Source organism: Macaca fascicularis, chromosome X (genome assembly GCF_037993035.2).
Source record: "Macaca fascicularis isolate 582-1 chromosome X, T2T-MFA8v1.1".
NCBI lineage: Eukaryota > Metazoa > Chordata > Mammalia > Primates > Cercopithecidae > Macaca > Macaca fascicularis.
In genome coordinates, this window is record NC_088395.1 from 17,645,388 (window position 1) to 17,789,566 (window position 144,179).

At 42.6% G+C, this 144,179-nt stretch overlaps 1 protein-coding gene and 1 long non-coding RNA gene across 3 annotated transcripts; one reads left to right on the plus strand and one right to left on the minus strand.

Moving 5' to 3' along the window:
• Positions 1-717: 717 nt before the first annotated feature.
• RAI2 (retinoic acid induced 2) lies at positions 718-64,062 on the minus strand. Of its 2 annotated transcripts, none has more exons than XM_045383218.2 (2): positions 63,859-64,062; positions 718-2,704 (listed from the first exon to the last, which is right to left on the minus strand). In XM_045383218.2, exon 2 carries the CDS (start codon positions 2,678-2,680, stop codon positions 1,088-1,090), a length of 1,593 nt encoding a protein of 530 aa, XP_045239153.1. In that variant the 5' UTR covers positions 2,681-2,704; positions 63,859-64,062; the 3' UTR covers positions 718-1,087. The 2 variants fall into 2 exon arrangements, with proteins under 2 accessions (XP_045239153.1, XP_005593140.1); XM_005593083.3 differs by lacking the exon at positions 63,859-64,062 and adding an exon at positions 63,272-63,348.
• Positions 63,818-79,623, plus strand: LOC135969304 (uncharacterized). The gene is made up of 2 exons (XR_010584465.1): positions 63,818-66,040; positions 79,238-79,623. It is a non-coding gene; the product is annotated as an uncharacterized lncRNA (long non-coding RNA).
• Positions 79,624-144,179: the final 64,556 nt, after the last annotated feature.

Below are 144,179 nucleotides of genomic sequence, written 5' to 3' on the forward strand. Positions count from 1 at the left end.
CTAGATGCCAGTAGTAATCTCTCCTCTCAGCTGCGACAACCAAAAATGTCTCCAGGCTTTGCCAGATATACCCCGGGGGTTAAAATCACCCCATTTGATAATCACCGAGCTGAACTAAAAAAGAATGACTTTGTCTTCTTTCCCTGGCTCCACCCTCAAAGATCTCTATCCAAGGCTAGGAAAATGTATGAGCCATCTCTTGATCCACTGGCCTGCGCCACTACTTCTGACTTGCAAGATTTTCCATCATTGAGAACAATGCTCGTACTGCCCTTGAAAAGAAGGGCATTTCCAACTAAACTTTTGGTCGGTGGGAAGGAAGCACGTTACTTTTTTGTTGTGAAACATTTGTCTGTCTTAGACTGTGGAAGGTCCAGGCACAGAATTCTATACACCCAAGAACTATATGAACTGAAAGGAGTCTTGGGCACTTGAAACTCACCTCCCTGTCTCTTTTCTTTGCCATTTATTTATTTATTTATTTATTTAAGAAATGAAATAAAAAAACTCAAGGCCAAAGTGGGAAATGACTTGCTCCAGGTCATCCATATTCCTAACCCTTCTTTTACTGGGGCATGGGGAAATATTTTCCAATATGCCTGAAAGGCTTAAGTCTCTAATCACGGATAACTTACAGCTTTTTACAAGCAAGAGTTTTGGCCAAATTATGCCAGTTAAGGAATGTAAATTTTATAAATGATGGAATACTGCAACCAATTAGTGCAAACAAACATTTATTGTGAAATATTCATCCTACCCTTTATTAGGTATTACATCATCAAAGCACTTTGTGGCAATGAAAATAGCTTTTTTTTACCCCTCTAATTCACCCAATATTCCATTAAAGCTGCAAAAAATGTGCAATCTGCTTGAAAAATAGGTTGCTCTTATTTACTCATTTGTGAAAAGTCAAAAATTAAAAAAGAAAATGATACTAGCATACAGGGCCTCTAGAGCCAAGTCACCTTTCCATTTCCCAACTACTCCCCAAAATAATTAACAAAGATAATTTGTTTTAAATGCCTTTTTATAAAACCAATGCACCTTTCCCCATATTATAATCATACAAATTTTAAAAAGCCATTATTTACTTTCTTGGAAAAAAGGTGGCCAGCCGTTGTTTTTTGATTGGGAGCATGTGTATTTCCTGGGAGTTCACTTTCTTTAACTTTATGCTCCGGTTTTTGATGGGTTTCCTAAGGGGCTCTGCATTTCCCATGGACTCTTCCCCTTGGCTGTTGATGTCATAGCCCTGAAGCACGGAGTCTTCTCTTTTGAAGGAGAAGTTTTTGGTGGACACCCCTGAGAGGCCTTTGATCTTGCCACAGAATATGGTAGGCACAGCATCTTCGACTGAGACAATGACCTTGGCTGCCTGGGACTCGCCCACCATCTCAATGTTATTTTCAGTCTTGACCTCGCTGCTGGCATGGTTGGGCTGGCTGAGCATCTCGGTGGCGGCATCACTGCTGCTGATGTGACCATCTATCATGGCTGGGGCCTCATGGGACGTGGTAGGGGCAAAAGAAATTTCCATGCCACTGGGAAGTTTCTCCATCACTGTGTGACCTGAGCTGTCCACTGATGCACCACTGTCATACAGTGTCTCAGGGGGAGGCTCGGATTTCCGGTGGGCTGCTACTGACAGGTCTAGGGCTGCATCTTCCTGGAAGATTGGGGGACTGACTTCGCCAGCCTTGAGCCAGGGCACTGACTTCATGGAGAGATCCAGGGCCTCATTCTCACTTCCCATCTTAATGACCGTGTGGCGGCTGAGCTGGAAGTACTCCTTAGGCTGGAGGATGTCAAAGGGCTTCAGTTCATCTTTTTCCAGAGGGGTCTGGGTGCCTTTAAAGGAGTGCAGGCCAAAGGAAGATGGCGGTTTGGGGAAACTGGAGCTGAACTTGGATTCAGAACTCTGAGGCACCGGGATGGGGATGGGAATAGGGACTGGCACAGGCAAGGGGACGATCACAGGATACGGCACCAAGAGGGTGGCTGGTGGGACCAGGGGGGACAAGGGGGAGCTAAAAGGCTGGGGGGGCACAGGGGCATAGCCAGGAGGAGGCTGACAAGGTGGGGGCCCGAGAGTGCCCTGAGAGGGAAACAAATTCTGGAGCACAGCTTCAAATGGCAAAGTGGGCTCCTGCGGTTGGCTGGGGATCCTCAGGTCCAGGAGCTGGGGCTGGGCCTCCGAGTCCTCCGCTCCCTGGAAGAGGTTGTTGTGGATGGTATTGGAGGAGCATGGGTCCTCCTGTGGCAGGACCAGAGGGGAGTTGAGGTGCTGAAAGACGTGCTGCTCCAGCACCACGGGCAGTTGCACGGGGCCCTGGGTGGTCATGACGTAGGTGGCATTGCCATTGGGATTGAGCTCTGGTGCGGAGCTTCCCTCCACCTGCATGTGAATGGGCATCACCACTGGGCTCTCCCCGAGGCACAGGGGCTGCAACACAGTGGCTGCCACCTTCAGAGCCATACCACTCTGAGACTCGGCAGGGGGGTTCAGAATGGATGGGGCTGGCACGGTCACCAGGGCCTTCTTTACCAGGTCAGTGGAGTTGATGTTCCAGGCCTCAGTGGTGATCAGTTGAGCCATGCCATTCTCCAGTCTGTTATTAGCCAAGGCAGGAGGGGAGTCAGTCATGTCCATGGAGAGGTTCTGGGACTGCAGGTTGTCCATCACTCAGCTCTGATGCCACTTGGCCTGCAACACAGAACATACAATATGACTCTTCCTGAAAAGACTGTTTATAATTGCCTTAAGAGCTCTCTCACGTCTTTAGAAAGTTTTCACATTTTAGTTAACCAGGGAGCATAACCCATCTCTCTATGTATATATTCAGGTTATAGATATCTCCTAATATATGCAAACACACCCACATGATCATCTGTGCTTGGAGAACCCCAATTTAACAGCTGATTAAGCTATAAATGCAGATGATGTAATCAGTAAATAGCCAAGTGAGGTTAAACCGGGCATTTTTTAAGCCTAATTCTCAGCTTATATGTTTAGCCTTCAACAAAAACAAACTTTCAGTCCACATTGCTATGTCAGACAGTTAAGATATGCAGAAATTTGACTCGTTCAAATTCAAATAAGCAGTGAAGACTTATTTTCCTTTACAGAAAAAAATAACGCCTTGTCACATTTGAATATGCTATGACTATGGAAAATGGCATTTTAAATACTCTGTAGCAATCATTCTTCCAAAAGAGGTTTGATAAGGAAGAGCAGTCCATTTACACAAGGGTCATTACAGTTGTCTCTCTGTCTCCCTCTGACCAACGACATTCCCATTTCTCCCAATAACAGCAAAATCCATTCCCCAGGGCAAGGTGAAGATGGGATGATGACTCGCATAAATGGTCATTGGGTCCGCTGTCATTTCCCCAATCAGTTCATCTATCTGATCTGTGGCCTCTCCTAATATCTAGCTACCAAGAGGAAGAGGGCATTGATGAACCTAGGGCTGGGGAGATGGAACACTTGTTGGAAACGAAAATCCTCAAAGGTCAGGCACACTTTCTCAATGTCCTTGGCACCTCCCACAGACCTCTGGCCACCTCTTGAGAGGCCAAAGGCACCTAGCGCGTGTGCTTCCTGGAGGAGGCAGGGCTGCAGATGTGATAGGTCTCTCCATGGAAACCTGTCCATATTTTGCCTCGTTACCATGGAGAAGGCAGGCACCATGTCTAACTCAGGGATCTGAGCAGCCTTGGAGTCTGGTTGGGCTCAATAATAATTCAATAATCCTCAGTTTCACTGGGCAGGCCTTGGGCAACTGAGATTTTTGACCTCACCTATCCCAACTGCCTAGACTTTAGTCCTGTGGCCAGCTCGTTGTCCTCTCTCCACCCCAAAATTACCAACACAACCTCCAAAACAAGAAAGAGAGGCAGCCCGGCACACTGTGGGGTTAGAAATAAACAAACGAGGCCGGGTGTGGTGGCTCATGCCTGTAATCTCAACACTTTGGGAGGCTGAGGTAGGCAGATCATTTGAGGTCAGGAGTTCGAGACCAGCCTGGCCAATGTGATGAAACCCTATCTCTACTAAAAACACAAAAATTAGCCAGGCGTGATGTCACACACCCGTAGTCCCAGCTACTCTACTCGGGAGGCTGAGGCAGGAGAATGGCTTGAACTCAGAAGGCGGAGGTTGCAGTGAACCAAGATCACATCACTGCACTCCAGCCTGGGTGACAGAGCGAGACTCCATTTCAAAAAAAAAGAAAAGAAAGAAAGAAAGAAACAAATGATGTCTCACTACAGTAAGGCAGCTTTAACAAATGAACAACTCTGTGGTATTTCCAGGCAATCAGAATGTGTTAAATGCACAGAACAAGGAGTTTCTCTGAGGCAGGAGGAGAGGCGGGGAGGGAAACGATGCTGTGCAAACAGCTTTGTGGAGAATGACTGGTGGGCCACACTTTTGGCAGGATCCAGAGCGTGTCTACCTCTGGAAGCCATGAGGTGACCCAGCATGCTGGCCAGTAACCCCCTTGGGACAGAGTTGGGAGGCAGCCTGGCCCCAGGGAGGCTGAGGGGGCTTGCCCTAGCTGAAGGATCTGGTTCTTTATGAGTGAAGCCTGATTCAGCCCAGAAGACGCCATGCCTCTAAGATGCTTTTTTAAATTATTATTTTATTTATTTATTTATTTATTTATTTATTTATGTGAGAAGGACTCTTGCTCTGCAGCCAGGCTGGAGCACAGTGGCGCAATCTTGGCTCACTGCAACCTCTGCCTCCTGGATTCAAGTGGTTTTTCTGCCTCAGTCTCCCGAGTAGCTGGGACTACAGGCGCACACCACCATGCCCGGCTAATTTTTGCATTTTTAGTAGAGATGGGGTTTCACCATGTTGTCTGGGGTCATCTTGAACTCCTGGCCTCAAGTGATCCTCCTGCTTCAGCCTCCCAAGTGCTGGGATTACAGGTGTGAGCCACTGCACCTGGCCTCTAATACACCATTCATTCATCCATGCATGTATGAATTCATTCATTCACGCATGTATGAATTCATTCATTCACTCATCCTGAGTGAAACAGACAAGGTTCTTGCTTTCATGGACATTATAGTCTAGTGGAGGCAACATGTATTTGATCAGAGATTTGCTAGCATGCAAAGGCATCAACGTTATACCAGGAGAGGCATCCAAATCAGCAGGACAAATATTTGTTGGCCACTTGTATGCAGCCCCAAGAAGGCCCTGAGAACCTAAGGCCAGATCCTTGTCCCTCACAGTGGCCAGAACCCTTGGGGAATGGTAAGAAAAGGCTGAAGGGAAGCTGCAGTAGGACTGGTGAGGACAACGGCAGCTACAGAAGTCAATACATGTTCTGTGACACATTTGGTCTTCCTGTGGGGTTAGGATTATCCAGCTGTGAGACATCTTTCTCATAACAGCTGCATCTGTCCACCCTTGCAGAAATGGCAGCTTCTCTCCCTCCCTGTCTGCTTCTCTCAATCCCCTCCCAAAGGAAAGAAGGCAAACTTCTGGATGCCTCCTCCACCTGCTCCTTGCACACACCTTCAGCTTAGGTACCAGCTCTCATCATTTCCTGTGAAACCTCAATCCCTTCCCTGCCTGGCCTTGGTCTAGGCCTGCTAACATTCCAGAACAGTCCTGCTCAGAAAAGTGAAAAGGGGGTTTTGCCAGGGCAGGTGACCTCCCTCAGGCCCCTGTTCCTCCCACAGATAGCAAGAGCTACAACTCATTGAGCATCTGCTATTTGCCAGGCCCTCTGTTGAGAACAACCCAGCCAGAGGGGTCTTATAATTATGCCAATTTTGTTGGTGGAAAAACTGATTCTGCAGGGAGATTAAATAACTAGCCTAAAGGTACATAAAGGCTGGGCTTCCCAGGCTTCCCTTCGACCGTGAGAGCTGTGAAGGCCACGCCCCTCCATGCATTTTGTTTCCTGGCAAAAGCAGTCCCCACAGCCTCTCCTTCAACACCGAGTGCATGTGCCTGCAGACGCATGCAGGAAACAGTACGTGAGCATCACATTTCTTCAAAGTGGAGGCCAGGCCCTTCCTAGTAAAGTCATTGAACTATTGTTCTTTTTTATCCCACAAGGGGCCTCATCTGTCCCTCTGGTCACTGGAGTTCCTCCTGTCCTTGGGGACTGCAGCCCGAAGTGGCTATGGTTCTGTTACTGGAAGACTTGAGGGCCCTCCATCCTCTCAGCCTACTTCTGGTTACCCACCTATCCCCAGCCTGCCTTCCAGAGACAGGTGTCACATGGGTTGGAGGGCATCTCAGCACCAACGAGCTATAGACAGGCCCTTGCATCCCCTGCTGTGACTCAAGTCTCTGGGAACAAGGCTGAGGCCCAGTGAGATGAAGGACAGAGGACAGGCCAAGGTGTGGGTGGAGGGGAGCAGTATGCAGGATCTCAGGGCAGGAAAAACCCCTGGCCCAAACCTCACTTCCACCTCCTTCAACAGGATAGCTCCAGATCTGCCTGACTACTCAGCCAAAGCAGGCCTGAGAGTAGCCCTGGGCTTTTCCCTAGAGAGCTGCTGGCCCTGAGACAGACTTGCCTGCCTCTGCCTAGTCCCTGCCAAGTATGGCGCTGGCCCTGGGACAGCCAGGCAAAGGAACATGAACTTGGCCTTCATCATGCACCCTCTCATCTCCCAGAAAGTCTCGTTCTATCTTTCTCTCTACATCTCCTCTTGCTGTTCAACCTGCCAGCAAGCACCCTCCTCTGACTCTGAGTCAGCAGCTGAGGTGGTCTGGGTGCATCTAGTGGGAGCATAGTGGGTGTTGCTGCTGCAGGGGCTAGTACTGGAAGCCTCAGCGATGCCCTAAGAATACAAAACCAGCTCATGAATTGAGGGTTCAAAGGGTGAGTCTGTGTCCCTGAGGACAAGCCAAGTAGCCAGATAATGATTGGAGAGAAGGTAGAGGCCCATCTCCCCACTCAGCCAAGCTGCTGATTAGCTTGGGCCTAAGGTGGGTGGGGGACCGCTTCAAATCAAGGAACATCACAGGAGCCAGCTGATGCTCAAGCCCAGGAGGCATGAATTTCTTCAGAGGCGACAGGGAACATTTTGTTTGGGTTTTGCAAAACATTTTCACGTGGGTTTAAATGAGGGCACCCATCCATTCCGCCTGCTCCTATTATCCCTGGGGGTGTGGGAGTGGAGGTCACTAAACCATGGCAGTGTGGCTGGGTAGGAAGTGGGCAACCTGGATTTTCAAGTTGCTGGAGACCCTGGAGACCTCGATGTCTTGGTCTGCAGCCAGTTGCTAGGGCCTCAACCCCGTGTAGCCCATGTGCACCCCGTATGGAGACAGTGGGGAAAAGACTCAGGGCCCAGGAGAGATGAAGAGGTGGGGAGGGACTGGGAGAGTAGCTCTGCTTGCAGACTTTTGGGGTATATTAATCTGTTCTCACACTCCTATGAAGACATACTTGAGACTGGGTAATTTATTATATTAAGAAAAGAGGTTTAATGGGCTCATGGTTCTGTGGGCCATACAGGCTTCTGCTTCTGGGGATCAGAAAACTAACGATCATGGCAGAAGGTGAAGGGGAAGGAGGCACATCTTCACGTGTCTGCCAAGAGGTGGGGGGGAGGTGCCATACACTTTTAAACAAGCAGATTTCGTGAGAACTCTATTGTAAGAACAGCAAGAGGGAAGTCCTATGGTCCAATCACCTCCCACTAGGCCCCTACCTCCAACACTGGAGATTACAATTTGACATGATATTTGGGTGGGGATACAGAGCCAAACCATATCATGGGGTCACAGAACTGTTATCTGAACCCCTCATCTAATTATTGCAAAGATCTAATTATACCAGAGGCCGGTCTCCCCAGGGTCTGACCATTAGCCTGGAGCTCTCTCCCACCTCAGCCTTCACCCAGCCAACTCCTGCTCATCTGTCTGACTTAAGGGGTTCAGCTCTAAAGTTGCTTCTTCTGAGATCAACCCCCACCCTCATTGGGCTCCCAAAGGACCCCAACTTGACTTTATCTAGTCCTGACTCTGCCCAGCCCATACTGGGATTTCTTATTTACTTGTTTCTCCAGGAGAAGGGGATAGTCTCCCACCTCATATCTGGCACTAGTAGGTGCTTAGGAAATATATTCTGGATGAATTGGTGCACGAATGAACACCTAAGCCTTCCTGAGCCTGGTGTTCTCATCCTCATCCTCTTGTCGCAGGCACACCATTTATACACTCATGGTGTGTCAAGGTGGGCAGGGACATTAAAGCTGACATCTCCTCAAGACTCTTGCTGACCCTTTTTACTGATGAGTAAGCTGCAACTCAAAAAGGCTGACTGAAACTTACACAAGGCCACTTCTTACAGAGGTCACGAGGCTCTTGTTTCGGGAAGAGCAGAGGGTCAGACCCGCAGGTGACATGGTGGGAGAACATGGCAGCCACTCACCTTCACCAGCCATGGGAGACTCCGATAGTTCAGTGTTAAATGTCCACAACCAACAAATAGGTGGATTTTAGGACTTGGAGAATAGCCTAAATTATCTTAGAGGTCAAGTATTTTGCTTTTTAAATTAAGCCATCTATCAAGGTAAGTTTCTTCCCCTACAACAATCACATCTTAAAACATAGCTGAAAATCCTCTCAAGATATGTGTTTTCCAACTGTAAAATATCAACAGCTTTGGTTTCTATGGAGCGTGGAGGCAGCTATCAATTATTTCTAGTCAAAGTAGGACTGTCTACCCAAGCTTGTCCAACTCATGGCCCAAGGGTCACATATGGCCCAGACAGCTTTGAATGCGGCCCAACACACATTTGTAAACTTTCTTAAAGCACTACGAAATTTTTTTTTGCAATTTTTTTTTAACTCATCAGCGATCATTAGTGTATTTTAGGTGTGGTCTAAGACAATTCTTCCAATGTGGCCCAGGGAAGCCAAAAGATTGAATACCCCTGGATGCCCTTGTTGCTCAAAGTGGGGTCCTTGGAGCAGCAGCAGCACCCAGGATCTTGTTAGAAATACAAATCTCAGGCCACAGCCCAGACCCACTGCATCAGAATCTGCCTTCCAAACAGAGCCCCAGGAGATGTGTATGCACATTGAAGTCTGAGAAGTGCTGGTCTACCACTGGTTCTCAGATTTTGCTATTCATCGGAGTAATCTGGAGCTTAAAAACAAAAACAAAAACAAAAACAAAAACCATGCCTAGGTCCTACCCCTAAGACTGAGATTTAATTATTCTAGGATGCAGCAGGTGATTCTAATGTACAGTGAGGCTGTAGACCCTTAATCTAAAGGCCAGAACACACGACTGCTGGTCTGCTGACCTTCTCAATGGCCCATCTTCCTTCTTATTTCCCAGAAAAGACTGAGGCTATCAACACACCAAACTCCCGCCTCTTCCCCGGGGCCCCTGCAGTGTCTCCCTATGTGCCCCCACCCCCAGGAAGACGTGAGATGGCTCTCCCTCTTGCAAGGCTGACTTCCCAGAGACCTCTGCTAAGAATCTTGCCCCTTCCATCCGTGCCCTATTCTCAGTCTATTTTGTGCTTTCCATCCAGTATTTAAATCAAACCTTCAATGACTAACCTAATTCTACATAAAAATCACCAGCCACTCTCTATGAGCCGAGTAAGAAAAGCATAATTTTCATCATTTAATTCTATACATACATGGTTTTACCATTCGGGACTTGAGATGCACTAAATATCTAAGAAGTAATTCCAACTGGGTAACAACTGGTCTTTCTCTCCCAATAGGGTATAATAATTGTCAATTACTTGCCCCAGTGATTAAATTTTCTAAGCTTTAAACATCAGCACAGGGCCTTTTTACCAAAGCTGTGAACATAATTACCACATGAATGTAGTCTCAAATTAGTTAAAATATGAAGAATACACAAAATAGTCACCTACCTTATGGTTGATTGCCTTTTACATCCAGAGGTCTACACAGCCCTCTGAAGGGAATATGAATGCCCATATTAGCTTTAGAGACGAGTTCCCTGAAACGCTAATTCATTTATGAAAACAGTAGTGACCACAAACTGGGACTAAACTTCATGAGGACGGACAGTGGCTATGGGGAAGATCTGTTAGGGAGGACAGAGTACAAATATTATCTCTGATCTGATATTTGTGAAAAATAGGAGAAGTGGAGCCAAGCATCAGAAACTGGCCATAAACAGCAGGAGAGCCCAAGGTCTTCCCAGGGAGAGGAGGTAAGGTCATGCCCTGAGGTATCATAAAACTTATTTATGTTTGTTTTATCATCTCATCTTTTTTTATTCCTGTTTTTTATTTTATAGTGTATGTAATAAATATAGGAAGGCATATAAATCTAATTATATGTGTGTGTGCATGTGTGTGTGTTAAGGGGAGTGTTCACATTTTTTTTTTTCTAACAGGAGTGCGAGAATGAAAACATTGCAACTCAGCAGGAGAAATGAAGCTCTCAGGGCCCAGGGAGACTTCCAGGGTGCCCCTACCTGAACAAGTCTCAGTATCACTGGCCCAGCCCACCCCTTCTGGGTTTTTTGTGTTTTTTGGGGGAGAGTCTCACTCTGTTGCCCAGGCTGGAGTACAGTGGTCCAATCATTACTTACTGCACCCTCAACCTCCCAGGCTCAAGCAACCCTCCTGCCTCAGCCTCCTGAGTAGCTGGGACTACAGGTGTGTGCCACAATGCCCACTTGATTTTTACTTTTATTTTTGTTGAGACTGGAATCTCACTATGGTATTCAGGCTAGTCTTGAACTCCTGGCCTCAAGTAATCCTCCCACCTCGACTTTCCAAAGTGCTGGGATTACAGGCATGAGCCACCATGCCCGGCCCCACCCCGCTTGTTTTCAAGAGCAGGAACCTGAGGCTCAGAGGTGAAGTGACTTGCTCAAGTTCACACAGCATAGAGTACACTGACTCCCAGACCCATGCTCCTTCCTTAAAGGCACATTACCCCACCTGTTGCCTCTGTTTCACATTTCAAAAGATGTTGAGGAGCACTTGAGTCTAACACACAAGCTATAGAGTTAGCACAGTCAGTCACCCAGGATTAGAACATCTTTATTGGAACCAGCATCTAATGCCAAAGTATGTGGGATGGTTTGATTCAACCAACAAAATGTCAAAAAGTTTGATAGGTGAGGAGCTTGCTAAAAAAAAGAACCCCCCCCCCATGTCTTGACTCAGTGATACCTAATAGATAAGTCATTGAAACGAAGAGATTCAGGACACACATGAACTTTTCATGACTGTTGGAATGTTGTTTTATACATCTGGGACTCAGTTTCCTCTTTTGTAACATGAAGGACTGCTCTACTCTCACTCAGGCCTCCTTGGAGCCAGTGGTGCCTGCTGGGGAGGAGTCCAAACCTAGCCTCCCAGGAGCTGCTGGAGGAGGAATTGCTGTGGGCCCCAAAGGACGGGAAAGTGGGAAGACCAAGGAGGAACTGGAGGGAGGACACCACCAGCTCCCAGGCCTGGTTTTCCAAGCCTCTGCTACCTTCAGCCTGCCCACAAAGGATCTATGATGGGTTTGGGGGCCCACACGGGCCTGACTGCAAGGCTGGAATATGGAACTAGATTTGTGTCCATTAATTTTTATTCATTCTTTCAAAAATGATATGGGCACCTACTATGTGCCAGGCATGTATCTCCTATTCCTCCAACCTGATACCACTTTCTTTGTAGGCAGGTTGCCATCTCTCTTGGCTCCATTCTCAAGATATTAACCAAATCCATATTATCCCAGGATTATCTGCTTTTAACAGGGCTCCTTCAAGGCTCACATTTCCTGCAGAGGTATAGGAGTAAGTCTCTAAGGGAAGAATGCCAGTCCCTAGACAGCTGGAAGGGGTGATGTTGGTGCAAGGATCTCAACAAATGTCTATTTTCTAGAGATGGCTGCTCCTGATACTAACAGGAATGAACTGCCTTCCTCAGGTCTTGGCGAACCTCAGCATCACAGAAGAAAATCATAAAGAGCTGCTGGTGGTGGTAGGGGACACTCACCTGGACAGGGGACTGTGAGAGTCAGAAAGCGTCCATCCCTGCATTGGGCCAATGCCCTACAGTTCAGTTGGACACCCAGAACCCCAAGCACCCTCAGGTGCTGCTGTTGGAGCAGCCATCTCATGCAGGAGCTCAGGTCACGTTTAAGGTCTTGGGCCAAGGTCTATCATCTTAAAGAGCTATGATTTTTGGACATTTTTCTGACAACAAAGAAACCTCTTAAATTTGGAACAAAGAGGAAGAAAAAACCTGCCTCTGGAAGAGAAAATACTTCTAATTAGATTGAGATACAAAGGTTAAATTTTTGTTCTGGGAAAAAGACTGTTTATAATCCTGTGTCATTAGCAGGACATTTTCCAGAGACCAGTGTGCCAGAAATAGACCCTCTGAGGGGTCACTGGAAGGAAGGGGTGCAGATTTCTGAAGTATAAAGAACTGGAGTTCAGTTTCACCTTTTTCTAATGCATGTGAATCCCTTGCCACCCTTTGCCATGGAGACAGTGCCAGCCTCACCCTGGGCACTGGGCCCCCTACGAGAGTGGTTAGGAGTATAAGGTTTGAACTTAGAAAGGCCTACGTTCAAACTTCAGCTCTGCCTAATTTTGCTAGCTGTGTGACCTGGGGCAAGTAAGTTCTCAGCCTCAGTTTCTCTCTGTGTAAAATGAGGATTAAAAAAAGACCTGTCACATTGGGTGGTTGTAATGATTAAAGGAGATAAGCTAAGTAAAGTACTTGGCACAGTGCCTGACACAGAAAGTGTTCAGTAAATCATGGCAATTATCAATGTCGTCATCATCACTGGTACCATCATCAACATCATTAGCATCATTGTTGTCACCACTGTCGATGCAGTCTTCATCTTCACCATCATTCTCATTGTCAGTGCTATCATCATCATTGTGTCATTGGCATCATTGGCATCATCAGATCCACCCGCCATATTTCTTGTGAGCATCTTGAGTAGTATCACCCATGCTCTCTTTGCACCTGAATGGGTTTATACATTCGCAACCCTGTTTATTCAAAGATTCATTTAAAAATCAGCTACTAGGAACTAAGAAGGCACTTACCATAGGATTGGTGTTACACCTGATGGCAAGGTTTCCAGGTCAGCCCACAAAAACCCACCTAACACCCAACGTAGCTGAAATGAGCATTTGAAGTGAAAATAGAAAACAATGCTCTCTCAATATTAGACATTAAATACGGTGGGAAGACAAATAAATACAAAAATCTATTTTTTATTCAAACTGAAAGGCTGGGGGAGAAAGAAAAGGTGGCCAGAACCTTTTGTATCTTGAATATGAACTCGTGAGCACTTTTAAAGGTTCTGAAGTTACTGCTGATTGACCGCACATAATTTCACTTCATAGCCTTCAGTTTTCCTTCTCCTTTGCACAAGAGCTTAAGTAGCTCTCCTCTCCTACTTTTCAGTGGTGATGAAGGTTATTTTCTCACTCACAAAAACATGGAAGAAGTGGAAGCGGAGAGGACGAGGGTAAGGATAAGAAGGAGAGAGAAAGCAAAGAGCCTTTTTGAGGTAACTAGGCAAGAGTCAAAGTAGAGAAGACTCAAAAGTTCGTGTAGATCCAAAGGAAAGATTGGTTAGCTATAACAGAAGAGTGAAAGAACACAGAGAAACTGAGGAAAGCTGTGAGGAAAACACTGAATGAGAGTTACTCAGCTGGCCACAAGGGGATGCTGTAATCTGCAATAGCTTGGTTGCAGGACAGCAGGGTGAAGGGAGAGACAGGACTGGAACTTCTTAGCACAGTGAGGACATGGTAAAAAAATAAAATATAGCATTGTTCACAAGTTTGAGTACTGCAAGTACTTAGGGAAGGTGCTCCAAATTTGGGCAGAACTTCTCCTATGCCTCTAAAATCATCAAACACATTCCCTTGTGACTTGGTTGAGTTATCAGTTTCAGGAAAAAAAATCTAAATGTACCTTCTTTCTGTGTCTAATATTTATTTTTTCCTACCCCCCCAGCTTCCCCAACCCCTCCTTGGACAGTCAGAATTAGGTTTCTCCCATCAAAATTGGGTTTTCCAGAAAGAAGCTGATAAACTCATTCTCATTGAGGTGCATGACTGATAAGGCTGAAGTATTATGTTCCTTTATTGGTATAATAAAGATAATCCAGCCAGTAATAAAGCTATAGACAAAGAAATGAAACTATAATTGAGACATTTCAGATACTGGTCATGGGGAGGAACCTTCCTAGCAGTCTTGAAATTTCTCCATAGAGACAAGAGCCTACAACTATGATTAAGTTTGCTGGGCCCATTGGGAGGCACCTGAGATCAAATAAAGGGGACAGGGGCTTGACCTTGACCCTTAAGTACTCAGAACTAAGGAACGACATGAATGTGAGTCAATTGTTCATCCCTTTATAGACACAATCAGCAAGCACTTATTGCTCACCCAACATGAACCTCCTGAATATGTGCCTCCCTGGTGCAGAGATTTTAGCAGCATCCAAAGTTTTCCAGGGCCCTGTTACTGAACTGGCTACCTCCTTAAACGCTGGTTTCTGTCTTACCAGGTTTCCAGGCAGAAGTTAGGGCTCTCCGCCCATGCACAACACGCTATTGCAGTGCTACAGCCACAATGGCAACTTCATGATCATCATCAATCATGTTCTTTGAACCATTACCAACGATGGCGATGAACAGGGTGAGGGGAGTGAAGAAAGGAGGCTGTTGGGTTTTGGTGAACCCAACTAGCTAGTTGTCTTAGCTTGGGTTTCCCCACAAACAGACACTAAGGCAAGGATTAACTGAAAATAATTTATTTGGGAGAAGATCCCAGACAACACCAGTAGAGGAGTGAAGTGGTGAGACAAGGAAAGCAAGGAAGCCAATTTATCAAACAAGTTACCACTGTGGGCAACTGAAGCTCAATTCCACTGGGGAGACCTCAGAGTCACCCCAACTGAGAGGCTAGGAAATTGGGGTGTTTATTCACCCGCACCCATCCATCACTGGCCAAGGGCTGCTCCTGGAGGATACAGTCATTCCTTAGCACTTCCAGCTAGCCCAGCATGCAGATCTAGTGTGCTCCTGAGACAAAAACCAAAAACCAAAAATTCACACCTTTAGGGAGCGTCATGGATGTTTGCAGTAAGTAGCATTTGGTGTAGAAGAGGCCATTCTGAGCGGGAAATGGCAGGACACCGACAAATGTCTGCTACACCAGCCATGGCCTGGAAAGTCTCAATGCTTATGTGAATATCTAAATGTCATTAATTTAGGCCACCATGACCAAATGTTTCCCCAGTTGGTGACACCTTCTGTAACCCCTGTGAAGAAGACACTCCTTTATAATAACAATGTTCACACCACAGGGGAATCAGCTGGAAAGGGGTGTGACTCAAGATCTTATAAAAAAACAAGACACACAAGGGGGCCAGAGATGACTATCTTTCCAAAAGCAAAATTTTCAAGAGATGGTCAGCATAGCTAATGTGTTCCTTTGCTAAAATATAGCTGGGGCCCTCCAGAAAGTTCTTTGAATCATATTTGTGCTGGCTGGAAAGCAAGATGTTCCTGGGATGAGTCACAGAGGGAGTTTCTTTTCTGGTGATCTTCTGTTCCAACTTGGGGACCAAAAATCAATAAATAAACAAACACTACTTCACTTCATCAGCTGCATGCTGCCTAATAATAATAACAATAACCTCGACCCGAGAAGTAGAGACAATGCAGGAAGGAGAGGGTGGAGAGTACTCATCTTTCAGACAGGGAAGCTTCTTTCTGGAATTCTGTTTTGTCAAAAGCACCCTTCTGCCTAGAGGTGCAAGAGCAGAACAACATCCTCCGCAGAATCTTAGGGTTGGTGAGGCTTTTGAAGTCCTTAAAAATTCACTATATGTATCCTAAAGCAAGTATCATGGTTGGAGCTAATATAGCATAAACAACACAAAGTTGGGGTGGGGGGAGGAAAAAGATCAGCTGTACAACATCTGGCTAGTTAGCAATAACGATTATAGGTATTATTTCCTATTTTATTTGGGGGAAGAGTTCTAGAATGCATGTGTTTGCATGCATGCATGTGCGCACGTGCACGCACGCACACACACACACACACACACACACAGTGGCCAAGCAGGAGTGAAGCCACCTGTTGTCCCTCTAATAGTCAAGGAGGATCCTCAAATCAGGATTCTCCCTCCTCACCTGTTCCACCTCAGGTATTTTCCATCTGAATTCCAGTCATCAAATCTTTATTGTTGCAGGTGACCTGTGAATTGGACCTTGCCACATGAGTAGGATTTTGGCGCAGGAGATGCTGGAATGTAGGAGGGTTTTCCAAAAGTGCAGGACAGAAGGAAAGGCAGAAGAGGACAGGTATGTCTGGGGCAGGCTGGTAGGTTAGGTGCCTGAAGTCCAGGGCTGGTGAGGGCTTAGGGGAGAGTCAAGAGTGCTTCAGACATTCTAGGGGTTATCTATTAGGTTGGTGCAAAAGTAATTGCGGTTTTTGCCATTCCTTTCAATGGTAAAAACCGCAATTACTTTTGCACCAACCTAGTAGCTCTTTTAAAGAGTGTTCAGAATCACCCATCAATTAACCTTGTGCCCCAAAGGACTGACAACTCAACCGACACAATCTTGATGTTCTCTCAGGCTCTGATGAGCAGGAAGCCATCAATTCACTAGTGAAACCATTAGGTTGGGAGGAAAAGATAAAACGGTTTAATTTGCAGGGCTTTGCTAGCTCCTCCTCCTCTTTTCTTTCTCTCTCTTTCTCTCTGTCTCTTTCTTTCTCTCTTTCCCTTCCTTCCTTCCTTTCTCCCTCTCTCTTTCTTTCTCTCTCTCTTTCTTTCTTTCTTTCTTTCTCTTTCTTTCTTTCTTTCTTCCCCCCCTCCCCTACTTACTCCCTCTCACACACACAGTGACAAGTTGATAATAATAAACCATTTAATAAGCATTTACCATGCATCCCACTAGGTGTTTCACATTTATTTTCTCATCTCAGTTTCTCAGCATTCCCAGCAGACTGGTACCACCTTGGTGTGACTGGGTTTGTTGGATTGTTGCTTTCCACCCCGCCAACTCCCCACTCCCAGGAACTGAGCTGTGAATCCCCAGCGAATGGTTGTTTTGATGGGAGGGAGGGTCAGAGCTTTCCAGAACATGCACAACATTCACTGCAGGGAAGGCACTTCTGGGAGAGGTGGGGGGGAGAGAGAGAGCAAAGATTCCTGGTAGTGTGCAGAGAGCAGGTGAGAGTAGAGAAAGGCAGGAAGGAAGAAGTGGAGATGTCTTCGGTCTCTGACCAGAACCTAGGATTTCTTAGCCTACATCTGCACCTCAGGCAGGTCTGCCTAGCTTTGCTGTCTTGGCCCAGCCCTGCTTGGACTTCCCTCTCCACCACTAACACTGCAGCTAGTGACTATTGACCCATGAAGGACACAGCTTGAAATAGGTGCTCCCTTTTGTTTTTGGAGCTCAATTCTCACTTCCCATACCTCTGGTCCAGCTTGCATCCCAGGTAGGGGTTCATTTGCATGCTTCCCAGAAATATTTCATCTGTGGCTGTTCACCAAACCCACCTCCTCTTCTTCCTGGACTACATTTCCCAGCCTCCCTTGCAGTTGGATGTGGCCATGTACCTGAGTTCTAGCAAAGGGAACATGAGTTGAAAGTGAGGGGCACCACTTCCAGGCCTGCCTCCTACAAAGCTTCCTTCCATATGTGATGCTCCAACCCTTTTCCCCTTCCCCTTAGCTTGATGCAAAAGGACCTTTTAGAAGCGCCCTGTTGAAGATAGTGGAGCCACAAGATGGAAGGGCCTGCATGCCTGAATCATGGCTTGGAAGGGAAAGGGCTACCTGCCATCAGGATAATCCATTTGGGGCTTTAAGTGAGTAAGAAATTGACTTCTATTGTGTTTGAGCCATGGTACTCTTTCAATGTGTCGGTAAGCAAAGCTAGCATTATCTTAAGTAATGCAGAGCTTCCTGGGACCCACCCTGTGCACAGTGCTGGGGGCAGGCAGGCTTGTCTCTGCCTGTTGGGAGCTCCTACTCTATTACTTCCACCAAGCTCAGAGCACCCCATAATCCACTGGCTTTCATATCAGTGACTTTCAAACCAGAACCTTAGAAGTAGCCCAAGTACTCAGAGCCCAATTCCAAGCTTCCACGTGCTAGCTTTTCTGCAGTAAATTCACTGAGCACCCTTGGCTGCTCTTCCTGACTTGAATAGTGTATTTACATGGGGTCAGGACCATCCTGTGCTCTGTAACTGCATAAATATCCACTGAAAGAGTCTGTTTCATTGGCATTCACAGAGCTGGCAGGGATAAGGGAGCTGCCTCCAGGGAGCAGGAAAAGGCAGAGTTTTCAGCAGCTTCATTCCCTGGAGCCCCACAGCTGCTCAGGTGGCCCTCACCCATGTGAGAAGGTGGGGGCTGTGGGAGGGAGAAGCAGCAGGTCCCTGGCACAACACAGGCAAACATACCTGGGAAGTTGGCACACCTGGCTTCTTGCCAGAGGAATCTGCTAGGACTGCAACCCCCTTCTCTCCTTGTACCCTTTGATGGTTTGCTGGTTTGCAGAGCAGGGAGGCCTGGATTTCTGCCCTCTCTCCACACTGGCTTCTCTATAAGAAAGGTCCCTGTAGATAGTCCTTTAGGGGAGTTAGCATCTATGGCTCAAGGATCTAGGGCCAGCTTTCTCCCTTGGTGCCCTATATAATTTATTTTCTAGGCAAAGGCTGCCCATTCAAAAGCATCCTCCTCCTCCACTGACTGCTGATGTTCCACCCCTAGCAAGCCCTTGCCTGTGTCCAACATTATTGCCCTCTTATTGGGTTCTTCTCCCAAAATGCTGGTTCTAAAGACACTGGGTCCTTGCCATATTGGAGTGACCAAACTGACACCATGGGGGCTCTTGTGTGCGAAGGGCCAATCCAAGTATCTTCTGTAACCTTCACAACCACCTGAGGAAGTAAGCAGAGATTGCCCCTATTTTATAGATCTAGAACCCCAGACCCACCTCAAGCCCTGCAATAAATGTCACAGCTGACTTGAACCCAGCCTCCCACCCCCTAAACCAAGGTTGATAAAATTCTCCCTAGGCTTAAGCTCTCTGGCTCCAGAGATACATGACTCAGGGCTATGGTGCCTGTAACTTAAAATACACCAGCACCTATAGTGGGACATTTTCTGTCTGACTTAGGTGAAGCCCTAACCCAGTTAGCCACCATTCTGCTAACAAGTGCACGCCCCATGGAGGGGAAGCTCAAGTTCTAATCTGGAAGCTCCCATCCTGAGGCTGCTACTGGAGTTCGTTATCTCTTCATCTCCATCAATACTCAAGGCTTGGTTAAAGAGCACCAGGAATGCTAGAAATGTGTGTTGTTGTTGTTGTTTTTTAAGTGGTGAAATTGATGGCTTGCTCTTTAGCATGATGGCTATTTTTAAAAAGGGTAAAATTCATAATACTCAATTTCAAGATATATGGATTAGCTGAAATATTTTAGAGGCAGGCTCCATCCTTGTGAGGACAGGGTTGGAGAATCCAGGAAAGCCCATAGCTGGCAGTCCCAGGGATGGCTCCCAGTGGTTCCAATGCTTGCCACCTAACTGGTTCCATGCCTGGCAATTGGATTTTGGAGGATTTCCAGTTGCCTATGCCAAATAGATGGTAACAAAATTCTGCCTTGGAAATGTTGTCATATCTGCCTTGAATGGTCGGAGCAGCTGAGAGCACAAGCCGGCTGGGACTCCCTGAGCAGGCTCATGAGCTGTTCTGTGCCTGCCGGCTGCTAACATGTTAGATGATCAGTATCTGTGTGGCATGCTACACCATTTGCCCTGAGACTTGCCCTGTGGCTGTCACAGTGTGATTCAGTGTTCCCTGCACAGGGGCCCTCCTCTTCTCCACTCTGACTCTCTTGCTGGCCTCCTTCCCCTTCCCTAGTTCCCCGCTCTAGGGCTTTGGCCTTGAGCTCGCCCTGAGGCAGCCCACAGACAGCCCTCAGGGCTGGAAAGACTCTGCTTTAGGGACAGGGATGATTAGTAGAAACCTCCTGTCTGTAAACATTTAACACCTGGTTTCCCTCCTACGGGACCTTTTCAGTATCTGAGCTGGCATTGACTGACATGCTGGAACATTCTTTAAAATGTCCTAAAAAAACAACTAAGCAACCATATCTCATCCATTACAATAGCTAAAATTTGAAAAGACTAGAAACACCAAAAGTTGGTGAGGCTATGGTGCAAGTGAAACAACTGTCCACCACTGGTCAATGGCACCACCACTTTGGAGAACTGTCTTGCACTTTCTAGAAAGGTTCAGTAACCACCTGCCCTGTTGTCAGCCATTCCACTCCTGGGTATTCTCCCAAAAGAAATGAAAACCTATATTCATAAAAGACTTGTACTCAGATGTTCATTGCAGTCCTATTCATGAGAACCACAAACTGGAAGCAACCTAAATGTTGGTCAACAGGTAAATGCCATACCCAAACCGTGGAATACTACTCAGCAATAGAAAGCAATGCACTGCTGCTACAGGTAATGGCACAACTGCATCTCAAAACCACCATGCTGAGGGAAGGAAGCCAGATACAAAAGGGAACATGCTGTAAGATTTCATTGACACGAAGTCGAAAAACAGGCAAAAATACTTACAATGCTAGAAATCAGAAAGTGGTTGCTCCAGGGAGGGAGGAGAGGGAATGAATTGGAAAGGAGCCTGAAGGGCCTTTCTGGGGTGACAGGACTGTTTTATAGCCTCTTTTAGGTGGTTACAAAGGTGTGTACAATTGTCAAAATGTATCCATCTGACCACTTATGAATTTAGGTTAATTATCCCTTGATTCAAGAAAAGAGACATTAAAAATACTATTGAATAACCACAGAAAGGAGAAAAACCCTCAGTGGTTCTGCATGTGTGTATTGTGGGTTTTCACCACTCCTGAGCCCAGTGTGGAGAAGGGAACTGGAGTGAAGACTGTTGGTTAGCCAATGGGCGAGGACACTTCCCTGGGCACCTGCCAGGAGGCCCCTTACAAAGGAGGCAGCAATGTCAGCCCCCAAACACAAACACTCAATGAAATAAAGCAACAGGGGCCCTGAGGAAGCTGGCTTGAGAGTGTGGGATAGATAGCAGGCTTTGAGCCAAAACCACTTTCCAAGAAATGCCAATGTTTTTGTATTTGGGAACGGAGAGGGAGTATTAAGGCAAGCAAGAGCCAAAATGTGTTGGTCTTTGGACAACAATTGTGCTCAACTGAGGGGGCCCTGTGGGAGAGACTTCAAAGTGCTGCTACTGAGACCTCCTCTGTGGGTCTCTGGGATGCGGCACCCATAAAAGCGCCGACTGGAGTGGAAAGTCAGAAGTTCCTTAAAGGCAAAGGCCTCCTATTTTGCATGCTGGAGAGGAATATTCTATTTCCCTAGTAAGAGGCTGGCCAAAGTCACACCCATATACCTTCAAATAGCCAGTGGAAGCTTGTGATCTATGGCACAGGAATGAGCTTGTGAGTCAAGCCTGCACACATACCCTGGTTCTGACCTCTTTTTTTTTTTTTTTTTTTTTTTTTGAGACGGAGTCTGGCTGTGTCACCCAGGCTGGAGTGCAGTGGCGCAATCTCGGCTCACTCCTCCCGGGTTCACGCCATTCTCCCACCTCAGCCTCCGAGTAGCTGGGACTACAGGCGCCCGCCACCACGCCCGGCTAGTTTTTTGTATTTTTAGTAGAGACAGGGTTTCACCATGTTAGCCAGGATGGTCTCGATCTCCTGACCTCGTGATCCACCCGCCTCGGCCTCCCAAAGTGCTGGGATTACAGGCTTGAGCCACCGCGCCCGGCCCTGTTCTGACCTCTTAAGAACTGTGTGGCCTTGGGAAAGTGACTCGGCCTCTCTGAGCTGCAGTTTCCTTGCCTGCAAAATGGGGAAAATGACATCTACTACTGGCAAAGTAGAAACTGCCTGAAGCCTAGTGAATGCTGAACACAGGATCGTATTTGGGCTCCAAGGGTCTTTCCGGATTGTCAATGCCAACCTCTCAGCTGGAGAAGGAATCCTCTCCAGCCAAATCAGCATTCTTTTGTAAAAAAAAAAAAAAAAAAAAAAAGAGAGACATTTAGAGACAGGGTCTCACTCTGTCACCCAGGCTGGAGTGCAGTGGTGCAATCATAGCTCACTGTATCCTCCAACTCCTAGGCTCAAGAAATCCTCCCACCTTAGCCTCCCAAGTAGCTTTTTAATTTTTGGATCTGAAGTGTACAAAATTTGCATAATCATTATCCTTGGATCATGACAATGTTCCATGCATGGTCCACTTTTTTGGTTTTATTCTAAAAATTGTTTCTTTTTAGTATTATCCAATTTAAAATAATAAAATAAACGTGTGAACCGTCCCCCCGACTCAACAACATGTGGGTCTGTCGCTGCACTTTCCAGTCTATTTCATCAGTCCCTTTGTCCACGCCTGTGCCAGCACCATGTTGTCTTCTTATACTTTCTGATGGTGCTAGGCACTAAGAAGACAGTCAATCAGCAAGCGGATTGAGAGTGACAGGGAGCAGGGTGTGGGGAAAGGCCTGCTTTGGAGAGGGTGATCAGGGAAGGCCTCTTTTTGAGCAAAGATCTGAAAAAGGAAAGGGAGACACCATGGCATCATGGCATAATGGCATTCCAGGACTCTAAGGAGACATGTGTGTGCGTGCGTGTGTGTGTGTGTGTGTGTGTGTGTGTGTAAGAGAGAGAGAGAGACAGCGAGAGAGACAGAGAGGTGGGAGAAGGGGAGAAGAAGGAGAGGAGCTAACAAATTTCAGTGTGGCAGGAAAGAAAGGCAGGGGATAGATGACATATGGCTTTCTAATTTCCATTTTACAAAGACTATTTAGTACAACTCATTTTGTAGCTGGGGAAACAAAGGCTCAGGAAAGGTGACTTGGCCTAGGCCACACATCTAGGTAGGGGCAGGGTTATGGTTAGAATTCAAGGCTCTGTGCATCTTTGTGTTGACCCTCTGGGCCCTCAAATGATTTTCAATCCACAAAATGCCTCCAAGCAGCTTTCAGGTAATGAAGTGACAAACAGTATATTGAAATAGTGTTCTTCCAAGCAGAAGTTCTTTACCATGCAAAAGATTATTTGGAGACTAATTAGGATTCTGCAATTCTTTAATGGCTAATTCCTTAGGGCCATGTCAAAATCCATGTGAATATTTCCAAATTATTTTCTTATCATAGGCAATATTAATTCTTAAGAGAAAAACCAAACACATGTTAGTGACATTCTTAGAATCTGAGTTGGGTGTTATGATCATATAAGCACAAGCAAGAGTTTGTCTTAATAACTGAAAAATATATGATTAATAATTTTACATTTATTTTAATACCATCCCTTCAGTTCAATAGATGACAAGAATTCTTATTCCTAATATTGTCGATGTAAATATTAATGTCAGAGGTTTAAAGGTTCACCTACCCGCTCTCTTTTGAAACTCTGAGCTGGGTACAAGATAAAAACAGGAGAGAGACGCGTGACTAAAGACATTTGAGTAAGTCTGACCTGCATTCCCTATTAAACCTTCAGGGTAAATGGATTTCTCAAATCTGTTTTCTTCTTTGGGCAGCTAATCCTTTCCTTCCAGGAGGAGATTTCAGCCCCTCCACTCTCTGCCTCGTCTATGGCAATAGCCCCATGTGCTGTTTCCATCTTGCATCCCCACATTAGGCTTTGATACAACTGCAGAAATTGTGACTCAAGAGATCACAATTACTGACTTCCGAGAGCCTCTGATTTCTCCCAGAAGAATGAGCAGAGGAGAAGTTCTAGGTATTTTCAAAGACAGATGAATTCAGGCTGTTTTTGAATCATGCCCAGGCTTTTCTCAGTCTCTCCTTTTTCTTATGAGGACAATTCTAAAAGTATGCAGATATGAGAGTGCTAACTGTAGAGGGTCCTGCCTGCCCTTGGCACAGGTAAGAACTGCCTGCTTTTAGTTACTTATGTCTCCATGAGATCAAGACAACTTGGTCCAGTGGATGCAACGAAAGAGACTCAAGCTGTTGAATGATTCTCTTTCTAAGCTCTCTGTCCTAAGCCACTCTGCCACTGTGAGAGCATAAGGATACTGATAGATCTCATAGGTGTACACTCACTCGTCCCTGAAGTTCTGTTTTGAGAAAGAAAATACAACGCAAAGGCATAATAAATCCAAGAGAAGTCCTTCTGACTTGTAGAGAAGAGGCTTCACTTAAATGAAATAAGATGTAGATGCCCAACTCAGCCACTGACTGGCTGTGTGAACACTGACAACTCCTTTAGCCTCTCTATGCCTCAGTTTCCTCATCTGTAAAATGGGAGTGATGACAGTGTATATGCTGCAGGGTTGTTAAGAAGGGTAGGTGAGTTCACATGTGCAAGACACTTGAAACAGTTCCTGGCACATGGTAAATACTCAGTAGTGGTTAGCTATTGTTATTGTAACAAAAGATAGGGAGTCAAATGACCTTCACTGTGGAATCCTAAATAAATAAGGCAAGGATTATATTTGAAACTATAAATAGACAATAAATAAGATGAAAAGAGGGATGATTTTTCTTCTCAGCAGGTTTTCCACGGCAATGGTCAGTCTATTCAAACATAAGCCTGGCATGGTGCTGGCCTCTCATGGCCCACAGTAGGCAAGATGTGTGGTGGAACAGTAACTGTCATCAAGTCTAAAGTGACAAGTGTAAGGTCAAGAGCAGAGGTGGTGGGGACCTGATGCAGGATTTTCATCAGGCTAGACTCTCTAGGATAAAGGGTGTGGAGGGACAATCAACTCTGGCTGCACAAGAGACTTGATCAGGGAGCTTTGAAAGACCCAGATAAGTCTACAGCCATACCACCCTGAACCCATCGAATCTCATTCAAACAACCCAGATTCCCAGACCACACCCAAGGCCAATGAAATAAAAATCATCCATGGTCAGGCCTGGGCCTCAGGATTTGTTTAGAGCTCCCCAGGTGGTTCTGATGTGCATCCAGGGGTGAGGAACCCTCCTCCCAAGTCTGGATCCCCTTTCAACATTACGTAAATGGATAGCTTATCCTGGCCAGTCTTCAGGAGGCCCAGACACAATCTCAATTCTCTTCAAAGAGACAAAGAAAACCCACCAAGCCCCACCCAGGGCAGGAATCAATTAATATTTGTTTACAGGTCCACAGTGCCTGGTATACAGTCTTGGTGCTGAATCAATAAGTGAATGAATAGATGAATGAATAGATAAATGAATGAATGAATGGACGAATGAACAAACGAATACAGCTCCATAGAAAATGTCTACAAATAAGGAAATAAATTGGTTAAAAACTTTCTAGAGGGCAATTTAAAATCGTTCATCTCCACTGACCTAGAAAATCTACTTTTTGGAATCACCTCAAGGAAATGCAGGCCCTGGCTGGATTTTCTCCCAAGTGCCTGCAGTGCTGATTAAAGGGAGATCCAAGGGCTACAGAAGTGAAGAGCGGACACTCTAGGGCAATGGTGCTCTTGCAATCCCATTTCCATGGGGAGGCGAGAGAGGGGCACTCTCAGACAAGGCCCATACTTTTTTCTTTCATTAGTATTTGGGATTTGCACAGACTTTCAGTTAAGAACTTAGTGCAGACTCCAGAATTCAGTGGCCTAAGCATGAAAGAGACTCTTCTAGGTAGGAGAAAGCTGATAGGAAAGTTCTGCCAGCCAGTCAGTTAGACCTTTAAAAAAAATCACAGTAAGACAATGTCCAATGTCTGATTTTGAGCAGAGTAGCCTTCCTAGGATGAGTTAACTGCAAAACGTGCCCCTGGGTGGTTAATGATGTGACCCAATCTTGCCAGCTGGTATAAACAAAGGTGTCAGCAATTTGAAGCCTTGTGCAACACTGCAGATGGTTATTAACTTGGGGAAGTTAGGAACCTTCCCTTTCTGGAAATGGGATGGATTTACCTTTGAGTCCATCTTGAAGGCATTACACATCAGAGGGAATCCATTCATCAAGACCCAGAGCTTGCTCCTCAAGACAGGAGGAGCAGTCTGCATCTACGGTGCAGGTGATGAAGGGCTTTCTCCACTGTGTCTGCAACAGCATTATAATGGTGGGGCTTTGAATCAGGGGCTGGAATCAACAGGAACAGAATTTTGCAAATATGCCTTTGAAAGTCAAACCATCCCATCTGAAGCTATTAAATGTGCTTGTATGTATATGTACTTCTTGGTACTTAAGAGAAAATAGAATCATCATTCCCTGGGCAAGACCACTTATAAGAAATTTGGTCCAGAAAAAATATTATTCTTGTGTTACAAAATCAAAGCAGTGGGGGGAAAAAATAAAAGGAAAGGATCACTCAGGAAAAATGTCCCGGTTCCAAAATGCTGCGGGAGACCGCATAAAAAGCACAGTAATATTTAAGCTTGTGCTAAACAGATTTTTTCTACAGTCACTTTTTACCAAGTGTAAGTTTCTATATGCTCTGTCAAATGCCTCTTTAAGGATTTATTCTGAGGGATTTTCTACCATTCTTGGGCTTAAAAGTTCAGGCAAGGTTAAAGGGCTGGATGGACTTTGGAAGTGAAAGGCCACACAGGGGACAAAAATGAGAACATGGCACTGAGAAGGCCGAGGTCAACCCTCTGTGCCCTGCTTTGTCCATTTATAAAGGGCCTAGGTAGTTCTCCTGAGTCACAGGTGCCCCTGGCCTCAGCCAGCCATTCTGCAATGAACATGGGTCATCAATGTCACAGAGTTCCAGGGGCTGTACATGTGTGACTGGCTGGTATTTCCCATACTGGGAAATCACCAAGGGAGTTGATGGTGGGCAGGTAGTGATGTCTTAGATACCAAGGATGACATCACCACTACAAACATCACTGTGACCATTACACTAAGTCTTACTGAAAAAAGAATAAAACCAAGTAATTCCCTGAAAACTGACCAAAGCAGTATTAAGAAATGTTATTGAATTATTGATCCCTTCAAATGCAAGTGCCTATTCCTTGGTGAAACCATACGTTCTAAAACCAAAAGGCAAAGAGAACAGTTGCTCTCTACTTCTCCACAGAGGTCACACTGACCTCCATGTGGCCAGATCCACTGAGAGATTCTCTTCGCCCTCATCTTACTCATCTCAGCAGTGTTTGACACAGTTGACTATTCCCTCCTTCTTTTAAAACATAAATCAAATAGTTTTAATTGTCTGCATAAAACTCTCCAAGGCATCTCATTGTACTTTAAAATAAAAGCCAAGCCCTACAAAGCCCTATCTGATCTGGTCCCACTTTAACCCATTCCAAAAAGGTACCAAACTCTTTCCTGTCTCAGGGCCTTTGTACTGGCCATTTCCTCAGCTTGGAATACCCTTCTCACAGCTGGTTCCTTCTCAGCTAAGTCTCAAATCAAAACAGTCTTCTTCGATAGAGAAGGTTCTATGACCATCTGGAACAGTCACCTCCATCCCAGTTTTCCTCTCTCATATCAGTCTCTGTGTGTCTTTCCTTCAGCACCTATCACATTTGCAAGCTATCTTTTTTTCCTGTTTTCTGTTTATAGTCTGTCTCTTCTACTTCACCTGGAATGTTAACTCTTTGGGAGCAGAGACCTCACCCACCACCCAGAATAATACCTGTTTCATAGACAATGTTCAATGAATATTTATTTGAAGGGAGGAAGGAAGGGAGGGAGGGACTGAGAGCAAAGGAGGGAGGACAATGTTCCCAACTAGTGTGTCCAAAGACTGATATACCTCAAATTCATTACAGAGGTGCTACTAAATATTGAATAGTGAATTGATATGGTTTGGCTCTGTGTCCCCACCCAAATCTCACCTAAAATTGTAATCCCCACATGTCAAGGGAGGGACTTGGTGGGAAGTGCTTGGATCATGGGGCTGGTTTCCCCCGTGATAGTGAGTGAGTTCTCACGAGATCTGATGGTTTAAAAGTGTGACACTTCCCTCCTGGTGCTCTCTCTCTCCTGCCACCATGTGAGATACACCTTGCTTCCCCCTTGCCTTCCACCATGATTGTAAGTTTCCTGAGACCTCCCCAGCCATGTGGAACTGTGAGTCAATTAAATCTCTTTCCTTTATAAATTACCCAGTCTCAAGTAGTTCTTTATAGCAATGTGAAAACAAACTAATACATAGATTCCATTTATTTTGGCTACAGCTGAAGATATAGAGAGTTGAGTCATTGTCACATGGAATGTTCAGTTGATGTAGGGTAAAGCAGCATTCAACTTATCATGAGTAAGAGGCACTGCATTGGGGAGCTAAGGCCAGATGGCCTGCCCACTGGAATATGGAGAACTTGATTTTGAGACTACATAGGAGAGCATGGCCAGGGTGGTGGGCTCTGCTTCTACAGCAGCCCTTAGTACAGAGAGGGAGGGAGTGAACTCTGTGATCCCCTTGCAGGCCACACAGAATCATGGCTCAGAACCCCGCCCAAATTACTGTTGGCCCATAACCAAACTCTGAGTTCCAGGAAGGTAGGGGTGGGGCCTTGTTCAACAACCAATAAACATTTGTTGAGTGGCTGTATTTAACAGAACTTCTTCATCCATACTAATTATGTTTTATTTACAATACACTTTTATACACAGTGCTTACTACATGCCAGGTACTCTTCTAAATGTTTACAAATATTCAAGCCTCACAAACACCCCTAAAAAAGAGATGCTGTTATTATTACTACTTTAAAGATGCAGAAACTGAGGCATGAAAAGAATAGGGAACTTGCTACTCAGTTGAGAGCTGGAACGTGAACTTACTGTAGCCTTGGCTCCAGAATCTATGCTCTTAACCACCAGCCCGTGCTATCAAGAGTGTCTACTGCCACAGCACCAGCACCATGTATCAAGAACAGGTGGGTGGGATGGCAGCATGGGAAAAGGGTGAATGGGGCAAGTGGGTACTTACCCTTTAAGGGATCGCTGGGTTAAGTCTCACATACTTCATATACCACTTTTTGGTGTCACCTCTGCAGGCTGAGGGAAGGTGGGGAGGCTGAAGCTTGGGAGTCCATTTCCAACCCAGTATCCCTACCTCTGCAGGAGATCTCTTTTTTCCTTCATGTTTCTACTGTAGTTCTAGGCCAGCAATTCTAAACTTGGTACAATTCTGTCCCTGTTGCCAAGAGGACATTTGGCAATGTCTAGGGACATTTTTGATTGTCCCTAACTTGTGGGAAGTGGGGAGGTTCTACTGGTACTGAGTGGGTAGAAGTCATGGATGCTGCTAAACATTCTACAAGTCATGGGACAGCCCCCCACAACACAAAATAATCTGGTCCCAAATGGTAGTAGTGCTATGGGTGGGTCGCCCTGGTCTTGGTCCAGAGACTACCTTTTAGAAAATCAGTAAGAAAGGTGGTAAGGTCATCAAAGGCAGGTCCATCTGTGAATCACCAAGAAATGCCAGCTGCACCACTACAAAATCTGTGGGGAAGAGGCAAGACCTTCCTGCTTGCCTCCCTCTCTCTCCTGATTCCTGGAACCACAGCCTCTCCCTCCTGCCGAGAAGCTAAGAACAGCCCTGGCCCTCATGGCACATAGCAGAGGTTGCTAATACCTGCTTCCTTTGGCAGCTTCTTAATGCTCTTGGCTTGGCATTTGGTATTCCTCGAGCCCTTTTGCCTAATTACATTCTAGAGATGAAGGGAAACCTAGGTATAATTCAAAAATGAATGTCCCTACCTTTGATTCCTCTCAAACATGCCAAATCAGAGTAGAACTGTGCTACTCCTCCAAATAGATTACGGGGATCTCTGGAGAAGTAAATGGACCTTGATGAGCTGGACCCCAGGGCAGAGCACAAGAGAATTTAGAGTGCTCTTTATGGATGATAAAATGAAGAAAACTCAGGATCAGATTTAGGATGGAAGACAGTGGGGGAACTACGTGGTATGGTAAACCCAGAAGGCCCAGGTTTGATTGCTGGCTCTGTCCCTGAGCTCTGTGGCCTGGGATTATCACTCCACTTTTCCCATGTGTAAAACGGGGTTTGAGACACCCCCATAAAGATACTGGGAGGGTTGGTGGAGGAGGCCATCAAGGGCCTCACACTGCATGTGGCTTAGAGTAGAGCCTTATCAAATTTTTGTTCATTCACTTGCCAATGTTCATCCTTTTATTCACTTATCACCATTTATCCTTTTAACCATCTCGACACCTGAGGGATCCAAAAGCTATTTATGCCTCTAGCTCACCAACTCAGGAGCAGTCAGATGTCCTGAGCACTCAGTAGAATAATAATGAACAAAAATAAACCTAAGGAGCACTGGATGTGACTCGATTTGCAGTCATTTCAAGGAATCATAGAGTTGATTGGATTTTAAAATTGAGCTTCAGCTAATGAACACATGTGCAATCCAGAGTCAAACGCATGTGCTGAGATGTGATTTCATGGCCATCTATATGGGAAAAAAGGTCTGTAATGGTGTGGATAGGATGCTGTCCAGAGAAATGGATTAGGCTAGCAGTTCTCAAAACAGGGCTAATGATCAAAATCACCTGGGGATCCCTCTGAACTCAAAGATTCTCCATCTGACTCCCAAGAGCCCAACCTCATGCATCTAATGGGGTCCAGAAATGTACAAGTTCCTCCCCAGGTGATTCTAAGGTCAGCTGGATTTAGGAACCTCTTGACAGGGTTTCTAAATTATGTGGAGCAGTTCACCAAGTGCCAGGCAACAACCCATGATCCTTAAATATCTTCCAAAATCCTTAACCAAGATGTTTCACAAGCATTGTTTGAGGCTGCATTTGCTTTCACATCTAAGAGAACATTTTTAGATATGAGATTTGTTTTCCTTCCAGCAAGATGCTCTACATCACTACTACCAATTAGGCAAGTTCATTTAAAAGCTTTGAATCCATACTTGTAAAATTCCCCCTTTGCTCATCCAACTTTATGTCTAAACAGTGCAGCTGATGGCTGTACAGTTCCATTTATGAATTCCACTCTTGTGAATATATTTCCAAAATTCTTTCAGAATTTCTTTGTCTGGGTAAGCCAGGACTGCTGGTTTTAATAAGAACATGGTTTAAACATAGTTATCCAGGTCACTGATATTTCATGGCTTCCCAGAACACAGACAGCACCCAGTACTCAGACAGAACCTTCCCCTTTTCAAACAAACACTGCCCTTGCCCAATTCTATCCTTTCCTTTTACAAAAGAACTCCCTCTCCATTTTCCTCGCACACCATTTTCTCTTTAGAAAGAGTTATATGGTGTAATAGAATGAACACTGAGGTTAGACCAAAGGAAAGGCAAGCACTGCCTCTGGTTATATATAGCTCATCAACATCACAAAGTGGTCCACAATAGTGTCTAGCAAAGTGGCTTGCACACAGTAGGTCCTCAATAGCTAACTAAATGAATTCAATTATTTGAGAGAACTCTTGCACCTCCATTTAGGAAATCCCAAACAAGTATTCTCTGAACAACTGTGACATTCCATAGCATTCACATCTGAGAACGTGTTCTATTACATAATCAACAAAGTAAAAGGAACTTTATTTTTAGCTACTGGACTTTGCAGGGAAGATCAGAGTCCCATTTTAAACTTCTCTTTCATCCCTAACCTTCAAATGACACTCCTATATATTTCTTTTAATTTTTTTTAAGACTCAGTTAAAGATGGCCTGGAGCACACTTAAAACAATACAAAACAAGAGAAATAAACCAGATGGCAAAAAATCATAAATCAGGACAAGCTGAGCTGAACAAGCTACAAAGGAAGGCATAGTCAAACTGTGAAGGGAAGAGGCGCTTCATCCCTCATGGATAAGTCTCCATTATTGCTTCCTTGCAAAGGAAAGCTCAGAGGTCATCTGGGGTGTGTGTGTGGAGGGGGTGTTATACCTCCTCAACTTGTCACAAGCAAGGCTAGAAAAAGCTGCATGATAGCTGGGAACCTCCAAAGGGTCAGTACTCAGAACAGGTAAGTTGGGCATTGCTTCCTATATGATAGAAAAATAATAGTTTGTGAGGATCTTTGTTTTAATTGAATGATGATAAAGGTAGAGAAAGAAGAAAAAGAAATTGAACAAATGTATCTGTGCTATTTCTAACACATGATGAAAACAATGAGAACTACCCTCTAGAAAAACCATCCATCCTCATCTTTTCTACAAACATCCATAAAAGGACATACCTTACACAAACATCACTGGCATCCTCTGGGCTGAGGAAGGCAAGAAGGGGACTCTAAAATTCGAGACCCATCTTGTTTTGCCATGTCTCTGATACTGGATTAAATGTTTGGACTTTTCCATGGAGATAAGAGCTTCAGTTTTGGGAGATTTGTTTTGTTTTATTGGATCTGTGTGATAGCTGGTAGAAAGTAAAATATTCAGGGGGTATTTTTTACATATACTAAGGATATATGGACATCTGTCAACATGCATTGGGCTGGCCTTTCAGCTCTTACAACAACTGCCATATATTTCTAGTACATTAAAAAGCTTTTAAAAAAAAACAAACAAACTGGGCCTCTTAGGCAAGAGTACATGCCCATTAGTTTTAGATACTTACAAGTACATGCTGTTCTGTTGTAAAACAACACACAGAAAATCTGGCACTAAGTTTTCCACCCTGGAGCCCTGTTTACAAACACACTGAATTATAAACCCCAGAACATCATCTTCACCCCTCTCCCCATTTTATCTATGTGATCTGAAAACTTGAAGAAAGTTTTCCAAGGCATGCTTGTCACTCTGAATTTATGGGCACAGACAATGCCAAGGACTCCCGTTCACTACACACTGAATGTTTTGCACCACCCAATAAGGACTCTCGGAGTGGGAGAAGAAATGTGGTTACGTGTTGGGAATGTAAGCAGCAAAAAGGGATTACATCAATAGACCTAAATCTGTCTATTTCCTTATCATCCTCCACCCTCTTTGTTGATAGCTGTTATGAGTGCATCAGAGTTTGCTGCAAATGGCTTTTCTGAGCCGCCCTAGAACTTTGTGGATATGCTAAGGAAATAATGAACTGGTAGTGGATTGTCTTTTCCACCTGCTTCCAGAGCTTCCAGAATTTTCCCAATTAAAGTACTCATTGCCTTATTATCTCTAATCACAGCAAGCATTGCACTGTGTTGTAATCACTTGTTTAAATCCTACCTTTCTTGCTATACGAAGTACTCCAGAAGGAGGGGCAGAGATCACCACTGCCTTGTCGTTACCAATCTATCCCCCAAACCTTGCAAGGTGCATGGTTCTGTAATAGAAGGCTAATATTTGTTAACTGAAATGCACTGATAACAGAGTGAAAAGGCTCCCTCTTGTAGGGTGACCAATTGTCCTGGTTTGCCCAGGACTGAGGGGCTTTCCAGGCCCTGGCACTTTCAGCACTTAAACCAGGACAGTCCCAGGCAAAGCGGGAAGGTTTAAACAACTGATCTCTTTTCCGCACCACCAGATCCAGGTTGCAGACCCGCCCTTGCCTCCCAGGAGTTCCCAACCCTGTCGCACCTGTACATACAGCTGCTCGCCTCACCCATCAGCTGGAGGGAGGGGGCAGCCTTCTAAGGTGACATCCCTTTGTGCCCAGTTTCTGCCCAATGACAAATGACTACCTTAGTCACACTGCCTGGTCAGTTTCTTTATGAGAGGCAATAATGGTTTCTTTATTTCCCAGATTCAGAAAATGGGCAGGTGTCAGAATGATCAGGAGAGATGCCCAAATTTAAGCTGTGTCCCCGAGTCTGCCCAAAGGTGGGCATGATGCCAGATACCTGTGCACTCCAGATGAAAAACTGCTGCTCTCCTTTCCTGGCCACCTGCAAACCCATCCCAGGTCCCCCTGCCTATCAATTTCTAAAGCTCACCTTCTTTTCTCCCATATTAGTATTAATGGAGGCTAGGTGCTGAGGTCCCTCTTTGCCCCACAATTATGCTGGGGATGTGATAAGGGAACATGAAGCTCACTTGAATCTTAAGGGAAAGATAACCCAAGACAGTCTTGCCACTCAGGATTCAGAATGCTTGTTTATGCAGTGGTGAGTGGATTTTGCCACCAGTTTGAAACACGTTCACTCATGGGCACATCATTCTTGCTTACATCTAGGATGCCCTTCTATAGACTATCCAGAAAACATAAGTTAAAACTGAAGGCAAGGGAAAAGCCAAAAACAACAAAAATGTCCATCAATAATATATAAACAGTCCTGTATTCATACAATGGAATATTACAGAGCAATAACAGAATGAATTACTGATACAATGCAACAACATGGATGAATCTTGAATATTTACACTGCATAAAAGAAACCAGACAGAGAAGTACATACTGTCTGATACACTTCCTATGAATTTCGGGGTGGGCACGGTGGCTCACGCCTGTAATCTCAGCACTATGGGAGGCTGAGGCGGACAGATCACTTGAGACCAGGAGTTCGAGACCAGCCTGGCCAATATGGTGAAACCCTGTCTTCACTAAAAATACAAAAATTAGCCAGCCATGGTGGTACACGCCTGTAATCCCAGCTGCTCGGGAGGCTGAGGCAGGAGAATCACTTGAACCAGGGAGGTAAAGGTTGCAATGAGCTGAGATCGTGCCACTGCACTCCAGTCTGGGTGACAGAGTGAGACTCTGTCTCAGAAACAAAACAAAACTGAAGTTCAAAAGCAAACAAAACTGATCTTTGCCGTTAGAAGTCAGAGTAGTGGTTACCATGAGCCAGAGGAAGAGAAAAATAATGATTGGGAAGTGAATGTTTTGCAGGGACAGAAATGTCTTGATTTGGGTGGTGGTTATATGAACGTACACATAGGCAAAAATTTATTAACTTATATACTTAAGATGAACTCACTTTACTTACTTTATACCTCAATTTAAAAAGCAAAACAAAAATACAAAAGCAATGGAGGAGATACTTGCTTTGAGCTTGATCCAGCAAGCCATGTCAGGCATGTCATTTAACCCTGGGGAAAACATTCTTACCTCCTCTGTAAGTACATTATTCTACCTACCTGCTTTGGCTGTCAAATTAAATTAGATAAAACTGAGTGGGGTGGTTGTTCAATCTCATTTGTTAAATGTATGCTCGACAAAGGCAATGCTGTCAATCCCAATGAAATTAGAATTTGTCAAATGATGAAGCTGATTTTTTTTTAATAAAAGACAGATTTCTGCATTTAGGACTTACTCTCAAATATCTTTCTAGCAGCTGTATCTCTCCACCTATTAGTCAAAGGCAGGCACCCAACCAGCTGTTTGCTGGATTCAACTTCCCCATACATAATAATTTCAAAGGTCATGTATATGTTAATTTACTACCTGGCTGTTATTTAAAAAGATTTTATTACATCATTTTATGGTGATTTATTCTTCCTCCTCCTCTAAGAAATTCTGGATACTAGAACACCCACTGGCAGGGTAGCTCTGGGTGAGTATGAGACTTCAAAGAAATCACTGTTGTCATTTTTCAAATTAAACATGAACACACACAAGCAATATGTTTTGGTTGGACATAATTATGATCACCATTGTCTGGAGCTAGAAGGAAGAAGTAGTTTAAGCAAAAATGGTTCGCATGTTTTTTTAAAGAAGAGAGCAAGCGAGATACCCACAGCGTGCCTATCTAAATCATTACTTGACAATAGCAATGCCCATGTGGTGAATTTGACAGTGTCTAGGTCTTTATAATTTGACTGGCTTTAATTTTTTCCTAGGGACAACCTAAGGGCTTCCTAGCTGATTATAAGGCAATGCAGTTTCATTTTCTATGTGTTCTGTGAGGACCACAGTATCCTTAAGCTGGGTTCATATGGGAAGAGAATAAAACACCAAGAGGAGAAAAAAGGAGGTTGAGGAGAAGACAGGATAAGGTAAGAGAGATGGGATTCCAAGGTAGCTTACAGGAGGGGAAGGTGGTGGGTTGATGGAAAGAGGTTGCATATGTAACACTATTTCATATGGCAGGCGTTACAGAAAAGGTTTTTATGGTGGTGGCTCAGGGAGGAGAGTTGTGATGAGAAAGGCAAATGGCAGAGAGCCACAAGAAGAGGGAGGCCTGGAGAGATCAGGCCCAGATAAAAGCACTGATTTGCTTTCAAATGAACATATCAGTGCCTCATTTACTTTTCACCAGCACCTGTAATCTCAGAGATCTCCCCAACACGTGTTCATGTTGGAGAAAAGAATGATTCAAGCACAAAATCGTCAGTGAGTGATCACCATTGTTCTTCTGCTCAAATGTCACATTAAGGCGCCCATACGCTACCATTCAGAAATCTATTAGTAACATAGCGAAGTCAGGAACTTCTCTGACCTACTTTTACCAGACAGTGGATGCTTCTAATTCTGCAATCAATGAAACAGTAAAACGATTAGAAAATGTGTGTAGCATGGTGTGGGATCAGATCAGGCAAACACAGCCACGGGGGAAAGGTTACTAGAATGTAACTTAAACAGCTTGTGTGCTTCTAAATTTTCCCCAGGCAATGAGGGGCATCAGACCAAAGGGAGTCCTTCAAAACCAAAACCACAATCCTCCCTCTACCATCCCCAACTCTTGGATAGCCCAAGTTTATCTGTGCCTTCATATTCCCCACTCCCCAGCCCTTCCTTTTCCAGCTGTGCCCTACACACAGCTGAACCAAGATCCATATCTGCAATTTGATGTCTTGCCCTCTTTAAATGCTGTAGACCTCCAGGTCACCCCAGCCCCACTGAGATAGGTCCATGTGTTTATCCTCCCAGAACCACAAACTCAAACTCAAATCATCAAATGTTATAGCTAATTATATCCCACTGCCCTAAGTCTCATCTCCTTCCCTGTTCCCTTTCTTATGTGGAAAAATACCCCTCCAAGAAAAGATGAAAAAGAAACTGGACAAACTGCTTTGTGCAGTATGATTTTTCTACCTAAAAAGATTCATCTTGGAATTATTTTTAAAATATTCATGCTTACATTACAACTGAATTTTGGAAAATTTAGAAAAATTTAGAAAAAAATGGAAAAATTCATTCAGGAGTCTTATGCCACCAACAAATCAAAACTATTTGACTTTATTGTTTTGTTTGTTACAGGAAACAACCTATCATGGCAGAGATACAATTTTTGTCTTTTCCTTTTCACATTGTATTTTATGATAAGCCATTTTCCTCAGAGATACAGAGCAGTTGAGAATTCCCTTAAGTAACAATGCCCACCCCTCATCTCCCACCCCTGCAATCCCCATGTCTTAAATGATTCCATTTCCTCACATGTTTTTGGAGTTACATGTCTATCATGCACAGACAGCATCGGGAGTGACAAGGACAGGGAGCAATGGGACCAAGCTGTCTGCCTTCATTGTAGCTTGAAAATTAAGTACTACAGATGCTCCTTGACTTACGATAGGGTTATGTCCTGTCATAAGTTGAAAATATTGTAGTCAAAAATGCATTTCATACACCTAACCTACCAAAATCATAGCTTAGCCTAGTCAACTTTAATGTAAGCTCAGAACACTTATTTTATCCTATTGTTGGGTAAAAAAATCTAACAGCAAGCATATTTTGTAATACAGTGTTGTCTATCTCAGTAATTTATTGAATACTGTACTAAAAGTGAAAAACAGAATGGCTGTACAGGTATTCGAAGTACAATTTCTTTCTTTCTTTTCTTTCTTTTTTTTTTTTTTTTTTTGAGATGGAGTCTCGCTCTGTTGCCCAGGCTGGAGTGCAGTGGCGCGATCTCAGCTCACTGCAAGCTCCACCTCCCGGGTTCACGCCATTCTCCTGCCTCAACCTCCTGAGTAGCTGGGACTACAGGCGCCCCCACCATGCCAGGCTAATTTATTTTTGTATTTTTAGTAGAGACAGGGTTTCACCATGTTAGCCAGGATGGTCTCAATTTCCTGACCTCATGATCCGCCCGCCTCGGCCTCCCAAAGTGCTGGGATTACAGGCATGAGCCACCGTGCCCAGCCTCAAAGTACAATTTCTACTGAATGAGTATGACTTTTGCACCATTGTAAAGGTGAAAAAAATTATAAGTTGAACTATCGTAAGTTGGGGGCCATCTGTATTTATTATGGTCCTCCCCTGAGTCAGCCCCTAATCACAAGCTTCTCCACAGCAAAGATATCTGATGATGGCCTTGCTGAACCCTAGACCAGGTGATGCAGACGGTGTCATGGAATTTGCAAAATCCTCAGGCAAAATTAATGTATGTGCCAGAAAGCATTTTTCCTTGGGGAAGAGCATGGTTAAATTTGGATTCTCCCAAAGGCAGACCCTGTGACCAAGATCTGAGTGCATATAGTGTATGAAGAAGGGGACCTCAGGCAGCACCCATGGAGCAGTAGAGAAGTGAGAAAGGAAAGAAAGGCAAACAATTCAGGATGCGTTCATAAGCAGCTGACTGCTATGAGCAACTGGGGCTCAGTCCCACTGGGAGTTAACCTCAGGTTTCTCCCGACTGAGGGAGAGAAAGCAGGAGCATCTGTCTTCCAGTTCCATTGCATCATCGGTTGAGGGCTGCTCCTGGTGGCATATATTCCAGAGCCTCTTGCTTGCCCTGTGCCTGGACTAAGCATGCTTTCAGGGCCAGTACTGAAGTCTTGGAGCAGAGAACTGCAGGGGTTTGAAGTAAGCACACAGATGGGTGGAGATGGGTCAGCCAAGATAGCTTCCACTATAGAGATAATCGATCAAAGAGCAAGCTGCTGCAGACACCCAAAAGACCAAAGCCCACCAGTGTGCAGGTGCAGGCCTGTTTGCTTCTCTTTCTTCACTCTCTGAAATCCTTCCTGATATCCTGTGGATGGGCATCAGGCTGGATTTTACCAAGGTCTGAGCTCCCTAAAAGTAAATTGGGTACCTTTAGAACTTGTCTGCACCCAGCTTTACAGGGCTTCTAATGGGAAATCTTGGCATTGGAGCCCAAACCACAGCTCGCAGATCCTGAAGCAGCCAGTGGCCCTACCAAAAATCTCAACTTACCTCCCAAGGAGTAATTTAATCACTGGGAAACCTGGATCATAAACACTGAAGTTCTCAGAAATGATGTCTATTTGGCAGTGGAATTCTGTGTCCAGGCAAGCCTGCCACCCTTCTTAATGTGACCCTCTTTCCCCAAAGGAGAGAAGTCAAGACAGGTCTTATGCAAGTTGACTGCTTCATTCTTCCTGGGAAGCCTGCTGGGGTAAGTTGGGGGTTTTGTTATTGTTGTTGTTTGATTTTTGGCAGGGGGTTATTTTTTGCAAGCTCTATCTTTGTCAAATGCTATCACAGGCAACATTAAGACAGCTCTACATATGGCCACAAAAAGACATGTTCAAGAATATTTGTAGCAGCTTTATTTGCAATAGCCCTGAACTGGAAACCACCCAGATGTCCGTCAGCAGGAGAATGGATAAACAAACTGTAATACATCCATACAATAAGATGCTACACAGCAATAAAAAGGAAGGAACTACTGATACAAGCAACAACATGGATGAATCTCATAAGCATTATGCTAAGTGAAAACAGCCAGACAAAAAGACTACCTATACTGCATGATTCTGTTCATATGAAACTCTAGAGCAGACACAACTGATCTACCAATACCAAAGTAAGAATGGTGTTTGCCTGTGGGAGACATTGACTAGAAAGGGGCTCAAGGGAGCTCTTTTGGGTGCTGGGACTGTATTCTATTTTGATCTAGGGTATGATTATATGGGTGAATACACATGCACTTAAAACCCATCAGCATGTAAGATTTGTGTACTCTGTGACTTTACTGTATGTGTCATATATACCTCTATAAAAAGGTAAGATAGACTAATATAACAATAAGTTAAAAGAACAGTGAAATAAAATAAGACAGCTCTAGAGAATACTGTCTCTCTCTCTCTCTCTCTCTCTCTCTCTCTCTCTCTCTCTCTCTCTCTCTCTCTCTCTCTTACTGTGACCAGTGGAAACATAAGCCCTTCCCTAGAGCTTGGTCTCCTTAGGGAGAAAATGTTCGAGAGGGTTCTCTTGGTGAAGTTGGCATTTTTGCCACAGGAAACAGAGAAGACAGGAGAAAAAACTCAACATGAACCCAGAGGTCTTTGGTGCGCAACATGAATAGCTTGGGGGAATTTAATCAGGACCGCCTCAAACGCACACACACATACAAAACACAGCACCTCATGCATTGAATCACATCCACACACACTCCATGCCCCATGCCACCCCGCAACACCACATGCAATCACATCCCACACTGCTGCTGCAACACACCCAACACAGTCACACACATAGGACTGCACACATCACACATCATATACACGGCACACTCACGTACTCAACCACATCACACTGCACAGACCTGCACACAAACAAAGCACACATCACATGCTCATACCACAAGGGATCACACACACACACACACACACAGCGGAAGCAGCCCCTCCCCTCTCAGGGTCAACTCTTATAGTGCCAGTGCAGTTTGGGTAATCACCTCCTTCTTCCCGCTGCCAACCACAGCCACTGTCATCATCATCATCATCATCATCATCATCATCATCATCGTTCCAGAAACATCCCTCATGGACAGGAACATCTCAGTGTGCACGCAGCTGTGCCTGCAAACAAAGACGTCTGCCTGGAGCCACCTGCTCACCCCAAAAGCTGTCTGGGCACATCAGGTTTCCGCCTGGTTCTGTGGAGTGAGTGTCCTGGAGCATTCAGCTCCAGCCCTGACAGGAACTCTGAGGTGACATCTATGCACCATCCTCCTCCCTCTCTCTTTCCCTGCCCTACTGGCCACTGCCCCCCTCTCAGTAAGGAGTCTTGCTTCCCTTCTTAGTGTGGAACAGTGTCCATCCTGGGCCCAGATCAGCCCTGACCTTCCAGACAATGCAGACTTCGTTGCCATGGGAATGCAGAGAAACCCGCTAATATCCAGAAGGTGTCATCCTCTCAATTTGGGATGCTGGCACCTCCTTGCTGTTAGTCTTTGCCATGGACTCGGAACATAGCTGCAGCCTTCTGAGATCCTGGAAAACCCTTTTTTTCTGCTGTTGCTACCTTAACTTGAAGAACTAACTCCACTGAGTCCATTTCAATATCTGTTGACCATCTGGACCTTCTGCAGAAAATAGGTCTCCATGTGTGGAAGACAGTGAAAAATTCCCATCAGCGCACCCACCATTTAACTCTCAGGAATCTCCCCCAAAAATAAATGCACAAGCAGGTTTATCACAGCTCTTTTGTGTTATAAAGACTGGAAACAACCTAAATGTCAACTGAGAGGGAATTGGCTTAGTTAATTATCCCAGATTATTACACCAAATATTACCCAGTCCTTGCAAAGGAGGACACAGGTTGGTATGTTCTGACATGGAAAAAAAAGTCCAAGGAAATTATTTAAGGGACAAATAGGTGAAGAAGTCATTTGGCAGGAGAGAATATAGGTTTTCTATATTTTCTACATGTAACATGAACTAATTTTTGTTGAGTGAGCGTGTGTGTACACATGTGTGTGTTAAGAACTTAAAGAATAAAACCAAGCATCTACCAGTTTTCTCTGATAACATTACAGAGCGCTGTTCCTGTCTTTTTTCAGATATCTATAAAGTTTTTATTTTTATATATGTGTGACTTTTTTCAGTCAGAAAGAGACAAAAACATTTTTTTCTAAGTGTCCATCACTGGCCCCTCACCCATTCTTTTTAAAATCTTGGATTACCAATACTCAGAGGCAGTTGGACCTTGAGGCCAGTGAGTTCAGCATTTTCTAGCTATGGGGTCTGGGCATGTGACTTTGCCTTGTTGAACCTTCCTTTCATCCATCATCAACAAGCCTCATTGAGAGCCTACTCAATGCCACCCTCTGTGCCAATCCTGGGGTGACTGTGGTGGACAAAATGCTCATCCCCTTCCTACTTGGAGTTGCATCTATCGCTGTAAAATAAGGAATCTTTGCAGGGCTACTGAAAGGATTAGTAACATAAACAATTTCAGGCACATAAAAGGCCTTTGAAAACTATCGGCTGCTTAAAAATAAATCCAAGGAGTATGACTTAGTTAAGGTAGGATAAGCTACCTAGTGAATTGCTCCTAACTTGTAATGGTTCAATAATGAAAGCTTATGTCTTGTTTATGTAACTGTCCAGGGTAGGGGCTCCAGATCTGGCAGTTCTGTTCCATGAAATGGCCTTCGCTAGGCAGAAGAGGCTCTGCCATCTTTTTTTTTTTTTTTAATTTATTTATTATTATTATACTTTAAGTTGTAGGGTACATGTGCATAACGTGCAGGTTTGTTACATATGTATACTTGTGCCATGTTGCTGTGCTGCACCCATCAACTCGTCATTTACATCAGGTATAACTCCCAGTGCAATCCCTCCCCCCTCCCCCCTCCCCATGATAGGCCCCGGTGTGTGATGTTCCCCTTCCTGAGTCCGAGTGATCTCATTGTTCAGTTCCCACCTATGAGTGAGAACATGCGGTGTTTGGTTTTCTGTTCTTGTGATAGTTTGCTAAGAATGATGGATTCCAGCTGCATCCAAGTCCCTACAAAGGACTCAAACTCATCCTTTTTTATGGCTGCATAGTATTCCATGGTGTATACGTGCCACATTTTCTTAATCCAATCTGTCACTGATGGACATTTGGGTTGATTCCAAGTCTTTGCTATTGTGAATAGTGCTGCAATAAACATACGTGTGCATGTGTCTTTATAGCAGCATAATTTATAATCCTTTGGGTATGTACCCAGTAATGGGATGGCTGGGTCATATGGTACATCTAGTTCTAGATCCTTGAGGAATCGCCATACTGTTTTCCATAATGGTTGAACTAGTTTACAATCCCACCAACAGTGTAAAAGTGTTCCTATTTCTCCACATCCTCTCCAGCACCTGTTGTTTCCTGACTTTTTAATGATTGCCATTCTAACTGGTGTGAGATGGTATCTCATTGTGGTTTTGATTTGCATTTCTCTGATGGCCAGTGATGATGAGCATTTTTTCATGTGTCTGTTGGCTGTATGAATGTCTTCTTTTGAGAAATGTCTGTTCATATCCTTTGCCCACTTTTTGATGGGGTTGTTTGTTTTTTTCTTGTAAATTTGTTTGAGTTCTTTGTAGGTTCTGGATATTAGCCCTGTGTCAGATGAGTAGATTGCAAAAATTTTCTCCCATTCTGTAGGGTTGCCTGTTCACTCTGATGGTAGTTTCTTTTGCTGTGCAGAAGCTCTTTAGTTTAATGAGATCCCATTTGTCAATTTTGGCTTTTGCTGCCGTTGCTTTTGGTGTTTTAGACATGAAGTCTTTGCCCATGCCTATGTCCTGAATGGTACTACCTAGGTTTTCCTCTAGGATTTTTATGGTATTAGGTCTAACATTTAAGTCTCTAATCCATCTTGAATTAATTTTCATATAAGGAGTAAGGAAAGGATCCAGTTTCAGCTTTCTACTTATGGCTCTGCCATCTTTAACTGTGGCTTTCAAGGTGACTCTGGGACTTCACTCCATCCCAGACAGTCAGTGGATAAGAGAAGAGCTTGGAGGAAAACCTAGAAAGCTTTTATGGTTGAACCACAGGTGCACTCGTCCTTTCTCCTCACATCCCACTGGCCAGAACTCAGGCAGATGGACACACATACAACTGCAAGAGAGACTGGGAAATGTAGTCTATCTGGGTACCTAGGAAGATAAACAAAACGGGTTTTGGGGACTAACCAGCAATCACTGCCATGGTGAATTAGAGAGGGAAACAAATTCCTATGACTTTGTTTGTGAGTGTTTATTTGTGTCCAGTCTGCAAATAGTTGATGCTCAAAGAAGCCTTTGCTCTAGGAAGTTCAGAAGCCCCCCCCCCCTTTTTTTTTTTTTCTGAACTTCTAGTTTTTTGGAAAAACTCTAAGAAGACATCTGTTTAAGCCTCTCTTTTTTATCATCAAGGTTGTCCTGCCACCGTCTGAGATACTACTAAAAACAATGCCAGCCCCAAGCTCTGACTTTCACAAGATTTGAGATGCTGTCAAAAATAAATGCCAGCTCCTCAGATTCTGTGTGAAAGAGATGCCAACACACATCTAACTCAAACTAAAAGCTGCAGACAAGAAGCTGTACCATGAATACATTGTCACTCCTACTCCACTAAAGAACCTCACATGTGAACCAGTGAATCCATGGATTAATCATGGCAACTAAAAGGAAATATCATTTTTTCCCTTAAGCTCGCACTTTGCAGAACCAGTACTTGTACGTCTGTCTGTCAGAGGCTTACATTACAGATTCAGAAGGCTTACAATTTAATTCTACAGTATGGTTTGCAGAAAGTCCATGTGTGTGGTCGAGATAGGGACAAGATGTGTACAATACGATACTATTCATTTGTTCATTTATTCATTCATCCATTCAATCAATATATATTGAGTGACTCCTCAATTACAAGCACTGTGCGTCCCGGGCTGAGGATACCAAGATGGAAGGCACGTTCACTGTGTCGTGGGGGAGTCAGCTGTGTGAACACACAATTACAATGCAGCAGGACACCTGCTGCAGTGAAAGCACGTGCGATGGCAGTGGAAGAAGCACAAGAAGCAGATTATTAAAAAGGCCACTCAATTCTTGGTTATTTCCCTGATTTACTTGGCACAGAAGCCTCAGGTAACTCATCAGAATCTTCCTGTGGCTCATTAGATGAAACGACTGGAAATGTGAAGAGAAAGGAAGTGCTCTAGGGCCCCAAGGGCTCTTTATTTATGCTGTCATTAGAAAGAAAGTGGGCAAAGTACAAGCAGCTGCAGACATTGGATCTCTCTTGTGTACCAGGCATCTTGCATACTTGTCACTCATCCTGACAGGCAGATATCACTGCCACCCACTGTACAGTTGGCATCTCTGAGGCCAGAGAGATGAAGACACTCGCCCCATTATGTAGTAGTTGGTAGACCTGAGAATTTGGCCCATTTGACTCTAAAGAGCGACCTCTTTCCATTGCATCCCCTTATTGCCCATACTCCATGGAAAACCAGGGACAGCAGACCCAGTGGACAGAGGGAGGCTTAATCTCACTGCGAGGGAGAGGCAGTAAAGGATGGTGGAAGGCGTTAGCCTCAGGAGCTGATGCTCACCCCCTGGGAGTAACATGAGGATGAACTGTCATCATTCATTCATTGATTCAACATTTATATTAAGGAACTGCTAGGTTCCACGTGCTTGGGGGATACGGCAGTCAGTAGAAAAGGAGAAATAAATATGCTAAAAAAATTTTGTCACCTATGAGAAGTAATAAAATAGGTACCTTTTCATTTTTTATGTTAATGATTAGGGAAACATAAATGATTGGCAAAGTTTTGAGAAAAATCAATTTAAGCACAAGAAGACTTTGAACTGTAAAGCTCCAAACTCCTGGAGAAGATAAAGAATATATGTATAGGGAAAAAATAAAAAAGACTGTGAGGACATGAACCAAAACGATGATAGTGGCAATCTCTGGGTGGTAAGAATGCAAATTATATTTATTCTCTTCTTGCTGTCTTCTCATACTTGTAAATTTTTAAAAGTAAGTATGTCTACTTTTATGATCATAGAAAACCAAGATTTACTACCAAGGTGAAGAAAATAAAACTGCAAAAAAACAGAAGAGGAGGATTCCTATGTTTCATTCCTTTCTCTCCTGGCACATAGGCGGTGACCGACATATCAGCCAGACAGCTATGCCTCACTCCTATAGTAACACCCAATGATATCTTATTTCAACACACTGCCTGATTATTTCAGAAGTCACTCACAGGAGTAGCCACAGGAGGAAATATGCACTCATCACTCAGATATTAGGGACTGAATCCTGAAACTTGATTTTTCATTAGGGTGTTATGCCATTTTTCAACTAAGACAGGTTCATCTTTTTTTTTTTTTTTAAGTGCTGATGTGTAAAACCTCATTTCCTTCCTTAGCACACTTGCCTGTGGGTTTTATTTGTAATGCATTTCCATGCATTCCGACGAGTGGCAGAGAAACTGAGCTCGTGAGCTATGTTGTGACAGTGCTCCTGGTGCTGGAAAGGAAACTGCAGCTCTGTGAGAACAATGCTCTGGAAAATCTGTGAAACCCAGTTGAACACACCTAAGGTTTTCATGAAAGGGCAGACATTACTCACAGCAGCTTTGACAGTGAGAACAGAGACAGAAAAGCCATCCAGCCCTTCAGCAATGAATGTGCCTGGATGAATTGGTCAGGTCTAATCTTGAAGCCCAGGAAGAACCGTCTAATGTCTTGATACAGTGGATTCATTGCATTATCTTTTTATTAAAAGTATTTTCCATGTTCTTGAATTAAAAAAAAAGATTATGACCCTACTCCCTCAAGTATTAAATCTAGAAATGAAAATATCCTCACTCAAACTAACAGGGTCTGTGAGGGACTTAGGTTCTTAACATAAGATTCTATTTCCTGCTAGAAATATTGTTTCAGAAAAAATAGAAGCAATGATAGAAGGGCCACAGGAAACATCTGTGTATACAAACAGGCCAGCTCACTAGGAATAAAAATGCATTATGCATCACGAAAGTCTAAATATTTTTATTAACATAGTTTGTTAACTAAGAACTGAGAAATAAGGTTCCCTAAGAGTACCCCATCAAATGCTTTCTTCAATATTTCATTTTATTCTTAGGAGAGAAGTTGCTCGGAAATCTTATCTTAGATTTTCGCAATGAGTTTTCTATTAAAAGTTATTTCTTTTCCATTTCAGGCAGAGCAAAGCTCTGGGCCAAGAGGGTTAGGGAATTTGTTTCATAAAACTGACAGCTTGGTGAGCATTCAATCACTCGGCACTCCACAGCCCAGGAGAACAAATAAGTCCTTTGCTGATGCCGCTCCAGACACATTACGATGTATGTTCCACAGCTTGATTCCCACCTTCCTACTTTTTGCCTCCTGCAGCAAAAAGAAAAGGGGGCAGAATGCACATAGAAAAATACAATGAAACCTACGAAGAAGAGAAATTCATCAATCATACTCTAATTTGGAAGCTGGAGAAAAACGCCCTCGTTGGATATGCTGTTTTAGTCGCTGTGCCTGGCTTTACCTTCCAGAAGGCCAGTTGATTCAGAGGACTCCCAGCCATTTTATTGTCCTATACTCGGTGCTCCCAGACATGTGTCTTTGCAAGCTCTGACAGAGGTTTAATAAGGCAGATAAAGCAAGCTTGGTGGCTGCCTTTGGCCAGATGGTGCCAAGAACAGGTTACTGGCTTGCAGCCTGGGCATTGTCTTGGGCAGAAGAGACCAGCCTGCCCAAACCCTATACCAGCAAGAACCCAGCTTGGAAACTTCCTGTTTAACAAGCCTAACTCAGAACAGCCAGAGAAAGAAAACCATTACAAAACTTCTGCTTCCACCCTCTCCAGCAAAACAAATCGCAGGACTGGTTTATTTTTTGGTACTCACACACAAAGCTATTATTTAAAAATCCCTGTACGCGATACAACAAATCTATGCTGTTAAAAGATAGTGGCTGTTGTTGGTGAGGATAATGAAGAGGGCATGAAGAAGCTTCCAGGGGCTGGTGCAGTCTGTGTCTCCATCAGGGCACTGGTGACATGGGTGTGCTGTTTGTGAAAATTCTTCAAGATGTACGCTTAATAATATATGCAATTTTGTGTATGTATGTAAGAATTTTAGACAAAAATCCACAAATAAAAATTTGTGTTAGATAATTTTTAACACTTCTCCCATCCATATAGCTGGCTTTAAAAACCAAACATTACCAAGGAAAGAATAAACCATGTCACCCTACTGCTTAAAAATTGGCCTATTTGAAGTGTGTGTGAAATAGACAACCTTTTAAAAATGCTGATACTATTATTTAAGGTCTAATATCTACTCCTCATACAGTGGTACAGAGTGCCACAAATAAACAACAAGACTCATTTTCTCTCTCAGACTCATTTTAGGAGGACAGGGTATCATTGAGGGCACTTTCCAAAGACCCAAGTCCCATTTGGGGTGGTTCTCCACTATCTGAACCACATGGCCATGGCTTATGAATCTTATTCTTGCCTTTTTCACATCTTCCTCTAGTTTTCCCTTTCGCTTTTATTTCCCCGAACTGAATTCCTCCTAGACCACCCCCCATATTCTAGTTGTTGAGGGTTCAGGTGCCACCACGAGAATAAACTCTGAGTGCTTTTCTCTGTCACTGGTGTCCTAAGATGAGTGTGTCACCTCACTCTGCATTTCTCTTTGTATTTCTGAATGTACCTGAAGGCTTGCACCAGGATCCAACAGGAAAAATCCCTTTCATTAGCTTCCTACTCCAAGCTCTGTGTTTTGTACCATTTACAACGTGTTGCCTGTTTATTTACTGAGGTTTGCTTTGCAAGAGAAATCTTTGGGATGGGATGGAGAAAGGAAGCTTTTGAAAACTTAAAAAATTTAAAATTTGGTTTCAGTAGAGTGATGAATAATGGAGGACTACAGTTGCTTTGCAAAATTAAAATTTGAATGGTCTACTGCTACACAAGAGTCTGCATCTTGCTGCTCCTAGAAAAATAAAAAGTATTTTCTAATCATGATTTTAAGGATGTAGGAATGCATTATGTAAAGAAATGGTTTTTCTCACTCAAGACGCAGTTTAACATATTTCCATGTTCAGTTAAGGACTTTCAAGTCCCAGATTCCAGCAGGACTGAAGGATTTGTTCACTCATCTGAAATTCAACTGAAATATCTAGACAGGCCTCAGATGGGTGGGATAACAAGAAGGGCATAGGGTGGTCTAGTTTCCAGGAAGGCAGGGTAAGGATCTCAGGATCCTATTTTAAGAGAAGTGCTTCAGTTGGAACCAGAGAAGCTATTGGAAAGGGTTTGGGATATGTTATTGCCTTTTCTATTCCCAGGCTCCTTTTCTTCTCTGTGGTGGCATCTCCATACTGATGCCAGTTCAGGTGGAAGTGAATCTCCACTGCTTTGGTTCCAATCAGCTCAACCATCCATGTTGCAACACTTCCCCTGGCAGGTGGGGTGACTCACTCACCCTGGTTTGCCCAGGACTGTCTGAGTTTTAAAACTGAAAGTCTTGTGTCTTAAGCACCCTCTCAATTCCAGGCAAACGAGGACAGGATGGTTGGTCATGCTAGCAGCAGGCTACCAGCGAAACCCCTCTCCCCTAGCTGGGCCCAGTCAAAGCCTGAACCAGCAGGCTCACCCAAAGTCCCCTCCTGCTTACAGAGTCTGACCTATTTAAAGTGTATATATTTGTGAAGTGCATTTAAAGCTGCGGACTGAAGGTGCTCCTGGCTGTTGACTATGTCTGTCAGCTTTTGTTTTTGTCCCCAGAATGGCTTCAAAAGGCTCTTCTGACCCATTAATTTGTTTTCATTGCATTTCCTTCAGAATTGAGGACTCAGAATAGGATTGCCTAGGCCACACCGAGATTTTCTGACTACTCACCTAGGCCTGGCTGCAGGGGGAGTGTAGGCCCAGGTACCCACTCTCTCCCTTCTTCTGAGTTTCCTGACCCACCAAGGGGCCCAAAAGACAGAAACCAGGGTGCTGTCATCATTTAGTCTGTCTATCAGCCTAATACGATTTGGCTATGTCCCTATCCAAATCTCACCTTGAATTGTAATAATCTGCATGTGTAAGGGCAGGGCCAGGTGGACATAATTGAATCATGGGGGGTGGTTTCCCCCATACTGTTCTCATGGTAGTGAATAAGTCTCACAAGATTTGATGGTTTTATGGATGGGAGTTCCCTTGCACAAGCTCTCTCTTGCCTGCCACCATGTAAGATGTCCCTTTGCCCTTCCTTAGTCTTCCACCATGATTGTGAGGCCTCCCCAACCATGTGGAACTGTGAGTCCATTAAATCTCTTTCCTTTATAAATTACTGAGTCTCAAGTATATCTTTATTAGCAGCATGAGAACAGACTAATGCAAAGCCATCACCAAGCCTCAGATAGGCAGCCTCCTAGATTCTTTCTGAATCCAGCCACTGGCCTCCCCATCCGCTGCACTCCTCTACTTTAGTTCTTCCTCGCCTCTTTCTGGGTTACTGCAACAGAGCCTTTATGGTCTTCATTCCCCCCACCTTCCCCATCCCCCACCCTCTAGTTCATCTCCACTGGGAAAAAGACCAAACACATAAATTAGGTCATGTCACAAGCCTCCTGAAAACTGCTCAGGATGAAGTCTAAGGTCTTTGTCAAGGCACACAAGACCCATTATTATGTGGGCCCTGCTCACCTTTTCTGCTCATCACTCAGAACTAGCCCTTTTGCTGCCTCAGTTTATTCATCCTGCAAATGAAAATCACTGTTTCTGAAAGTGACTCTGTGGTCGAAGTAAAAGCACATATATTAAGGCCCTGGCCCAGTGCTTCAACTCCATCTTAGGTTTGGAGAACATGGGAGTCCTTTGCCCCCAGCCACAGAAGTGGTCAAAAGGAACGAAGGGGAAGGGTGGAGCACTTGGCATAGCCCTCTGCAGAAAGCAACGAATTTGAAGGCAGCAAATAAGTATCCATATGGATAGGGGATGAAGAGCTTCCTGTCCAAATATCCACAATGGAGTTAACAGTGGGTTTCGCTGACTAGAGGAAAGCAGGCCTCAGCCCCTGGTGATGATGGTGACAAAGACCAGAGAGGGCTAGAACTCTGGGACCCACCATGTGCTGGTATTTACTGAGCCGCTCATGGGTAGATGGCAGAGAGCTAAGTGGTAGGAAAATGGAAGTATTAAAAGCCCAAGAAATTTACATTTCACCACCAATTAATGGGGACAGAGCCTCTATAATAATGCAAAAGAGGACCTGACTTCATGCCTTTGGAGACTTACTTTTGGAAACAGACAAACTGAGGGAAACTTGTGTGTTAGCACTTTTTGGTTCAATCTCTTATCAGCATCTAAGTGCTGCCAGGAGCCAAGGAGGGCTGGACTGCCATAGACTATGATTAAAATGAGCTTTAGGAAGTGCTGCCTGGCTCAAGAGAATGAATGTTGGTTTGAGACCAAGCCACAAAAAAGACACATGATTTCTGCTCTCAAATAAAACAAAAAATGAAAAAAAAAAACCCAAAAAAACAAACAAACAAAAAACGGTAGGGGAAGGAGAGGGGAGAGACAGAGAGAAAAGAAAAAAGCTTAGTCTCTGTGGGGGAAAACAGAAGATTTGTGCACATTCAGAAAAAAAGATTCCATATCACTCTTTCATTTTACAAATATTCATAAGAAAAATAGCTCAACAGCTGCTTTGGTGAGTAACCTCAACTACTTCTTTCTACCTGTATTTAAAAAAAACCCAACCACCCACCCAACCAACCAAACAAACAAAAACATTCTCAGCACTGCTGAAATGGAGATCAAGTGTTAAGGTGGCTGACATCAGTCTCCTTCAAGGGACCTTTGCAGACCTTCCCTGGCCTCCTAGCCACTCACACCCCCTTGCCTCCACCCCTGCCCCAGGGAGGCTGGCTTTTGCCCTCCAAAATGGACAAAGACTTCAATTAGGGTGAAGAAATAAGTGTGGGGACACAGAGGAGTGGGAGAAAACCTGGCTTCATTATCTGTCTGTCTCACTCTTTCCTAGTCAACTTTTCTGCCCTATTTAATTACAGAGAACAGCAAATTGGACAGCAAATGGGCCCCTCTGTCTGGGCTTGCCCTAGATTGCTAGGGTGGTCAGGCAGTTCCTAGAGCCCATGCTTCTTCCTTCACCCGCAACTGGCTCTCCACCCTCTTCCTCCCGAAGGATCCCAAATTAAAATGAATGCATTCAAGAACAACTGCCAAGGAAGTGACCAAATCTAACAGTTGCCCAAATAAAGCTGGGATGACGAGGAGAGGGTAAGCTCTTCAGGACAGCAGTGGGAAGCTTCTCCCTCCTGACTTGAGCCAGCGACCACTGCTCCCTGAGGTACAGAGGCAATTCTAATGCACACTTGCCCTTGAGAACTGGCTACAGGCCTCTGACAAAAAGCAGAGCTGTGTTTTGTCTAGAGGGAGGAAGAGAGATATAAAGTCTGCAGAGAGCAGAGAGACGGAATGGTGCGGGGAAACATACATATTCTAGAGCTGCTACCAAAGTGTACATTCAGTAAAATCCACTTCCTCGGCCACACCAGCCACATTTCTAGTTCTCCTACAGTTACTTGTAGCTATTGGCTACCATATTGGACTGTGCACATTTCCATCACTGCAGAAAGTTCTACTGAACCAGGCTGTAAAGAATCCCAGTTCTACCTCCTGTAAGTGGTGTGACCTTGTGTAAGTTACTAAACTTATCCAAGCCTCTGATTCCTTCTCTGTGAAATAGAGTTCATAATATGTATACCTACCTCATATGGTTGTTATGGAGCTGGAAATAAAACAATATATGTAAATCACCTGGTACCACTGTCAAGCCTATAGCAGGAGCTTGATAAATGATAGGTAATATCATTGCTTTCATGATTTCATGAGCAGTCATTGAAGGATGTTTCCTAACAGAATGGACATTCTGCATTGGCTAGGATGGACCCGTTCCACTATGTTTGAGTTGTACATTTCAAAGCTCGGTTAAGTGGCTCAGTTCTCAACAGGATAAGCTAGTAGTGTAATTCTGAAGCAATACTCACTTGCTGGCAGGCCAGAAAGGTGGTATCCTAACCCAGAGTGGTAAGAGACTTGTAGTAAGGCTGCAATTCTTGAAACCAGAAAGCCTCATTTTGTGAAAGGCTTTCTTTTCTTTTCTTTTTTTCTTTTCTTCTCTCTTTTTCTCTCTCACATTAAACTCAAGTCTTCCATTTTGTTCATCTAGAAAGATGCTCAAGATACCCCATAACCTTTTTGGAAATCTCCCCCCATATAAGAAAACAAAACCCAGCACAGAGAAGCTGTACAACCTGCAGACACCCTCCCATGATGCCTTACTGAACACCAGTCTAAGCTCTAGGAGGGAAGAAATGGGCTGGGAAAGTAGAGAAGGCTTCATATGTGGAGTTTTATTCAACCTTATTAGGAAATAGGGGGTCACAGAATGTTCTTGAGCTAGGGTGACAGGACTAGAGAGGTGCTTTAGCAGGAGGAAGCTGATGCAGGCCTGTAGAACACCAGCTGGGGGGAGCAATGCAACAAATCATGCAGAGCAGTGAGGAGAACAGGGCCACACCGGGGAGCCTTTTGAGGCCTGTGCTCATGACAGCAGTGGGCATGGCTGAGGAGAGGGTGAAGGGGGTCAAGCCCACGAGAACCGGCAATAGCATTGACATTGGGAGTCAGGGATAAAGGTCCCAGGGTCTCAGCATTGAGGCTGCACGCTTGTGTATTCATGTTCAAGAGGCCAGTTTTACCCCCTCAAACTCCTCCAAAGAAGCAATTCTATTCTTCACGTGGGCTTAGGACAAAGCCAGCTCTCTATGAGTGAGGAGTCACAAGAGCTGAGTAAAGAGACGCAGGGAAGCAGCCCCAGGATCCTTCCACAGGTTGTTGTTTCTGGCTTAGGAATCAAAACAAAGCCTCCCCTTCCAGGTCTACTTGGGCCTCCTGGGTGAATCTCAGACTTCTGAATGTTATGGATGAGTAACATTTTTAAAATGAAGGACCCAATATAAGTTGGACAACTTCTGACTTTGTCAAATAAAGATGTCAAAATACAAATGTCATCCACTATCTCTTGATAAGTCGTAAAAGAAAGTTTCACATCAAGGACAATAGGAAAGATCATTTGGGAATATAGGGCAGTTTTGTAAAGTGGAAAAGGTTTAGCTTTAAACAAAATAAATTCATGGCATTTTCACTTTTCTTCCACTTCACTGTGTAGGTGCAGAAATCCTGTCTAATACAGGCAGTGGTCTGCAAACCTTGTCTGTGGGGACCACTGGCTTATGTGACATTCTAAGATGTTTCCCCTTGCAGTTTTGGCTGTAAGCTTCAGCCCTGATGACCTCAAATCCAGCTGCCCAGCCTCTATGAACACAAACAAAGTTTGGGGTTTCTGGTGTGGCTGTGTCCAACATGGAAGGCCAGGGCAGAATTGGCCTTTTCTAACCTTCTTAAAATGCCAGTGATAGGTGAAAAAGGATCTTAGAACACATGGCCCCATATTGATATTTTCACATTCAATAATTTCATATTTAGTCTAGAGGGTTAGTGATTCTTTTTTTCATAAAAGAAAATTGCATCCAGAGCTAATTGCTCAATCTAAAATGGATCTGGACATTGTTTAGATGTTGGAAAGGAAATGGTAACACTGTAGAGCTTTAGCAAAGAGGGGAGCATTATTTTAGAACAAAATTTAAATGGAAAGTAATAGGAAATGTAACTCTGTATGGTTTTCAAAGCTTTGATGTGTATAGTCGAAAGAGTATCCCTATTTTGTGCTTTCCTTGACATTTTTCTTGTTTATAAAATGCAAAAGGAAATTCATCAGCACAGGCTCAATCCATTCCCATCCATTGATTGCTAGCCAATCAATGGCCATTGTAATCTGAAAAAAAGTAACACTGGTTTCTATGACCCTTTCCAAGCGCAGCAGTGTTCGGCTAAGCTTAATAAAGAGAAAAACAGCAAGGACCATCTGGAAAACACTCTTCCGGAGTCTCGAAAGATAGTGGCAGCCTCTGCCCAACCTGCTATAAATAAGTGTCTCAGAAACAAAACAAAACAAAACAAAACAAAAACACCCGATTTTCAAATCTGTTTCTACTTAATACAGCTGCAATAGGGTTTATTTAGCTTTTCCCTATAGAAGGAAGACTGTTTGCATTTTTATGACAAGGTCCTAAATGTTTTTCACAGCCATTTCCATTGCCATTATTTTGAGGAACAACATACACTTGGACCTGTCTGTTTGCTTCTGCAGCACACAGTGGTGGCCCCAGTGGCCTCTGCACCGCGAAACTGGCCTCCAACGCCCAGATTTATGATCCTGTTTCCTCTCCCAGTGTTGCGACCATCACCCGAATCCTGGCCTGTGAGGGACTGGCAACTTAGAATGACCAAGTGTCACGTGCTGCAAATCAATTATTTATCCGCCTGAGCCCAGCACACTGTGGATCCCTGCCAGCTCGCTGCCTTTCTCTTCATGGTGACAAGGAAGACTTTAACTACTCTTTAAGAGATGCTGGAACTCACCAATGAAGAAATGGTGCTGGCTTGCCAAATCCCTCAATGCTCACCTTTCCATCTTTCCTCACTGGCTAGCATACAAGGGAATCGTACGTATGACATTCTTTGGAAAAGGTCAGCCTACCTTGGATGGCTGCAAAATGAAGTGGCCTATGTTGACTTCTGCACTGAGCAACTGCCCCTATCCTTCACCAGCATCCCCTGCTGCCATATCACTCCCAGAGGCTGGCAGGGGAGGGCTGACTGGGGAACACTTTCCCTGTATAATGAGTGATTCACTTCTCTGCCCTCTCCCTACCCCCCCCCCCAAACACCCATTCCATTTCCACGTATGGGCAGGGCATGGTTTGCCCCCATGACAACTTCCCTGTGTAAGGCATGACCCTCCTTTCTAGCCTTTCAAGGGACTACCAGAAAGAATATTATTGGCTGAGGGCTTGTCCTGGTGGCAACATTTCATCTGCTGTTGCTGCCTGTAGGCATTACCAGGTGCTAGCTGCCTGAAGGAGGGTTGCTTCAAGGAAACAAATGTGTGTAAAAGGAAACAAAATTGCCAGGGGTGATGGGGGCCACCTGAATTTCAACTTCCAATCATTACGAAAAATGATCCACCTACCAAGAAAGTACTGTTGACTTTCTTTCTCAATAGTACTGGAAAACATGGAATTTAGTGGTGGGTAAAGGGCTGCTACAATCTGAAATGAGTCCATTACAATATTACCAGCAGAGCTCTCACAAGTACACTAAAGGGCTAAATTAATTGGCTCAGGCTTAAGATGCTACCAGAGAAATGACAGTGGGGAGGGGCTGGGGGCGGGGGAAGATGTCTGCTGGCTTTGAAGTCATGCCTGGAATCAGGTGCATATGAAAAAGAAATTAGGGAGGAATAAACCTGTTCTCTTTATGAAAAACCAGAGAAGCCACTAGTTCTTACAACGTGCCCCCCAATTACCTATGACTTATAAAACTGCCTGCCTTGAAAAAGTCTCCATGCTTATACAGTCTTATAGACCCTTCCACCAACCTTAGAATTAAATCACACACATGATCCACTTCCAATTGTTAATTAATCATGCCCATGAATTGTATATATAAAAGTCAGAGGGGGGAAATTGTGTCTTTTATTATTTCAAATGGAATTTTCCAGAAAAACACAAAGTACTTATTAAATTTTGGTCTAGACGAGTGGTCCTCAACAGGGCTAATTTTGTCCCAGAGGGGACATTTGGCAAGGTCTGGGGTAGGGGGATGTGGTGCTAATGGTGGCTAGTGGGTGGAGGCCAGGGATGCTGCTAAACATCTTAAGGTGCATGGGACAGTCCCCTGCAACAAGCAATTCTCTGGTCTAAAATGTCAACAGGGCCAAGGTGAGGAAACCATGCTCCAGATAAAGCCAAATATGCTTGGCCTTTAACATTCATATTTTTTAAAAAAAAGGGAAAGGATCCCATTTTTTTGAAATCTAAGGAAGGTTTACATATATGTTGACTAACATATTTACTCCTTTTCCATATAAATGAAATACGTTCTCCATCTGAATCTAGGAACATTAATGAAATACTGTGATGATGGTGGGGGTAGGTATGGGATATTTTAAATGCCTATTTCATCAGTCTAAATGGGTGGAAATTAATATCTCATAAAATAAAATGATTATCTAGTTACGTTCCATACAAAATCAAAATCAATACACTGTATCTTACTTAACCTGCAATTAGAGTTTTAAAAAAACTAAAACAAGGAAATGCTATTCTTTCCCATTTTTTGCTAGCTGGGCACACATTTCTGAGCATGAGGCATTAAAAAACAAATAGGCAGACAAAAACATTTTTTTAAAAAAACATATTTTTCTAGAGCACAAAAAGCTCCCTGAATCTTTCCTTGTATTTACTATAGATTCAATCATTCTTTAGTGAGCAAAACATGCAGCCCATTCTCTTGGTTATGCTTGCCTGGTTTTCCAAATGCCCTCAAAACTAGGATGATGAATCACATACTTTGGCCCCATTGTGCCAATTAATAGTAAGCAAAAGAATTCCACACAGCCAAGATAGGACTTTCTGCCTGGTTGTGTGTATGGGGGTGGGGAGGGATTCCTCAGCCAATTGCTTTCAGAGAATCTTAAGAACAGGTGTTTCAGTTCCCTAAAATTCCTTTCATCCTAGAACATTCTATGTGGTTCTGCATTGCCCCCACGTTGGGGATGGGCTTTGATCTGGAAAAACCTATGTTCCTACAGTCAGCCTGGAGCTTCCAGGCTTAAAGCACGAAGGAAAGAATGGCTGACAGCGACACCATTTCAACCCTTCCAGGCCTCCGTTTCTTTTTCTGAATTATAAGGGAAAAGTGGCCATATACACAAAGGCAAAAATAACAACAATAATAAAAACGCCCAAACACACCCAGTCTTGGCTGCCAGCATGGCCCGATTCTGCTGCTGAAAAAGAACAGTTGCTACAGTGCAGCTGGAGGAGCTTTTCCAGGGAACTGGTAATACCCTGGCTGTTAATGAATTATTTTTCGCCAGAATGTTGGATTCTTCCTGTGCGCCAGTAAACAGTCTGCTTCTGCCATGTGAAACAAAACCAACTCCTTCTGAGGAGCCCAAGGAGGTCAGCCAAGGGTCCCCTGTGAGGGCAGCCCCCTCAGGAGCCAGAGCCACAGGCGCCTGACCTGTAAATCACTGCAGTCCCCAGTTCATTATCCCATCCTTTTCCATCTATTCATGCCATGCCCAGTGCCCAGGGAAGGACCTAGGAATGATGTGATGTGATGATACCACAGTGCCAGCCAAAATCCTTCTTCTGCCTTCCTGAACTCTCCTTTAGCCAGTTTTCTTCATCTGCGGTGCTATGGTTGTGTGAAATTGACCTTCCTTGCATTTATTCTGTCTCCCTCGCAGAAATTTTATTTATGTCCTTGCTCTTGTTCTCATCAAGCTGTCAGGAAGTGACAGTGTGCATCCTCTTTTTTATTTTCTCTCCTTTAAGGCTGGCCCCGGCCCCAAATAACTCACTCTCAGCATGAGGGTGTCTACTGGTGACATTACTCTCCAAGCACAAATCCCTGCAACAGATAGTACTTCAAGCTCCTACTAGAGCAGGTGTCAAGGAATTCTCTGATGGACGAGGACACTGGCCTGAGGTGGGTAGGGTCGAGGAAAGCAAAGGAGTCATTTCATTCAAGCCAGTCCTGCCTGTGCTCCTTCTGCCTTGCTCATTCTATTGGGTTTCTGGGTCCCACATTCCTCATAGAGCATGAGACTGAGCCAACATGCTCATGGGTAGGTTCCATGGGGAACCCCCATCATGGCACCTGAGCTACTGAAAATCAAAATCGCTTGATGCCAGACTGCTGTGGCTACTGACTCAGCCCCCTGCCTCCCACCTGCCATCGAGATGGAGAGCGTGTGTGTCCCCAGAACATCTGGAGGCTGAAGTCACGAGGTTGGTTAGTTTGCTCCAGAGCAGCTCTGTCTAATAGAAATGTTTACGTAATTTAAAATTTTTTGTAGGCACATTTAAAAAAATTTAAAAAGCCAGTAATTTTAATACTCTATCATATTTAACTAATATATTCAAAATATTATCATTTCACCATGTAATCAATGCAAAGATTATTAATGAGCTATTTTGTATTTTTTTTATTAAGTCATAGAAATCCCATGCATCTGTTATATTTAGTGCACATCCTAATCCACTTTTCAAGCACTCCATGGCTGCATGTGGCTAGTGGCTAGTGTGTGGGACAGTGCAGACATGCAACATTTCCATCATCATAGAAAGTTTTATTAGACAGTGCTGTGCCGAAAGACAAAAAAGTTGTGGGAAGAGGAATGACAGGTGTGAGCAGAGTGTGCCCCAAAGTTCTCTAAAATTACTGAGTTGTTGGAGCTAATTACAGCAGAAATTGGAATTACAAGGATTGGGATGTTCAAGGAGCCCAGCCCTATGTCTAAGTAGAAATTAAAATGGGCTTTTTATGAAAGGCCCTGGGACCATGCATAGTCTGAATGTGTGTGTCCCCTCCAAATTCCTATGTTGAAATCCTAATTCCCAACGTGATAGTATTAAGAGGTGAGGCATTTATTTGGTGATTAGATCGTGAAAGTGGAGCCTTCATGAATGGGATGAGTGCCCTTGTAAAAGAAGCCCCAGAGAACTCACTTGCCCCTTCCACCATGTGAGGGCACAGCAAGAAGATACCGATACCATCTCTGAACCAGGGAAAAAAAAGCCCTCATCAGACACTGAATCTGCCGAAATCTTGATCTTTGACTTCCCATCCTCCAGAACGGTGAGAAATATGTTTCTATCATTTATAAGTCACCCAGCCTATTTTGTTATAGCAGCCCAGATGGACGAAGGCAGACCATGCTCATGTTTTGGGGTGCTGCCCCACAGCAGCGGGAAGGCCAGCAAGTATGATCATGGCTCAAGACATCTGCTGGCTAAGCCGCCTCCATCTTAGCTGTTCTGGTCTGTTCAGGGCAGAGGCTGGGAGAGAAGAACACCAAAATCATGTACTTCTTCCAATAACAATTCTGGGTTTGAATCTAATTTGGTGAAGCAGATACAGAAACGTGATCAAATTATGTGCGCCTGTGTCTGTGTGTGCATGTGTGTTCGTGTGTGTGTTCTTGGTAGGAGAGAGGAGGGTCATGTGTGAACTCCAGAAGTACTAACCTGGCCACCAAAATCAGCTTCTCACCAGCTGCCATCAGAGGACAGGGAAGTGGCAGACTCAAGAGGCTCATCAAACATTGTGGGCCAGGAGGAAAGGCCTTGAGTCTGGAAAGAATGAGATGATGGGCACCCAGACAGAGGATCAGGTGGGAGGGAGAAGTGGTAATCAGAGGCATTCTCCAAAGACAAGAGCTGCCAACTCTACGGCAAGGATGTCACCCTGATCCCCAAATCAAGCTTAATTCAGAATCCTACGCAGGCATTTGCGTGAGGGAAGAGTGCAATTAGCCATCTTTCCCCCTCATTCTCTGAAGTCTCCCTCATATTCTGATCAGGGAGGCAGCATTCATGTGCACCTCATACATAGATTCAAAGCCCAGTTCCCTGGGTGGCACCAGAATTTCTAGGAGGTTACAGACTACCACCTGGTTGGAAGGGGGCTATGGGGGCTTGTTAATGATACATTTGCATAGCAAGTCCCCTCCTCATTTTCCTATAGAGTGTTTGTTTATTTGAGACAGTTAGTAGTCAAAAATACCTCACCCACCCTTTGGTCCCATCATGGACTTTGAATTAGTTGCTTAACCTTTCTGAGCCTCACCTACAAGATGGGAATAATCTTGCCGATCTCCCATGGATTTTGTAAAGATTAAACTGGGGCTTATCAGCACGGAGCTACCAAGGGCTAAAACTGGAATATGACACCAGGAACTTCAGGTTCCCAACCAAACATACAAATCTCTGGATCTCTCCTTGCTGGGTCTCCCTTAACAATGATTTACAGCCCCCTCCCCACTGTCGTTCACTCCATCAGTGCCATCATTTAGTCACTCAACTCTCATTTATTAAGCAACAGTTGGGTGGTAGGGACTCCAAGATGAAAAGGCACAGTCTGTCCATCTGACATGTCCATCTGACATTTCAGATCTATCTACTTGGCACATAAGTATGCACTGTGGGTGACTGGGCTGCCCACTGGTAGGCTTCCACCTTCCCCCCAACCCCCACCAATTGGGTACCAGATTTTGCCAAGGTGGAGGGGCCGAAAGATCCAGTAGGAAGAGATCCAGAGATTTGTATGTTTGGTTACGGGCCTGAAGTTCCTGGTGTAATACTCCAGTTTTAATCCTTCGTGGTCCCATGTTGACAAGTCCCACTTTAATCTTTACAACGTCCATGTGAGATGGGAAAGATTATTCCCATCTCGTAGGTAAGGAAACTGAGGCTCAGACAGGTTAAGAGAAATAAATAAGAGACCTGGAGCAGGGGAAGAGGGACATGTTGCCCTCTTAAATCATAACCACCAAAGTCTGAAATCAGATACACAACTGGAAATTCATCTGAGCCTCAGATTCCTTATCTGTAAAATAATTTTTCCATCACAGGGTGGCTGAGAAGGTTTACCACATGTGAAGTGCCTGGCAGACAGAGGCCAACAATACATGTTAGTTCCCTTCCAAATTTATTTCCCTCCACTACCATTCTCTCCAAAATTCTAAGCTTAGGGGAGAAGCCAGAGAACAGACGTTTCCTATTTTCTTATCATAAATTTGGATCACACTGTGCAGGGCTTTCTGTACATCCAGAATATCTCCATTCTGGGTCAATGGATTTGGTAGGCCAGTCCTATCCTCAGCTTCCGGGTCATTACAGCTAGAGCACTCCCAGCAACAGCTCCTCACACACCTTCCAGTCTTTGATTTTTCTTTCTTGTAATTCAGATGGTCCTGTCTCAGGGACTCTGTATTCTGGATACAAGATTCTGAAATGTATCTTACAGTTCTTCCCCAACTGCCCACCAAACCGAGTTCTCACCCCAGCGACCAGCATCACCTGGAAAACTGTCTTTTCATTTGTTCCTCAGATGAACAGGTTTTCCTGGGCAAAACATCACCAATGGAGGTCTTACCATTTTTTCATCATAAAGGAACCCCCTTGGGTAGTTGAATGGTCCCCTGGGCTGGTGCCAAAGTAGTCACTATCCCCAAGTTCTAGTCTGACTTGGTTCACAGTGCCTGGGCTGCCCTGGGGATGCCTCTAGTGGGCATCTGTCAGGATGAGAAGCGAGTGTCCCTTTGAAGGAGACTGTGTGTATGTGGGGGTGTGGGGGCAGGTGGCTTCTCTGGGCTTGTAAGAGGCAGAGAAACTGGGATGCCACCAAGCTTACGATTCTCTGCCTTCCAGTCCACCCCTGGCTTCTCATGTTCCCATTTGAGAAGAAAACTAGCCTCCATACTGTCCCTTTCCATATTGTCCCCCCCACCTTGCCACCCCTCTACTGTAACAAAGGCATGTCCACACCACATTTTCAAAGTTATCACAAGTGTCTCGGTCTACCAACAACTAATTCTGATGACTCCAAAGGAGCAAGAGAGACATAAGGGAGACATCTAAAAAACGGTGGGAAAGATTCCCTGGGAAAAGCACAGAAAATCTTGCCTGATGCATGTGAGGCTAAGAATTGTTTTCTCCCTACTGGCTGCTTTTCTCTCTGTTCTAAAGAGAAGCTTCCAAGAATCAGCTAAATAAAGGGATCACACCAGAGGATGCGAGATAATGCTAAACCAACAAAAACAAAGACCCAAATGAAACAGAGAGAGCCATGAGAATACGCGGTTATCAAAACTTTGTTTGGCCATATCTATTTATCATCGCTGCACACCCGGGCTCTGCGGAATATCATTCTGTTGATGTCACTTATCCTCAGCAAAATATTTACACATCCTTAAAAACGCCAGATGAGGGGGGCCGGGCCACGCACTGCCGAAAGCCGCCCCTCAAACCCCATCGCTGGGTTCTGAACAGCCCAGGACGTAAGGGCACGACGGTGGGTGGCACCAGCGGGCACAGGTGAGAGCTACCAACAGTTCCGGGAACACGGTCACCCAGACGCTGCGCCGTGCCCTGCCCACCTTTCCTCTACCTGACTCTGCAAGCAGCAGCCACATACCCGATATGGTGTCGGCGCCTCCTTGTCCTCCTCTCCTGCCTTTTTCATTGATTAAGTTATCAAACCATTGTTAAAGCTGGGTTGCTTTTTCCTTGGAAAACTGGGCTAAATTCATTAAGCTTCCCTCTGCCACAAAAGGAATATTCATAAAAGTTTGGCAGGCAGAAAGGGAGACTGAGTGAGTGCCATGGTGTGGGTAACAATCCGCTCCTCCAAAGCCACCTTTTTCTTCCGTGCCCCATCCCTCTCTCCATCCATCCGTCGTGCCCCAAACCTACTCCAGGGACTTCTGATAGGGGAACACAAAGCAGCAGCTGTTTGGCAACATTTCTGCCCCTCGCCAGCAACTGTGGTGGGATGCCATTTCCCCACCCAGGCGGAGCTTATCCTGAACAATAGTTGGGCTTTAAATGGCAAACAAGCAAACACACAGAGCACAACCCCAACCTCGAAAAAGCCACAGCGGAGAGAAGCAATAACTCCCTCCGCAGCAAAAGGCGCCACTGAAATGCACGCAAAAATGCAGCGAGAACGTTACTCAGTGCCTAACATGGCAGAAAGCCCGAGTTGGTGCGGCCACCCCAGGACTGGGCACTGGGGGGCACCGGGGCTCCTGGGGCGCCGACGCACACTCACCCGGCTCCGGGGGGATGCGGGGCTGGCCGCGCGTCACAAAGAGGAGCCCGGCGCAATCTGGCAAAACCCAACTTTCCACCAGGCTCGCCAGGGCCGCCAGATACGTCAACAGAATCCATCTTTCGAAGGGCCTGGAAGGCGCCGGGTTTTCTGGGCCGGGGCAGAACGGCAGATCCGGAGACTGCCCGGTGCGGTGCCCGGGCGCAGAGTCCGCCGTGCACCACCCTCTGCGCCCGGTGCCAGCGCGGGCGGCTGCCCGAAACCCACTTCGGGGCCCCCGCCCCGCCGGTCGGCGCCGCCTCCCCGGCAGTCCCCGGCCCCGCCGGCCAGTGCGCGGCGCCGGGGACAGGAGCGGGGGCCCCGGCGCGCCACACGGGCGGCGGCTTCGGCCCGCGTCCCCGCCCCAGCCTGGCCCTCCCCGCCGGCCCCGGCCTCCGGGCGCCGTCCTGCCCCCGGGAGCAGGCCCCTCCCCGGGCGCCGGGCCCCGCCAGGCGCGCCCAGCCCGGCGCGCCCCCTGCGTCCCAGTGGCAGCTCCGCGGGGAGGGCGGGGGTGACCCCGGCCCGCACGGGGGCGCCGCGCCCGCTACCTCGCAATCGCGGCCGCCGCCTCCAGGAAGCCGCGGGGTGGTCGCGGGTGCGGGAACTCTCCGGTCTGGCCTCGCCGCCGGCCGCCTGAAGGGGGTGCGCCGCGGTGGGAGCCGCCGTCGCCGCTGTCACCGAGCCGCTGTCGCCGCCGCCGCTGCTGGTTGTGCGTGAGCGTGTGTACGCCTGTGTCCGGGCGAGTGTGTGTCTGCGTGCGGCGCCCGGCCTTTACTATATACACCAAGGGGTGGGAGGAGGCGGGGAAGGGGAGGGCTTGGGGGAGGCGGCGGAGGAGGGGGAGCAGGAGGGGGGCTAAAGGGTACCCGAGGAGGCGGCGGCGGAGGAGGGACAGGTGATCTCGCCCACGGGGAGGGCGTGGCCGTGGGCGGCGCGGGGTGCCAGGAGGAAGGGGTGTCCGGGGCGGGGAGGGGGACCTTGGGGGGAACGCCGGGGGAGGGCCTGAGGAGCTGGGACCCTACTGCCTCCCGGGGGGCTGGGGACCATTCCAGACCCCAGGATGGAGAAGAGCGAAGAACAGAGCCCAGGAGGGAGGAAGTGGCTGGCTGATGGAAGCGGGGGAGGTGGGAAGGGCCCAGCGATCACCCGAAAATGCCAATTGTGATACCGGTGAAGAAAATGCCAATTGTGATACCGGTGAAAGATGCTTCTCACAAGGTGGGAGATTAGGAAAGATCAAATTAGTCCACCTACATAATGTAATTTCCATCCAAGAGGTGATTCGTGTATAAATCTAACCTTTATTAAGCGCCTAGTGTTTGCCAGATACTGGGCTAAGAACTGGAGTTACAGGGACGGTGACTGTATGATTGCTGACCAGTAAATAAGTAGTAGGTGTCAGTTGTACTATTGATCATTTTAAAATTGAAAACAATAAATCCTTAGAATTCTTGAGACAGCCAAGGAAGCAACCAAATTAGTTTAATGATTCTCCAAAGATGTAAAGATTTTTTCTATTAATCAAAACAGGATGAAGATATTTGAGAGAGAATAGCAGAGCAGAAATTCTTTAATCGGAGCACAGAACAAAATGAATCTAGCTGTTCTTGGCAGTCTCGAGCCCCCTGAAGTTCCAATACTATGTGTATTAACCATGACTTTCCTCTTATCAAATCTGAGTTTTATAACACAGTTTTTAATTAGTATGGGAGCCTGAACTTGTGTTTGAAAGGCTCTATTCTAACCATGTTGTGTTGCAGGCATAAGGTGGTAGTAACTGAGGCTGAATGATGACTGTGTTGAGCACTTTTGCCTTTGTGGACTCCTTCCTCCATAGAAAGATATTACAAATTACATTTTACAATTGCATTGGTGTAAAGATGAATATAATAGTATTATATATTAAAACAGTTTCTTCAACCTAAAAAACATTTTTTCTTCTGATTTTAAAAGAAATTAAAAGATTGATGTGGGTGCCTAAAAGTACCATGAGCCCCAGGCACTGTGTCTACTGTGCTTAAGGGAGAAGTCAGCCCTGGTAGTACCGTTCCTTGATACTGAATTTCCTCTTTTGAAAAATAAGAGTTAAATTAAGGAGTACCCAGACCATACAGGGGTGGAAAGACACACAGTGCAAGTTTAAGAATTGATAATAATGAATATCAACAGAAAGTGTCAGTTTCTACTTGTTTCAGTCAGGTTTTGGGGAGTTTAAAATCAGCCCCAACTAATTAATGATACCTGTGGAAATATTTGTCTATGAATGTGTCTTCAATCATTTCAGTAACCAAAGACTTCCTCTATAGAAGTTCTTGGATAAGGTATGTGAGGTCTCGGTTGCCAAGACCTAGTCTGAATACAACTAAAGACACAGCTGGGCAATTATAATTGGGCAAGTTCATGGATGAAAGATCCATAAAGGTTTTGTGTGTGTTGAGGGGGTATGTGTGTATAAGGTAGGGACTGATATCCTGGAAGGCAATTACTAGCCTATTTCTTTTGTTGGCCTCATCGCAACCCTGGGTTAATGTTTGATCCTCACTGGCAGTTGTGATTCATATTTGCTGCCCTTTGAGGTGCTTGTGTTTTCAGGAAAGATTATATTGATTCAGATTAATGCAGAAGAAATAGGCATCATGGCCCCCATTCCCAAAGAAATGTACAGTGGCACCCTTCTGCCTTTTCATCCTGGCTGCCCTTGCAAAGAGAAGAAAAAAAGGTTCATAAAGGGTAGGTCTGGATTTGTGTGTGCTTGTGGGGCGGTGCTTTGGGACAGAAATAGGACATTAATGTGGAATAATTTTGTTCATACAGTTAAAGGGGTGCCTAAGAAAATGGAGGGAAGAAGGAACATGCCAAAACAGCAGGAAAGAACAACCTCAAAATCTTCCAGGATGGGTCAGGATGATTTTTGAGATCTGTAATTGTAATATTTGGTGATTTTAAATAAGTACCCAATAAATTTCCTATCCCAGATCTTATTCTTTTTATCCATATCCTGCTTCTCTAATACAGCATCTCCTTATAATCGAGTTTTCACATACTTGCCAGATGGGCGATTCGTTTGTTTATCCAATAAACATCTATTAAGCACCTACTAGCTGCCCAGTCACTGAGCTAAGGATGAGGGTTAGAGATATGGTGAATATGTGGTTTCTGACTGCAGTATGCTCACAGATTAATAAGAACTGTTAATAATACAATGTGACATTATGTGGTACATGGTGAGTTATAAAATAGGCTGGGTGAACACCCAAGGAGTAGGCCTATTCCTGCACTGGGAAGGAATAGGGAATGGCATGGGGCAGGGAAGTCAGAAAAGATTGCCAGAGATGTTGACAGTTGCTGAGCACTGAGAGATAAATAGAAGTTTCCAAAGTAAACAAAAGGCATTATAAATGAAGGGAACTGAAGCTGGGACACAGAACACTATTTAGAGGCTGCAGATATTTTGTAAGTCCAGAGTAGAGGCTGTGAGGAATAGTAGAGGAGGGGGAAAAAGAAGCTACAGGTCACTTGAGGTCCCTGGTCTGTCCTGTCAAGGAGCTTTTCCTTGTATTCAGTGAGAACCATTGAAAGGCTTTAATAAGCAAGGGAGTGACAAGGAAAGATTTGGATTGAGGAGTGATCACTCTGTTGGTTGGTGTGGAGGGCTGATCAGAGGGAGGTGAGATTGGCAGCAGGGAGACCAGATAAGAGAGGCTGTTGCAATGATTGGTCGTGCCAGCAGAGATGAAGAGTAGGAACTTGAATCAAGTGGTACTTGGGATGCTGAATCGACAAGGCTTGATGATGGAGGAAACAGGAGTAAGGGTGACTGACACCTGGTTTTCTGACTTGTGTGACAGAGTGGGTGGGGGCGTGGTCACTGAGATAGAGGTCCCTAGGAAGAGAAGCAGATTTGGGGCTGGCACTGACGAGTGTCATAGGTTCCCCCAGAAGCATATCCTGAGACAAGGATTCCAGTGCAGAAAGTTGATTTGGGAAGTGAAGGAAACACTGTAGGGGAGGACGGAAGGGAGCCAGAGGGACGGCTGTCAATGGGAGGCATGTTCTCAAGGCCAGTTACCACTGTGAGCAACAGGAGCTTAATCCCACAGGCAAACTCTTGGACAGGATACAAAGCACCCACTCCAGAGGTGAAGAAGCTAGTTAAGAGCGGTCCAAGGGGTGCCGATTTTCTGGCAATTCCAACCTGCCACCCAGCATAGGCAGAAGTTCCTTCCCAAACACAGAGAGAAGATCCTGGCAGCTGGATGTCTGTGGAGCACATTGAAGTGGTAGCACCCAAGGGATATGGGTGGTGCATCATCAGTATCTGCTCCAGGGAGTTCTGTTTAGGACATCTCGAATTGGAGGTGCCTATTGATTAGCCACGTAGAGATGTCCAGTAGGTATTTGAAAGAGCAGATCTGGAGTTCAAAATTTAAGTTGCAGACCAAGATTTTGGAGTTGTTAGGCCCCGGGTGTTGGTTGAACTGGGATTACTTGGTGAACTCTGTAGAAGACATATGTGAATTGGGCTGGTGGCTGAGCCCTTCACCCTGGGGTGCACCAACACAATCTGACCTCATCTTTATGAACATGTGGGTTTCTCAAGGGATTCCTGAAAGCCCTGAAATTGTAGATGTCAGTTTAATGCTCACCGGTGTGAATGCACCTGGGGAAATTGCCTATTGCTTTCAAGAGATTCTTAACGGGTCTATATTTTACTGAAGTGGAATAATGTATTTAAAATGGAAACTTTGTTTTACAAATGTTTTTGTGGTTAATAATATTTACTGGGTGATTGAATGAGGCAGGCATTTGAAAACATAATTAAGGCAGAAGGAGGAGAAATGCTGAAGAAAATGCAAGGGATAACTGAAGCACAGAGGACTGAAATCAAACCCAGGTTTGGGGAAATAGGATGGAAAGCATTTAGAGAAACAGTCCGATGAGAATGACATTTTTACCTGAGGAATGTTCAGAGCTCATGAGGTGAGGGAAAGGTTTTGACTATTTGGATGGGACAGAGACATCTAGTGCGCTCTGCATGGAGGTAGGGAGTTTCAGTATTCTTCATTTGAGGACTTCCTATGAACTGTTTTATGCACTTTGGATAAAATTAGCAAAGACTGGATCAAAGGATATGTGAGTTGGTCCTTCAGTTAGGCAATCAATAAGTATATACTGAACAGCTATTACTTTAAAGTACTAAGCCACGTGCTAGAAAGTAAAGAATAATAAAGTACCATCCCCGCACTGCATCGAAGCCCCTCATTGTCCAGTTGTAGCTCTGTCTAGTCTCACAAGCAGTAAAGCATTGCATTTCATAGAGATTTTCGAGAAATTATCACGAGTAAGAAGCAGGCTCATTATAAAGGGCTTTGCTTGTGTCTGCTGTATTCTGTATTCTCCATTTTTCTTTCCTAACAGAACACTAATATTCAGACATCCATCCCTCTTCTGTGAAACCTATGTACCTTAGAATTTCATCCTATATTTAGGGTGGGTCTATTTGAGCTAAGAAAATTTGCATCCCTCCTGCTATAATTAGGACCAAATAAACGAGAGGAGAGATTTGCTGAGGATTTCCAGCTAAGTTCTGACTCTCTAGAGCATCCCTCCCTCTCCCGATGGATGTGAGGCTAATGTAACTCCATTTGCAACTGGCAGCAAAAACATTATGCAGGTGACCACATAGTTGATCACCTAAACCAGGATGCTACTGAGGGTGAAAGGGGTTGCTATTAACAACTATGTCAGGGGAAGAGGCATGAACTGGGTCTTTCCAGTAAACCAGGATGGATGGTCACTGTTATGCTAGGAACCAGGCCTAGAAAGGAGCTGATGCTCAAGGCATCACAGCAAAAGTAGAGAAAGAACTTAGGACCGTGGCTAGGTTGTGGAACTACTAGAATAAGCAGTTCTAGAACCACCCAACCATGCGCTTCTGGTTATGTAAATTATTACACTGCTTTATAGGTTAAGCTTCTTTGAGTCAGGTCTCTATCACTTGTAATTTCATTGAAAGCATCCTAAGACATACATGCAGTAACTGGGTTATCTTTGTTTTGTTTTACCTCCAATTCTGGGGGTAAAGACCATTCTTGAGTCAAGCAATCTGACAAAAACAAGTGAAAGGAAGAAGTAGGTTACGGATTGTCATGGTAAACTGACTTTAAAGTCAAATGAAAGCGATAATCTAAACTAGAACGCGGGTGAAGGCCTTCTGTGCATGCGGCGGTTTCTGTTCTAGCCGCGCCTTCAAGGCACACTGCTGCCTCTGATGGAGGGCAAGACTCCTGTGCAAGGGGTCAGGATGGGGAACATCTATCCCCTGCTCTGTCACTGCTCTAAGTGGCTTCGAGTAAGCTGTCCTCTTCCTCTGGGACGTAGGTGCCTCACACCAGTGGTTGCCATCCTTCCCCTAGCATCTCATCTCTCTGAGTTGATGGTGCACATTGAGGGAGGCCTCGTGGCTTACACCTCCTGCAGATGCCACTTTAGTCCTCCCGGTGTGGGCAGCCTGCAGTAAGTAGTTGGTAAACTCACTGCTATCTCCCCTCCCACTTGGGCTTGCTCTCTTACTTCGAAGGAGTTGGAACAGCCACATCTCCTACAAGGATCATGACCGTCAAACACATCTTCCTTTTCGGTGTGGAGGGAGGATGTGGGCAGAGTGGGGTTGGGATTGGAGTCATGAGACTGTCACTTGAGGCCACCAGGGTTTGCCCAAATCCATGGAGAGCCCTGTACAAGCCACGTGAGAAGCCAGGCTGCACGAGACAGAGTAGGGTCCATGAAGGTCACCAAGGAAGGACCAGAACACAATTATAGCCCCAACAGAGAGTTGAAGTCAGGGCCATGAAATTATAAGGCAGGGGATGTCAGTGAAGTGAAAATTACACCCAGATTTGTTTTGGAGCAGTGAATTTTCTTGCTGGATGGGACACCTGTGCCAACTGTGGCATGAGAGTGGGTGAAATACTGGCACATCACAGACCAGGGGTAGGAGAGTTCAGAGATGACCCCTCACAACCCAGCCTTCGCATGCAGAACATGAGGCTCAGAGATGTTTGCATGGAATAACTGGATACACACACACAAACACACGCACACAAGCACATGCATGCATGTACACATGCACGTGTACACACACTCACATGCACCCACACACACCTGCACACACATGTAAACACACACATGCACACACATACACACCCCTTCGCACGTGCCAAGTCCTGTTCGCTTTCCAGGTATGAGACTCACCTTTTCCCCTCTTAGAAGTTCATTCACAAATGAGCCCGATTCATATCTGAGTGAGAAAGGAAAAATCGGCAAAATTGCCCTGGACTAATGAGGATTAACAAGCAGAACATTGTCCAAAACAGATCCTAAAAAGTAACTGCGCAGACACTCCAAGTCAGGAGTGTTATTGTTAAAAAGGACAATGGAGTGGCCCATAAATATCCTCAATTGCCCAAATCCACAGGCCCCTGGTGCCCGTCTCTGTGGTGAGTCCGAGATCTAGCTCTGCAGTGGTTGCTTGGGAGAAGAGCTAGTGAGGGCTTTCTCAGCCATCAAACCCATCAGCTTTTGGTAGGGATTAGTTCCCCCCAGAGACACAACCTGTTTGACCCGGCTCACATGCATTTCACGAACAAACAAGAGTGTGGTAGTCAGTTTCACAAATGGTCTGTGCCACAACCTGCATCGCATGCTCCTGCTACCCTCAGCGTGTCCATGGCCTGTTAGGTCTGCTCCAATTCATGTGCTGCAAGTCTCCCCAGTGTAACTGGCAAGGGTTCTGTTACTATAAACTCAAGGAATAAAAGGAGTTGCCAGGTCATTCATTTTTGAACAGGACATCAATGTGTAGCACAAAAGAGACTTTAATAGTTTCATTTTTCTTCGCCTGGGAGAATTTCTCAAATTATAAAATTTTATGAATGGAACAATGTTACAGAAGAAGGAAAAGAGAGCAAGTGTAAAATCTCTCATGTCTAGGCTGGTTAGCATTTTTAATTGCCATTTTTGCATTTGTGGCCTCTTTGTGCCAAGTCAACACCTAATGCTCTCATAAGATCGCTTACCAGCAGCCCCTGCTCACCTTGGCCTCTTTCAAGAGAATTCCCTGATGCTCTTCACCCCTAGGATTATCCTTGCCCAATTTCTGAGCCAGACCACCAGTGTGTTGGGCCCCAGATGAGGCCTGCTTCTCTCTTCTAAGCTCCTCGTGTTCTTGAGGGGAGTATACTAGGCATCGCTCAGCCATGGAGCCTTAGCATTCACCAGTCATCATCCATGACCTCTTCCCACATTGGCCCCATTTATAGAACTAGGCTTCTGGGTCTGATTCTCTTCGTAGCTCTCAAAGCTTCCATTAGAAATGTGGCTTCCAATGCCATCCCTCCCCCCTCCCCCCTCCCCCCTCCCCGTAATAGGCCCCGGTGTGTGATGGGAGTTATACCTGATATAAATGATGAGTTGATGGATGCTGACGAGTTGATGGGTGCAGCACACTAACATCACTAACATGGCACAAGTATACATAAGTAACAAACCTGCACATTGTGCACATATACCCTAGAACTTAAAGTATAATAAAAAAAATAAAAATAAAAATAAATAAATCTGCATTGTCCCAAAAAAAAAGAAAAAGGAAATGTGGCTCCACCACCCAGCCCAATTCACTAAAGTGTCTCCATCAATCTCTGATGTCCACATTTCTGTGCACATGGGAGAGAGTTGGTTTCTCATTCACTGACATCCTGCCTTAAAGGAATAATCCTCAAACTTAACAGGCACGTTTCATAAATAGTGGGCCACTACCATCTTGGATTTCTGTTTCACTCCATCTATTAGATGAGTCCTTGTTTTTTGAAGAATTATTATTTTAGAGGAAATAGAGGTGACATTTTGAAAGCTACACATTATTGCTTCAGAAAATATTCACAATTAATGTAGAAATACTGTAGAATACATATAATTTATTATTTTTAAATGAATGGTTCATTGTAATATTCATTAAATATTAAATATAAGTGTAAAACTTTATTGTATCTTCAGCGTAAACCTTCAATTATAACCACTTTCAGTGATCTTTATATTTCTAGTTTTTCTCTATGCTATTTACTCAACTGAAATAATATTACATGTGGTTTTAGTCCTGTTTTTATCCCTTAACATCTTCAAAGAATAAGCATTTTATCATAGCATTCTAATCACACTACACAATCACCATAAATATTTTTAATGGTGGTATACAATTTTATTAGGTGGATTTATTACCATATACTTAGTTTTCCCCCATTAGAAGTATAAGCCATTTCCAAAATCTGCTGTTAAAAAGAACACTGCAATTAGTATCTTTGTGTATATCAATGTTCCCCATTAATAATTATTTCTCAGCATAAATACACAGCTGTAATATTTCTGGGGCAGACTCAGAGACATGAACATGTTGCCAAACTGATTTTGAAAAGGATTTATGAGGTCTGAGACCACCTGCCTTGTGAGGACTCACCAGTCTGAGCCAAAAAATTTGACTCATTTTGTTTTAAAATGTACTTCTCTGATTACTAGAGAGGTGAGCCATTTTTATTTGTGTGCTTGCTGCTTCAATATCCAAGTCTTTATTCACTTTTTCGTTAAATCACAGTGTTTGCGTCTTATTGGTGTGTATGTGTCATTTGCTTAATGCAGAATAGATGTTTGTCATAATTGCAACAAATATATACTCTATTTTCTTTTCATTCCATGAGTGTGGCTACTATTTTATATAGATAAGATTTTTATTTTTGTAAAGTTAAATGTATCCATCTTTTGTGTTGTGAAGCCTTCTATTATTTGAGTAAAAACTAATAAATCCTAACTAATTCAATATTTATTCATTTAAATTTGTTTGGTATTTATTGTAAGGTAGATTCTAATTGTATCATTTTTTTCCCCAAGTAGTTGGCCAATTGTCTTAACGCTATTTAATATGAAATATCTTCTTCATTAATTTGTGCTTTCTATTTTAGCAAATAATAAGCTAATATTTAAAAGATTCTAATTCGGGGCTGTCAGTTCTGTTTTGTCGCTCTGTCTCTCTTTTTTTAAGATAAAACTTTTTATTCTGAGATAATTATAGATTCACATGCAGCTGTAAAAAAAAGAATACAAAGAGATCCCCTGTATCATTTACCCAATTTTCCCGATTGGTAATGTCTTGCAAAACTATAGTGCTATGTCACAACCAGAATATTGACACTGATACAATTCACAATCTTATTAAGATTTCTCCAGTTTTATTTGTAGTCAGGTGTGTGTGTGTGTGTATGTGTGTGTGTATTTGGTTGTATGCAATTTTATTACATGAGTAGGTTTGTGTATCTACACTATAGTTAATATATAGAACATTTCCATCACAACAAGGATCTCTCTTATTGCCCTTTTATAGCCACATCCACCTCTCTTCCTCCCCTCCATCCCATCCCTACCAATGGCAACCACCATTTTGTTTTCCATTACTAATTTTCTTTTCATTTAAAAATGTCACATAAATGAAAGTATACAGTACATAACCTTTTAGGATTGGTTTTTTTCACTCAGAATAATTCACTGGCAATTCATCCACATTGCTGTGTGTATCAACAGTTCATTGCTTGTAATTGCAGAATAGTATTCCATTGGGACATACATACCATGGTTTATTTAACCATTAACCTGTTGGAGCATATCTGGGCTGTTTTCAGTTTTGGTCTGCTGCCAGCTTTGGGCTACTATGGATAAAGCTACTATGAACATTCCTGCATGGGTTTTTATGTGAACCTAAGTTTTCATTTCTCTAGGATAATGCCCAAAAGTTCACTTGCTGAGTTGTATGGTAATTGAATGCTTGATTTTTTAAGAAACTGCAAAACTGCTTTATAGAGTTGTTGTAACATTTTATATTCCCACCAGAAATGTATGAATGAACCAGTTTATCCACATACCTGCCAGTTTTTGGCATTAGAACCATTTTTATTTTAGCCATTCTAATAGGTGTGTAGTGATAGCTCATTGTGGTTTTAATTTGTATTTCTCTAACAGCTAATGATGTTAAACATCTTTTCTTGTGCTTGTCTACCACCTGTATGTCCTCTTTGGTGAAATGTCTGTTCATACTTTTTGCCCATTTTATGATTGAATTGTTTGGGTATTTATACTGTTGAATTTTGAGAGTTCTTTATATATTCTAGTTATTATTTGTCAGGTGTGCGGTTTGCACATATTTTCTCTCAGTCTATATCTTGTCTTTTTATCCTTTTAATATGGTCTTTTACAGAGCAAAAGATTTTACTATTTATTTATTTATTGCCTATGGATGTCCAATTGCTCTAGCACTACTTTTTGAAAAGGCTATTTTTCCTCTTTTGAGTTGTTTTTGCACCTTTGCCAAAAATCAGTTGGCCATATTTGTGTGAGTATTTCTGGATTCTTTATTCCATTCCACTTACCTATGTTTCCATGTGTCTGCCCCTCCACCCACACATACTATCTTGATTACTGTTGCTATATAGTAATCATTAATATCAGGTAGAGTGATTGCTTCGACTTTATTCTTCTTTTTCAAGCTAATTTGAACTATTCTAGTTATTTGGTGTTTCAATATAAATTTTAGAATAAGCTTGTCCATGTCTATACAAAATTTCCTGGGATTTTGATAGGAATAGCTTTCAATCTACAGATCAAATTGAAAAGAAATGACAACTTTAGTATGTTGAGTCTTCTAATTCATTAACTGAGAATGTATCACCATTTATTAAGGTCTTCTTTAACGTCATCAGCACATTGTCATTTTTCAGTTAAATTTAGACCTAAGTGTTTCACTTTCTTTGCAGTGATTGTAAGTGGTATTGTGTTTTAAATTTCTGCTTCCATATGCTCTTTGTTAGTATATAGAAATAAGATGGATTTTTTGTGCTCATCTTATGTTCTGTGACCTTCCTAAACTCAATTATTGCAATTATTAATTCTAGAATATCTTTTTATGTTTTAGAAATTCCTTGGAATTTTCTACATAAGCAATCATGTCATCTGCGAATAAGAACAGTTTTGTTTCTTTCTTTCCAATCTGTATGCCTTTATTTCTTTTTCTTGCTTTACTACAGTGGCCAGAACTTCCATTAATATGTCGAGTATGAATGGCAGGAATAGACATCTTTACCTTGTTTCTGATCTTAGGGAGAAAATATTGAGTCTTTCACCATTAAGTATAATGTTTTCTATAGGTTTGCTGTACATACTCTTTGTCAAGTGGAGATAATTCTTCTCTCTTCCTAACTGGCTGAGAACTTTTATGATGAATGAGTGTTAATTTTGCCAAATGAGTTTTTTGCATCACTTAATATTGATTATCTGATTTTTTGTTTAGCCTGATGATATGATAAGTTACATTGATTTATTTTTGAATATTGTATCATTATTTTATATCTGGAATAAATTTCACTTGCTCCATGTGTATTGTTTTAATACATTGTTGGATTTGATTTACTATTTTGTTAAAGATTTTGGTGTCCAAGTTTATAAACAACATTGATATCTATCTGTACTTTTTTTGTACTATTTGTCTAGTTTTGATATCAGGATATTTGTCTCACAATGTAAGCTGGAAATTTTTTCTCTTATTCAATTTCCTGGAAAAGATTATGTATAATTGGTGTTAATTCTTCTTTAAACGTTTGATAGAGATTTCCAATGAAACTGTCTGGGTCTGGATGTTTCTTTTTGAAGGAGTTTTAAAATTACAAATTCAATTTCTTTAATGGTTATAGGACTATTTATTTAATCTTGGCTGATATTTGGTAGTTTGTGGTTTTGGAGGGATTGGTCAATTTATTCTAAGTTGTTAAATTTATTAGTATAAATTATTTGTAATATCCCCTTATTTTTCTTCTAATGGCTATGAGATCTGTAGTGATAGTCTCTGCTTCATTCCTAATATTGGTGACTTGTTTTTCTTTATTTTTATTTTTATTTACTGTACTAAAATGTTATCAGTTTCATTTCATTTTTTGATGAACCAGCATGTAATTTTATTTCATTTTCACTCATTTTTCTGTTTTTCATTTTATTGATTTCTGCTTTTTATGATTTCCTTCATTCTGCTTGCTTTGGGCTTATTTTACTCTTCCTAGTTTATTTAGGTAGCAACTTAGATTACTGATTCAAGACCTTGCAACTTTTCTAATGTAAGATTTTGATGCCATAAATTTCCCTCTCAGTGCTGCATCCCAGATATTTAGTTATGTTGTATTTTCCTTTTAATTAATTTCCACATTTTTTTATGTTCTTGGAGACAACCTCTTTGACACATGGATTATTTAGAAGTGTGTTGCTTAATTTCCAGGTGTTTAGAGATTTTTCTTGTTCATTCTTTCTGTTATTGATTTCTACTTTGATCCCATTAAGGTCAGAGAACATGCTGTAAATACTTTCAACTCTTTCAAATGTATTGAGATTTGTTTTATGGCTTAAGATATTGTCTATTTCAGAGGCCATTATATGGATAATTGAAAAAGATGTGTATTCTTCTGTTACCGAGTGGGATGTTTTATATATATCAATAGGATCCTGATGGTTGATTGTGTTGTTCAGATCTCCTATATCCTCTCTTATTTTCTTTCTAGTAATTTTATCAGTTGCTGAGATAGAAGCATTGAAGTCCCTAACTATAATTGTGAATTTGTCTATTTCTCCTTTCAGCTGTATTAGCTTAAGCTTTCACTCATTTTAAGGCTCTGTTCTTAGATGCATGTATATTTATAATTACTATAGCTTCTTGGTATATTTACATAATGTCTCTATCTGTAGCAATTTTCTTTGCTCTAAACTTTATCTTACGTTAATATAGGTTCTCCTAATTGTTTTTTGTTTTTGTTGTTGTTGTTTGTTTGTTTGTTTTTTGAGAAGGAGGCTCGCTTTGTCACGCAGGCTGGAGTGCAGTGGTGTGATCTTGGCTCACTGCAACCTCCACTTCCCAGGTTCAATCAATTCTCCTGCCTCAACCTTCCAAGTAGCTGGGATTACAGGCGCCTGCCACCATGCTCTTTTTTTTTTTTTTTTTTTTTTTTTTTTTTTTTTTTAGTACAGGCGAAGTTTTACCATGTTGGCCAGGTTAGTCTTAAACTCCTGACCTCAGGTGATCCACCTGCCTCGGCCTCCCAAAGTGCTGGGATTACAGATGTGAGCCACTGTGCCTGGCTCTAATTGTTTTAATTAATGTTTGCAAAGTATATCTGTCTCTATCCTCTTACTTTTAACCTACCTATGCCCTTGAATTTGAGGGTTTTTTGTAAACCACATATAGTTGAGTTGTTTTGTAAATCCATTCTGTCAATATCTGTCTTTTCATTGGTATATTCAGGCCTTTTACATTTAAGATAATTATTGGTATGTTAGAACCTTAGCCTACCATTTTATTATTTGTTTTATGACTGTTTCCTCTGTTTATCATTCTTCTATTTCTGTCTTCTTGCCTCCCTGTGGGTTACTTGAACATTTTAATAAATCTGTCTTGAATTATTTATAGTGTTTCTGAGTGTATCTCTTTTTATAGCTTGCTTAATTGTTGCTCTGGGTATTACAATATAGATATGTGATGTATCACATTCTACTGGTAGCAGCATTTTGCTACTTCAAGTCAACTGTAGAAACTTTAATTCCATTTAGATCCCTTTAATCTGATTGCTTTCAAATATAAATGTGTTGAGTATCAAGTGATATTATAACTATTGTTTTAATCATTAAATATAATTTATAAAGCTTGTAGGAAAGATAGTCTATTTTATTCACCCAGATTTCTGCTCTTTCTGTTGTTCTTTCCCCCGTCTTGATGCTCCAAGATTTTTTTATTTTATAATTTCCTTTCTGTTTGAAGAATTTCCTTTAGACAATATTTAAGGGTAAGTCTGATAGTGACAAATTCTCTTGGTTTTCCTTCTTCTGCAACTACTTTGATTTCCCTTTCATTCCCAAAGGATATTCTAGATCAGCAATTCTTTTCTTTCAGAACTTTAAGAATATTGTATCACTTCCTTCTGGCCTCCACGGTTTCATATGAAAACCCCATTGTCTTCCATTTGTTTGTGTCCTCTTTTATTTCACTGAGCAGTGGTTTGTAGTTCTCCTTGAAGAGGTCCTTTACATCCCTTGTAAGTTGGATTCCTAGGTATTTTATTCTCTTTGAAGCAATTGTGAATGGAAGTTCATTCATGCTTTGGCTCTCTGTTTGTCTGTTACTGGTGTATACGAATGCTTGTGATTTTTGCACATTAATTTTGTATCCTGAGACTTTGCTGAAGTTGCTTATCAGCTTAAGGAGATTTTGGGCTGAGACAATGGGGTTTTCTAAATATACAATCATGTCATCTGCAAACAGGGACAATTTGACTTCTTCTTTTCCTAACTGAATACCCTTGATTTCTTTCTCTTGCCTGATTGCCCTAGCCAGAACTTCCAACACTATGTTGAATAGGAGTGGTGAGAGAGGGCATCCCTGTCTTGTGCCAGTTTTCAAAAGGAATTTTTCTAGTTTTTGCCCATTCAGTATGATATTGGCTGTGGGTTTGTCATAAATAGCTCTTATTATTTTGAGGTACGTTCCATCAATACCGAATTTATTGAGCGATTTTAGCATGAAGGGCTGTTGAATTTTGTCAAAAGCCTTTTGTGCATCTATTGAGATAATCATGTGGTTCTTGTCTTTGGTTCTGTTTATATGCTGGATTATGTTTATTGATTTGCGAATGTTGAACCAGCCTTGCATCCCAGGGATGAAGCCCACTTGATCATGGTGGATAAGCTTTTTGATGTGCTGCTGAATCCGGTTTGCCAGTATTTTATTGAGGATTTTTGCATCGATGTTCATCAGGGATATTGGTCTAAAATTCTCTTTTTTTGTTGTGTCTCTGCCAGGCTTTGGTATCAGGATGATGTTGGCCTCATAAAATGAGTTAGGGAGGATTCCCTCTTTGAATTCATATGGAACCGCATCTCCAAGACAATCCTAAGCCAGAAGAACAAAGCTGGAGGCATCACGCTACCTGACTTCAAACTATACTACAAGGCTACAGTAACCAAAACAGCATGGTACTGGTACCAAAACAGAGATATAGACCAATGGAACAGAACAGAGTCCTCAGAAATAATACCACACATCTACAGCCATCTGATCTTTGACAAACCTGAGAGAAACAAGAAATGGGGAAAGGATTCCCTATTTAATAAATGGTGCTGGGAAAATTGGCTAGCCATAAGTAGAAAGCTGAAACTGGATCCTTTCCTTACTCCTTATCCGAAAATTAATTCAAGATGGATTAGAGACTTAAATGTTAGACCTAATACCATAAAAACCCTAGAGGAAAACCTAGGTAATACCATTCAGGACATAGGCATGGGCAAAGACTTCATGTCTAAAACACCAAAAGCAACGTCAGCAAAAGCCAAAATTGACAAATGGGATCTAATTAAACTAAAGAGCTTCTGCACAGCAAAAGAAACTACCATCAGAGTGAACAGGCAACCTACAGAATGGGAGAAAATGTTTGCAATCTACTCATCTGACAAAGGGCTAATATCCAGAACCTACAAAGAACTCAAACAAATTTACAAGAAAAAAACAACCCCATCAAAAAATGGGCAAAGGATATGAACAGACATTTCTCAAAAGAAGACATTCATACAGCCAACAGACACATGAAAAAATGCTCATCATCACTGGCCATCAGAGAAATGCAAATCAAAACCACAATGAGATACCATCTCACACCAGTTAGAATGGCAATCATTAAAAAGTCAGGAAACAACAAGTGCTGGAGAGGATGTGGAGAAATAGGAACACTTTTACACTGTTGGTGGGATTGTAAACTAGTTCAACCATTATGGAAAACAGTATGGCGATTCCTCAAGGATCTAGAACTAGATGTACCATATGACCCAGCCATCCCATTACTGGGTATATACCCAAAGGATTATAAATCATGCTGCTATAAAGACACATGCACACGTATGTTTATTGCGGCACTATTCACAATAGCAAAGACTTGGAATCAACCCAAATGTCCATCAGTGACAGACTGGATTAAGAAAATGTGGCACATATACACCATGGAATACTATGCAGCCATAAAAAAGGATGAGTTTGTGTCCTTTGTAGGGACATGGATGCAGCTGGAAACCATCATTCTTAGCAAACTATCACAAGAACAGAAAACCAAACACTGCATGTTCTCACTCATAGGTGGGAACTGAACAATGAGATCACTCGGACTCGGGAAGGGGGACATCACACACTGGGGCCTATCATGGGGAGGGGGGAGGGGGGAGGGATTGCATTGGGAGTTATACCTGATGTAAATGACGAGTTGATGGGTGCTGACGAGTTGATGGGTGCAGCACAGCAACATGGCACAAGTATACATATGTAACAAACCTGCACGTTATGCACATGTACCCTAGAACTTAAAGTATAATAATAATAATAAATAAATAAATTTAAAAATATAAATAAATAAAGTGACGTTCATCTGGGTGAGGGGAGATTATATAGTGCACATGTTAAATTTTGCGTCATGGTAAAATAAAATTCTTCTACAAGCCTGAAACAAACATTCTTACAAATAAGGAGCTGGTTCACGACTGTGAATTGATCCCTCATCGCGTTTCTTCGGAGGTACTGTGTGTGAGTGTGTGTTAAAAACACAGGAAAAGTCTCCTTTGATTGGGATGGGTAAATTGGCAATGAGCAGGCTGCATTAAAGAGATTAGAACAAGAAAAAAAAAAAAAGAAAACCCCATTGTCATCCAAATTGGTGTTCCTTGATAGGTAATGCATCATTTCTCTCTGGCTGCCTTCAATATCTTATCTTTGCTTTAGTTTTCAGAAGTTTAACTATGATATGTCATGATATGGATTGGGGGGAGGTTATCTTGTTTGAGGTTGGCTCAGCTTCTTGAATCTATGTGTTTCTTTTGCCACATTTGAGGTGTTTTCAGTCATCATGTCTAATATTCTTTCAACCCCACTCTTTTTCCTCTTTTTCTGGAACTCCAATTATAAACATGTTTGATCTTTTGTTATTCTTCCACAGGTCTTTGAGAGTCTGTTCATTTTTTTGCAGGCTATCTCTCTGTTTTTCAGATCGTGTGAATCTTCTTAATTTATCCTGAGGTTCACTGATTCTATCTGCTGACATATTTGCTCTACTGTCAAGTCCATCCAGCAAGTTAATAAATTTGGAGTATTATACTTTTCATTTATAAGATTTTCATTTCATTATTTTTTATAACTTATATTTCTTTTCTGAGTTTTTTCTCTATTTTTTCACTTATTTAAAAAGAATTCATTATTATTCATTTGAAGTTATTTATTATGCTTGCCTTAAATTCCTTGTCAGATAATTCTAGCATCCTATTATCTTTTTGTTGCCATCCCTGGATTGTCTTTTTCCATTCAAGTTGTGATTTCCCTGGCTCTTGATATGGTGAGTGATTTTTTTATTGTATCCTGGACATTTTTTGCTTTTATCTTAGGAGATTCTAGGTCCTATTTAAATAAACCAGTTTCGGTTTAGCATACAGATCCTGATCTACTTTTTTGGACTGTGGTTTCAATGACAGTTTAATTTTCAGAGCCTTTTCAGGGCTTCTTGGTATGCTTGATTTAGCTGGTGCTGCTGGGACTTCCACTGGTCCCTGGTGGTGCTGCCTGAAAGGATCAAAAGGGTTTCCCAGGGCAGGGCCACCTGGTGTCTCAAGCTGGAAGAAAGGAATCTCTAGCCCATAAGGATAAAGAATGCTTCCTGGAAATAAGCAGCCTATTGTGTGTGGCAGAACCATCTTGCCAGTGCCAGCCTGCCACCCAGTGTCTCTCAGTAGAAGTGGGGTGTCTCAGGTCCTGCAGGGGAAGAGAGAATTTGCCTTAGCTTCTTATTTTTAGCGGGGCTCCTGATCTATCCTTCTTACCAGCACTGTAGGCTCACTGGGCATTATCAATAGGACTGTCATTCATTCATTCAAATTCAGTCCATAATCAGCCTACCTGCACTACCTCATGTTGCCAGGTTGAGGGCTTGGAAATGCCAGGCCAGGGTTGCCTTCTTCTGTTGGGTAGGGGGTATAAGACACTCTGCTGCTGTGTTCTTCCTTCAGTACTGGGATCCCAAACCAGCTCACCTTCCTCTTATCACCTTTCATAGTGTTCTTTTGGTTGCCTTTTGAGTTTTTTCTAGGGTTTATAGTTGTACTTAGCAGGTAGGAGCAGAGAGAAACAGGTCTAAGCCATCTTTTCCAGACCAAAACTTCATTTTAATTGTTAATTGCTTGTTTTACAACTAGAGAAAAATTCAATAAAATGATTATTATGATTATTATATGATTCAATACTAAAAATAATTTTGGCATAGAAAGTCAGCACATTTTTAGAAATGATCTGCTCCAGGTGTCAAATATATTAGCTATGCCACCGAGAGTGGGCAAAATAAAAGGAGAGATTAGGAAGACTGTGAAGAATGGCCTTGAAGCCAAGGGTGGAAAGAGTGTTAAGAAGCTGAGAAGGGTTATTATATTTGTTTTATGATAGGATTAGAAACCGGAGTATCTGAAGCATTAGGTTGCTTGCCCAAAATTGCTAGGGCATTTGAGTGCAGGATGGTTACAGAATTCAGGATTATGACATTCCAAGACCATGGTAACAGCACACTGTTTCCCAAAGCACTGCTTTCAAACTCCAAACACAACATTTGCTAGAAGATATACTGCAACAGTGAAGTTAACCTTTTGCTTATCTGGCAAATGAACAAAAAGTTTCAATGGAAACAAATGTTTACTAAATTCGACTAGTATTAAATGTCTGTTATTAATTATGTCTTAATCATGCTGCTTGGATGGGACTTAATTAATGTTCATGAATTCATTTTGAGATAATAATTAGCAAGTAGAGTGCTTGCTCTTAGAAGGAGAATATTAAATTATTATTGGCATTTGGATAAGTTTGTGAAACCATTATTTATGTCTTTTTCAAGCTTCTGACTTCTAGAATTTATCTACAACAATTTTGAGTAAGTCGCATTTCTCTAAGTTTCATTTGCCCATGTTTCACTTCCACATAAGTTAAACATTTGCTCTCAATAGTATAGACAGGATTTCAGATAAAAGCTAACCACTTTCTGATTAAATGTGTTTGAGTCTTTCATTTGATTTTTTAAAATTTGACCCTGAAAAAAATATGAAATGGATTTAAAATTTTTAAGGAAACATCTTTTTTAAAAAAACTCAAAACAAGAGACCTCTTCCAACCCAGGAAAACAACCCTTCAGGAAAACTGTCCCAAAACTGCAGATAGCTGTCCCAAAACTGTTCCAAAACTGTCCCAAACTGCAGATAGCATCCTGGATGAAAAGATCTGCTTTGCTACCCAGTCCAAAAAGTCTATGCATTTTGTTGATTGGGCTGTGGTTATTTGTTATGTTGAGACATGGGAAACTACTCACTGGGAATAGATTACGGTATCTTTGGAAAGTCTATTAACACTTTCAAGACATTGGGATGCCATCTCCCCCATGCCCCAAATTTGTCCAACACATTAAATGGTTTCCAGCATCCTGAAAATGTGAACCAAGCTTCCACAAGTGTCTATCTTGCAGTTAGCTTATGCTCCTGCCTCAGGTGTAACTGGTTTCAGTGGTCTTAGCTTCCTTTTGCATGTCTCATGGTATTCTTAGTAAAAGTTATGATGCTTTGATAATTTGAGATCTCACCTCACAGCTGAGCTATTAAATCATGACTGTGTGAGAAGGTGAGATGCCAAGGATTTGGGTGGGAGTGATCAGGTTTATAAATTACGGGAGAAAGAAATGGTTAGTATAAATTATTACTCAACATGGAAGAAGCTAAGGGTCAGGTCCACAAAATATCATTCATGTGATGTACAAATGATTCACCAAGGGGAATGATGCACTTACAGGGCAGGCTCTAACATCTGTAATTCTGCAACTCAGGAGAGCAGGAAGCAAGTCTCCCCTTGCAAATCTGCTTAGAAGAAGCATATTATTAGTTCACCTCCTTGTTTGTTCCTGTATATCATATCATCAACTGGTGCTTTAAAGTACTTCTTTGCACCAAATACTGCCCTATAAGAAGTGAACAGGTTAAAGTGTCATTGTATTTTTTTTATCTGCAATGTGGCCAGTTCTTTAGTGCCAAAGTGGAGGAATGATTACTTAATATTAAATAATCATTTACTTATTTGATAGTAGAAGAACCCAAATTATTATTTGTAACCCAAATGTTTTCTTGGGGATATGAATGAAATCAAATTAATCCAAACTTCCTGGCTTTTAACTCTACTTACTTATTCAGGGTCACCAGCTTTCTGGAAAAGTGCCCCCCTTTCCCAGTTGAGTATTCCTGGATATCCCTAGCAGGAATTCACAGGGAGCTCGTGAATCAGTATGACAGCTGCAGGTCCCACACATCCATTATCAAAATTTCCTTCTCTTCCCGATTTGGCTTCCCTTTGTCAGTGTTATCTGCTCAGAAGTAGAGTGAAAGCCTCTTCCCAGTGTTGCTGCTGATGGTGAGAATTCCAGCTTCCCCACCAAGTACATTCTTTTGCCATGCTCTCTAAATAGTCCATGATGCAGTAGCAGAGAGCGTTCTGCTTGGGGCAACAGTTCAGAGATCATCTCTATTCTCTACTGTGTGATATTCTTTGTCACCCCAGTCCCCAAGACAAAAATACTTGTATTCAGTCTCACCAGAGTATCTCATAGAATGTCTCCTTCCATGTTAGAGCTCAATACCTTTGTCCACTGGAGATCAAAACCATGCCATGAAACCAGGCAAGAACAAAAATCTTGCCTTCTCCTTTCTTGTCCTCACTTCTAATTTCTCCAGCCTTCTCTACCTCCACACTTAATGCATCTAACTCCTCTTTCTTCCTTCAGACACTAAAGTAAAGACCTCAAGGATTCAAGGACATCAATTCACGGAAATACTGCCCATCCTACCACAAACCGCCAACCTCCAGTTGTAAGTGATTCTCTGTGAGCTCTTTATTGTCCTCAATTGTCCACTTGGCTTTGGCTGCTTAGGTAAGGCCTTAGATTCTCTAGAGCAGTGGCCTCCAAAATGGAGTGGTCATACCCCAAGGGTGAATGAGGTAATATACTGGGGTATACAGAGCAAATGTTAGAATGATTAGATAGATAGATGAATAGCTAGCTAGCTAGCTAGCTAGCTAGCTAGCTAGCTAGATAGATAGATAGATAGATAGATAGATGAATAGCTAACTAGCTAGATAGATAGATAGATAGGTAGATAGATAGATTCAGTTTGACTACCATTTAATATATAGTTACCAGTGAGCTTCCTCTGTCTATATGAGCAGGTCATATGTCCCATGTGCTTTTAGAGGTATTCTGGGGAAGGAGGGAATATTCCACACTGAGAAGGGTTGACAGTGGAGCCCTCATGTGATCACTTCTTTCAGTGTATTGCAAAGTATTGCAGTTTACATGTTCCTGGTGAGTTAGCATTACAAATTATATTAGCCAGTTGTAACTAAAAACCCCTTCACAATAGGTATGTAACGTTAAAAAGTCCTTGGCCGGGCACAGTGGCTCATGCCTGTAATCCCAGCACTTTGGGAGGCCGAGATGGGAGGATCACGAGGTCAGGAGATCAAGACCCCCCTGGCTAACACGGTGAAACCCTGTCTCTACTAAAAATACCAAAAAAATCAGCCCAGCTTAGTGGCGGGCGCCTGTAGTCCCAGCCACTCAGGAGGCTGAGGCAGGAGAATGGTGTGAACCTGGGAGGCGGAGCTTGCAGTGAGCCGATCACGCCACTGCACTCCAGCCTGAGCGAATGAGCAAGACTCCGTCTCCAAAAAAGAAAAGAAAAGGAAAAAAGTCCTTACAAAGAAACCATAGATGAAGATACTACTATTCATTCAAGCTTACAAAATCAGAAGACAAAGGCAACACTGCCAATTATCCTACCCTAGTTGTAGCTCAGCACCAACCACATTACATAAAATAATGACATTATAATCAGGTTACTTAAAAATAGAGAGCATCAAGGAGACCATTTAAAATGCTATTAACAATTATCTTAGTTTGCCCCACTCCAACAAAACACACCCCAAGACAAAGATTTAGATAGAAGTATCCTATTTGGGAGGTGATTCCAGGAAGCACAGTGAGGGAGTAGGAAAGTGACATACAAGGGCAAGAAAGCCAATAAAGGATATGTTGATGATTGGGTTACTACGTGGGGCACCAGGGACTCTATCCTGCTGAGGAACTTCTGAGAGACTGTATGGGACTGAATTATCCCTCTGTATTAGTCTGTTCTCATACTGCTAATACAGACATACCCAAGACTGGTTAATTTATAAAGAAAAAGAGGTTTAATGGGCTCACAGTTCCACGTGGCTGCGGAGTCCTCACAATCATGATGGAAGGTGAAGGAGGAGCAAAGTCACGTCTTACATGGTGGCAGGCAAGAGAGCTTGTGCAGGGGAACTCCCATTTATAAAACCATCAGACCTCTTGAGACTTATTCACTACTATGAGAACAGTATGGGGAAACCATCCTCATGTTTCAATTATCTCCACCTGGCCCTTCCCTTGACACATGGGTATTATTACAATTCAAGGTGCAATTTGGGTGGAGACAGAGCCAAACCATATCAACTTCTGAGGTGCAAGGAAGTTGGGGCATTTATCTACTGACTCCCATCCCTCACTGGTTGAGAATCATTCCTGGGGTGTTGGGTCCCTCCTACTGCAGGCCTCACTTGTGCATACTTGTCACATTTTGTTGTTGTTGTTGTTTTAAGGAGCAGAGAGTTTAATAGGCAAGAAGGAGGAGAGAAGACAGAAGGAAGAAGCTCCCCCGTACAGAGACAGAGGGAGGGGGGCTCCAAAGCCAAAAGAGAAGGTTCCCACTAGTCACACTTTAATAGTTAGAGAATGCTTTCATGCAGAGAAACACGTGAGCTGTTGCTTATACAGGAACCCTACAGATGCCTGCTAGGGTGGACCAAGACAATACAGGTTGAGTCCTGACAGTGTCTGCCAGGGAAATGAAGCTTTCTGTAACGCATATTGTTTGTTGAGCTATTAGCAAATGATAACAGGAAGATATCACAATTGGAAAATACTTTAAAAATATTCATTTTATATTTTCACCCATCCTTTCAAAATGTATTTTTGTGTATATGTTTCATTATGCACATAGTACATCAGAACAGTACTGCACAAATACAATTTAGAAACAAATATATCTGTGTTGGTGGTACATGCTCAAAGTATTTTTTTATTGATATAGGTGCCTGGATCAAAAACATTTTGGAGTTCACTCCTCTAAAGGGGGCTGGAATCTCAAAATGGTTTGTGAGCACTAACTCCAAATCCTGTTGAAACACCGTAGGCCAGAGAACCATGGAATAAAAACCATAAACCCATTTTTCCCCAGAGGCATCTTATAACAGATTCTCTCCCTCTGCTCTCACAAGATATCTAGCAACCTGGTTGCTTTTTTTTTTTTTTTTTTTTTTTTTTTGGAAGTGGGGTCTTGCTCTGTCACCCAGGCTGGAATGCAGTGGTATGGTCACAGCTCATTGCAGCCTCTAACTCCTGGGCTCAAGCAATTCTCCATCCTCAGCTTCCTAAGTAGCTGGGAGTACGGCACATGCCACTACACTTGGCTAATTGTTAAATTTTTTGTAGAGAAGGGATCTCACTCTGTTACCCAGGCTGGTCTTGAACTTCTGGCCTTAAGCAACCCTCCTGGGCCAGCTTCCCAAAGCATTGAGATTACAGGTGTGCACCACTGCACCTGGCCCCTGGTTGCTTCTTTAACTTCTCTTTGGACATCATGGCGTTGAAGAGCAAATTGCCTTATAGATGAAAATGTCAAAATGTGGGGCTCAGGATGGGTAACGAGGAGAGGAAATAATACAAATAGATGGTATTGAAAGGAAGAGGCTCTCATGATCCAGTGTGTGGCCTTTATTTTACTAGTGGATTCTGAGAGAGGATGAGGTACATCTCATGATTTTTGGCTATGATGTTCTCCATGTTGAAAAGGGTTGTTTCCCCAGGGAGTGCGGTGGGGGTAGGTAGACAGCCACAAGGACTTACTATTTGGTCACATTGATCTTTTTGGTTTGCCGTTTAGTGCACTTTGTCTTAAGTAGCCTAACTGAGCCAACAAAGCTTGCTAAATCATGATTTTTCTGGGATCTGCTTTAGTCATTAATAATTAGCACATCAGTAGCCTGTATCAATCATTTATAGTGTCTCCAGAATATTAAAACTCAAGAAGTGCTAGAGATGGGGTCATAAGCCATCAGCGCTGGTATTCTGTTTGTGACATGAGAACTAGAGGACAAGTTTTGGAAGGACGTGTCTTTCTTGCAGACTTCAAGGCTGGAAAGGTACTACCAACACATATGAGTTCTGTTTAGTCACCTAACCACAACCAATCAACAATTGCTGAGTAGCTGTGCTAGGGCTTTGGTGGATTGGGCAAGATGGAAGGGAGGGAAGCAGAGAAGAAAAGAGATGGGAGGGAGGGAGAAAGGAAAAGAGAGGGGAGGGAAGGATGGAGGCAGAGAGAGGAAAGGAGTGGGGAAGGAGGGAGGGAGAGCAGGAAGAAGAGAGGCAGGAGGAAGAGAGGAAAGGAGAAGGGAGGGAGGGAGAGAGAGAGGAGGGAGAAGGAGGAGGAAGGGAGGAAAGGAGAGGGGAGAGAAGAGAGAGGGAAGAGGAAAGGTAGAAGAAGGGAGTGAGGGAAAGAGAGAAGGAAGGAAGAAAGAAAAGAAAGAAGGGGTGGAAATCATCCTTGGCTTTCTTACAAGGTAGCTAACTGCAAGCAAAGTTGCACATGGTGATTGCCAAATAAGATAAACAAACATGGAAGCATCTTAAGAGCCTGGACAAAAGCTGTGGGGACCAGGGAAGCATCCAGAAAGAGGTGAGATCTGAGCTAAAATGGATCATCAAACCTGCAGGGACTGTTAAATTGGATTGCGGGTTCTCATCACCAGAGTTTCTGAGCCAGCGGGTCTGGGGTGGGGCCTGAGTATTTGCATTTCTAACAGGTTCCCAGGTGATGCTCATGTTGGTGATCTGGAGACCAAACTTTGAGAACCAACCACTTCTCTGAAGGATTTTAGATATGTAGAAGGGAGACCCATGTGAAGGGTTAAGATGAGGAAGACGTTAGAGGAATAAGGTGGGGAAAAGAGGAAGACCTGTTTAGGAGGATTCTGAAATGAAGGGATTGTGTAACAGAAGAGTGAGAGAAAAGAATGGAAAGGATTTGAGAATCTATCTTATAGGCAAATGGGAGTCATTGGATGTGTCTGAGTAGTGACATGGCATGATGGAAACTTTAATTTGGGACTGCTTAATCTGTCATCAGTATACTCTATGGTGTGGTGCAAGGCAGGGGGAGAGATGGATGCAGAAAGCACATGTAAGAGCTCATGAATGTACTTAAGTGATTTGAAGTCTATTTATATGCTGCTCTTTCCAAACAGAAGTAACAAAAAAGTGCGTCTTGGGGGGTTAAATTTTGGTGAGGAGCATGGGCCAGCATTCCTCTTGGGAAAGAAGACAGAGGCAAACAAATGGAATCTGAGCTTTGGTCTTTCATTATTCAAGATTTCCTAAAAAGTGATAGCATGGAAATCCTCAAGTCTGCTCAGAGCCTGTGCCAATTTGATGGGAGAATCTGCAGATTTTCAGGCAGCATGCTGATCCATGATGGCCTTCAACCCAGGAGTGAGAAGTTTTCTGCTTGCAGATTTGACTCAAAAAGGTTCCAAATTTACCCTACCCTGGAAGTGCATCACTAAGGGGGAATTTTCAATGTTTAAAAATTGTTTATAATAGGATTACATTGAATGTTCTTCTTTTTTTCTCTCTCTCTGAATATAAATGCAATCTGTGTGACACTAATTCTACATCAGGCAAGAGAATTATGTGGTGAGGGCACACACACACGCACACACCATTGAGCACCAGCCGGCTCAGTTCTGCTCTGAGAGAGCTTTCTGGGCATATTTCTGCATGAAGCAAAATCAATGTGGGTGAAACTGAAGACCATCTATGGGGACCTTTGGAGAGGTAGATGAAAGAGGAGATGAGTGGCAAAGGTGAAGACTTGGGAAACAGTCCAAAGAAGCTCTTTCAATGATCCAAATCATTATTTGACATTGATGTAGCCATCAGTGAGGCACCAAGGTAAGCCCGTAGCCCTGTGCAAAGGAGCCTAGAGATGACATGGGGTGGATACGATTGAGAACAAACCTTTGGCATCTCCCGGTGTCCTTTGGGTCTTTGTTGTCTTCAGCTCCACCTCGCTAGGCAACCCTTCTTCTGTGTGGTTTTTTTCTATTTCCTGCTTTTCTCCTTTGTTAGCTACCACCTAGGTCCCTATGGGTTGAATAATAATTTAGTACAAATTCAATATTTTCAAAATGTTTTGCAATAAAATCTTAATGCCTCTGTTTTCGGTGGCTAGTGGACTAGAGGCCTGTTATGACTGCCCCAAATTTAAAAGCATGAAAAATAGGGATAATGGATCAAGTGAGTTGCCAGAGAAGAAACAAATGAGATTAGTGCTTGATACTTTTTACCCAGCAGATGAAATAAATACAAGAGTAGTAATTATTTGAGGAAGAATGGAAAACATCATTCTTTGTGATTCTCATGTAATGAATGTGGTAACAGAGAAGATGGCTATACCAGTTTTTAATTTGGTGGAGATTTTGAACATATTTCTAATTCCTTTAGTACATCCCCAGTTTTCTCAGGCATAATATGCAGCTAATGCAATAGTTATTGTCTACTATAGGGTCATTGTAAGGATTAAAAGATTTAAAACATGTCGAACACTTAGAGTAGTATGTGGCATCTAATAAGTGGCCAATTAATTAATTATTGTTATTACAACAACAATTTGTTTTAAATTGAAAACTTCAATATTCAAATATTTCAAAAATGTGTACCCTACAATGCCTAGATGAAAAGGAATCAGGCCTAGCATGGTGATTGACACCTGTAATCGCAGCACTTTGGGAGGCCAAGGCAGGCAGATTACTTGAGGTCAGGAGTTTGAGACCAGTCTGGCCAATGTGACGAAATCCCATCTCTACTAAAAATACAAAAATTAGCCAGACGTGGTGGTGCACAACTATAGTACCAGCTACCGGGGGGCTGAGGTGGGAGAATTGCTTCAACTTGGGGGGCGGAGGTTGCAGTGAGCTGAGATCATGCCACTGCACTCCAGCCTGGGTGACAGAGCAAAACTCTGTCTCAAAAAAAAATAATAATAATAATAAAATAAAATAAAATAAAAAATCATACCGGTTTTCCTGAAAACTTTTTTGGAATGACAAATTAAGGGGTGGGGAATTGAGTAAATGAGTGGTCCACCACTCTTCCAGGACATTTTGGAAATTAAACCCTTCATTTCAGGTTATTTGTATCAGGGCTGGGTGTGCCTGTGGGCAAATGAAATTCAAAAGTTGCAGGTGCCATTCCTGCTTCTACCTACCTGAACCCCATTATAGCAGAAGTTATTTCCCTGTCACTAGGAAGCCAAGAGTGTACTGTGATCAGGCCCTGGTGTGACACTAAATTTATCTGTGACTGCTAAGACAGTCAATCCTGCCTGTCACACCTGTGTCACTTCTCAAATAAAAGCCTCACATGTCATCTCTCCTCTTGCATACTCTCAGTCAATAATTTTTTGTTCTGCTTTCCACCTCTCTTGTTCTTCCTGTCATTCCTAATCCTTTTTACAGTGTTCCCTAGAATTTCCATTCCCCTTTCCATAGCAAGCAACTCTGTGCATTCCCACTCTTCCACCATCTAGTGTTAGTTCAAATCTGGATCTCCCATGAAGCTCTACTTCCTGAAGCTCTCTTAGGCAGATAGTGTTTATTCTACTGAGTTTTGTGGTGATGATCATCATCATCTACCTGTTCTCTACCCAAACTTTTTTTCTTCCACCTTTATATAAAGACCTCTTGGAGAACTTCTACCTTCAGGAAAACGAAGTAGCTGTACTTTTACCCATTCCTCCTGCTAAGTACAGCTAAAATCTCTAGCGATTATATATGAAACAAACATGAGAAGATTCTGAAAGGTAGAAAGAAGAAAGCAGGCCAGCTAGAGACCTCAGGACCTGATGAACAACAAGGCAATAAATTCCCTGGGTTTTCTTTTTGCCTCATACATCCCGGACTTGGACTGGCAATCTGGGAACAGCAACAGGAGCAGACAGAAAAAGCCCCAACAAAAGCCTGTTCTCTCTGGCCAAAGTATCAAGAAAGTGCCTAAGACAGAACATTTAGAAAATAACCACTCCACACCAACCAAGCACCACAGAAAGAACCATGGCCCCACCCCAAGGGACATCAGCAAACCCTGAGTGAATAGTCTTGACTTCCACCATTGCATGGCTGTAATGAGGCTCTCCTCTCATCAGAGTGATGTCAGAGGAAGCTGAATATGGAGTCAGGGCTTTCATCCCTACTGGATGATAACAAACACACTCCCCTTGTGGGAAGCCCATTCTCCTATCTTTATCTGGCAGTAACAAGGCACCCTTCCCTATGGGATGATGTCAAGGGAGGCTCAGTGGAGAGTCAGGACTTTCGCCACCAGTCAGCAATAATGAGGTAACCACCCCAGAGCTGTCATTGTCCAGAGTGTCAATGGAGGCTACATAGGGAGTTTAATGACATCTCAGATGACAACAGAGCCTGCCTGAGGGACCTGAACTTCTGTGCTCACTTGGGAGGGACAAGGTGGCACTTCTACTTCCCTTGCCAGAGCAGCATCAGCAGAAACCAGCTAAAGCAAAAGGTTTAAATAAGATCCAGAGTATCATAGTGTAAGTGTCCAGGTTTCAATAAAACAATCATGTGTCATGCAAAGAACCAGAAAATTCTCAACTTGAATGAAAAAGACAATCAATGGATGCCAACACTGAGATGGCAGAGATGTTAGGATTCTATTATACACATTTAAAAGCAGTCATAATAAAAATCCTTTAATGAGCAATTGCAAGCATGATTGGAACCAATAAAAAAGTTGAAAATCTCAGCAAAGAAAGGGAAGATATAAAGAAGAACCAAAGGGAAATTGCAGAGCTGAAAATACAATAATCAAAATAATAATAACTCAATGGATGGGCTCAATAGCAGAATGGAGGGGCTAGTGAACAGAATCAGTGAATTTGAAGAAAGAACTATAAAAATTACCTAATCTGAACAACAGAGAAAAAAAAGGACTAAAAAAATAAACAGAGTTGTAGTAAAAGATCTAACATCTGGGCATGGAAGTCCTGGAAAGAGAGGAGAAAAAGGATGGCGCTAAAAAAAGTGCTCAAAGAAATAATGGTTGGAAACTTCCCAAATTTGGTAAAATAAGTTAATATACAGTTTCCAGAAAGTAAGCAAACCCCAAACAAGATAAACCCAAAGAAATCCAAACCAAGTCACATAATAGTCACACTTCTGAAAATTAAAGCCAAAGATGAATCTTGCAGTAAAAGAGAAACAGCACATTACCAATTAAGGAAAAATAATTCACATGACAGCAGATTTCTCATCAGAAACCACTGAGGCTGGAAGAAAATGGCACATTTTTCAGGTGCTCAAAGAAAAGAACCGTCAGTTTAGATTTCTACATCCAGTGAACATATCCATGACAAATGAAGAAGAAATCAAGACAACCTCAGATGAAGAAAAGTAAGAGAATCTATTGCCAGCAGGCCCTACCCTAAAAGAATGGCTAAAGGAAGCTCTCTAAACAGAAAGGAAATGATAAAAGAAGGAATCTTAGAACACTAGGAAGAAAGAGCAACAGGATGAGTGAAAATATGGGTAAATACATTTTCCTTCTCTTCAGTCTTCTAAGGTATTTTTGATGTTTGAAGCAAAAGTTGTAACACTGTCTGATGTGTTTCTAAATGTATGCAGAAAAAAATATTTAAGATAATTATATTACAAAACAAAAAAGGGCAAAGACATATAAAGAGAGGTAAGTTTTCTTACACTTCTGACTCAAACTGGTAAAATGTACAGTAAACTGTGATAAATTATGTGTATATAATGCAATACCTAGAGAAACCACTAAAAAAGCTATGCAAGGAGATAGCCTTAAAAATACTATAGGTAAATCAAAATTGAATTTTAAAAAATTTTCAAGTAAAGGAATGTTCATTTACAGGAAGACAGGAAAAATAAGAAAAGAGAAATTATAAACAGAGGAAAAATTTAAAACAAAATTATAAATGGAAGACATAGCTTTAACACATCAATAATTACATTAAATGTAACTGGTCTAAATGCACCAATTAACACAAAGAAATTGGCTTAGTGCATTAAAAACTCAACACAACTATATGGTGTCTACAAAAAACTAGCTTCAAATATAATGATATAGGTAGGTTGAAAGTAAAAGGATGGAAAAAGATATATCATGTGAACATTAGTCAAAAAAAGCAGGAGTGGCTATATTAATACTAGATAAAGTAGATTTCAGTGCACAGAAAATTGCCAGAGACAGAGGGGGACATTACATGATGATAAAAAGGTCAACCCTCCATAGCAATCTTAAATGTCTGTACGCCAAATGACAAAGCTGCAAACTAAGTGAAGCAAAACAACACCACCAAAAAAAAAAAAAAAAAAAAAAAAATCCAATATAACTAAAAAGAGAAATAGACAAATCCATAATCATATCTAGAAACTATGGTACCCCTCTTTCAATAGTTGATAGAATGTATAGACAGGAAATTGAGCAAAGATATACAAGAACCCAACACAACCAACAATCAATAGGATTTAATAGACATTTATAGAATACCTCACCCAACAACGGAGCAATACATATTCTTTTCAAGTGTCCAGGGATCATATACCAAGATAGGCGATACCCTGACCATAAAACAAAACTTAACTCATTTTAAAGAATTGAAATAATCAGTAAAATTGACAAATTTCTGGCAAGGCTGAAAAATAAAAAAGAGTGACAAATAAAATTACCAATATCAGGCCGGGCACAGTGGCTCCCAGGCGTGGCCGAGGCGGGCGAATTGCCTGAGCTGAGGAGTTCAAGACCAGCCTGAGCAACATGGTGAAATCCCGTCTCTGCTAAAATACAAAAAATTAGCCCAGTATGGCGGCGTGCACCTGTGGTCCCAGCTACTCGAACGGCTGAGGCAGGAGAATCACTTAATCCTGGGAGGCGGGGGTTGCGGTGAGCCCAGATTGCACCACTGCACTCCAGCCTGGGCAACAGAATGAAACTCCATCTCAAAAAAAAAAAAAAAAAAAAAAAAAAAAAGATTTAACACTAATTCTAACAATCTTGTACAGAAAATAGAAGGAGAGAGCTTTTCTCAATTGTTTTTATTAAACTAGTATTACCCTGATACCAAACCAAAGACAGTACCAAAAAAGTAATGCTATCTCTTGCAAATATAGATATAAAAATACTTTAAAAATATTTCAGCAAATAAATTCACCAGCATATAAAAAAGAGAATTATACACCATAAAAAAGTGGGACTTATTCCAAGGATGCAAGTCTGGTTCAAATTCAAAATCAATCAGTGTAATCCACCATAATCACAGGCTAAAGAAGAAAACTCACAGGATCATATCAATTGATGTAGGAAAAGCATTTGAAAATTCAACACCCATTCATGATATAAAGAAACATCTCTGAACTAGCAATAGAAGGAGAATTTCTTCAACTTGATAAAGAACATCTACCAAAAAATTACAACTACCACTATATTTAATGATGAAAGACTGACTGATTACCCTCTAAGATCAGAAAAAAATGTTTGCTGTCACCATTCTTATTCAACAAAGTGCCAAAAGTTCTAGCCAGGGTAGTAAGAAACAAAAAAGAAATATAAGGCACAGACATTGGGAAGGAAGAAATAAAACTGTCCCTATTTGCAGATCATAGGATTGTCTATGTGAAAAAGTCCTAAGAAATCTACAAAATATTCCTAGAATAAATGAGTTTAGCAAGGAGGCAGGATACAAGACAAAACATATAAAAGTCAATCACATTTCTATATACTAGCATTGGACGTATGAAAACCAAAATTTAAAATACAATGCCATTTGCAATTGCTGTAAAAGTTAAATACTATGTGTAAATCTAACAAAACATGTATGAGGGCTGGGCACAGTGGCTCACACCTGTAATCCTAGCATTTTGGGAGGCTGAGGCAAGCAGATAACTTGAGACCAGGAATTCGAGACCAGCCTGGGCAACATGGTAAAACCCCATCTCTACTAAAAATATGAAAATTAGTTGGGTGTGGTGGCACAGGCCTGTAGTCCCAGCTACTACCAGGTTCAAGAGAACCCGGGAGGCAGAGGTTGCAGTGAGCTGAGATTGCGCCACTGCACTCCAGCCTGAGTGACAGAGCAAGACTCTGTCTTGAAAAAAATATATATATGAAACTTGTATCCTCAAACTATAAAACACTGATGAAGAAATAAAACAAGATATACACAAATGGAGAGACATACCATGTCCATGGGTTGAAAGATTCAACATGGAAAAGATTGCAATTCTCACCAAATTTATATACATGCTTAATCCAGTTCCCATCAGAATCCCAGCAAAATTTATTTTTTAGTTATAGGCAAGATTATCTCACAGTTTATATGGAAAGACAAAGGAACTATATAGTAGCTAAAGCAGTTTGGGGCAAGAAGAATAAAGTGGGAGGATAACTTTACCTAATCTTAATGTTACAGTAATTAGAACAGTGTGGTTTGTTGGAGATACATAGATCAATGAAACAGAATAGAGATCCCAGAAATAGACCCATATAAATATGCCAAACTGATTTCTGACAAAGGTGCAAAAACAACTCAAAAGAAGAAGGATAGCCTTTTCAACAAATGGTGCTGGAGCAACTGGACCATCCATAAGCAAACAAAACAAACAAAAAGGACCTCGACCTAAACCTCGCACATTACCACATTATACAAAAAATAACTCAAAATGGATCTTAAACTTATATACAAAATGTAAAATTACAATACATTTGTTTTAAAAATAGCAGAATGTCTGAGCTCTAGAGCTAGACAAGAAGTCTTAGACTTGATACCAAAAGTGTGATATGATCCATAAAAGGAAAAATGGATAAATTGGACTCAATCTACATAAAAGCTTTTGTTCTGTGTAAACCCTATAGAAGAAGGTAAAGGCAAGCTATAGACTGAGGTAAAATATTTGCAAACCACATATCCAACAAAGAACTAGTACCTAGAATATAGAAAGAACTCAAAACTTAACATTAAAAAACCTCAAACAACCCAATTATAAAATGGACAAAAGACATAAACAGACATTTCAACAAAGAGGATATACAGATGGCAAATACTCACAAGAAAAGATGTTCACCATCATGAACCATTTGGGAAATGCAAATTAAACCCACAAAGAGATATGCTTACACCTATCAGAATGGTAATAAAAAACAGTGACATCACCAAACACTGGCAAATACTGACAAGGATGTAGAGAAACCGGATGGTTAATATACTACTGGTGGGGATGTAAAATGGCATAGCTAGTCTGGAAAATCATTTGGTAATTATTTTTAAAAATGAAGCATGCCACTGTCATATGATTCAGCAATTGTACTCCTGGGCACCCATCCCAGAAAAATGAAAACTTATGTTCATGCAAAAACCTGTTCACGAATGTCCATAGTCTCTTTATTCATAATAGCCCCAAACTGAAAACAACCCAGATGTCCTACCACAGGGGAATGGTTAAGCAGGCTATGGTGCTACTCAGCAATAAAAAGGAATGAACTATTGAGACACACAAAAACTTGGATGACTTTCCAGGGAAATATGCTAAGTGGAAAAAAAAAAGTGCCAATCCCCAAAGATTAAAAGCTGTATGATACCATGTATATAACATTTCTGAAATGACAAAATTTTAGAACTTAGAACAGATTAGTTGTTGCCAGTGGTTACGGATGAGGTGGAGAGGTGGAAGAGAGGTGGGTGTGGTGTAAGAGGGCAATATGAGAGATCCTTGTGGTGATGGAAATGTTCTGTATCTTGACTATATCAATGTCAATATCTTTGTTGTAATATTGTACTATAGTCTTGCAAGACACTAATTACCATTGGAGGAAACTATTATTCTTTGTATTATTTATTAGCTGCATGCGAATCTACAATTATCTTGAATAAAAAGTTTGATTGAATCCAAATCTTTTAAAATCTCCTGCTTTGAGAATCATTATCTTCTGGCTGTACCACTCACTATCTCTCCTCATCACTGTCATCCACCAGATGGAAGTCGATGGTGACTTGGACTAGGCAGGAAGTGATGGAAATTGTGAGAAGTGGGTGGTTTCTGGGTGTATTTTAAAGGTCAAACCAAAAGGGGTTGCTGCTGAATCAAACGTGAAATAAATGGAGGGATCCAAAAATGGCTCCAAAGTTTTTCCTGAGCCATCTGGATGATGGATTTACTTCCTGAAATGGGGAAGACTGCAGGAGAAGCATGTTTTGGGGGAATGTCGGGAGTGTGGCTTTGGACATCCTGAGTTTGAGATTCCTAGACCTCCAAGTGGAGATCTACAATAGGCAGTGGAAAACATGAGTCTGGAGTGAAGAGGAAAGGTAAGATCTGGAGAATCAAAGCGAGGAGTCATCAGCACATGGACGGAAATTGGTTATGAGTTTAGGCAAGATTGCCTAGGTAATAAGTATAGGAGAGAAGTAGCTTATGTCTGAGCTTAGGAACTCCAAAGTTTAAAGGACTGAGGAATGAAGAGAAAGCAGCAAAGACACTAACAAACAATGACCAATGATATGGAGGAAAGCAATGAGAAACGGGAGCTTTGGAAATCAAGACCTAACTCTCTGACCATCTTTCTTAACCTTTTAAATGAATGAATGAATGGGCATCTGGTTTCATCTTCAGCCCTTCTAACCACCATGTATATGCAGATTCTCCCTAAATTATTGTCTTCAGCATTGACCTCTCCCTGAAAGTTCTAACTTATAAAATCCATTGATCATTGGACACTCTGTTGAGAGAACATAGGTACCTGTTCTAGTTATTCATTAATGCATAGCAAATCACCCATAAACTTAATGGCTTCAAACAATAGCAATCATTTATTATCTCTCACAGTTTTTGTGGGTCAGGAACTCAGGAGTGACTTGGTTGGGCAGGTTTTGGCTCAGGATCTCTCAGGTGGATGCAAATGGCTGGGATTGAAATCATGTGAAAGCACACTCACTCACATAGTCTGGCACCTGGGCAGGGAAGACTCAAACCATTGGTCCAGGTACACCTCATCAATCTTGGAGTTATACAATGCACAATGCAATGGCAGAGTATGGCATTTCAGGCATAAACAAAGTGGTATCCAGTGACCTTCCAACTCTCGTGGCTGGCAAAGTCCAAGTACATACCAGAACTCAGTCATTTGGAACCAGAACCAGATGTTCGTTTTCCAGATATGGGACAGAATCTTACCAGATAGGATTGTATTATCCTTGTGTGTCTGTCATAGGCAGTCTGTTCTTCTGGGATGCCAAAATTGTTTATCTTAATCCCCCAAATCATTGCATTCTCTCACATGCATGTAATAAGCAACATTTACCTTGTTGACAATCCCTACAAGTCTCTCTGTGAGCTTTGTAGAAGACTGCCATTGTGGGAGTATTCTATGTATCAGGGTTAGCAGATGTCTTGGTTTGTCAAGACAGACGTCCCAAGTTTTACACCTGCTATCCTACTTTTTAGTAGTACCCCCTTTACTCACCTCAAATGTGTCCTGGTTAAATAATAAGTTTTATATACCTATATAATTTATCTACTGCAAACGTGTTTCCTCCTTGCAATCGTATTGTGTTCAGAATTAATCTGGAAGTGCAAATTATTCCTCCAGGAACCAATAGGTTGATGTGTCAGCAAAGGGTTCTGAAAGAGAAAAGAAGTAGTCTTTCCCTGAGTGTGGGGTTGGGGGCACATAAGAACCCAATGTGTCCAATGTCAAAAGGGAATCCACATAGACACTACAAGTAAAGTCATTCTCCTCATAATAGTAATAAGTAAAGCACGCAGACGCTCTCTTAACCCTTCTCCACTTAATTGATTCACCTAATCATCAGTATTATCCACTGGAAGCAATACTGATGCCTGGGGCCTGCAGCTGCTCAGAGGTAGAGGGCTACTCTCTAAGATGCCAGGATACTTCTGCTCCTGCTGGTTGAGTTGTATATTTAGCCAAGAGTGAATTGAGTTTGTTTCCAATTCTGCTTATGCTTGTAGTTGTCACTAGAATTCTGTAATTTGAAGTGACCCAAATTAATGAAAATGACCATAAAAGCCTGGGAGTTACTGGATAGACTTCTTTAAGGCAAGTTGCTGGAGGGAAAAAAAGGTGGGAGAACAGCTATTCATTTGGATGTAGTAGATTAAAGAAGATTAGGTGGACATTAGAAAATTCTAGAAAGAGTCTGTACTCAGATTTCCTCATAAATGTGAGAAAATTTGTGATTGTGATTGTAGGAAAGTTGTGGCTACTCAGCAACTTTTGAAGATCCTTTCTAGGTTTTAAGAACTTTCCTCCTCAATGTAAAAGTCAGAACTTACTCTCCCAACATCCCTTGCACCTGGAGAGCAGGCAGATGACCTAGGCTCTGCCCAATCAAGATTTAAGTTAGAAGTGAACAAATATTTGTTGAACACTTACTTGGTGCCAAGCATTGATATAGACACTATGATGATAAAGAAGCTTACATTCTAGTTGGAGTAGACAATAACCAAATATAAATTATTATATATTAGGTGATGATAAGAACTATAAAGAAAAATGATGTAAGTTAAAGTGATAGAGAATGATGAGGGATGGTCAGTAAATGCCTCTCTGATAAAGTAACATTTGAGCAGAGACCTGGATAAGGTGATGGAGTATCTAGGCAAGCATGTTCTAAACAGAGGAAAAGGCAAGAGCAAAGGCCCCAGGGCAGGAGCATACCTGAAGTGTTCGAAGAACAGCAAGAAGGATAGTAGGTCAAGTGGAATAAGTAATAAGGACAGTGGTAGGAGATGAGTTAAGGGAGGAAGGAGATAGGTAGGTCATTCATTCACATAGGGCCTGATAGAAGAATAGGAATGACTTCAAATTATTATACCAAGTTATCTGGGTATAATAATTTTGAATTATTATATAACACTTTCTAGTTTTGAACAGGATAACATGTTCTGTTCTACATTTAAAAAGTTCACTCTGGCTGTTGTGTAAGAATAATCTATGGGGGACAAGAGTAGCAAAGCTGAGGGCTCATTTAGGTGAATGCTATAATCCCAGCCAGAGATTATGGTGGCTTGGACTACTCTGGCAGCAATAGATATGACAGAGGTTGGACTGGGGATGTATTTTGAAAGTAGAGCCAATAACATCTGTTAATGGATAGGATGCAGATTATGCAAGAAAAAAAAGAGTCAACCAATCCACCAAGATTTTTTGTCTGAACAACTGGAAGGGCGCAGTTGCCATTTAACGGAGAGGGAAAAGTCTGCAGGGGAGAAGGTTTGTGGGAGATATCAGTAGCTCTGGTTTATACATTAAGTTTGAGATGCATATCAGACCTCCAAGAGAAGATGTTTAGTGGACAGGTGAATATACAAGAATGGAGTTTAGAAGAGATCTGAACTAGAAATACATATTTGGGAAGCATTGGTGTATAGGTGGTGTTTTCAGCCATGAGCCTGGATAAAATTACTTAGGGAGTGAGAGGGAATGAGATATGTGAAGACTAAGTCTGAGGGCACTCCAAAGCTTAGAGATTGGGAAGATAAGGAAGTGCAGTAAAGGATAGTGAGGAGGCGAAGCCAGTAAATAAAAAGGCAAACTAAGGGGATAATGCCTCAGAGACCGAATAGTTTTAAATAAGAAACACTATTGCTGGTAAACCAAGTAAGATGAAGACTAAGAATGACCATAGGCTTTGGCAACATGGACACCATTAACATTGTTGATAAGAGCAGTTTCAGTGGTTTACTTTTGACGATAGCGTGTTCCCATTTGGGGACAGTTGGGGGCTGTCAGGCCAGTTCAACCATCCCACATCCCAGTTAGGTGGGTCTATTTGTTGAAGCTCTTACCCCAAGCTGAACAACTGTTGTCAAGTTTGGCTCCAGCAGCCTGGTTGTCAACTGGCCAGGAAGGACTTCCAGCCCAGTTGACCCTCTGAGACACCAAGTAAACTCAGTGCTACCTGAGGAGCCCATGAATTATCCCAGATATTGGGAAACACCCCTTTAGCTCACCCTTATCGACCATTTCACACTTTCCCCTGTTTCTTCAAACCACAAACACTTCTCCCCCTTCCTCACTCTCACAGGAAGACCTTGTTTCTCATTTCACTGGAAAACCAGAAGCAGTCAGAGGGAAATCCCTCAGCTTCCCACTACCACATCCACCAACCTACCTGCAACTGTGCCTTCCCCTCTTCTACTATGGATGGACCGTCCATTCCTAGCTAAGACCAATCCCTCACTTGTGCCCTGGATCCCATCCTTCCTTTTATACTGGCTACCCAGTACAAAAGAAAAATCTAGGTGCCTTACTCAAAATGTATTAAGAATTTTGAGACATCAACATCAGAGCACTAAAGTAAGCACAGGACCCTTCTGAACACAAGTCACATATCCATAAAACTAGTCCTGTCTATGGCTGGGTTGGAAGACAGATCCCAGCCTGGACCCAACAAAGAATGCTTGTTTCTTAGGGTAGCCTCTCCCTCAGAGGGCATCCTGGCCTTAATCGGGCCTCTGGGGCTACTAGCAGGGTAAGTGGGTCTCTCCCTGAGGTAACTTAAGGAAGACTCTTAAGGAAGTCGTTGTCTTCTAGAGATGAAAGAACCCCAGGAAGTCAAGGCTAGGTGGCCGCCTGGGAGCTGCTTCCGCCTAGAGACTTGAGACACTGCCTGGTAACCACAGACACAGAATGAAATGGAGGTTCCTTTTCCCCAGCCTTGAAAGCCTCAGGACAATCCAAGAAGCAGCTAAGGAGACACCAAAGGACCCCAAGAACGTGTCTGTTGGTCCACCTCTCTTACCCTCCATGCAGTCAGTACTTTAGTGCATCTCCCTGTCTTCTCCCTGGGGTCACTGACCCGGTTCTGAGACAGTGGGGTGGTGTCCTCTCTGGAGCCATCTGGGTTCTTCTCTCTTGCCTCCCGCTCTCAGAGGTTCTAGTTTCTATCGGCTGCTCAACTGCCCTATCTTCAATTTCTTCCTCTCTGAGGGGAGCTTGTACTCGTGGACTAGAATTTGCTTCAGTTACAGCTTGGCGGTCTCAGAATAGCCTGGGCCCCCTGATCAACTCCCTGCTTCCCATCACCATGGGAGCTTCCTTCCTGCTTGGGGTCTGGCAAAACCAGCCTGGGGGTCTCTGGATCACCTCTCTGAGGACCTGGTGCTGGTGGCAGGTGACACCCTGGCTCCAACCTCCCATTTAGAGGAAGCAGAGGACTCTTACTGCCCAAATTGGGGATGGGGGAAATCTTTGCAGCTTAGGGCGAGGGGTATGTGTGGCCGTGTTCACCCTGGACTGGTCGATACTTAACATTCTGGCCATCCCCTCCCTCTGCTTGGGAGACACCATGACCAAGGAAACTTCCTGGGCCAACCGACTCTCCTCAAAGCCCATCTTCACCCCAACAGAAGTGGCCCCAGGAGGGAAGGTGGTGTGCCCACAAACAGGAGTGTGTCTCATCCCCTGACTGGCCTGCACCCTGCCCTTCCTGCCTCTGCCTGTGACGATGAGTCCACTTCTCTCCTGTTGCTCAGTCTCACCTCCCTCACTTTCTTGACTCTGTGGTGATTGATTTTATTTTCATTTTCTGGTGGTTTCTTTTGAATGTCTCATCCCTACATATTTGCTGCTTCTCCTGGGAAAACATCTTTAGCTCCCTCTGGCTGTGGCATTTCTCTTCCCATTAGGGTCCTCCGTGGTGGTCATGATATTTTCAGTGGGCAAAAGGCAGGCCCTTCATGGCAGCATGACTGACTAGGGCCCAAGGATGACTACTGGGGACACCCATCAAGGTCAGCCCCAAGCTGTAGCCCAACTGAGCCAGGTAGAGTCTGGGGCTCAGAGGCTTCCTCCTAAGGCAGGCTTCTGCAGGGTCTGGCCCTCTATCCTGCCGTGTCCTGGCACTTTTGATGAAGGATAATGAGTTGCTCCTGGTGATAGGCATGCATTCCATGGTGGTGGAGAGTTGTGTGGGGACAGAGTGAAAGAAGAGGGGCCAAGATGTATTCACTAAAGTGAAGATGGAGTGGGCCAAGTGGAAGGTGCTGTGTTTCCTCTCACTGGGCTCCAGCACTCAGATATCAAAATGGAAGGGGTCCTTGTAGGCGTAGGGAACAGGAAGGTCAATACTGCTCAGTTTGGACAAGATGGTTTGGCAGGGCCAAATGCTGTCCAGATGCAGGTTGGCAACTGAGCCTGGAGGTGCAATCCTCCGGCTGTTTCTTTTCTAGCTCCAGGCTAGCCACATGCTCACCCTCCTCAACTCTGGCACCTTCAGGTCTCAGCCCTGAGCTCACTCACTCTCGGACTCAGTACCATGCTCAGGCCACTGTGCAGGGCCTTGAGGGGACCAGAAGCTGGTCCCAGAGTGGGACAAGTAGCCTGAATCCATGATCTCACACTTCCTCAGACTGCCCTCAGAGGCCTTGGTGTCCCAGGACTCCTTCAAGGAAGCCACCTACTGCCACTGCAGCAGCCAAGGCTTGCTGGCAGCGGGACTTCTGCTCTGACACCTTACACTAGGAGGAACTGAGGGGAAGTCATGTTTAGAGTTCAAACTGGCTTCCCCATTGGCAGTTTCTAAATGTGGACTTAGGGAACAACTTCTGACTTCATGTCTAAGTTCTTGGTAGCAAGGGACAAATGTGGAAAGACTTTGGACACTGCCCTGCACCCTCGGTGCCTGGAGAAGGAGGTCTCTCTGATGTCCCATCAGCTTCCCTCTGGCTCTGGCTTTCCCCTGCCCTCTGTTCTGAGGGTCTCTCCAACTTTGTCTCCTCCCCAAAAGGCTGCCTCTCTTCTACCAGACTTGGAGGATAGCCGTCTGTTGTTAAAGTGTGTCTGGGTGTGCCTATGCTTCTGTAAGTGACTCTGGGGCCTGAAGATGATGTCATGGGTGGCAGACAGGCAAGGCATCTTGCTTGTGAGGGACGGCATGTGCTCCTCCAAAATACTGAGCTTCAGAAAGTCCTGACCACAGTGAGGGTGCAGTTACTTCCTGGAAATGCTCTTCTTCCTGGGGTTTCTCAGACCCGGCAAGAGGACAGGCAGAGTGTCTATGATGTTCATGCTCAGCACTGGGGCCAGTGGCTTCCACAGTTGGACAGGGCTGAGCCACGCAGGCTGTAGCAGGGGGTTAAGGACAAAGGGCATGCTGCCTTTGTCAAGGCTGCTGTCACTGAGGGAGTGTGTGGGTGGAGGCCCCCAGGAGACACATGTGGTAGAGCAGGATGGGTAGGGTCTTCAGGAATGTGGTGGCTGCAAGGCAAGATGATGGGGCCCAGGAGGAAGCCAAATGGGGCTTGCCTACCTTGGGCCCCTGCCTGCTCCCTAGAAGACAGAACAGGCAAATGGGTTCTAGGGCTTGCATCCGACATCGTTCAGGGTGACCTGGGACACAAGGCAGACTGCAGCAACAACCAAATGTTCCTACTGGTACCTCTCTTCTCTCATCATACAGTATGCTCTCACTTACCCAGGTTGATGCATTCACATGGCCCCCATTAAAGCTCTACACCAATCTCCCCAGGAAAGTATTGTTATCTCCATATAAGCAAAGAAGAAACTGAGGCTCAGAGGACCGAAGTGAGTTGTCGTGCAGCCAAGTGGCAGAGCGAAGATTCAGACCAAAATCTGTTGAAATGTAGATTCCAACACTACATTAGAATCAATGTAGTATTCTATTTAACACATCTGATAGTGAACTCTTAATTCTTGCCCTCTACACAGGCTCCCTGGCAGGTTTGTCACTGGTGAGTCTCCAGCACCTGGCATGGTACCTGACACAGAATAGAAATGCAAACGCTGTATTGATTGCATGAGGGAAAGTAGTGCAGCTTGCCCAAGGTCCTCGAGGCCCACAGGTGTCCAATGTGCAGGGGGTGAGCCCCTTGCATTCTCTGGGACTCCATTTCCAGATCTCTGGAAATAGTCAAGGAACCAGCATCTTCCTAGGGTCCTTCCCACTCTGGGGTTCTGACTCTTTTCTCTTGGATGTGGATGGCAAGAAAGAAAATGAACCCAAGGAAAAGGAGCCCTTCCTTAGCCTTGGGGTCAGGCTCAGGTGGCTGCACAGAGGTGGTACTTTGGCAGCCCCTCAAGCCATGGGCAGGGCAGAATCAGTTCTCTCTGAGCTGGAGAAAGGAGCGGGAGGGATCTAACCATGCTCTTCAGACCAACAGGGAAGGAAAGTGAATGTGAGCTGATTGTTAAGCAGAGCCATTATTAAAAGGTAAATTAAATAAACATACAATTACATAAATTATATTAAAAGCAAAGGTACCAAATACTCAAAGCTCATCATTTTTCACTTTATTGTATTTGATATTTTCTACGCTTCCAAGGTTTTTAAATGTATATTGTATCAATATGGTAGAAACATTATCTAATGCTGTGCTGTTGTGCACCCCTTTCTAACTCCTCATGGCCTTGGTAGCTTGAAATCAGTCATGCTGGGAGTATTTACACCACAGAAATTGGCAAACGCTACAAATGAGGCTTTTAACACCAAGAACTGTTTGGTCAATATTTACCAGCATGCCACTGGACAGGAAAAAGGGCACATCAGGCCATCTCACGCATTCTCTGTTCCTGCCAAAAACATCTGTCTAACATTTGCCACCTGGCAGCACCATGCCACTGCAAAGCCCCCTGGGCCCTTATAAATTTTTAAAGGAAAGGTGGAAAAACGGAAGTCTTTAGAGATTAACAGGTAACTTAAAAATGGAAAGGTAATATTAAGATAAAGGCTTATCTCATGATGCATCATTTCTGCTGGCTGGAGAATTTCAAGGTGCTACCCAGGACACTGGACAGGCCTGAGTTCCTATTCCTCCTTAACCATCTTGCATGCACAAGGATATATTTCCTTAGCTTGAAGAACAGTGTTGTTAGGTCAGGAATTCCAGGAGAATCAGATGAAATCATTTATGTGAAAATATTCAGTGCAGTGCCTGGCACATAGTAAGTATTCAGTTTATTTGAAGTTTTAATGATGTGCAGTGCTGGCTACATAATTTGTGGTACCCAGTGCAGAATGAAAATGTGGGTTGCTTTGCTTAAAAGGCTGGGAGAAGTGCTAAAATATGAAGCTTTTTCGTTTCTCTCTCTCTCCCTCTCTCTCTCTCTCTACTTGTCATTGTGTTTTATTTGCTATTTGAGGTCGTTCTAGATAAAGAAAAAATGAAATGTTTACATCATTATTAGCATACATTTCACTGTACACACTTGGGCCTGATAGCTGCCTGCTGTACCAAGATGGGTGAGCTCTGAGGAAGTCAAGCCAGGTTTCCCATGGCAGATGGATGACCCTTAGGAAGTGTTAAACCTCTGCGCCAGGGCACACTAGGTACTTGGATGGAGGGTGGGTGAGAGGCTTTCCCCCACCAAGATGCAACCTCTGTTAAGCTTCCCAAACATGCTGTGGCACTGCCAACCTGGGGCAGGATGGCCACTATCACACCCTGCCTTGGGACGACCCAGGGTGTGCACCTGAGCCAGACCACCCTCATGCCCAGACTCCACTGGTGGGCAGTGGGGGGAGAAAGACATGAGAAATCGGGCCATTCCTCCTTTCCTCACCAAGTCAACCCTGGGCATAGGACAGTGAACTGGTAGGGCAAGGCCAGGGAGAAGGAGGCCAGATGATGCCTGGGCCACCAAAGCTCTGGGGAGCAGGTGGCCAAGAACTTGTCCTGGAGACATGTGGGAAGGCAAGGCTGTGTGTAAGCTGAGGCTCCAGGCCCCCTGGCACTTGCCTCTGTGTTTCATCAGACTCCACTTACAAAGGGAAGGTTATGTAGACTTTGAAGACAGTGACGGAGCATTACATTAAGCACAAGGGGCCTGGGGCCCTGGAAGGCTGCACAGGATGCAGGCCCATGAAGCTGGTCCTACTCACTCATCTGCTCAAGGAATTACCCCAGCAATTCTCTCCCATGTCAGCAATTTCCCCCTCTGTGCCAGAGAAAGCTGGGCCAACTTACAAACGTGCTATACTATCTTCATGACTTAAACACACACACATGCCTCCTTCAACTCTGCATCCAATGCCAGCCATTGCTATAATTTTCCACTTCCTTTCACACCCGAAGTGCTGGAATGAGTTGTCTCTACTTACCATCTTCACTTGCTCTCCTGTTTCTTGTACCCACTCCAATCGGGTTTTGTTCATCACACCATTGAAGCTGCAGTCAGCATCACCTCTGGATTCTCTGCTCGCCTTTTTCTTCTCTTCCTTGCAGACAGGGCTGGCTTGAGCAGCCTGCTGGGTATCACCGTGGGGTCATTTCATGTGGCTGCCTCCACTGATGTTGCTGTCTCTTTCCAAGGTTGAGAAGGGAACTTGACACAATCTGTACAGGAGATTGTTATTGCAGGTCACCTCAGCCTCAGCAAAGATTCAAGGGAAGAATCAAGCTGCCTTTGCTTAGAGTGGCTGATTTATTTTCCTGTTGCACTTTTACTCCCCATCAAAGAGAATACCAGTGCAGATTCTACATAATAACATTACCGAGGATGCTCTAACTCTAAATTCAGAACATTCCCAAGTTATCATTGCTGCAAGATGTTTATTTAGACACAGTAGTTCGAGCTCCATATCTTTCTACTGTTTTTTCTACTTTAAACATACCCCCAAAATTCAAATGAGGGCCAAGAGAATGTTACTGTTCGTTATGAAACACCTGGCTTTTGGGATACTTAATAGCTATCCTCTAATCATGCCTCTAGTTAATGCATTTAAGAACTAGACATATGTTTTCTTCTTTAGGATTTTTCATTTTGAGATCACATCCTCATCTTTTTCTTAAGAAAGGAGTTGGCTGGCAAATTTGCTACATCTCAGCAGCAGATCTCACTTTCAGGAAGCCCAGGGTGAAAGCCCATTGGATTTGAAATTTTCTGGCGCCTCAGTCATATGTAGTGAGTTACAGCTCTGCTCACACTATACTTTCATGTGAAAAAAAGAAGAAAACAAAAAACCATTCCATTTATGTGCCTGTATTTGACCTAATCCTCATATTCCCTCCTGCTAAGTAGCAGAAAAAGTTCAGTTTTTTAGTTGATTATGTGTTTATCTCTCCCAGTTTTAAAATTTCCCTTTCAGGTTACAAAAGAAGTTCCTTTTTGCACTAATTTCCCTCACATATATAAAGAACTTTTAAAGATCAATAAGAAAAAGACCAAGCCTGAGCAACATGGTGAAATCCCATTTCTACAGAAAGTATAACTATTAGCCAGGTGTGGTGGCACACACCTATAGTCCCAGTTAGTCTCAAGAGGCTGAGGTGGGAAGATCGCTTGGACCCAGGAGGTCGAGGCTGCAGTGAGCCATGATTGCACCACTGCACTCCAGCCTGGGTGACAGAGTAGGAGGCTGTCTCAAAAAGGACAAGAGGAGGAGGAGGAGGAGGAGGAGGAGGAGGAGGAGGAGGAGGAGGAGGAGGAGGAGGAGAAGAAGAAGAAGAAGAAGAAGAAGAAGAAGAAGAAGAAGAAGAAGAAGAAGAAGAAGAAGAAGAAGAAGAAGAAGAAGAAGAAGAGGAAGAAGAAGAAGAAGAAGAAGAAGAAGAAGAAGAAGAAGAAGAAGAAGAAGAAGAAGAAGAAGAAGAAGAAGAAAGAGGAGGAGGAGGAGGAGGCGGCAGCAAAAACACAATCAAAAAGTGGACAAAAGATATAAACAGACAGCCCACAGAAAAAGACATACAGATGACTGTTATATGTAAGAAAATATGCTCAAATTTATTGTAATAAATTAAAACTATACTGAGACTACATACTTTTATCCATACTTAAGGCAAAATCCAAAAGTTTAACAAAATACCTTGCTGGCAATGCTGTGGGAAAACAGGCATGGGTCTGCATTGCAGTGGAAGTGAAAAATAGTGGAGCCACCATTGATGAGAATTTGACTATAGGTAACAGAATTACATTTGCACTTATCTTTTGACCCATCAATCTTACTTCCACAAATGCACTCTGAAGAAGCCCCTCCATGAATATAAAATAATGCATCTTTAATTTTATTCACTGTGGTATTATTTGTATTAACAAAAGGTTGGAAAAGCCCTAATGTACATTGGTTCACAGTTGAATAAACTATGGTACATCTGCATCATGGAGTACTATGTGGCTGTAAGAACGCATGAGGAAAATTATGCATTTTAAAAGGTAAGGCGTAAAACAGGATATATTGTATGTTACAAGGGAAAATTATAATGCATACGTGTTTGTTTTGTATTTTTGAAAAAAATGAAGCAAAGAAAGGATAAACCAGAAATTATTCAGTAAGTACTTATAATCTGTCTGTGTCATATTACCTAGAGTAGCTAGGAGAGACCAGGACTCCCTGGGGGCTCAGCCAAGCCTTGTTGCATCGGAAAAGGACCAAGGGCAGGCAGCCTGACAAATGTGGGGAAGGGATGGGGTGCAAGCCCTAGGTCTTTCAAAAACTCAGGGTATGACACTGCTTACGGCTCCCAACAGGTCAGCCTGGTTGAAAGCCGTAGGGCTTGACAGACACAAAATCTCCTAATTCCCTTAAAATATAATTTGATTTAGTAAAATGAGATTGACATAGAGTATTTCAGGGACATCTAATGTCTGGATCAGATTTTCTGAACCTTGGCACTACTGATATCTTGGGATGGATTAGTGTTTGTTGTGGGGACTGTCTTATGCACTGCAGGATGTTTTACAGCATCCCTGGCCTCTACCTGCTGAATGACAGTAACACCACATCCTGCCCCAGTTGTGACAACCAAAACTGCCTCCAGACATTGCCAAATGTTCTGTGGGGGCCACAATCACCCTGAATTTGAGAACAGGTGCTCTCAAATTACGGTGGACATCAGAGTCACATGGGGAGCCTTTTCAAGATGTGTTTCCGAAGCTTCACTTGCAGGAGAGAGGGGCTGACTTGGAAGAGCCAGGGTGAGTCTGACCTATAAGTGAGACACAAAGTGAGGAACCTTGCCTTTGAGTCCAATTCCAATTTGATCTCAATCTGATATAATGGGATTTACAAAGAATATCTCAGGGCCACCTACTGTAGCAGTGGTTCTCAATGGAGGCAGTATTTCTACCCCTCAACAAGCCCAGGTTAAATTGGAAAATGAGAGTGAATCTGATTGTCACAGACTGGAGCCTGTTACTGGCATCTAGTGCACAGAGGCCAAGGATGCCAGATGTTCTTAAGTTCAAGGAACATTCTGGAACAAGCAAGTTTTGTCCCACCCAAGATACCATTAGAACTGCTGTTGAGAAACCACTACAAGAAGTACAAGCAATTTTTGAGCTGTTTATGTTACCTTGTGAAAATCCTCTTTGTGCAGGATAGCTGTAAATCCAGAGATTACTTGGTTCACTTACGATATAAGCTTCTAGAGGGCTTAACTTGCCTGTAGATTTCTGAAAAGCATACTGTGAGACCTGAAGCTTATAGAATTTGGTGGTGGTGGAAGGAACTCTTTCAAAAAGCATACAAAATAACAAATACAAAATTAGGTACACGTGTGAATATTTATTTAGGATGAGACTAAAACTTGCAACAAATTGTAAATTTCAAAAAAGATGGCAAATATCCCAAACAAAAATCAGGAAAAATAACATAATATTTTGTATTAATTATTTTCCTGAAATATCTTTATTCCCCTCCTTTTTTGATGGCTGGATACTCTTTGATCACATCTTCATGTGACAACAATTCTGTAATGTCATTTTCTATAGAAATAATTCAGTCTTACCTCCGTCCTGGTTGATTGAAATTCTTTGTTTAATTATCTAAAGCTGGGATGCATATAATATGCAACTTCACACACACATTCCTACTGCTTATAGTATTGCTACAAGTTTGTGCTTATAAATAAAAGAATCCAAATCAATTCTATTCTTCCAATTAATAAAAGAAATGAGACGTATTATGCACTTGTAATTGTAAATGATGTATTTATGCACATTAGTTTCCCAGTGTTGCTGTAAAAATTAGCATGAACTGGTGGCTTAAAACAAAAGAAATGTATTCTCTCACAGTTCTGGAGGCCAGAAGTCAAAAATCATGCTGCTGGCAGGGCCATTCTTTCTCCAAAGTCTCTGTGGGAGAATCCTTCCTTGCCTTTTCCTGGTGGTTCCTGGCATTGCTTGGCTTGTGGCAACATCACTCAATCACTGCCTCTGACTTAACATGGCCTTCTTCTCTTTGTGTGATTATGCCCTGTATTAGTCTGTTCTCATGCTGCTAATAAAGACATACCAGAGACTGGGTAATTTATAAAGGAAAGAGGCTTAATAGATTCACAGTTCCACATGGCTGGGGAGGCCTCACAACCATGGCAGAAGCGAAGGAGGAGCAAAGTCACATCTTACATGGTTGCAGGCAAGAGAGCTTGTGTGGGGGAACTCCCATTTATAAAACCATCAGATATTGTGAGATTTATTCACTACCAGCAGAACAGCACAAGAAAGAACCACCCCCATGATTCAATTATCTCTACCTCCTCCTGCCGTTGACATGTGGGGATTATTACAATTCAAGGTGAGGTTTGGGTGGAGACACAGCCAAACCATGTCACGCCCTTTCCTCTTCTTATAAGGATACCAGTCATTGGATTTAGGGCCCACTTTAAACCAGCATGACCTCATCTTAATTGCATCTGCAAACATCCTATTTCCAAGTAAGGCTGACATTCTGAGGTTCCAGATGGACATGAATTTTGGGGAGACAATATTCAGCCAAGTACATCCCTTGTACTTTTGTTTGGAAGAATTGTTCATAGTATCAACCTATGTACTTTTTGTACTTCATTCCTTCTCCACTACTCATGTACATCTTGTACTAGGTGCCAGAGGTCCAGATGGTACCTCAAAGTGGATATGCTATGGTTTGAATGTTTGTCCCCTCCAAAACTCATGTTGAAATTTAACCCCCAATGTGGCAGTATTGAGATATGGGGCCTTTCACAAGTTGTTAGATCATGAGGGCTCTGCCTTCATGAATGGATTAATCTGTTCATAGATTAATGGGTTGATGCATTAATGGATTCTCATGGGAGTGGGTCTGGTAGCTTTCTAAGAGGAAGCAACCTGAGATAGCACAGCCAGGCCCTTGCCGTGTGATGCCGTGTGCCAACTTGGAACTCTGCGGACAGTCCCCACAAGCAAGAAGTCCTTCACTAGATGTGACCCCTTGACTTTGGATTTCTCAGCCTCCATAACTGCAAGCAATACATTCATTTTCTTCATAAGTTACCCAATTTCAGGTATCCTGTTATAAGCAACAGAAAATGGACTAAGAGAGGCTAGGAGTCATATTGTGTACTGAGTCTTTGTGTTGCAATGCTGGATATGTTGGCACAGCAGATAGCATTCTAGAGCCAATTCTATACCAAGATGGCTAGCAATAAGTTAACTATATACATAAGTCACTGTGAACCACATAAACATCTCCCACTAAGAGTAAACTAAATGTATTCCCCAACTCAAATTCCCCTCAGCCTGAGCTCAAAAATGTCCCTGGCCACTTCAATACCAGCAGACTTGAAGGGAAGTGTGATGAAGAAGGAGTAGAACTGAAAAGAAACAGAGAACTTAACAGATTAAAATGAGAACATCCTGTTTTTGAAAAATTTATGAAAACATATGACATGTGAACACAGTGCTAGGGCTCTTTCCAGGGCCTTGGAAGGGAGCTGTATAGGTGAGGAGCCTAGAAGTTTAAGCTTTGTTGGTCTCACTGTACATGCTTCGCTATCCATGCCAGGTAACTTTTCTGATAGGGCTAGCAAACTGTTAAACCTGGGAAAGGCCATAGTCTATATATCTACATTTCAGCAAAAGAGTTAGCTGAGATTGTTGTCATTTCTTTATGACCAAATTATGGCCAATTTGATGGAAGTGAACAACCACATCTCAGGGGGACTGTTAGTAAATCAGTGGGAACCTGAAAAGATGCTCTGGAATGTTCTACCTCACCTACTCCATTCCAGTTGTCCTTGTCCCATGGTTTTTCTACCTCAATGCCAGGCACACCCCTTTCTCAGGGCTTTTCCACTTACTGTTCCCTCTGGCTGCAGTTCTCCTTTCCTCTCCCCATATCTGCATGCTAGGTTTCTCATTTCTCTGAGGAAAATGTTACCATGGTAGACAGTTAGCTGTCTGCATCAGTAACAATGCAGAGAGTAACAATGCAAAGATGCATTCTCCCTTTCCATAGAATAGAATTATTGCTAGAAAGTGGCATCCAGTTGAAGACATGTGCTGAGGTGACCGACTCATCCTCCTGTGCCTGGACCGTTCTTGATTTGGGCACTAAAAGTCCTACATCTCAGGAAATCCCTCAGTCTTGTAGAGTTGATTGTTCTCCATGTGACTGAGCTCTGGCCAACTGAATGATAGTGAAAGTGATTATACCACCTCCAGGCCTGACCCACAGACCATAGAAGCCTCTTGAACCATCCTCCATTCCTTACTTTCTCTCATTTGCTGGCTTGATGTTAACATCCAGGACAACTTTGGAAGCTCTGTGTTAAGGATGGGAGAGCATCCATTAACCTGTGGCCCTGGATGACCAAATGGAACAGATTCCACCTTGTAATTCCACAGTCCCTCCCCACAACTCAGTGAGTGGAGCAAGAAATAAACTATTATTATTATGTTCAGCCACTGAGATTTGAGGCCTTATCTGTTACATCAGTTAGCATTACATTAACTAATACAGTCGTCTTCTCAGTACTTCCCAAACTATCTTATTTTAAATTGTAGCTATTTCCCCTACCCCTCCACTCCCACTCCCTATTTTCCATTCCTGCTTTTTCTCCATAGACTTACCACCATGTGACATGTCATATACTTTACTAACTCATTTGTTCATTGTCTGCCTCCTCCTGTGAAATGTAGGCTTTATGAAGACAGGAAATGTGTCTGTTGTGTTCACAGCTGTATCTTCAGCATCTAGAACAGCACTATCCAATAGAACTTACTGTGATGATGAAAATATTCTATGTCTGTGCTGTGTAATATGGTAGCCACTAGCCACATGTGTCTATCGAGCACTTGAAGTGTGGTTATGGTGACTGAGAAACTGAATTTTTACTTTTATTTGATTTTAGTTAATTTAAATTTAAATAGCCACATGTAGTAGTAGTAATGGTAGTATGGTAGTAATGGCTACCATATTGAACAGTGCAGTGTAGGCCTATAACAAGAGCTCAGTGAGCCCATCCAATAAATGCCTGTTGAATGAATCAATGAATGCATTCAATGGGTTTTTGCTGAGTGTTTACTATGTGATGTACACAGATGACACACTCTTTATTCTTGTTGCACTGACCAAGGCTAACCTAGGTAACTGAGATCTCCTTATGGAGTTATAAGTTTATTATTCTGTGAGTGGTCAGCCCCATTTTTGAGAAACCCAAATTTTCAACTTTCTCCGTTTTTAAAATGTTTATTTTATTTTACTTTTTCTCCAACTTTTGAGTTCAGGTGTACATGTGCAGGATGTGCAGGTTTGTTACATAGGTAAATGTGTGCCACAGTGGTTTGCTTTACAGATCAACCCATCACCAGAAATTAAGCCCTGTATCCATTAGCTATTCTTCCTGATGCTCTCCCTCCCCTCTCTGCAACCTCCCACAACAGGCCCCAGTGTGTGTTTTTCTCACCCATGTGTCCACACGTTCTCATCATTCAGCTCCCACTTGTAAGTGAGAACATGTGATGTTTGGTTTTCTGTTCCTATGTTAGTTTGCTAAGGATAATGGGTTCCATTTTCATCCATGTCCCTGCAAAGGACATGATCAAGTTCCTTTTTATGGCTGCATAGTATTCCATGGTGTATATGTACCACATTTTCTTTATCCAGCCTACAACTGATAAACATTTAGGTTGATTCCATGTCTTTGTTATTGGGAATAGTGCTGCAATGAGCATACACATGCATGTATCCTTATAATAGAAAGATTTGTATTCCTTTGAGTATATACCCAGTAATGGGATTGCTGGAGCAAATGGTATTTCTGCCTCTAGGTCTTTGAGGAATTGCCACACTGTCTTCCACAATGGTTGAACTAATTTACACTCCCACCAACAGTGTAAAAGCATTCCTTTTTCTCCACAACTTCACCAGCATCTGTTGTTTTTTGACTTTTTAGTAATAGTCATTCTGACTGAGGTGAGATGGTATCTCATTCTGGTTTTGATTTGCATTTCTCTAATGATCAGTGATGTTGAGCTTTTATTCATATGTTTCTTGGCCTCATGTATGTCTTCCTTTGAGAATTATCAGGCTCATGTGCTTTGCACACTTTTTAATGGGATTGTTTATTTGTTTCTTGTAAATTTGTTTAAGTTCCTTATAGACTCTGGATATTAGACATTTGTCAGATGCATAGTTTGCAAAAATCTTCTTCTGTTCTGTAGGTTTTCTGTTCACTCTGATGATAGTTTATTTTGCTGTGCAGAAGCTCTTTAGTTTAATTAGATCCCATTTGTCAATTTTTGCTTTTGTTGCAATTGCTTTTGGCATTTTCGTCATGAAATCTTTGCCCGTGTCTGTGTCCTCAATGGTATACTGCCTAGACTTTTTTTCTAGGGTTTTGATAGTTTTGGGTTTTACATTTAAGTCTGTAATCCATCTTGAATTAGTTTTTGCACATGGTGTAAGGAAAGGGTCCAGTTTCAATTTTCTACATATGGCTAGTCAGTTCTCTCAGCACCATTTATTAAGTAGGGAATCTTTTCTCCATTGCTTGCTTTTATCAGATTTGTCAAAGATCAGATGGTTGTAGGTGTGCAGTCTTATTTCTGAGTTCTCTGTTCTGTTCCATTGGTCTATGTGCCAGGTAGTGTGATGCCTCCAGCTTTGTATTTTATTAAAGATGTTTGCATTGATGTTCATCAAGGTATTGGCCTGAAGTTTTCTATTCTTGTTGTATCTCTGCCAGGTTTTGGTATCAGATTGACGCTGGCCTCATAGAATGAGTTAGGGAGAACTCTCTTTTTCAATTTTTTGTAATAGTTTCAGTAGAGATGGTACCAGCTCTTCTTTGTACCTCTGGTAGAATTCAGTTGTGAATCTCTCTGGTCCTAGGCTGTTTTTGGTTGGTAGACTATTTATTACTGCCTCAATTTCAGAACTAGTTATTGATCTGTTCAGGGATTCAATTACTTCCTGGTTCAGTCTTGGGAGGCTGTATGTGTCCAGGAATGTATTCATTTCTTCTAGATTCTCTAGTTTATGTGCATAGAGGTGTTTATAGTATTCTCGGATGGTTGTTTGTATTTCTGTGAGGTCAATGGTGATCTCTCCCTTATCATTTCTGATTGTGCTTATTTGATTCTTTTCTCTTTTACATTAGCTTAGCTAGCAGTCTATTTTATTAATGTTTTCCAAAACACCAGTTCCCCGAATTATTGGTTCTTTGAAGGGTTTTTCGTGTCTCTACCTCCTTCAGTTCAGCTCTGATCTTGGTTATTTCTTGTCTTCTACTAGCTTTGAGGTTTGTTTGCTCTTGGTTCTCTAGTTCTTTTAGTTGTGATGTTAGGTTTGTTGTTAACTTGAGATCTTTCTAGCTTTTTGATGTGGGCATTTAGTGCTATAAATTTCCCTCTTCACATTGCTTTAGCTGTGTCCCAGGGATTCTGGTATGCTGTCTCTTTGTTCTTATTAGTTTCAAAGAACTTCTTGATTTCTGCCTTAATTTCATTATTTACCCAAGAGTCATTCAGAAGCAGGTTGTTCAATTTCCACATCTCCATTAATTTAAGTTAGACAAGATCCATTTCCAAACCATGTTATATTTAATCTGGGTGGGAGAATTCCTTTATCACCATTTATAACAGCAAAGCCAAAATAATTTCAGAGAAGGAAGTTTCGGTGCTTTAAGTGGTATGGTTTGAGGATTGTTAGAAAGATTTTATCTCCCAAGAGCATCTTTCTTCCTCTCTTCTTCCATAGGTCTGAGCTCAATACTCAAAAGGTGATAATTACACTACGGTCAAATATGGTATCTGGTCTTCAAAAGACACATTCTTGTCTTCTCAGACACACAACTGGACCATGTTTTCCAGCTTCTTTTGCAGTTAGGTGTGTTCATGTGACTGAATTATAACCTGTATACTTCCTTTGCAGGTTATCTGATTTTTTTTTTCTTTCTGGTTTCTTTTGAGATTTTCTCCTCTTCTTAGATATTCTGTAGGATCACATTTATCTAGGTGTGGATTTGTTTTAATTTATCTTGCTTAGGACATGATATGTTTTATTTAATCTAGAAACTCATGTCTCTTTTCAGTCCTGGAAAAGTTTCAGCCATTATCTTTTGGAATATTGCTTCTCACCATTTCCCTTTAATTTTTTATTCTGCAACTTTGATTAGACATATGTTGGAACTTCCTCCAAATCACTTTCATAGTTCATTTCTCTCTCTCTCTCTCTCTCTCTCTCTGCCCTCATCCTTTCTCTGTGCCACATTTTGGGTAATATCCTCACATATACCATCTAGTTCACCAATTTTCTTTTCACCTTTGTCTAGACTACTTTTTAACCTGTTCACCAATTTCCATGACTCTATTTTTCACTACTAGTAACTCTGATTCTCTTTCAAACCTTTCTGATTCTTTTTCATATTGTTTTGGGCTTTTATTTTGACTTCTCTTCTCTCATTTATGTCTTTAATCATTTAAAATATACTTATTTTATAGTCTGTTTAAGATCAATATATTATATTCAAATTGGGGTGCTAATTCTCTTATTTGGTGAGTTTTCTAACCCTCCCTCACAGTGGGTGCATTTTTCTATACATTTATAATTTTTATTGTGAATTTATCTTTAGGGGATTTCTTCTTCATAAAGGAGTCCTGAGAGTCACTGAAGTTTCACTGAGAGTTGTGAAAATGGACCTACAGAGTGATTTGGCATTTGTTTCAATTTGGGAATTCTGAAGGTTTCAAAGGTTCTATATCTGTCTTTATGTTAGTTATTTGGCTTGCATTTCCTGTGCCATCCAGGCAGTGTCAATTCAAATTCTACATTCAGTAGAGTGCAATCTTAGGTTTTAATTCCTGCAGATGACTTTTTTCCGCCCAAGAGCCCAGATACAAGCCTCCTCATAACTTCCCTGGGTCAGGGTTGCTTCCCTGGCAACCTTTCTAAACCCCCGTTCAAAGCCTAGATAGGACAGCTGTCTAAGATGCCAGCTCCCCTGCCCCATGAAAGTCTGAAGCCTCATTTCCCACACCACAATGGTATTAGAACCTGTCTATGGTGCCTATATCTCGTTGTGAAATCTTCATGGTGGTGTGCGATGGTACCTGTTTGGCCTTACTGCTCGACTTTGATTCCTTTCTTCCTGTCTGGCACTTGGGGATTTCCCCTGCATCCTTTTCTGAGCTCATATATGTATTTAAATTCTGGAGGATATGTTTTGTCTGCATTTCTATGTGTTAGTGAGAGGAGGGGCCTTACTCACGAGCTCAGTCTGTCTTATTATTGAAAGTCTGCTGTTGATTCTTTTAGAATCTCTAAGAAGGACTCTCCAGTCTCTCTTTTCTCTAATTTACTTCCAGCATTCTTGCGATAGGCAGGGAGTGAGGGGGAGTGTTGTCTATGTGACATTCCTAATATAGACTGAATGCCCCATCATCCAAACCAACCATAGAGACACATAATTTATGTAAAATTGGTCCCCAAAAGGCATGATATGCTTGTATGTGCTCTTAATGATATACAATGCAAATGTCAGACAGTAGCTTGAAAATTAGGGTCAGAAAACAGTGACCTTAGTATTCTGCCAAATATGTCCTTGGGATAAATTGCATTTTTATTGCATTATATTATATTACATCACTGCAATTATATGAGACTCTCTTTGGAATCTTGAATGCTTCTTTTTATCATTTTAAATATGCATGCATATTATATATGGCAAGCTGAGTGTTCTATAGACAAAATTCATTGTATAAAAATGAAATGTAAAAATGTGATAACTCAGTAATGCATAGAAATATGTTGTAAAATAATAGAATATAAAAGAAATTATATGACTTCTATGAATAATTATCTAAAGTGAATCAGACCAGTATATTGGGCCTAGAATAAAGGACCACTTTTATTTACTATATCAGTATTCCAAGAGAAAAATAAAAAGAAGAAATTTGCAAAAGCAAAAATGATTTTTGGTAGCTTTCAAATTTCTACCAAGCAATTTCAGTAGTATATAGAAATTATGGTGTAAAACTACTTACAGTTTTTGCAAACAATAATTAAGATGTAATGGAAGCCTGCATTTTTCATGTTGGATGATTCTGAAAAAGTGGTGAAAAGGATCTTTTTGGTTTTTCTCAACTCCTTTGAAAAAAAATGCTGATAAGAAAAAAAACAGGGAGGAAAAAATGCTAGAATTCTGTAACACAAACAAGACACACAAGCCATTTTCCTAACTTCACACTGTTCAGGAGAGTGACAAAACACCAATTTCCACAAGATGGTCTGTCTTACAAATATGGAACACTTCCCATTCAAATAGGTATCTGGGGCATTCTGGGTAAGCCAGCCAAAACGGGTAGCAATAGCATGTAAATTAAAATAGCAACCTCCTCCATCCTGAGTATTCATCCGTGCCACTAACACATTGCAGAAAGGATGCCAGACCTTTTTACTGGCACAAATCTCACGTCTGTAGCCTGCTGCGAGATCTCCGAAAAGCCCCACTTCCAGCATGTAGGGTTCCTTTGTTGGTGACATGCAGTTGAGAGGAGAAAATAACATACCATTTGGTATCCTCTGGGCAGGTCTGTGAACAGACTTGTTCTGGGTCCCTGTACTGCTTTTTCAAGATGTTCAAGATCTGCATGTGCTATGTGCTGCAACATACAAGTGGCATATAAACAAACCTGCGTTGATTTCCACGAAAATACAATTACCACTTTAGGGGTACCATCACATTTGTCTCAACACAAGTGATTTGGAAAATGAAGAATGGCTGCTTGTCAGTATGGCTTGTAAGACAATACCTGATCCCTAGAAATCCAAACCTAGCCACAACTTCGAAGGAGGCCTGGGTTATCCTATCAGACACTGTCAGTGTTCTCCCTGTATCCCCCAACCCTTACCACTGTGATGCATTCCAGCCTGACTTCCACTTGTCAGAACCTGCATTTCCTTGCCTTTTCTGGTCCCAGAGGTCTGTGTTACCCTCCCATGTGGCAGGCCAGAAGTACTGGGAAATTATCGCCAGTTGGCCACAGCAATCATTGGCTTGATACCACACCATTTATTTGCTGCCTTCCCTTCCTTGTTTCATGTTCCTACTCTTCTACAGTGTTTCCTTGGACCAGCTCTCAAATCAGCTACATGCGCTTGAGCCCTTGTGTCCAGGTCAGCTTCTGGAGGAACCCTGTCTAAGACAATTATCTTTTTCTGGAGGTCCTGGCAGCTTAGCATTTTGATAGGCTTCAAGATGTCAGAGTTTCAGTTGAGGAAGACACACATTAGAATACGGTGTCAATGGATCACACATTTGCCAGTTTATTGTTCACTTTAAAAGTCATTTTTTCATATTAAGTGCACATCCACATACCTAGTGTGTCTCCCGTCTCCTCATCCCTATGATTCCAGCTTGCCACAAGTGCTCTAACACCTAAAACATCCATATGATGGTAAAGCCACCAAGATCCAAGAAACTAAACAATCGACTATTTTAGGGGATGGCCCCAAGTGAGGAAGCCGGGCTATGTTTGGAAGCTATGAGTGGACGTAAAGCCAGAATAGCTTTGAGCCACTCATCTTAGAGTTTAAAATAGCAGTTAAAATTTTATTTTCTTTTGTTTCAAAGTAACAGAGACTCTGATTGCCTTGGTTCTTGTGGGTTTAAGAACACGTGTAAAAACCATCATCTTCTTCTTCACCCTCAATACAGCAATTGTTTTCGAGCACTTAATATGTGGAAGGCAAAAGCGTCTTACATGTATTGACTTATTTAATCTCCACAACACATTAAGTGGGCATTATTATTAACCCTTTTTGATGGATAGGGGAAGGGAGAAGTTAAATAAAAGTGTTGGGAATCTTGATCTTGTGCTTATTCCTAAAAGGAAAAGGAGGAATGGCAGTACAGGTGGCCTCATGGGAACTGGACTGGAGTTGCGGAGCGTCTTCATTGGCAGCATGTGGCTTCATGGCTGCTGCCTGTGGGCTCGCCATTGCTGTGACTCAGTGCCCTCATCCTAGACACTTCTGTGCCTGCTCCTGCCAAGTAGCTGCTTCACCTTCCAGCCTACTAATCTTTCTGTTTCTGTGGATTCAAAGCTCATTCATGGTCACAGTCACTTATGCCTCTTCCTCCTGAAAGACTTTGCTGCCTGCCTGCTCTGAGATCTTTCCTTTTCTGCCCTCACCCACCTACCTGACTCTTCTCTTTACCACATCTCCAGGATGACTGTGTTGTTCCAGTCAACCTTGGTCATCTCTATTTCTGTGAAACTTTTACTGCAGTCCACCTCTTGGCTTCTAGTCACCTGTAGATCTGCTTCCCTTGGGTCATGTGTCCATCTCTGCCCAATCTAGTTGGCCTGCAGATGAGGTCACATTTTAGCAGCAGCATGAACTCTCAGTAAGGAATTACCTGAAGGCAGAGACCATTCAGAGGGGCCTACAGGTGTGGCTAGTGGTAAGAGGTGTGAGATGCCCAGCACCAAAGAGATCTGCTGATTCTCTTTGAATCTGAAGATTCTGCCAAGAGTTACAGAAAACATCAGTGGCCTTAAAGATTGTGGCCATATTTGGCCCTGCTTCCTTCTTCTGTTGGCTTGACTGCTATGGGAATCAGAGATTCTAGGAAAATCTGAGCATATTTGAAGCAGGCAATTGCCTTCCCCCTATTTCAGGGGCAACAAGTAGAGGGGATGGAAGTCTTGGGGACATGCCTAGCAAAGGATGACTAAATCCCATGCATGTTTTGTGGCCTGAATTGATCTTGGAAACTATATTAGGCTCCGTGTTTGAAAAGGAGTAGAAATAGTGACAGGCTTCCTTTTTCCTTCGTATATTTTTGAAATTGAAGAATAACATACATAAAGACAAGTGCACAAATCATAAGCATATGGTTCATTGAATTTTTACAAAGTAAACACATCTATGTAACTAGCAGCCAGGTCAAGATATATAACAGGAGGCTTTTTTCATGGCTCTGAAAGTGCTCATTACCATTAGATAGTTCATAAGTCCTAGGATCACCAAATACACTTTTGAAACAATTGGGTCAACGTATCATTTTTGCATAAACTAAGCCCCAGAGTGGTCAAGTGTCCTGCGTAAAGCAATGTGGCTAGACAGCATCTAGTTTGGGGGTTGTTCTGTTTTTTCCAAAATATCAGACAGTTTTTCTGTTGCTTAACCAAATCAGTGCCTGTGAATAAACCATCCTACTTCTCCCATTTATCTGCTCTAGATGCTATATTAATTTTTATTTTCTTTTGTGCTCACTTCATGGTCAAGTCACCCAGGATCCTGATTTTCCCCAGGATCTCCGTTCCCAATGCACAGAAAGATAGATAGCTCTTCTTTCATGTCACTAGCCAGTGACAGTCTGTGGACATGTGATGCACATCAGCAGAGAGCATGGGGTCGGTGCCCACCCTTCCACGGAGTGCCCTCCACCTCTTTGCAGTCTCATTAACCTCTTGAGAAATTGAAACTTGTTCCAGTTCAGGTCCTCATGGCAGAGATGACTAGCTAGCCACCAGGATTGGCCTTTACCTCCATTATGTAGAGCTGTGGCTAAAAAGCAGCTGCTCAGCCAGGGAGTTCATTTCTCACACTTCAGGGGTCCCCATTAGAAGACTACCTGTTACCAGTGGAATGTGAGTAGAAATACACTTTGCCTTTCCAGGATAAGGTGTTTAAGCAGCAAGCGTGCCTTCTGTAGAGTCTCTTTCCCCACCCACTGACTCTGAGGCCATTAAGCAAGCTGGAAGAAGTTTGGGCCTCTGAGGAAGGCAGTGGAAGTCGACCTTCTGAGCAAGAGCCCTGGTATTGGACTTGACATTAGTGAGAAATCAACAACTAATGAATTAATCCACTGAGATTCTAGTGTTGCCATAAATAATGCAGTTATAACAAGGATGGAGGAGGGGACTGTAACATTTTTAAAGGCTATTTTTTTAGAGACAAGATCTCACTTTGTCTCCCAGGCTAGAGTACAGTGTTATGATCCCAGCTCACTCCTGGGCCCAGGCAATCCTCCTGCCTCAGCCTTCCCAGTAGCTGGGACTACAAGTGTGCACCACCATACCCGGTTAATTTTTTAAAATATTTTGTAGAGATGTGGTCTCGCTGTGTTGATCAGGCTGGTCTGGAACTCCTCTGCTCAAGCAATCCTCCTGCCTTGGCCTCCCAAAATGCCAGGATTACAGGCATGAGCAGCTGTGCAGGGCCAGCTATTTTTTTAACCATCTCTTTTGCTTTTTCCAGCTATTGAAGACAACCAGAGCCCCCTTACTTGTACAGGAGGGACAATTCCTAGACATTATGTACAGAAAGATAGGAATTGACCTTTTTTTATAAAAAAGAAAACACTTCCTGAGGTCATGTGCCCTTTTCAAGATTGTTTTCAGGAATCCCTGAGGTAGTGAGGGAAGATTGGTACTCACAGAGCAAGGGAAGCCCCAGTTTCAGTTCCGCTGAGCTCAGCTTGGCACCCTGCACTTCCTTATTTACTAAAACATTGGACCATCACCTGTGTCTGTGATACGGTTTTTATCAACAGAAATGCAAATTTCTCTTTGGGAAAGTTTGTCAGTAAAGAAAGTGACCTTTATTCATAGTGTTCTCTGACCCATTTAAACAAGACAAGCTTTTCGATAATGGAAACTTGAAGAAAAAAAAAAGATGAGAATATGACAAAGGAGCACCCTTTAAAATGCTGGTACTGGGAAAGAGTGATAGTAAACAAGAATTAGGGCACTGGTTCTTAAGAGGTTTCATACTATATAGTCACAGTGGGAGTGCCAAGAGAATGGCTTCCTGCATTAGACTGCCTGAGTTCAGATTCTGTCCCTACCATGTACAAGCCAAGTAACCTTAGGCAAGTTAGTGAACTTTTCTGCGCCTCAGGATCTCCATCCGTAAAATGGAGACCACCAGATATCCCTCTTAGCATTGTGAGAATTAACTTATTTAATACAAATAAAGCTGTTGGAAAAGTGCCTGGCACATAGGAGGCCCTCAATAAATGTCAACTAGTATGATTACAAGTCCTTGGGGCCCAGATTTGTCTGTGGTATATCTGGATTCAGGTCAGAATATAAAAAGAAAACCAAACAATTGCTCCTCTGGGTCAGATTTGGGTCCTTTCTGTTTCTCCAAAGAATACTAAAAGGGAGCCTCATGGGATTGGGGAATGGGGAGAGCTTGGGGGCTTCTCTTTTGACACCAGGCCTACATTTAATTAGCAGCACACGCATTTAAGAAATGTATTAATGTACATAAAAAATTTTAAACACTCTTTGACTTAATAATTCAACTTTGGAGAATGACTCTAAATACATTCTGTTTAATTTGTTTTGAATTTACAAAAGTCTGTAAGGCACAAAGGTGCCCTTGAAAAACAAAATATATAAGGTAGTATTAGATTACAACCCAAAGTATAAAATAAATATCCTTAATCCATACTGATATAAATAAATGATTGAATATATCAACAAATGGGGAATGAGAGGCCAGTCTTCTATGCAGAAAAATTTCAAATAAATCATGTAGTTTCTGCCCTAAAAGAGGTGAAGCATAACTCCCCACTCCTTAAGTGTGGGCTTCACATAGTGACTTCTTTCCAAAGAGCACAGTATGGAAAGGAGGGGAGGGAAGAGTCACTTTACAGTGGAGAAACCTGACAAACACTACCTTAGCCAAGTGACCAAGGCCAATATCAACAGTCATAAATCATCTTGATGATATGCATCCTTGATATAATATGATTAAAAATGGCATGTTACCTCTGTGATCTTTCTCCTGGAAACCCATAACCCCCATCTAGCCATGAAAAAAACAGACAAATTCCAGTGGGGGGACATCCTACAATATACTTGACCAGGACTCCTTAAAGCCATCAAGATCATCGAAAACAAGGAAAGTCTGAGAAACTGTCATGGCAAAGAAGAGGCTAAGAAGACATTACAACTAAATATGATGTGGCATCCTCATATTCAGAAAAAAAAGAGCATTAAGTACAAACTAAGGAAATCTGAATAAGCTATGTACTTTAGTTAATAATAACAATGGATGGATGTTTGTTCATTAACTGTAACAACTGTTCCATACTAATGCAAGGTGTTAATAAGAGGGGAAACCGCTCAATTTTTCTGTAAATCTAAAACTATTATTTTAAAAGTACATTCTTTTCTCATTATTTGCCTTAGTTATGTTCTATAAAGTCACCAAGAACACTGACTTGGTGAATATTGAATTATTATCCCTAGTTGTGAGCCTCTGGTCACAACATTTTTGGATCAGTAAATAACCTTATTTTATGTGTGTTTCTGTTTAAAGACGCCTTCTTTAACATATTGTTGACTCATTAACATTAAACTCATAGCTAACAGCTATCACTCCTGTCTGGACAAAGCTTATTTAATGCACGTGTTTCCACCATAAGGCATATCACAGCCTTCTTGGCCTAGGGATACTAGACAGCACTTCAGACACTAGATAACACTTTAGCACTAGGTGTGGGGGGCCGTTTTAAACAGTGAATCATCAACAAAAGAGCTCATAAAAATGCAAAAAACGTGGCACTAAATAGACTGTGAGAAGGACACTTGTTTACAGTTTGAGAGCTGAAACAAGAAGACAGAGTGTCATCTCGTTTGACCTCAGTTGGGAATGTGCACATTGGACAATTCAACTTTTTAACTGCTCTGTGCATGTGCGTGCTCACTAATGACGGTATTGATTTTGGGGTTCCAGATAAATTTTAGCAAGTAGGCCAATTCGCAACTAAAGAATCTGTGACTAGTAAGGATCAACTGTATATTACTTGTTAAAAGCCTATGAATATGTTCCATGATAGCCTAAGTTCTCTCCATAACCCTTTATAGATCTCTCATTCTTAAATTTGCTTAACTCTTTAAAGTTTCTTTATCTATTTATCTGTTTATTTGTTTATTTATTTATTTTATTTTATTTTTGAGCCGGAGTCTTGCTCTGTCATCTAGGCTGGAGTGCAGTGGCCCGATCTCGACTCACTACAACCTCCGCCTCCCAGGTTTAAGCGATTCTCTTGCCTCAGCCTCCCGAGTAGCTGGGACCACAGGCACGCACCACAATGCCCAGCTAATTTTTGTATTTTTTTAGTAGACACAGAGTTTCACCATGTTGGCCAGGCTGATCTCGAACTCCTGATCTCATGATCCGCCCGTCTCGGCCTCCAAAAGTGTTGGAATTACAGGCATGAGCCACCCTGCCTAGCCTGATTATCTATTTATTTAGCCTATACATGTGCTGTCCAATATGGTAGACACTGAGCCATATGTGGCAATGTGGCAATTGATACTTTAAATGTGTCTAGTCCAATTGAGATGTACTATAAGGGTAAATACCAGACTTTGAAGACTTAGTACAAAAAAAAGTAAACTATCTCAATAATTTTTATATTGATTGTATATTAAAATGATCCTATTTTAGTATAATTGGTTGAATAAAATGTATTATTAAAATTAATTTCACCTGTTTCTTTTTACTTTTATAATGTGGCTACTGGAAAATATAAAATTACAATATATGGCTTGCATTTTATTTCTATCAGATAGCACCAACTTATATCAACTCAAGGGAAAGTGAATTCCATCAAGATATCAGTAGCATGGGAAGGACAGAGGACTATAGAATCCTTTGAGAGACCATTTAATCCCTTCCTTTTAGAAAGATAAGGCTTAGACAGGTAAAGGGTCTTGTCCAGGTTTATGCAGCCAGTTACTGGCAGAGCAGGTCTAGACTTCAGTCTCCTGTCTTCCGGTCCAATCTCTTTCCTTAATCCTCTCCCTCATGTACTCCCACACACCAATAAATAAAATCCAACAGCCTACAGAATCCTTTAAGAGAAAAACAAGATTGGCTGTTCCTGAATTGAAAGAAACCATTTTTTAAAGATCTTGCTAGATTTCTGTAAGTAGGGCTGCCAGATTTAGCAAATAAAAATATAGGATTCCCTGTTAAAATTTGCATTTCAGATAAACCGTAAATAATATTTAAGTATGACCCAAATATTTCATGGGACATACTTATGCCAAAAAAATTATTCCTTGTTTATGTGAAATGCAAATATAACTGAGCATCTGTGTTTTCAGTATGAGTATATCCCATACACTATTTGGGGACGTGCTTATCCTAAAAAAAAGTATTTGTCGTTTATCTGAAATGCTAATTTAACTTGTGTCCTGTATTTCCTGTATTTAACCTGGCAACCCTACTATAAAGCCTTTGAGGAAAGAATCTTTTGGCTGATTTCTCCCAGGCACTTATCTTTCTGTGTTCCTCCAAGGAAGAGCCCAAACTAGTGAGTCATTCATCGGCTCCATAATAAAAAACGGAATCTCCAGATTTGCCTTCCCATCTGCAGGCTATCTCGGCTGTCAATGTTATCTTTCTAAACAGCCAACTTACCCGGGAATCAAGCTGCAGATCTCAACTGTCCCTCCCAACCTTTATAATCAATTTGAGTTGGGCAAGGTGCCAGCTTCAAAAAATTACACAGAACCAACTCTTGTAACTATGGAGATAAGAGGGGAGGAAAAACCCAAGGAAACAAACAAGCTTTCCTCTTCTTTGCAGAAACTCTTCTAAATGGAACAGGCGGCGATTGGTACAAACATGCCAGCCATTTCCTGGATATGTATACATATCAGAGAGCAAGGCATAAGTTAACTGGGTTTTCACTTTATTATTTTCTTTCCTTCATAACTATTATTTTGTGGTATTCTAAAGGGGGCGGTAATGGAAGTGGTCCATCCAGTGTGCAGGCAAAAGGGGGGTGCTGGCAATAAGGGGTTTATCGCCTGTAGAGAATTTAAAAACAATAATAAAACTGACTGAAAGTTGCTCTGCTTTTTATTACCCCAATGTTCTGGCAATTCCAAACAATGTCATTGATAAAATACTCCTCCCCTTCCACTCCCCCAACCACCACTGACCCCAGACTGTTCTCATTTTAAGCAATGCCATCAACCATTTTTTTAAAACCTTCCTTATGGAGCTTTTCTTTACTGCTGTTTTGGGGATGGTCTGGAGGAGGTGGAAGAGAGGAGAGAGGAGCTAGATGAGGCTGGGACACTTAAGTGATCAAAACAGCAAGAGCTAAGCATTTCAATGAATGGAGAGTGCCCTCTCATGCACGACTATCGCTGGAGGTTTCCAAGCAAGGACGAGCAATATGATAGTAAAAGGACCACTAGATTCAGAGTCAGAAGGTCCAGTTGCAAGATGTGGCTCCATATCTGTGTAGGTGTGACTGAGGACAAAACCCATGTCCTCTCTGAGCCTCCATTTCCTCCTGTCAAATAGAATCTCTAACAGCTTCTCTCCCTGTCTACTTCACCTGGTTGTTTTGAGCAGCTAAGAGATAAAACATATAAAAGAACACGTTTTTCACATTGGAAAGTGCTTTACTGATGTAAATCACTGTGTTCATTTTAACAGAGACCAAAATAACAGTGGCTTCAACAGGATAGAAGATCTGGTCAGGTGAAAGCCCAAGCTTGCAGGCAGTTGATGAACGTAGAATGACCTTACTCCTCAAGGTCAACTAAGGACCCAGGTTTCTTTTCTCTTATTACCCCATACTCCCATAGGGTTTCTTCCTTTTCTTCAAGAATGAAACTGAATCACCACTTACCACAACCTCATTCTTACTCACAAGATGAGAAAAGAATAAATGGAGGATGAGCAGTTTCCTTTCAGAGCATGATCCAGACATTATACATGTCACTCTGCTCCTTTCTTATTGGTTAAAACCTGGTCACATTGCCCCACATTGCTGCCATGGAGGCTGGGAAATGTAGTCTCTAGCTAGACAGCTATGTGTCTGGCTAAAACCTGAAGGTTCTATTGCCAAAAGTTGAGAATGGATATGGTGCGATCATATGCAGCTCTGCAACAGTTATTGTCATTATTTTTCAAGCTAGTGAATAAAAGGTCGTTTGTTTGTTTGTCATTTCATTCCTCTGGGGAATGAGACAAAATGGAAAGTCCTATACTGTCAAAGCAGCTAATGAATATTGGACATATATCAATGTAAGTCATTCTTGTTTAAATGGGGAATTGATTTCCAGAGCAGTGGATTTTAAAGCACTTTCACCTGGGGCCTGTGTGTCACTGTTCCCAGGAGAAACATAAACTTGAGACCACCTTGCTGTTGTACCGATTCTCTATCCAGTCACTCAGCAAGCTCAGAACTGAGAAAGTGGTACATCATCTGGTTAGTGCCTTATCATCCTTGAGGCCTTGTGTCACTGCCTCCATAATTAAACACAGACCATTAGCTATAACCCACTGCACCCACATCAATTATGCCAGTTTGGATAACAGCCGCAGAAACCCTTCTTTCCTGTCTTCTGCATCTCTGGAAACAATTCTGGTTGCATCACACAGGTGTGGTTAGAATTGCCTTGGCTTTTATAAGATGTCAAATTAGCAAGGCTGTTATGCCACGATGGAACAGAAGCTTTACTCTTCCATACACTGATTAAAAGGTAATTTAACCTCTTCCAAAGGTGATCTAGCCAATCCCCAGCAGTATTGACATTGTGTTAATGAGAAATTGCTCTCCAGAGTGATAAATTAGCCCTCCGAGACTAGTATGCAAACCCATTTTCACTAGATGGCCCAGCCTTAAAGAGCAAATTTGGTGGTTTCATCACCCTCTGCCCCCGCCCTCATTAAATCTGCATGGATTGATGCACTGTATCTGAAATCCTGGATCTGTGCAGATTAAAATGCATACATGTAGCCTTCCCAGTGATGCTAACTGTCCCGGCTTGCTGTTTTCTGGCGTGTGCTAGGCCAGGTTGACTGTAGCTCAGCAGCAATGGGGCTGCTTAATACACCTCATTTATTAGAGATAAGGAACTCAATTCACCATGAGAAAGACGAGAACGAAGCCAAAAGGTCTCAGGATGTGGGAGGAGCCTTAGCACTCACTTAATCCAACACTTTCCTTTTACATATGAAGAAACTGAGGCCCAGGGAGATGAAATACCTTGGCCAAAGATGTGGGAAGCTTAAGCAGCAGAGATTAACTAGAATCCATTTTCTCAGAAAATGAGGTCACTTGTCTTTTACCCTCCTCTACCCATCCTACCAAACTGACTACTAGCTACATGCCAGTTGTCACATCATCTAGAGACACCCATCCTACCCCACTGGTTTTCTTCCCAGATGAAGAAAGCACTCATCTTGCTTGAGAATATAAACTTGACTTCCTCTAATGCAGCAGACATAAATCTCAATCCACAAACTCAGGTGAGCAAAACTCAGGTAAGCAAAAAACACTGCATATCGTCATCAGAGTAACCCCCATGATCTCAGGCAAATCCAAAGCTGTCACTGAGATGGAACAGAGCCAGGCCATAGGGTCCCTTTAGCTCCTCAGATTCTGCAGGTTCTGGGCCATGCTGGGAGCTGGAGAAGCCTTGGCCGGGCAGGAGCCTAAGCCTTGGTCCAGCCTCCCTCCCTCAGCTCAGTTGTCGGAAATCCTTCTCCTCTCCTGTAACTGTCAGGATGAAGAATGTAGATACCTGTGGTTCTCCAAGCTCTCAAATTTGTCTCTCTTGTCCCCAGCCAAATAAATTTCTCTTTAGTCCTAGGGAAATCCTTCTTGATTTCCTCAAAAGTATTCTCTCTCTTGCCTTATACTCTCTAGGACACCATAACAGTTCTCTGGAGAGGTTGAGGATTTGGGAAACAAAGCCCGGAAGGGAAATGTTTTGTAGGGAACTTCTGCTCTTTGTCCAACCTCAAACCTTTGTCATGGCAAGAACGCAGAGTGGGGAAAGAACAAAAATGCAGGGAGGGGAAACAGAAATTATCTCTCAAAAAATTATACTGCATAGGGTGATTCAAAGTTCCATGAAAGGGGGAACAACTGAAATTCCAATTTAGTTTCTCCGGGGAAAGAATGCTGGGAGAAAATCGTCGCAGCTCCATCTTGGAAGGAGCATGAAAACCATGGAGTAACTTCTTTGCAGTGAGAGAGGTCACTAAACAACCTCAAAATGCGGCAATGGCTGCACTGGCTCTTTGGTCTTCCTCATCATTTGATTGTTCCTTAACTCCTTGCTACCTGGCTACAGATGCCACCATTTTTCAAAATCAACTCTGCCCAAGGTCCCCATGGTCCTATTTGTCCAATCTAGCAGCTAACTCTTGGTCTTCATCCTCTTTGACCTTCTTCTTGCTCAATGAATGAATTTTAGAAAAATGGGGAATGGCTGGTGGTACTGGATCTTACTGGTTCTTTCTCTATATTTCTGACCATACTCTCCTTTATTCCTTTTCTGGCTTTTCTTTGATTCATTTCCACTAATCAAAGAGAGCTGATCTTGGCCACCTTCTCTTTTGTCTCCTTTCTGTCTTTCTCCTGGATTTAACTTACTCCTCAACTTCTATTGTCTTTAAATCTCATCTCTAGCCCCACTCAGTTTCTTGAATTCTAGACCCAGAATCTCAACTGCCTTTTGGTTGTTTCATGCTGGATGTGCTAGCAGTACCTCAAACTTGCCATGTTCAAAGCCAACTCATCTTTCTTCCCTAAACCAGATTCTCTTTCTCACTTCCTTGCTCAATGAATGCATCACCATTTTTCTAAATTTTGAATCCTTCTTTGACTCCTCCTCCTCTCCATTGTCCTTATATCCAATACTGTTTTAATCTAAATAGATTTTGCCTCCTCAGTAGAATAATAAAAGTATGATATGAGAAATACAAAATACAGTGGAAACATCCGTTTTCTCCTGGATGCCATCTTTTCATTAATGTCATATAGCATTATATTAACCATGGTTTTCACTCTGGCCTTTTTCCTTCCATAAGTTCTTCTACACAAATATGTATTTTTACATAAAAAGGATCAACCTGTCTTGGAACTTGTTTGTCACTTATTATGTCATGACCATTTTCCTATGCCATTAAATGTTCTTTATTACAGTAATTCTCAAATGTTCCATGTGTATCACAATTATCTGCAAATGCTTGTTAAAAATGTATTTCCCTTGGCCCTCTCCCAGAGACTCTGATTCAGTATTTTGGAGAGGGCCTAAGAACCTGTATATTTAACTAGCACCCTAGAAGATTCTAATGCATGATGTTTTCACATCCCAGCTTGAAAAACACTGTAGGAAGAGCACAATTTTTAAGGATTGTCTGGTTTTCTTTTGTTTATATTTACCATAATTTAGTTACCAATCCCCATTGACATATATTTAGGCTGCTTTTCAATTTTTAATATTATTATTAGTTCTGGGCTGACTTTACTTCTATGCTCTCTCTTTACCCCTCCTCTCCGCTCACCTATACAAACAATTTTTCTTTAGGGTAAATTCCTAGAAGTGGAATTTCTGGGTCTAAAGGAAATGCAAAATTCTAAGATATAGATAGTAATATATCATACACTTTTATATTATTCATTATGAAATTACGTAGAATAGGCTGGGCATGGTGGCTCATGCCTGTAATCCCAGCACCTTAGGAGGCCGAGGCAGACAGGTTGCTTGATGCTAGGAGTTTGAGACCAGCCTAGGCAACATGGCCAAACCCTGTTTCCACAAAAAAAAAATACACAAATTAGCCGAATGTGGTGGTACACACTTGTAGTCCCAGCTACTGGGGAGGCTGAAGCAGGAGGATCGCCTGAGCTCAGGAGGTTGAGAGTGTAGTGAGCCATGATTATGCTACTGTGCTCCAGCCTGGGCAACAGAGCAAGACCGTGTCTCAAATAATTAATTAATTAATTAATTTAATTTAATAAATGAAATAAAATAAAATAGAATATATTATTATATATTACATGTTATAATACTATTATATATTATATGTTATAATACTATAGTACATGTTATATTATATATTAATGTATTGCTATTTTAATTATATCATTATATAATAAATAATATATAACATATTAATTTATATATGTTTAAGCGGATTTTTATTTGGACCCTTTCACAAGATTTACATTTATCTATGTTAGTTTCATCTGGTTATATTTCACCTATTGCTTCAAGAGTAGTAATATTTTTATATCCCTCCTTTACATGAAAAGCATTTGCTATTTTTCCAGTCTCCTGCATATCTGATGTGTGGTTTCTATACTTTCATACAAATCATGGATGAGAAATAGTGAATAGAATAAGACTGAAAAAACACCTTGCTGCTCCCCCAGAAACCTATATTACTTAGCACTCTTGCTTGTTCTCCAAACATTAATACCTTAATTTTAATAGTGACTGGCTTTTGATTTTCATCTTGTTTCATCTTTAAGGTTGTAGGAATGTATCTTACCACATATGTGCTGAAGTTCACATCCAGTGCCATCTATCTCATGACTCTGGTCTACCAATCAAAGAAAAATAGGTGTATGGATTTTCTATATTAACATGAGTGCTGTTTAGCACAGATTCTTAACACCGCGGTGGCATATGACATCAAGCATGGATTCATTTCATGTCTCTGAGGGTGAACGAGGGCTCTGCCCTTCTCCTCTGGGCTTGCTTTGCATCTGTGGGTCGGCTCAACTAGGCTGGGCTTAGCTAGGTGGCTCCACTTCCAGGTACAGTGGCTGTGGTGGCTCTGCTCTACGTGCCCCTGGTTTTCCTCTTACGATCAGCAGACTAGCCAGCACAGGTTCTTCTCATCACAGTGGCAGAGGCACAGGACATGAAGGAGAAGTACTGAAGGCCTCTTAAGGCCTAGGCTCAGACTGGACACATTGGCAATTCTGCCCTCATTCTGTTGGACAACACAGATCACATAGCCAAATCCAAAGTCAAAAGTAGAGGAATACATTTCACTCCTTTGGTAGGAGAGACACACATGCCAAAAGGTACGGAGGGGTGAATTACATGTTTCCCATACTAGCAAAGTCTTGCCCTCTTTATGTTTAGCAAAACCAGGGCTGAATAGCATTCAGCACTCTCTTTTCTAGCTTCTGACAAACTACTGGCTTGTCCCATAATCTGGCAAGGTTTGATTAATCTCTCGATCCTGGGTTTGCCAAATCTACTTTCTTCACCCTTTCAAAAATCAGAATATTGATTCTCCATTTTAAAACTTCAGATGATAGTCAATTGGTCTGTGATTTAGTTTGCAAGTTCTCTTGGTTCTCTAAGATTCCATTTTATTAGCCCCAAAGGATCTATCTTTCAAATTTTTATTTATTTAATCAAAGTTTCCTTTACCCTATTCATTACAAGGACTACCGTACTCAACACAAAGGCAGTGGAATATGCAACAGATATTTACTTCTCATAACAGTCTTCATAGTAGGAATTGCTCACCTGGCCTACATTGAACTTACAGGCATCTCAGAGAAAGGCAGAGGAGCATGTTCTGGTAGGAACAGAACCTTAGTTATCTACCCAATCAGCAAAGAAACATCATTATTTTCCAGTATCAAATATTTTATATATGATATAAGTAAAATTAGTGCGAATTTTTCAAATTTGGAATTCAAAGTTAAGATAAAGTCAATTTTGTGTTTGATGGTGATCTATAACAGGCATTCTATAGCTGTTGGCTATGTACATATCATGCAATATTTTGAAATAGTCTTCCACCATCTTTTAAAACAAATTCATTATAGTCACTGTTCATATTATTATTATCAAGGGTGTTGAAAAAATGTTTAATTCTTAAAAGCCATGCATGCTGTTCCTAGGTCAGGTAGTTTCAATTTCATATTGAAAATGGCATTAATAAATAAGAACAAATCTTATTCACTGTTCTTCTTGGAATGATGCCTCCATCTTTTATCTGTACAGAGGTCTTCAGGGAAATGAATAATGTTTGAGGTTAGCATGACCTGGGAAGCTAGGAGATCCAAAAGACTCAAGATATGAAATACAGTTACTAACTCTTGTTCTTCTGTAGACCATTTACGAGTTTCCATCACAGCTTGCCCAGTCTTTGTGTGAATGAGGAAAAGGCACCTTTTGGGGGTATCTGCTCTGACTTAGGAAGAAGCACTTGGATTTCAGCATCCCCTAACCTCTTCACTGGGTGCCCTTATGAGGATCTCAGCCTGAACAACCCTGAAAAGAAGGGTGAAACCATTGGTGGCCCCTCTGGCAGGAGAGGGAGAGAGCAGGGAGAAGAAACAGTGGGCAGGGCGCAGAAGGCTCATGGCAAAGGAAAGAGGCTGGGAGGGAAGAAAAGGAGAGAAGCAGAGGAGATAGGTAGGTCACTGGTAGTGTTAGTGATGATAACAATAATAATCATCTCGAACATCAATCGGATCTTTATTAAGCATCCAACATTCTGATGCTTCACATGTATGAACCCATCAATCTTCTTAAAAACTCAGAAAGATGAATACTGTTATTATCTCTCGTTTTACAGATGGAGAAACTGAAGCACAGAGAAGTGGAGAAATATGCCCAATGTCACAAAGCTATTAAGTGGCATAACCAGGATGTGAGTCAGACCATCTGATGCTCCCTCTTAAGCATGTGAAGTGATCACTGCAGAACACATGATGTGCCACCCACACTGTCACGACATTCCAGCTATTATTGGTGTACGTGCAGCACACACACACATAAATACACAAACACACACACACACCATGGGCAGGAAGCAAATTACCATTACCATTGCCATTGCCATTACTATGTGCACATAAATGAATTGGCCTCAGGTGCCTCTCTTTATGCTTATTTGAAAACAATATTTTGATGAAATGGACATATTGCCAATGCCCATACTTAGGGTGACAAACTCATCCCAGTTTGCCTGGTATTTCAGCAGTTTTGGCACCAAAAGTCACCCGTGTCCAGGGAAACCTCTCGTTCCTGGGCAATCGGAACAGTTGGTCACACTACCCATACTAATATCAAGAACCAACTGTATGTTTTGTTATTTCTTCCCACTGAATACACAAGGGGGCATTGTAACCATTCAGTCATGCATTCCTCAAACATTTATTGAGCGCCTAATCACAGGTGTGATTGCTGCCCAAGAACCTAGCTCTGAGGATGGTGCAGGGTGACAGGAAAAGTCAGAAACCTTCTATGATTCTCACATCAGAAAGAACAAGCTATGTATTCAAGGGAACAAACACACTCAGAGCCCTTACTATGTGCCAAGCACTGTCATGAGCACCCTTACACTTTACCTTGTTTGTTTCTCAGAAACACCCTATGCAATAGTTAGTTACAATTAGCATCCTCGTTTGAAAAAAATGGAGGCAAAGAGAGGTTAAATATCTCGCGTGACATCATGCAGCTGGCAAGTGACACAAAGCAGTGTTTGAACCCAGGCAGGCCCTCATTGCTCCACCACTCATGCCTCTAACTGCTATGCCATGCTACACTGGGACAAAAAAGGACCCAAACCCCGTCGAGGACCTAAGCCCCATCTGCATGGCCTCAGTCTCTCTAGCCCTGCTCAGGGGTTCTTCCCTAGCCCAGTGGTTCTCAACCCGGGCTACACATTAAAATCCCCTGGAGAGGTTAAAAAAATAATACTGATTTCTCAAGGCCCCAGTTGCAGACATTCTGATTTAATTCAGCTGTTTTGGCTGGGCATCAGGATTTTTAAAAGCTCTTTGTGAGGATCTAATGTGCAGGTGGGCCTAAGAACCTAGATGGCTAGACCCTACCTGTTAGCAAACTGGGCTACCCAGAAACCTCTAATCCATTGCTTCCCAAATGTTAATGTGCAGCTCCATCAGCTGAGGACCGAATTAAAATGCAGATTCTGATTCCGTAGGTTTGGAATAGGGAGGACCTAGAAGGCAGTGCTTCTAACAAGCTCCTGGGGGATGCTGATACTGCTGGTCCATGGACCACGCTTCAAGTGGCAAGGATTTTAAATCAAAGTGTGGTCCTTAGACCAGAAGCCTCAGTATTTCCCGCTTGTTAGAAATACAGGCTCTCAGGTGCCACCCCCAGAATCTGCATTTTAATGCGCATTTGACTTGGGGAAGCACTGCTCAAATCCCGAGCTCTCCTGCAGGTGCTGGGGTTGAATTACAAATATGCCAAGGTATTGCCTTCCCTCTTAGGAACTTGCACAGTGATCCCCAGGGCCCAGCTGCAGGCAGCCTCATTGACTCCATGTGTGTACAAATATAAGCTTCAGTGCCAGCAGCCATGGAGAAAAGGTTGGGGAGTCCTGCTCTAATAGTCTTACTGCCCCCTTTCCTCATGGCCCCAGCAAGCCTTTGCTCACCCTGTTTCTCCCACCCGGGTAGCCTTTGATGGGTCTCACCCAATTCCTGAAGGTCCAGCTCATGTCCTAATTCCTCCTCCATGGAACCATTCCCATTTTCACATGGCCATTTCATCCCCATGGACTTTTCCTTCACATAAACACATAATGGCACCTCCTATGTGCTAGGCACTGTTTTAAGCCCATAAAATTATTAATTCATTTAATCCCCACTTTATAGCTCAGGAAAACTGAAGCACTGAGCAGTGGGGTAAGTCGCTCAAGGTCACACAGCTAATAAGTGGCAGTGTCAAGATTCAAACAAACTGGGGTAATCTGGCTTCAGAATCCCTCCACAGACCCCTTCTCACTTAGAGAAGAATTTGCAAATAATGCAGAGTATGGACAGTGAAAGAAGACATATCAGTTTCCCATGGCTGCCATAAGAAAGGGCTACGGACTGGGTGGCTTAAAACAGCAGAAATTTATTGTCTCACAGTTCTAGAGGCCAGAAGTCTGAAATCAAAGTGACAACAGGGCCATGAGCCCTCTGAAGGCTCTAGGGAAGAATCCTTCTTTGCCTCTTCCTGGTGTCTGATGCTTGCCAGCGATCACTGGAGTTCCTTGGCTTGTAGATGCATCACCCCAATCTCTGCCTCCATCATCACATGACCTTCTTCTCTGTGTGTCTCTGCATCCTCTCCTCTCCTTATAGGGACACCAATCATTGGATTATGGCCCGTTCTAATCCAGTATGGCCTTACCTTAACTAATTATATCTGCAAAGACTCAATTTCCAAATAAGGTCACATTTCAAGGCTCCAGGTGGACATGAATTTTTTTGAAGGGGACACTGTTTAACTCAGTACAGAAGAGCCCAGAGATTGTTTCAGGGCAGAAAATGTCTCTTTTAAATGCTCAGCTCCTCCCTGTCTCAAAATAATGCTTAGGCCTTAGGACCTGTGACTGACACCCTCCAGTTTCGGCTGAAGAGCAACCCACAGAGCAGCCATAAGCTTTGATCAACAGACTCAAATGTCTTCAGTGCCCAAATGACCATTTTCTACTTCTTCCCAGTGTTCAACCTGTGATAGTGCTTGCGGATTCTCCCCAGAATAAATCAATCACATTGATTTTACATGTACAACACATACGATCAAAACAGCCACTTTTTTTTTTTTTTTTTAAAGACACAGGGTCTCTCTCTGTTGTTCAGGCTGGAGTGCAATGGTACGATCATAGCTCACTGTAGCCTCGAACTCCTGGGCTCAAAGTGATTGTCCCACCTCAGCCTCCCAAAGCACTGGGATTACAGGCATATGCCACCACACCTGGCCAAAATGGCCACTTTTGAAGTTTTTGCAGGCAGCAGGTGCAAGACGAAATGCTGGTTGTTGGAGTGATCAGGCAGTATCCAGGCCACTGTCTAGTGGGAAAGCAACTTATGATCTGCAGGAGCAGCCTGTGGCAATACTGCGGTGTGATGGAGGCCTTTTGGGAGGACTACCTGGATGTCAGCAATTCTCAATGAAAGATCCAAGTCCTGTCTTTGATAAGCTAAGAAAGAATCTTATCAACAGCAGTCCAGGGTCATGGCCTGGATATTCCCAGCCAAGACCAATGGAAGCAATGTAAAGAGGAAAGTTCCAAATCCAGGAAAATAACGAAAGAAGGCAGTTTTCCCACGCTGTCTACCTCACCACAGAAATGCAGATATCAGAGAGAGGGAAATAGGTCCTGCCATTGTTTCAGTCATTCCCAGGTGACTTGTGGGTTTGGAATGAGTCAATACTGGAGCAGATAGGTGTTGCAATAAAAGTAGGAGCTACTGCTACTGATAAAACAAGCAAAAAAGTAGGGAATGTGAGCGACAAAAATGTGATTGATGTAGGAAAAAATGACCTTGAGGACTCTCCACCCTTAAAAGATTACACTGATATTGAAGTTACTTCTGAGGATGTGTGGTAGTGTTACTGAGTATAAGAAATTTAACTTTCCAAACAGGAGATGTTTCTGTTGCAAGGCCTTGAGGAACGATTGGTATTCAGACTCTTCTAAGTTAACCCGTTCTCTCTTCATGCCTGTTATCACTGCTGTACCCCACAAAACAAGGAAAATGAAGGAAAAAGAAAATAATGTCTCAGATCACCAAAGAACCATTACAGTTCCAGTTGTTACAGCCAAAGATCTATATGTAAAGGAAGAAAAAGTCCAACTTCTTCCCTGCAGCTCAGCACATTTCTCGGATTTGGCTCACAGTTCTGAAAGCCTAGAAGCCATCTCAAGCTCAGGACAACAATCAGATAGCCTTTCAGACCAGAGAGCAGATACAGAATGCATGGAGGACTGGCAAAACCTCTGGAAGTCATTCGGTATATGTGAGAAAAGACCAGGAGACAGAAATATTATTCATGGAAGGACAGGCCATCTTGTCATTTATTTTCACTGTGCCAGAAGATTAAAGAAGTCTGGTTTTCATGCCTCCTTTGCAAGAAGATTCAACTGGTTATTAAGGTTTTTATGGCATAGCTGAATCAGCAGTTGCAGAGAAATGATAACCAGGACCAGGTCCCAGATCAAACCGCCAGTATTGAGCATCTCTACTCAGTGTAGTCCACTGTGTCTGCTCCTTTGTTCATGGAAACATTTGTGTGCCAGGATATTTTCCCCATCTAAACTCATATAAATTTGAGAGCAATTCTTCAGAATTAGATTAATTTTGAAACTCCATTTACATAAAAATTACTTTAATCACTATATTCTTCCTCCAAAAAAGAGTTTCTAGGAGGAAGCAATTAACAAACAGAAAAATACATTCATTCACTACATTATCTGAAGAATAACCTTTTCTCTAGTTAATTTTATTATTCACCCTTCTTTTTATTTTTTTTAGAGAATGTTCTGAAGCATAAAAATCCAATGCGGAGATTTTTGTTTGGGCTATGAGAAAACACTCAACATAACAACAATAAAACATAAATAATTTGATGTGTTGTGGATCACTTTACCTTGCAGTCAAGTTGCATGATACAAAGAAATCAAAAGAAAAAGTAAGAATCTTCAAAAACAAGAAATTTGTTCCAGCCAGGCACAGTGGTTCATGCCTGTAATTCTAACACTTCGGGAGGCTAAGGTGGAGGATTGCTTGAGTCCAGGAATTTGAGACCAGCCTGGACAACACAGTGAGACCCTGTCTCTACAAAAAAAAAAAAAAAAAAGATTAGCCTGGCATGATGGCACACGCCTGTAGTCCCAGCTACTCAGGAGGCTGAGGTGGAAGGGCTGCTTGAGTCTGAGAGGTTGAGGCTACAGTGAGCCACAATCATGCCACTGCACTCCAGTCTGGGTGACAGAGCAAGACCCTGTCTCCCAAAAAGTAAAATAAAATAAACAAGAAATTTGTTCCATGTATGCTTAGAACAATAGTTACCAAACATTTTTGCTAACGTTCCCTTAAAAGAATTTTGAAAAACTGAATGGAGGTGTAATTTTTGCACACTTTAGAATGAAGGTGTAATTAACATAAAATAAACAAATTTTTTAACTTTTATTTCAGATTCAATGGTATGTGTGCAGGTTTGTTACATAGGTAAACTCATGTCATGGGGATTTGATGTACAGATTATTTCATCACCCAGGTACTAAGCACAGTACCTGATAGATATTCTTTTCTGATCTTCTCCTTTCTCCCACCCTCCACCCTCCACCATCAAGGAGGCCCCAGTATCTGTTGTTTCCCTCTTCATGTCCATATGTTCTTATTGTTTAGCTCCCACTTACAAGTGAGAACATGTGGTATTTGGTTTTCTGTTTCTGCATTACTTTGCTTAGGATAATGGCCTCCAGCTCCATCCTTGTTGCAGCAAATGACATAATCTCATTATTTTTTATGACTGCATAGTATTCCGTGGTATATATGCACCACATTTTCTTTACCCAGTCTACTGTTGATGGGCATTTAAGCTGATTCCATGTCTTTGCTATTGTAAATAGTGCTGCAATGAACTTATGCATGTATGTGTCCTTATGGTAGAACAACTTCTTTTCCTTCAGGTATATACCCAACAATGGGATTGCTAGGTTGAATGGTAATTCTGTTTTTAGTTCTTTGAGGAATTGCCACACTGCTTTCCACAATGGCTGAATTAGTTTACTCTCATCAGCAGTGTATAAGTGATCCCCTTTCTCTGCAACCTCGCCAGCATCTGTTATTTTTTTATTTTTTAATAACAGCCATTGTGACTGGGGTGAGATGGTATCTCTTTGTAATTTTGATTTGCATTTCTCTAGTGATTAGTGATATTGAACTTTTTTTTTTTCGTATACTTGTTGGCTGCATGTATGTCTTCTTTTGAAAACTATCTGTTCATGTCCTTTGCCCACTTTTTAATACAGTTGTTTTTTGCTTATAAATTTGTTTAAGTTCATTATAGAGTCTGGATATTAGACCTTTGTTGGCTGCATAGCTTGAAAATGTTTTCTTCCATTCTGTAGGCTGTCTGTTTGTTCTGTTGATAGTTTCTTTTGCTGTGCAGAAGCTCTTTAGTTTAACTGATTCCATTTGTTGATTTTTGCTTTTGTTGCAATTGCTTTTGATGTCTTGATTATGAAATATTTGCCAGGTTTTATGTCCAGAATGATATTTCCTAGGTTGTCTTCCAGAGTTTTTATAGTTTTAGGTTTTACATTTAAGTCTTTAATCCATCTTGAGTTGATTTTTGTATATGGCGTAAGCAAGGGGCCCAGTTTCATTCTTCTGCATATGGCTAGCCAGTTCTCCCAGCACCATTTATTGAATAGGGAGTCCTTTTCCCATTGCCAGTGCTTGCTTTTGTCAGGTTTGTCAAATATCAGATGGTTATAGGTGTGTGGTCTTATTTCTGTGCTCTGTATTCTGTTCCGTTGATCTATGTGTCTGTTTTTGTACCAGTGCCATGCTGTTTTGGTTACTGTGATCCTATAGTATAGTTTGAAGTTGTAACGCAATTCCTCCAGCTTTGTTCTTTTTGCTTAGGGATTGTCTTGGCTCCTTGGGCTCTTTTTTAGTTCCATATGAATTTTAAAATAGTTTTTTTCTGGTTCTGTGAAGCATATCACT

Bases quoted from the DNA above. Each gene is read 5' to 3' on its own strand.
- RAI2 (XM_045383218.2), bottom strand. From the start codon at position 2,680: ATGGACAACCTGCAGTCCCAGAACCTCTCCATGGACATGACTGACTCC.